General features: G+C 43.0%; 1 protein-coding gene and 2 long non-coding RNA genes across 4 annotated transcripts; 2 read left to right on the top strand and 1 right to left on the bottom strand.

Moving 5' to 3' along the window:
* Positions 1-3,596: 3,596 nt before the first annotated feature.
* On the bottom strand, positions 3,597-83,984 carry NPR3 (natriuretic peptide receptor 3). 2 transcript variants are annotated; one of them, XM_069556344.1, is made up of 8 exons: positions 82,701-83,984; positions 74,540-74,662; positions 58,411-58,577; positions 24,545-24,680; positions 17,031-17,125; positions 15,130-15,265; positions 10,480-10,567; positions 3,597-9,476 (listed from the first exon to the last, which is right to left on the bottom strand). In XM_069556344.1, the coding sequence occupies exons 1-8, from the start codon at positions 83,455-83,457 to the stop codon at positions 9,365-9,367; spliced, it is 1,614 nt and encodes a 537-aa protein (XP_069412445.1). In that variant the 5' UTR covers positions 83,458-83,984; the 3' UTR covers positions 3,597-9,364. The 2 variants fall into 2 exon arrangements, with proteins under 2 accessions (XP_069412445.1, XP_069412446.1); XM_069556345.1 differs by having other exon boundaries at positions 10,480-10,564; positions 82,701-83,927.
* LOC138421891 (uncharacterized) lies at positions 81,121-88,258 on the top strand. The gene is made up of 2 exons (XR_011249673.1): positions 81,121-81,706; positions 86,694-88,258. It is a non-coding gene; the product is annotated as an uncharacterized lncRNA (long non-coding RNA).
* Positions 84,422-85,288, top strand: LOC138421890 (uncharacterized). The gene is made up of 2 exons (XR_011249672.1): positions 84,422-84,886; positions 85,068-85,288. It is a non-coding gene; the product is annotated as an uncharacterized lncRNA (long non-coding RNA).
* Positions 88,259-144,179: the final 55,921 nt, after the last annotated feature.

The raw sequence follows: 144,179 nt of genomic DNA on the forward strand, positions 1-144,179 counted from the left end.
GACTTAATGTGATCACCAGCCACAAGATTCAGCAGTCTGGCATGGTCCTCGTTAGGGTCACCAGTCTGCCTTCAAACCCCAGCCCTGCTGTGTAGTAGCTTCTGTGTAGGAGACCTTCGGCAAGTTACTTAGCCTCTCTGTGCCTCAGTTTACCCACCTCTAAAATAACAAGGGGGCTTCTCTGGTGCCTCAGACAGTAAAGAATGTGCTTGCAATGCAGGAGACCCAGGTTCGATCCCTGGGTCAGAAAGATCCCTTGGAGAAGGGAATGACTACCCACTCCAGTATTCTTGCCTGGAGAATCTCATGGCCAGAGGAAATTGGCGGACTACAGTCCCTAGTGTTACAAAGTCAGACATGACTGAGCAACTAATGCACACACACACATGCAAAGTGAGGGGATGACCACAGTCCCGCTTCGTGGGGGTAACATATGGATAACCATGTCTGGTGAAATAAATGATCCCAGTTCAGGTGCTCGGTGCAGGCTTGGCTTGGCTTGTAGGGTGCTCTCCGTCAACAGCCACTGGAACTGGATGAGGACGGGCACGCAGTCTTGCTCATGCTTCATTTCCCTTCTGAATAAAATCCCAAGAACCGCTATCAAGGTTACACAACTAAGACACCAGGTGGCAAGTTCTGTTTAGATAGTCTCTGGCCGGATTTTTGTCTGAAAGCATTGAATACCTTTGACGGCACTGAAGCTGGGCCCCCAGGGGAGTATAGCTCTCACACACAGCTGGTGCTTCTCAAGTTTTAATGGAGCCTATCCACCCCTCCTCCGCCCCACCCCCGCCAGAGGGTGCCCCACACTGGCTCCTGAGAGAGGGGATGTGGAGGAGGTGACGGAGCCTGGAATGCAGCCTCCCAGACCGGCCTGGCTGACTCCCCGCACTTGGCAGCCTTTGGGGAGACCGCCCTGTCTTCATCTGGTCTCTGGGGCCCTAGGCCTGGGGTAGAAGCCCCACAGGCACCAGGAATTCTGGGGCTTTGCTGTGGTCACTTTCCACCAGCCTTCATAACGCCTGGTCTCTCTTTGGCTAACTGAAGTGTTAGTGGAATAAGAACCCCCTTTTGTCTACACTGGCAAATCCCCCCATCCACTGACACACTTATGAGGTGCCACTGTTGCATCCGGGACAAGATCCCAGCCTTCGCAGGGAGACGAGGGCAGAGGGCAGCCCCTAGTGGGAAAGATGTCCTTCAGGACACCTGAGGGTCCCTTTTCTTGGTGGGATGGGGAGCGGGGGCTGCTCTGACTGATCCCAGAAGCTACTGTCATGGTCCAGGGGGGCTGAGTCCAGGGAGGGGTCCTCAGGGCCCTCTCAGTGGAGGTCGGGAAGCAAGATGTGTGTGGCAGGTGTGACACACTGGTCCAGCTGAGGAGAAAACAGGCTTGAGTGTGACTGCTCCAGCCCTGTGAGAGCTTTGCAGGCCATGAGGCTGGAACTGTCCCCTCTAGGCCTTGTCTAGACCCTCTGTCGGGGGGACAGTATACAGAAAAGGGACCTCTTTCTCTTTATAGTCTCTGATTCCATCCTCTAAGAGGGCAAGACTAGATATTGTCAAGCCAAAGTGTCTGGAAAAGCCTCAAAAATGGCCAGCTGAGGGTTTTGCCTTCTTATCCAAAGAAGCGGGAGAGTGTAGGGCTTATTCTGATGACGGCTTCACCACGTGCTTAGGTTTGCAGTCCTCACAGCAGCCGGATGAGCTCAGCACCATTGTTACGCAGGTGACATGAGCCACAAGAGTCAGAACCCGGATATAAACCCCAGGAGGCTGGCTCCATGTGTCCTCATCGATAAAGTGCAAATGACACGGCTTCAGGAGCTTGAACAGTCAGGGGTGCATAAAGCCTGCAAAAGGAATTCTTTTTCTTGGTTCTCGTTTGGTGATGAGATGGTTTGTTAAGCTGCTATTCTTTTAAAGACGCACAACCATTGGTCCCTCTCCCTATAGCAGCTGCTATTTAAATCAACCTCAGAAGCCCAAGATTTAGGATTAAGATGAGGCCCTAAATCAATGGTATGCAGAATTCCCAAGGCTTCTTCCAGAGACATACCCCCAACCCCCGCCATTAGCCACAGTCATGAGGCATCTTTGGTCTATTGTGGAGTGTTGGGTGTTCATGAAGAAATTCAAAATAAGCAGGAGGGAGAATGGAAAGATTCAGGAAAGCCATGGTCCCCAAAGTGATGTAGGAAAGTAGTGGGAATACACTGTGTTATGGACTGAATATGTGTGTCCTCAAAATTCATATGTTGAAGTCCCAACCCCCAGTGTGGCTGTATTTAGAGACAGAGCCTCCAAAGAAGTAATTAACATTAAATGAGGTCATAAAGATGCGGCCCTATCATAGGAAAAGGGTCCTCATGGGAAGAAACACCAAAGAGCCTCCCTCCTCCCCATTCTCTTCCTCCCTCCCTCCCTTTCTCTCTCTCTCTCTCCACACACACACACACACACACACACACACACACACACACACGAGAAGCTATGTAAGGACACAAGGAGAAGGAAGCTATCTATAAACCAGGAGGACAGCCCTTACCAGGAACCAACCCTGCCAGAACAATGAGAAATACATTTCTGTCGTGTAAGCCCCAGTTCATAGCATTTTGTTACAGCAGCCCAAATGGACTGAGACACCCTGTGTTTCCTGGAGGCTTCCTGGCCTCACCCTTCATTCCTGCAACACCCACCCACATCCTGGCCTCCCATTCCCACGCCCCCACCTGCTGTGGAATCTTCTCAAACTCTGGTACCCAGTGTGAGTGACATTGATGGCACTGCCAGGGGACCTCACTGGCAGTGGCGGAGGCGGCAGAAGCAGGACCCGGGGCACATTGATCCAGCCCTAGAATCACTGTGTATTTCTTGGGCTTAATGTAAATCATGACTAACCTCCCAGAGAGTGAAGCAACTTTTTACAAACCAGAGGTGCCTGCAGATGCTTGAGGCTGTTGACTTGTCCAGTACACTAGAGCCTGAGAAGCACTTTAGAGGGACAGAACTGACTTAGGATCTCATCAAAGTGGGCAAGGGACATAATAATATGAGTCAATGGGGCCAACATGTAGCTACGTGGTGTTCTCAAGCTGCAGAGACTTACAATATCATTCACAAACATTTCTTCCCTTACCTGACAATTCAGGGTTTACTCCTCATTCCAATAACATATCCTCTTATTTCTGCAAATTTCCCTTTTCTGGGAAGAAATTCTTGAGTTCTTTCATGGGTATCCCTCAGAGAGCCCAATTCATCACATCTGCTGAATATTCTTGTACTTAAACTGTGGCTTCCCTGGTAAATCAGACAGTAAATAATCCACATGCAATGTAGGGGACCAGGGTTCGATCCCTGGGTCAGGAAGATGCCCTTGAGGAGGGCATGGCAACCCACTCCAGTATTCTTGCCTGGAGAATCCCATGGACAGAGGAGCCTAGGAAGCTACAATCCACAGGGTCGCAAAGAGTCGGACAGGACTGAGGAACTAACACTTCCACTTTCTCTAAACTGGTCCTAAGAGAACAGGAAGTCCTCAGAGAATATGAATATTTGCAGTGTATATTGGTTGAATTATAAACAGGAAAAGGTTTCGGTGGGATGTATTTTTTAATGAGAACACATTGTTATCCTGCGAGCATGTGGCATTCTTGCTTAACAGAAACATTTATAAGAACACATACACATTTATATCCAAACACCAAATGAAGATATCTTCAATGACCAATTTGCACCAGAAAGAAAATATATTATACAAAACAGGGGTTATATCCACAGTCATTAATTTTCATTTTCTACACAAAACAACAATAAATTAAATCACATTATATGCAGATAGTTCTACTTACATTAGAATAATAAACTGTATGTAGCTGTCAGCTTTTTACTTTCATTTTTCTACCAGACTCATGGTAAGTGTATAATGTTCGGCAGCCCAATATGTAAATTACTGATGAATAATATGGCCTGGGAGACAAGGGCTGCAGGAGTAATTGCCCACAATGTCTGTTCTGTGTCCTCTTGGATTCAATTATTCACCATGCACAGGGAACAATGCTCAGATTCCCAGGATCCAGCAGAAAGATCTGCAAACTCACAGCATCTCCAGGGCGCAAGGGCACCTCATTGCTATTTTGTAAGACACACCACAATACACACTATAAGATCTTGACATTGAATAATAAATAGGACATCGTGTCTCAAAATCCAAATTTGCCTGTTTCTCAACTTTCTCTGCCTTGGTATTATGTGCTATGACAGCTTTGTTCTCCAAGCAAATAAAAACCGCTTCGGTAGACTATGCTGTGACTTACGCTGGTGAATGGGCCCTTTATTCCTTGCACATAGAAATTTAGGTCTTTAAACATGTGACTCAAAGCAATGCAGCACTTTTTGCTAACTCTTAATTCTTCTTGTTCAAATATGTCCTCTGGGAATCACCGCCTAGTACATCAAAGAGCTATTATAACATATGGATTTTTACTTCTGAGCCTTGGCTCCCATTGAAACCTGTTTACTGTGTTTGAAGTAGGTGAAAATATGAACATTAATAGCATCAGCTGGTTTAAAATTGCTTTGGTATGAATGAACATTAGTGGTTAATGAGAAATCTGAACAAACTCCAATCCAGCACCTCTTGAAAGTCATTTTAATCCTAGAGTCTAGCTATGGGGGCACACCTGCAAGATACATTTGCGAGAGCTCCACGCTGAAAACTGAAGCCAGTTTTGTTGGAGTATATGCACATCAGAGGCTTGAACTGCCCCAGGAGCACGTGGTCAAGTTAGGTAAGGGTTCTGATCAAAAGTCAGCCACATTCTTATAGCCAGCACACTGTCTCCTTTCTGCCTTCTGAGGAAGTATGGAGGTCCTGCTCACAGGCTGCTACCTGCGTGGCATGAAGCTGCCGCACCTTTGGAGCCATGATGCACAGTGGATGGGGGAGGGGAGAGGGGTGGTAAATATGGTGGCAGCTGGCAACACTACCCTCTTCCATTTCTTTTGGAAGAGCTTGATCCTGACTCTTCTCGTGGGAGAGGAGCTGAATTATATGTGGTTCTAAAGGTGAATCTATAGGTGATTTTGAATTATAGGTGGTTCTAAAGATGCACTGAAAAAGAAACAGGTTCCTCTGAACAGCACCATCTTACTCTCTGTGCTTTCATACTGCTCCCAAAACATATTCCATGTTATTAGTTTCCTGTTTTTTCACTAAGGAGGAAATTCAGCTCACCTTCAGCTTTCTCATGAAGCACTGAACCACAGGGCATAACTAAACAAAAACCATGAAAGGGACTTGATTTTAGTTGGCGTTAGGCCTTATGGCTGCATCCACTCAGGATCTGAATGCTTTGTGTCCCAAAAAGTATAGGTATGTATTCCTTTCAGTTTACAGACACTCCCTGAATACCAGTGGCATAATATTCTATTTAGTCTCCCAAAGAGACTTTCACAAAAAGATATTTCATGCTCACTCACAAGAAGGTGGTAAGGCCACTGGACCTACTTTGAATTCCTGTCTCCAGCTGTTTAGGGTCTATACAATGGCCTTAATTCCATGGTCAAGGACAAATATCACATTCCCAAAATCAGCAGCAACCAGAAGGGAAGTGGTCAGTTATGGGTGCAAAAGGCACAGGAGCTTTGAATTAGTAAGTGATCCCAGGATCCTGTGAGTAGGGAGATATGACTAACATTCCAAAGTAAGTCTTTGAATTTAAGGAAGAGGAGAAAAGAAGGCATCAACTTTCCATATGTTTCTCCCTTCCCTGAAGAGTCAAGAACCATTTTAAAGCCTGCAGAACTATGTTTGTAGTTCAGGAAAGGACAAGCTAATGGTTCTTTTGATAAATGAGTGTTTACATGGATTTCGTCGGGGAACCTGTGGGGGCAGATACACACTCTATACAGGAAGTTCTTCCCAGATAGAAGTGATCGTTTAGAGGAAGCTTTTATTTCTGAGTCCAGCAAAGAAAAAAATCTAAAATGATGATGATGACCATGAAAACCTAGACTTATTTCCAACACCAAGAGTCAATACACTAAAAGTATATACTCATTTTGACCTGTATTAGTGTCAACTTATGTTAGACCTGATGAAAAAATACTGATAAAGTATCCCCTTTTGGAATCTGAACACCCTGGATTTCAGGGTAATAATTTATAAAATGATTCAAGAACTAAAGTCTTGTTTATCTTACCATATGATATGTGGCTACTGTCAAAGTATGAGTGACTAGTTGTCAAAGATGTTAGCAGTTAGAAAATTGAATCCTGAGTTGTAAATCTCCAGAAGTCTTAAACCAGGGTAAACTTGAGCCAAACACCTACAGCTTTAGAAAAGGTTTTCCAACTTTTCAAAACTTGATAGGGTTTTATAACTTATATGACAATTTCAAGGAGGAAAGGATAGACAGCAGACATGTAAATAAGCAATCAACCTCAAGAACTGTAGAACTGCTTTCAGATTGGAAGAGAATGGCATCCACAAATCATAAATCTCATGATTGGCTCTACTATTTTTAAAAGACTAAATTATCCTTTAAAACTTTTAAGATTTTATGTGGGAATCATAATACTAAGTTTACTACGATTCTTCTACCTGAAATAGAAATAAAAGATATCTGCTTTAAAAATACTAGAGTTGTTATATTCAAATATTTTTTGATATTGATCTCTAACATAATTGATCTCTAACATGATATTGTTCTCTAACAAGGAAACATTCTGCATGATTCCAGTATCTCTAGACCATCAAATTTTTGCACCTGGTCTTATGTCCCTGGCTGTGTTCCAATGTCTCCTAGTATATAGTCTATGGGAACTTGAATAGAATTTGTATCCTACTGTTGTCTGAAAATTGTATAAATCTTAATTATGTAAAATTGGTTCATAGTGCTTTTCAGGTCTACTATATCCACCTACTTCTCTGTATATTCATTCTATTAATTTTTGAGAATTTGATATTGAAACTCCAACTAAAAATCTTAATTTATCTACTTAAAAAATAATTGTATAGTGGAAGTACATGTAACTTTGTTCTGTATTTTCCAAGTCACCTATAAATGTGTTATCATGCTTTCATAATTTAAAAAATAAAAAAAATTAATCACCCCTATAAAAATTCTAGAAAGGTTAGAAATGTTTCCACCCAAAGACTGCAACCAGGTAGAGAGTTTTTTCCCTGTAATAAGTACATAGGCTCAAATTTAAATGTTTTTTTACAAACAAGATAATAGAAAATGAGTACTTCTAAAATATATGGAAAATACCACTGAAAAATAAAAATAGAAATAAACTCTCAATTCACAAAAATAAGACAGATGCAACCCTTCCATTCTGTTCTCATGTTGAGCAGTCCTGAGATGCTACACACTTTGCTTTTCTGGATTTCACTTCCCAAGCTCTCTTCCTACGTTAGAATTTCTGGAGCTGGCCTCTCTTGCCTTCTTTTTCCCTCCTGTTTTGATTTCAGCTCTTTTTCCACTGCACTCAGCATGGAGAGCTACAACATAGCTCTTTCAGTTGATCAGAGTTCATCTTTTTATCACATTCTCCAGCTGCATGCATTCCATTTTTAAACAATACAGGGGAGATGTGCCTTACACGGAAATAATCCATTCACTGTGACTAGCTGAAATAGAAAAGACGGACGCCCCCAGGGAAGCAAGCTCAGGCCAACTTCCAGGACACGCAGCTCTCACATGCCCCACCTCCACCTCCACTACCAGTGTAAACCACAACTTCCATCACTACCTAGGAATGGCTCCAATTTCTGTACTCTCCTATTTTCTTAAGCTGTCCTATTTTCCTCCTGTAGATGGTCTTTTATAGACATTAAGATAATCTTTAACACTATTTTCCAGATGCTCAAAACATTATTGAGGAAAGACCTTCATAACATCATTATAAGATAGTACACTGATCTGACAACTTCCCATTCTTCCCTCACTGTCTGTTTTCTCCACAAATTATACATGAAAGTGGCAATCTACGCTTAAACCTATACACAGAGTACTAGGTGCAAAGTTGAGATTCGGCAAATAATTATTCAACCTTGACCAATTCCTGATATCCATACCCAACCCCTGTTACACAAGTTATTAGTGGATGTCTGCAAAGTTCTGTGGTGTTTACTAAAAGGGAACATAGTAGCTGTTTAGATTCCCTCTTTTAACCAAAATCATAATTGTCAATTTTGGTAAAGTGTCATTTATTAAATTATCATTTCTATGCATACTGCCAAGTTCTAACTCTCTATAAAGTTCTTCTTGAGAAAAAAAGGTTGCCTCCCTTTATAAAACCTGACTTAATTCTAATAAATTTCATCCTTGATCCTGATACTCATCATTTGGCCAGAACTGAAAGGAGACTATCCCTAAAATAGCTTGCATTTAAAACAAGTAAGTTGATGTATTCCTGTAGAGTCTACAATCTGAATACATTTCTAGATCTCTGTAGTTAAAGCAGCAATTTGTATTGGGCTATGGCCACAGGGAAGAGGGAAACAGGGAGGGAAAAAAAAGAGAGGCATCTTTCATCATTATTGGTTTGCTGTACACATTACCCATGTTTTTTTAAAATATAAGTGAAATTTAATCTTCAAAATGAAAAAATAGACACATTTTCTAATAGCAAAATATAAGATTAAAATACTTAAAAAATAAAATGTTAGTGTGAAATAGGGTTTTTCATATTTTAAAAAATGAAATAGTTTAGATTTGCTTTTTCTGCATAAATCCTCTTATCTCATTCATAGTTACAACTTTCCAGAGTAACTCTTACAAGACACTGAAAGAGGTGGGGGAAATTCTTTTTCAAGACATAAAGTCAGGACCTGAATGCATACATCAGATAGAGCAGTCCTTGACCTCAGATCCCTCCACCAGCTCTAGAGAGAGGAATGCTGCATTTTCAACCTTGAGATTTTCACTACATTTTCTTCTTCATGGGGTTAAATTCTTTTCAATAATATCCTACATGTAAAAATGATTTTATTCTAGCTATAAAACATCTCACTTAAGTAAAACACATTTTATAGCCTTGTGTAAAATGCCCCCAAACGCCATCAAGATATGGAGACCTCAGACTTTCAGAACATAAATCTAGTCATATGCCCTTGAAACAGTATCAACATTTAGCAGTGATGTTATATTCTTGTATTTGTTTGTCATGAGATGAGAGGCCAGCAGGCATATGGTGATTAATAATAGTTCCTGAGCTTCTAAAGAAATTTTATAACAAAATGACTAACTGCTTAAAAGAATGAGCTTTTCAAGAGCGCCCCTTCTATTCCATTGATGTCTTTCATCCCATATATCTCCTTAAAGAATCTCAAGCCAAAAGAACAGGCTTCCTTTTAAGCCACCGAAAAGTGGGATCGGATGGAATCTTCCCGTAACTCCCGATGTTTTCCAACGTTGCTTTCTTCTTGATGGTTTCGCCTCTCAATGGTTATTCTGTATTTCTTCCTGGGTAGAGGGAAAGTGAATGTAGTAATAAAACCTCACTTGGCTACAAAATACTATGGTTTCTCTTACAAAGAATGCCCTCAAGGGACATCTGGGTTTGGGTTGATAAATGAGAAGTGACAGAATATGAAGCCATAGTCAGAGATTAAAGTGGGATGCCCCAAGGCATACTGCCCTTATTCAAGGAGGAAAATTGGCCTGCTTTCCCAATACCATAGAACAAGCCTTCCCGTTCTTCCCTGGGTGCCTCGCGGGTTAAGTCCTGTCTGTTCTGCCACATTACACCCCTCAGCTCCCAGGATATGCCCTAGATAAAGATCAGATGAAGTATACAGGAATGCAATTGTTCCCACAAAGACTCATACACACCCAGAGTTACACAGCCATGCAGAAATGAAAAATTCATGGTCCAATGACTTAATAAGCCTCAAACTCAATCCCCAAAGATTGCAAAGGAATGGACAGCACTCAAGAGATGAAACTATCAGTATCTTGAACACACATAAATATTACAAGTTTATAAGACTCGGGGCTTAACCACAGTGGTCACGAAGCATGTGGGCTCCCAAAGACTGAGCATAGACCTCCTGAGAGTACAGACTGCTCAGAGTCACTTCCTTCTCTAGAGAAAGTAAACTCACCGCATATTCCTAAATTGGAGGAAGCCGGAGACTGGGGAAGTTGATTTCCCCTTTGTCGAGATTCTGTCTCCACTTACTCATGTGGTGGGTGGAAGGAATTCAGGTCAGAATATTTGTGAGCAAAAGATTGCAATGGCTCTGTGGCACACAGGGGGATACAGTAGAAACCCTGATCCACTGCCTGGTATGCTAACCCCCTGACCACCAAACCAGAGTCACACCAGTGGAAGGTTTAGCTCTTTTCACTACCTTGCTTTTTGGGTAAGAGCAAGATATAGACAAGTCACAAGGAGGATCGTGCAAAGGCAAATGACAGGAAATTAAGGAGAGTAAATTTTAAAACTTTATAAAGCAGTCCTAACCTGAAGAAGTAGAAGGCCATTAGCAAACCAGCTCCTAGTAAGGCCCCCACAACAATTCCTGTCACCGCTGATTCTTCTAGGCCACCTGCTTGAGAAAGAAACATAGATAATCTGAGTTCATTTTGAAAAACAGCTAGAAATGCCTCACTCTGACTTTTTATTCATTGAAATTTTTCATTCATTAGAAGATATTTCATGGTTTACCACTTGAGGCAAATTTTCCAATTTTCCTTTCTTTTTAAGAAAGTTTTTCTAGGCAATCCTGTTCATTGTTGTTGTGGTGGCGGTGGTCGTATTGGTGGTGGTGGTGGCAGTGGTCGTGGTGGTGGTGGTGGTCATGGTGGTGGTGACAGTGATGGCATGGTGGCGGTGGTGATCATGGTCATGGTGATCGTAGCAGTGGTGGTCGTGGTGGTGGTGGTCATGGTGGTGGTGACAGTGATGGCATGGTGGCGGTGGTGGTCACAGTCTTGGTGATGGTAGCAGTGGTGGTCATGGTGGTGGTGGTGGTTGTGGTCATGGTGGTGGTGGTCATGGTGGTGGTGGTTATGGTGGTGGTGGTGACAGTGATGGCATGGTGGTCATGGTGGTCATGGTCATGGTGATGGTAGTGGTGGTGGTCATGGTGGTGGTGGTGGCAGTGGTGACAGTGATGGCATGGTGGTGATGGTGGTCATGGTCACGGTGATGGTGGTGGTGGTGGTCATGGTGGTGGTGGTCATGGTGGTGGTGGTTTTGGTGGTGGTGGTGACAGTGTTGGCATGGTGGCGGTGGTGATCATGGTCATCATGGTGGTGGCAGTGGTGGTCATGGTCATGGTGATGGTAGCGGTGGTGGTCATGGTAGCAGTGGTGGTCATGGTGGTGGTGGTCGTGGTGGTGGTGGTTTTGGTGGTGGTGGTGACAGTGATGGCCTGGTGGTGGTGGTGGTCATGGTTGTCGTGGTGGTGGCAGTGGTGTTAGTCATGGTCATGGTGATAGTAGCAGTGGTGGTCATGGTGGTGGTGGTCGTGGTGGTGGTGGTCATGGTGGTGGTGGTGGTGACAGTGATGGCATGGTGGCGGTGGTGATCATGGCGTCATGGTGGTGGCAGTGGTAGTGGTCATGGTCATGGTGATGGTAGCAGTGGTGGTTGTGGTGGTGGTGGTCATGATGGTGGTGGTCGTGGTGGTGGTGGTTATGGTGGTGGTGGTGACAGTGATGGCCTGGTGGTGGTAGTGGTCATGGTCATGGTGATGGTAGCGGTGGTGGTCATGGTGGTGGTGGTCATGGTGGTGGTGATCGTGGTGGTGGTGGTTATGGTGGTGGTGGTGACAGTGATGACATGGTGGCGGTGGTGATCATGGTCATCATGGTGGTGGCAGTGGTGGTGGTCATGGTCATGGTGATGGTAGCAGTGGTGGTCATGGTGGTGGTGGTCATGGTGGTGGTGGTGACAGTGATGGCATGGTGGTGGTAGTGGTCATGGTCATGGTGATGGTAGCAGTGGTGGTCACGGTGGTAGTGGTCATGGTGGTGGTGGTGGTGACAGTGATGGCATGGTGGAGGTGGTGATCATGGCGTCATGGTGGTGGCAGTGGTAGTGGTCATGGTCATGGTGATGGTAGCAGTGGTGGTTGTGGTGGTGGTGGTCATGATGGTGGTGGTCGTGGTGGTGGTGATCGTGGTGGTGGTGGTTATGGTGGTGGTGGTGACAGTGATGACATGGTGGCGGTGGTGATCATGGTCATCATGGTGGTGGCAGTGGTGGTGGTCATGGTCATGGTGATGGTAGCAGTGGTGGTCATGGTGGTGGTGGTCATGGTGGTGGTGGTGACAGTGATGGCATGGTGGTGGTAGTGGTCATGGTCATGGTGATGGTAGCAGTGGTGGTCACGGTGGTAGTGGTCATGGTGGTGGTGGTGGTGACAGTGATGGCATGGTGGAGGTGGTGATCATGGCGTCATGGTGGTGGCAGTGGTAGTGGTCATGGTCATGGTGATGGTAGCAGTGGTGGTTGTGGTGGTGGTGGTCATGATGGTGGTGGTCGTGGTGGTGGTGGTTATGGCGGTTGTGGTGACAGTGATGGCCTGGTGGTGGTAGTGGTCATGGTCATGGTGATGGTAGCAGTGGTGGTCATGGTGGTGGTAGTCATGGTGGTGGTGGTTATGGTGGTGGTGGTGACAGTGATGGCATGGTGGCGGTGGTGATCATGGTCATCATGGTGGTGGCAGTGGTGGTGGTCATGGTCATGGTGATGGTAGTAGTGGTGGTCATGGTGGTGGTGGTCATGGTGGTGGTGGTCGTGGTGGTGGTGGTTATGGTGGTGGTGGTGACAGTGATGGCATGGTGGCAGTGGTGATCATGGTCATCATGGTGGTGGCAGTGGTAGTGGTCATGGTCATGGTGATGGTAGCAGTGGTGGTCACGGTGGTGGTGGTCATGGTGGTGGTGGTCGTGGTGGTGGTGGTGACAGTGATGGCATGGTGGCGGTGGTGATCATGGTCATCATGGTGGTGGTAGTGGTGGTGGTCATGGTCATGGTCATGGTAGTAGTGGTGGTCGTGGTGGTGGTGGTTATGGTGGTGGTGGTGACAGTGATGGCATGGTGGTGGTGGTGATCATGGCGTCATGGTGGTGGCAGTGGTAGTGGTCATGGTCGTGGTGATGGTAGCAGTGGTGGTTGTGGTGGTGGTGGTCATGATGGTGGTGGTCGTGGTGGTGGTGTTTACGGTGGTGGTGGTGACAGTGATGGCCTGGTGGTGGTGGTGGTCATGGTCATGGTGATGGTAGCAGTGGTGGGCATGGTAGCAGTGGTGGTCATGGTGATGGTGGTCATGGTGGTGATGGTCATGATGGTGGTGATCGTGGTGGTGGTGGTTATGGTGGTGGTGGTGACAGTGATGGCATGGTGGTAGTGGTCATGGTCATGGTGATGGTAGCAGTGGTGGTCACAGTGGTGGTGGTCATGGTGGTGGTGGTGGTGACAGTGATGGCATGGTGGAGGTGGTGATCATGGTCATCATGGTGGTGGCAGTGGTGGTGGTCATGATCATGGTGATGGTAGCAGTGGTGGTACTCGTGGTGGTGGTGGTCATGATGGTGATGGCAGTGGTCGTGGTGGTAGTGGCAGTGGTGCTGGTGATTTCGCATGGTGTTTTTTTTTACCAAGTGCAAAGCTTAAAAGCACTTAAAAAAATACTAGATGAACAAACTGTTACAAAAACAGTGAGCACAATGGGAACAGAGCAGGTTCGAGAAGGATTTGAAAACAACTGAAACTGAAGTTTTCAGATCTATGCACATTGTTTTGAGTTTCCTGCCAGAGAGGACAACCACCTGGACCATGGGACTGAGCTGGCTCTTCTCATTTTCACAGACGGATGATGACACTTCCAAGTGCTGGGAAATTTGGTGAAAAATCTATTGGGTTAATGTTCTGTTTTTAGATGTTCTCTCACCAAAGCCAGAGTTTCATGTCAAAATGTCTTATATAGCTTTGTGAAAATGTAACAATTTGAAATAATCAGTTCTGTAGTGTCCCAGATGTTACATAAAAATGATAAATAGTTAGCTTGTGTAGAAGGAGTTTAGGATGCAGTCTTTAACACAGTCTTCTATTTAATCCTCAAAGCATTCCTGAGAGTTGGGTACATTTCTTTAATTTTACTTATGAGAAAACTGAGGCTTAAAAAAATGAAGAAATGATCCTGAGGTCACAGTAAGTGACCACGATGGGATTTCAAATCCAGGCCCAATAACTCCAGAGACTGTGTTCTTAACACATTTATGCCTGTCCACTTATTGCGTATACACAGATACATCGCAGTTTGAAGACTGTTCCAAAAACATAACGGGCACACATGAGTGAGTGAGTGAATGAGTGAGTGAGTGAAAGTCTCTCAGTCCTGTCCAACTCTTTGTGACCCCATGGACTGTAGTCTGCCAGGCTCTTCTGTCCATGGAGATTCAACAGGCAAGAATACTGGAGTGGATTACCATGCCCTCCTCCAAGGGATCTTCTTGACCCAGGGATCGAACCCAGGTCTCCCTCATCGCAGGCAGATTCTTTACTGTCCAAGCCACCAGATATTAAAGTGAACCACTTCCCTGAAAGGTCGATACTCACTTAATTCTCCCACTTTCCTTATCAAAGTGTCTTTCTACAGCAATGATTTCCAACCACTTTCCTGTTTGTAAGCTTCTTATAAGAACCTCCACTTGCTTCTACATTTATGACAAGGCTACTCATAAATAACATATTTTACATTTACTTGCTAATTTGTAAATTTTTAGGTGTCTAAGGAACGTTGTCTGGTTCTGGGTGGGTAAGAGAATAAATACAAACTTTGAAACAATAGATGAATAGTGAGTGACATTTAGTATTTGATATTTTAATTTTCCCTGAAAGTATAAAACCTCAAATAATAACAGATTATGGTAAGAGATGTAAAAATAGGAAGACACCTTCTACCATCTTGGAAAAGGATAGAAGGGAAGAAGGACCTAGAAGCCTCTGATGGAGCTGGATACCAGTTTGTGAACTGTTGTGGATTTTACCACATCAGAGACAGAAATCTGTTCTTTCAGAACAGCAGCCACTGAATGATGCCTGTGTTATATGGATACTGCAGATGATGAAACACAGAGCGAATTAAGTCTCTAAACTTACATGCTTTGCAAGGAGAGCTGTTCGTGTGCTCCACCATTCTGGTTTCATCTATTCTCAGTTTTAAAGGTCCCCAAGGATATTTGACATTTGGCCGCATTTCAAAACGACCTTCTTTTCCAAAGTAATCACCAATAACCTATATATAAAAGAAAAAAAAATGCACAAACTGAAAGGTCGAAGTTCTCTGCAAAGGAGGCCAGGAGTAGGCCCCCAGACCCTCCAGGCTGACTACAATAGTGTGTTTCTGAAATCTTTGTAAATCAAGGTGCCAACAGTGTTTGTAAAGTGAGCATAATTTAGAAAGCACAGGCTCCCCATGGCAGGGAAGGTGGTTATACAGAAAGCAGTAACCTCGGAAGGTACGGCTTTCCCCTTGCTCCTGGGAGAGAGTGGTGCCCCTCCCACCTGCAGGTCAGCCGTCTGTCAGGACCCAGTTTGTTCCAGGAAGAGGGAGTTCACGACCCATCTTATTCCCGGGTCAGTGAAGCTTGACACAGAATTCAAGCATCAGAGAGCCTCTTTAGGAACCTTCCACTTCACCTTCCTCTGGTTCAAAGGCTCTTCTCCATCTTGACTTTGAGGGTTACCTTCTCCTCTGTTGAACACATCCTATTTGCACCCCACCTCCAAGTTGAACCCTTTTCAGTTAGTTCCTGTGGCCTCTGAAAAATCCGTATCCTTTTATGGCTCAGTTCAAGGGTTACCCTCAGCTTCTGGTTTAAACAACTGTTTCATCAGCTACTGATCCCTGATCTAGCACTACCTTTGCACCCAGGTTCTCAGGATCCACCTCCCTACTGTCTCAACAGTGGCACCCTGCTCCTGGGGGATGGTGACACCCCCTGCCTTCTCTCTCCTGAAAGAGGCCCCACAGGCTCTCGTGTTGGAATGAAAAGAATTCTAGGTAATCACCAAACTCCAACAGTCACTGGCATGTACTGAGCATGTACCAAGCACTTTACACTCGTTCACGCCTGAGTCCTCACCATGACCCTCTCTATTATAGACTATTACTAGCCACTTTCTATAGAGGAGAGATTGGAATATACATGAGACTCAGATCGTCGAGGGTAAAATAATCTTACAGCAAAGGTAGCCAATACAGATCCTGGTGGCCTGACCCCTCCCACAGAGGCCAGGTCCTATGGACAAAGAGAAGAACAGCGAGTCCTTCATGCCAGATCACAGGAAGTGTGACAGCAGTCATCAACCCTGGGTGAGAGCCATCAGAGAATTAAAGAAAGAACTGCATCATCTGACCTCAAACACGGTGGATGCACATCCTCTTTATCTATATATTTACCATGCAAAATTTGTATAATACTTCTCCAGGTTCCATTTCATCTGGCGCTCGTGATCACCATGTGAGGTCAGCAAGGGAGATAGGATTATCTCCTTGTTAACAGCCAAGGAAGCTGAGGCAGAGAGCTCGTACCTCAGTAAGTGTCAGATCTCTATATCCAGGGCACCCTTTTCTTTCTAGTGATGCTATCCTGAAACTCCATCATCCTTTGACATACTAATGCATGGTCCAGTTTGTAATCACTCCCTGACCAAAAAAAAAAAAATTTTTTTTTCAAATTTTAAGGGAGGAAATAAATACACAAATTCACTTTAAGTCTCTCATCTGATGATGCTGTCTTGCATCTTAGGGCTGAGGTGTGATTCTCAGCCACTTGAAAGGTAGGATGTCCCCACTTAGGATAAACAAGGAACCACTTCCTAAAGCCTTCCCTGATACCCTCAGCCAGAAGGAAATCCCCTCACTAAGAAACTCCTGGTGTTCAGCTCATTTTTATTTGGAGGCTGCTTTGGGGGCAGCTGTTTGGATACCAGGACAAATACATTCCTTGGAATCTCAATAAGCAGAGGACGCTAGGGTGGAGGTCCCATCTGCTTACCTCCTGGGTGCCCGCTTCTGCGTCGGTCATGGCGATCACGGAGAAATCCCCATACCGGTCTCCGTTGGCATCTATGGACACCTGCCCAGCAATACCTAGAAGATGAGATGCAAGGAGCTCCAGTTGGTTATTTAAAATACCTCTGTCCGCCAACAAAAACAAGAAAATGAATTGACAGGATTTTTTAAACAAACTCATGCCACAGGGAATCTCATCAGACTCGGAGCATTTTTGTTGGCATTTAGAAAGACATTGTAATTTCATCTGTGTCTGCATTCCTAAATTCTTAACATTTCTCCATTTAAAAATGAAAAGAAAAAGAAACAAATGACCTTTTTTGGGGAATATGTTAAAGAAAAAAAAAGGCTAAGGCTAATCCTGAAAGCAGTATGCTTATCCCAGAGTTTTGTATTAATTTTTTTTTAATGCAGAGTAAGAAGCAGAGTTGTAGCACGTTCCTAGACTTGCCATGGGTTCACGTTATCACCAGACAAACATTATAAAGGAAAACCTGTTCCAGGGCCAGGATTCAATGAACGTGCTTCCGTGTGGGCTCCTTGAATGCACAGGAGAGCAGAGGGCCTGCTTCACAGATCATGGGAGCCAAGAACCAAAGAAGAGCTAGTTTATCCCACTTGTGTTCATGTACTCATTCTTTGAGAGGCTTTATTTTTGTTTTCCAGTTAAATTGAGATGTAATCGATGTATCTCACTGTGTAAGTTTCAAGAGTCCATCATAAAGGTTTGACAAAAATATTGTGAAATGAGTTTAGTTAACACTCATCATCTCCTATAGATACAATAAATCATTCATTGTTTATCCAGCAGTTACTAGGGGCTGAATTCAATATTGCAGCAGAAGCAAAGATGAACCGGACACAATGTCTGCTCAAGAGAAAAGCAGCCTGGACTAGGAATTTATCTTGTTGGCGCGGGAATCTGACCACCTGCATCTGAGTCCCAGCTTTCACATTTCCTAGCTCTGTGACCTTGGGCAAGGATTTAGACCTCTGAGCCCCAGTCTCCAGAACTGGAAAAAAAGCAGGATAGTACCTCTCTGCCAAGAGGCTGCTGAAAAGATTAAAGGAGCTAACACAGGTAAAGTACTTGTGGGTTTCAGAGAAGTCAGTTGTTTTCTTCTTTTGTTATTACTATCGCTATGCCTGGAATCTGGGAGAGGACCTAAGATGGTGTCCACACCATTCAGGGAGCATCCGGGCTGGAACATCTAGCTGGAGACTCGAAGAAGACCCAGTAGAAGAGCAGGCCTTCAGTAGACATGTTGGTGAAGCCTCCAATTTGGACAAGCAGCCAGCAGGGTGTGGGAGTGTTCTAGGCAGAAAGGCAGCCTTGCGAGTATTTACAAAGGCACAAAAGCTGAAAGGAATCAGGGGACAGAGGGGTTTGAGGGGAGGTGGCCCATGTGTATGGAAGGGAACAGTGAGCTCTAAACTTGGAGCAGGGAGACCAGAGCGTGGAGGGCCCAGAGTGCCACACAAAGGGTTAGGCTTGCTTAGGCTAGCAATGGTGGCTTACAGAAGCTAATCAATAAAAGCGAACATGTATATATGATCAGCTGATATTCAATATGTCTATATTGTCATTTTCCTTAACTAAGTAAGAGAATATATGTGTCAGCCACATCCTAAGTATTTGTTTTCTTTCATTTTAAACTGTGCCAGAGTTCAGTATAGTTCTTAATTGGGGTCTCTATTGATTTGGTTCTCACCGGAAATAAAATGAATGTCTGGGAAAAGGAGTCCCAAGGGAAAGTTCCATCCTCTAGTGTGGTTTGGAGAGAGCAAGTATTTGGGTTTGCTCTCCTCTGGGTTGTGGTTTGAAGGCCCTCTGATTTTTCCAGACTTTGGTCTACTTTGCCGGAAACAGAATGGAGCTACTATTCAGCCTAATTTTTTTTTTTTTGTCTTCTTAATAGAGACTGCTTACAGAGGATACACGTATCTCAAGCTAGCTTATCCTTGACAGTCTATACAACTTTTAAGTAATAAATGTCACTGAAAAATAGATACAGATGTATCTCCAAACATACTGGCTGTCTAAAACCATATGCCGTTCTGTTTGGAGGTGTTTATGATGGTGTGTTCTGCTAAGTGTTTTGCAGAGTATTTTGTAAGACAAGGTGGTCCTAGTAATCCAAGACCTCATTACACTTTAAGCTATTACAGTTCTGCCAAGAAATGGGGTGTGAACCCTCAGGGTGGCCAATTAGCAAGTGAGATTTCACCTGAGAGTATTATACATAAGGTGAGAGTGTCAGGCTGACAGCAGAATTTTCCTGTACATAAGTAATTAGACTTTCTACCCTCCTTTCTATTGGCCTGCAGTGGAGCTCAGGGTTTGAGCCACAGTCCTATTTACCTTGTCACCCTGACCTCTCCCACAGTGAGGAAATTCAGCTTCTTCCCAGGCCATTTATTGAAAGTCTTGAGAGTCGGTCATAAGTTTCATGGTAATAAAATCCAAATTTGTCAAATAACATCCAGAGTATTTTTCCCTTGACAACTTAGTGGTCACTTACAGTGACTATTAAAATTTTAATTGTTCTTAATTTTAGAACAGTTAGGGATTTTTTTATAGTTCTTTGGGGGTTTACCCTCAGGTTGATCATTGTTTAGCAAATAGAACGAGCTCCCCAAACAATTCAAGGTCAACACTTAGCTTGGCTTCAGTTATCTTTACATTGGACAGATGAGATTCTAAGTTTGGACTGAACTATACAGTTGATTATTCTGGGACTCATTTAGTATTGCCTGTGTAGACCAAGCTCTAGAATGGAAGCCTCAGATTGGCCCACAGGAAAATTTAGTCCATGCCCTTTATGCAAAACTGAGTTCCAGCCATCATGGGCATCTGCCCTTCCCTTAACAACCTCCCTTGGAAGACCAAGAGCAAATGACCACACCATGCAGAGAGGAAGAGCTAGGAACGGGATGTGGCCTACCAAGGTTGTATCCACACATGCCAGCTCTCAGGGCATGGGACACAACTTCTGGGAAATTTGATTCTGTCCTAATATGACCCCTGACTGATCCCATTTGACTTCAGCTCCTCAGCTAAAGCTGTCAGAGGTCAAGCAAGACAACCCTGAAGGGTTATTTGATTTGTTCACATTCTACAATCTGTTCAAAGTTAAAGCAGATGCCACTCTGGGTTACAGTAAGATGTGGCATCTACTAAAACTAGTGAGGAGAAATGAAATCCACCAACTGTCACCATAGCTACTGCCCAGACAATTCTCGCTGGAACCTGACCCCTCTATCCCATCCTACCCTTTCTAATGACCAAGGACAAGGTGAGGCAGAGGAGTAGAGGAGAGTCCTAAGTGATCAACACAGTATGAACCTAATCTTGGTAAGGCAGATAGGCACAGCCCCAGTACATTCAACGGCTCAAATTGTTGGCATGATGCAGAACTCAAAGGGCCTTTGTCAGTCATCAGCTGATCCAACCCCTCTTGGTACAGGTGACCAAGGAGAAAATGAAAGGACTGAGGTGACAGTCAGTCGCTAGGATGCTGGTTTTCTGACCTGGTTAGTGACCTGTATGTCAGTGGTCCTCAGATGATATCCATCAGCATTGTTATTGTTCAGTTGCTAAGTCGTGTCCTACTCTTTGTGATCCCATGAACTGCAGCACACCAGGCTTCCCTGTCCTTCACTATCTCCCTGAGTTTGCTCAAACTCATGTCCATTGAGTCAGTGATGCCATCCAGCCATCTCATCCTCTGTCACCCCCCTCTCCTCTTGCCATCAATCTTTCCCAGCATCAGGATCTTTTCCAATGAGTTGGCTCTTCACATCAGGTGGCCAAAGTATTGAAGCCTCAGCATCAGTCCTTCCAATGAATATTCAGAGTTGATTTCCTTTAGGATTGACTGGTTTGATCTCCATGCTGGTACTCTCAAGAGTCTTCTCCAGCACCACAATTTGAAAGCATCAATTCTTCAGTGCTCAGCCTTCTTTATGGTCCAACTCTCACATCTGTACACACCCTACAGTTTATTTTCCACACAGATCCCAGAGGGCTCCCTTTTAAAGACTCAAGACAGATTCTGTTTCCCTTGACACCCTCTGGCGGCTTCCATCTCATTCAAGGTCCTCAATGCAGCTTTCAGGCCCACAGGGTCTGGTCCTACTTGACGCTGTCTGGCTCACTTCACACTGCAACTCCCATACTGCTTTAGCCACACAGGCCCACAGGCTCTTCCAGGGTATTCACCACTGTCCCCCAGCTACACTCAGGGTCTCTGTGTCTGCTGCTGCCTCTGGACTATTCTCTCCTAAATAGCTGCATCATATATCTAAGTTCCCTGAGGTCTGCACCCAACTGCCACTTGTCAGAGAGACCTTAGCTGAACTCTATTTAAATTAGTAGCCCTACTATACCCCCTCCCATAACTTTCTATCTCCCTTAACCTGATTCACTTTCCAGCCCCTGAAGTGGTGTATTTATTCCACAGAAGCTCAGCTGACTGCAAGGAACATCTTTAATTTACTGCTGAGTTATCAGCCCCTTAACCCAGTGCCTGGCACATAGGAAGTGCTCAAGAATACTTGATGAATGAATGAATGAGTGAGTGAATATGAAGCTGATGTCCCCAGGGCTCCAGCAACTGGGTGTTCTAATATTGAGTCTCATGCTCATTTCTGACAGATGGCAGGTCAGGAAGCAACAGTTAGAACTGGACATGGAACAACAGACTGGTTCCAAATAGGAAAAGGAGTATTTCAAAGCTGTATATCGTCACCCTGCTTATTTAATTTATATGCTGAGTACATCATGAGAAATGCTGGGCTGGAGGAAGCACAAGCTGGAATCAAGATTGCCGGGAGAAATATCAATAACCTCAGATATGCAGATGACACCACCCTTATGGCAGAAAGTGAAGAAGAACTAAAGAGCCTCTTGATGAAAGTGAAAGAGGAGAGTGAAAAAGTTGGTTTAAAGCTCAACATTCAGAAAACTAAGATAATGGCATCTGGTCCCATCACTTCATGGCAAATAGATGGGGAAACAGTGGAAACAGTGGTTGACTTTATTTGCAGGGGAGGGGGCTCCCAAATCACTGTAGATGGTGATTGCAGCCATGAAATTAAAAGACGTTTATTCCTTGGAAGGAAAGTTATGACCAACCTAGACAGCACACTAAAAAGCAGAGACATCACTTTGTCAACAAAGGTCCATCTAGTCAAGGCTATGGTTTCTCCAGTAGTCATGTATGGATGTGAGAGTTGGACTATAAAGAAAGCTGAGCACCAAAGAATTGATGCTTTTCAACTGTGGTGTTGGAGAAGACTTTTGAGAGTCCCTTGGACTGCAAGGAGATCCAACCAGTCCATTCTAAAGGAAATCAGACCTGGGTGTTCATTGGAAGGACTGATGTTGAAGCTGAAACTCCAATATTTTGGCCACCTGATGCGAAGAGCTGACTCATTTGAAAAGACCCTGATGCTGGGGAAGATTGAAGGCAGGAGGAGAAGGGGATGACAGAGGATGAGATGGTTGGATGGCATCACCCACTCAATGGACATGAGTTTGAGTGAACTCCGGGAGTTGGTGATGGACAGGGAGGCCTGGCGTGCTGCAGTTCATGGGGTCACAAAGAGTCAGACACAACTGAGCGACTGAACTGAACTGAACTGAACTGACGTGAGAGGATACTAGTATTTTATACACCATCAGCAAGAATATGGATAGTAGACCTTTCTGGAAGCTCTTTGGCAATATCTAATGTACTTTGCTTTTTTATACAGTTCATGGGGTTCTCACAGCAAATATACTTTAGTGGTTTGGCATTCCCTCCTCCAGGAGGAGAAGGGGACAACAGAGGATGAGATGGTTGGATGGCATCACCAATTCAATGGACATGAACTTGGGCAAACTCTGGGTGATGGTGAGGGACAGGGAACCCTGGCATGCTGCAGTCCATGGGGTCACAAAGAGTTGGACACAACTTAGTGACAGAACAACAATGCACTTTAAAAGGCACCAATATAATTTTGGACCCAGATATGCCATGACTAAGAATGTTCCCTGTTGGATGTACTCACAGAAATTCATCAAGACATGTAACCTCATGATAATATTTTGCATAATAGCAAAAACTAGACAACTGAAGTATCCATCAATAGGAGACTGGGTAAAGAAATCCTTGTACAGCCAAACAGTGGAAAAATGTGGAACCATCACTTTAAAATGTGCTGAATTTATAAGCGCTCATATGGAAAATTCTTCTGCTTGACATACAAGTGAAAAAGCTAAGATGAAGAATGGCATTCCTAGTACAACCCTTTTGTGTAAATTTTTTAGATAAGATATACAAATGCATATGTGCTGGCAGACGGCACAGAATATTTTTAGGCTGAATCATAGGAAATTTTTAATAGCCATTACATTGGGGAGAGGGGACTAGGGTGGAAAGGAAAACTTTCACTTTTCATTTTGTACATTTTTGTAGTGTTTAACTTTCCAGCCAAGAATAGTCTCATTCTTGTACAATTTTTAAATGTCAACAAAATTGCTTGAGTGAGGAGATGACATGCCATTTCTTTTGTTGTTGTTCTTATGCTTCCTCTGTTCCTAAGAAAGCAACAACCAGTATTCACCATTTCAAAAATTAAAATCAGAGAGCTCAACTGGACCTGCTCATCATCTCAAACCTCCAGATATTCTGAACGGAGGAAAGTGTATCTGGGATAATTTCTTCTAAAACTGATCACAGAACTCTTCACAAACTGATTGCTGTGACTGAGGCATATGACAAGTTTAAAGATGTCTAGGAAAATAAAATAAAATAAAGAAGCCTAGGGGCTTCCCAGGTGACACTAGTGGTAAAGAGGTAGAGAACGCACCCCCCAAAGCAGGAGACACGAGAGACTGGGATTTGATCCCTGGGTCAGGAAGATCTCCTGAAGGGCATGGCAACCCACTTCAGTAGTCTTGCCTGGAAAAATCCCATGGACAGAGGAGCCAGATGGGCTACAGTCCAGGGGTTGCAAAGAGTCGGACATGACTGAAGTGACTTAGCACAGAATTGCTGCCATCAGGAGACAACGTGAACGTGAACGTGAAGTCGCTCAGTTGTGTCCGACTTTTTGCGACCCCATGGACTGTAGCCTACCAGGCTCCTCTGTCCATGGGATTTTCCAGGCAATAGTACTGGAGTGGATTGCCATTTCCTTCTCCAGGGAATCTTCCCAACCCAGGGATTGAACCCGAGTCATCCATATCATAGACAGACGCTTTACCGTCTGCGATCTCAGCCAAAAGGCCGAGAAGTTTCTTCCTATTTCAAAGCACTTTCATAAGCTTTATCTCATTTAATTTTCAGAAGCCTGTGAAGTAGGTTGATCATGACTTATTATCCTTTTATAGCTGGGAAAACTAAGATACTAGCAAGGTCCCATAGTTACAAGAGAGAAAAACAGAACCAGGAAAAAAGCAACTTGATTGGCAGCAGAACAAGTTGTAGACCTTGTAGACTGAATCCTCACCTTCAAATGTTCGGTTCCAAGTCTGCTGGATAATTTTCCCTCCATCCTTCTTACTGTAACCAGCTCTGAGTACTTCACGTAAAGCCAGGACGTACAGGAGGATGGCATCGTGGAATCCTTCAACAAACATGTTCACCTGGAAAGGAAAGTCCAGGTGGGTGAGCCCAGACACCACATGACTCACGTTCAGGAATAATGTGAGAGAATCCAAATGGTTAACAGGTTAGGCTCGAAGCCCGTGGCAATGGCAGAAGTGTGCAAAAGAGCAACTAACAAAGAAAAGGCTACAGTTTTCCTGGCACTGGCTTATGTCAGGAAAACCCTTTCCCTATTTGAGAATTTGGAGAAAAGACAAGATATTACCGAAGTTAAGAAAAATGTACCTGTGGGCCAGGTTAAGTATTCCAGGTGCAAAAAGCCTTTGCCCACAAATACCTCTGAACATGTGCCCTCTACTCCCACGTCTGCTCTCTACCTGAAGCCATCTCCCCACTGAGGTCTTCTCCACCCTCACCAGCCCCTGTGCTTTCCACGCTCTGAATATGAAGCAGAACTGAAAGGACAGTAGGGACCCATTCATTCATATTCAATACTTCCCCGGTGGCTCAGATGGTAAAGCGTCTGCCCGCAACGCGGGACACCCGGGTTTGATCCCTGGGTTGGGAAGATCTCCTGGAGAAGGAAACGGCAACCCACTCCAGTACTCTTGCCTGGAGAATCCCGCGGACGAAGGAGCCTGGTAAGCTACACCCCATGGGGTCGCAAAGAGTCAGACACGACTGAGCGACTTCACTTTCACTTTCACTACCTGCCTAGTTGGGGAGCACAGATGCCTAAGTGTGCAAAGAGGAGTGGGCCTGGCTATCCCCTCTCTGTCCTCTCTTCTATCAGCATCAGCATCTCAGTTTCTCTCTCCAGTTTGTGTTCTGACTAGTTCCAGTGCATCTGAGTCCTGCCTACTTCCGGTCCCTGCCAAGCTCCAAGGACAAGAGTGGAAACGGGCCGTTGGTTTATCTCGGTTGAGTCCCGGCTCAAGTAAGATAGCCTTTGTGCTCAGCAACGTAAAACTTTGTGTGAAATTGGAGAAGTCACTTAATCTTTCTGAGCCTGTTTCCTTCTATAAGCACCGTTTGGCAAGTTCTGATACCACATTTAAACCCATTAATGTTCACTAAAGATGAAATGAGCAAATACAATCTTGAAACACTTAAGAGTCACAGATTCTGTAGAATTCTGTAGAATTACCCCCAAATTCCAGCCTTCTTATTTCAGAAGACAGGGTCAAGAACGGAATTCCATGCAGCAGGGTGAATTAGGTATCCCATAGACAACTGCGGGGAAGCCCTATGAGGGGCATTCCTGCCCCATCCCTAGGAAAAAACACCCAGAGGAGGAGAGCCACCTGGTTCAAATAGACGAACATCACAAAAGACATAGCTCATCCATTTCTTCTCAGCCTCATCCCACTCTGAAGGACTAAGTCCTATATGCATCACAGAAGCAAATATGTCAGAACTGCCAGAGCCGAGTGCTGCTGCTGAGAGGCAGGCTAGAATAACGCTTGAACAGCCTGGGTTCGTACCCAGCTCTGCCACTTCCGGGCTGTTTCTGCACCGCTCTGGGTCTCAGTTTTTCCCATCTGGAAAATGAGGAAGATAGCCGTAGCTATCTCAAGGGGTTGTTGTCATTTTAAATGATTCAGCAGATATAAAATCTGTAAACGTCAGCACTCACCTTTTGTTCTTATCATTTGGAGAGAGAGAATTATAAACCTAGGGATCTTGCTAGGCTTCTAATTCCTAATAGAAGTGTTCAGAAAATAAGTGATTTACTTACTGTTACAGCATATCTTACTGACCCACTTTCATGGAAACTAAGACTCCCTGTTCATGCTTTCACATCCCAAACAGGGATCTTCCACGATGTCTTATCCTTAATTCCTCCCAAGTATGATGAGTGCAGCTGGTCAGTTTTACTGACCCCCTGGGACAGTCGGAGGACAGATGAGTAGAGTTTACAGGAGAGCCCTCACTTAGCCACTACATCCAAAGTTTAATCCAAGCCTTGACAGGTTGCCTGATCTCTTTAATCTTCAATTTCCTTATCAATTATATGAGAGTTTAGTATCAACTTATCTCCTAGAGCTCTTCTGGGGATTAAATGAACAAGAGTGTGTAAAACACCTACAACAGTTCTTGGGACTGTGAAAGAAAATGGCAGACACTGGCTCTATTGCTTAGCCATCAAGCTAAAGTCTCAGAGTCATTATTTTTTTAGGCAAAGCAGAATGGTGTAGAAATAACACCTACTAATCAAAGATAATTTTCTGCTGATTTGGCTATGCTAATTCAATTTTCCAAAGGAATGAAATTTTCACTTAGCCCATGAAGTCATCATGGCCTGAGAAAGTATGTATGCTGATGAATTCATGAGTGGACTTGAGCTGCGTGATTTAATCCTCAAGCTACAATAAAAAATATTCTTTCAAAATATCTATCTTCTCTTTGATAATTATATAAAAATCACCCAGCTATAGCAGGAAGAATCACAGAATAGTGCAATATGGTGAATATAAGGTGCTTTTAAAAAGCTCTGATCTAATCAACTCCTTACCTTGAGCACCTAAAGAGCATCACTTTCTCTCAACCTTCTAGTATTCTGAAAGCTTTCCATCTATATTCCTTGTTCTGGGAGCCTAAGACAGCCTCCAACACAGACTGTAAAGTTTCAGCTGCTAGACATCACCTGTCCATTCCTCCCTCTCCTTCTTCTTCTCAAAATCCTAATCCCAGGCCACCATGCTGCCACTGGCCACCCAAAGCACCAGAATGGGAAGAACAATGATTTGACTGAAAAGCATGAACTTGCATTACTTCCGTCCTAACAGGTTTAAGGATTTCTGTGGTGGCTCAGACAGTAAAGAATCTGCCTGCCATGTGAGAGACCTGGGTTCAATCCCTGGGTCAGGAAGATCCCCAGGAGAAGGGAGTGGCAACGCACTCCAGTATCCTTGCCGGGAGAACTCCATGGACAGAGGAGCCTGGCGAGCTACAGTCCATGGAGTCACAAAGAGTCGGACACAACTGAGCAACTAATACACACACACACACACACACACACACACACACAGGTTTAATGGTAGAAGAGAATAGACAGGCTCTGAACACATGTCTGAAAACTCATTTTACCTCGATTTGCAAATGAATCACAAAATTTACCTTCTTTCCTCGCCAAGTAGCTGAGTGTCTCCCTCTCCTGCCAAAATTAGCAGCAAAGCTGCTGGCCCCCAGTGAGGTTCACTCACACCCCCACCCACTGCGGGGGAGGCTTCATCACACCTACCTCATAGGACCTCAAGCCAGAAGCAAAGCCCCAGAGACCGTCTTTTCTTAAGGAGAAGCATTCTCACATCCACACGTGTTTTTTAATGGGAGGAAAGCCCGTTAGCACATTATAGACACTGTAAATTGGAAGTGCAAATTTTTGTAAAAAGCAAGGGAGAAAAATAAATCCAGAGTATTAAGTTGCCTTTGGAACACTTTCCACTGGACTTCCAGGCTGAAAGGCTTTATAAGGTTATCTGATCTGCCCCCTGCCTCTGGTCAGAACAACACCCAAACCTCAAAATCCTGACTGACAGAGCATGCTGTCATTACGAACAGAAGAAAATAGGATTCCCTCTTCTGACTGACTTGTTCTTGTATTAGGCCTCATTTCTAGCCAGGGCTTCCCTGGTAACTCAGACAGTAAAGAATCAGCCTGCAACATGGGAGACCCAGGTTCAATCCCTGGGTCTGGAAGATCCTCTGGAGAAGGAAACAGCTACCCACTCCAGTATTCTTGCCTGGAGAATCCCATGGACAGAGGAGTCTAGCATGCTACAGTCCATGGGGTTGCAAAGAGTCAGACACAAATGTGCGACTAACACACTTTCACTTTCACTTTCCAGCAAGAAAGAAGCCATCACTAAATTTGTAAATGTAGCCATTCCCCTGCTGGACACTAAATGGAGTTAAGAGAACCATACAGTCTCCCTACACAGCACCACCACTCCCCATGGGTGCGTAGATGGATTCCACACAAGGCAGCTGTGAAGTTAACCCCCAAGAGGGGACCAGCTCCAGGGTAATAATGATTTGCTTTTATTGTTCAAATAAGATGATCATCATTCACCATCTTTCATTCATTCTGGGGAGTTTGCCAGAACAAGGAAGCATGCTCTCCCTTCATTTCATCTCAGTTCCCTTGATGTTATCCTCTGGAGTTGGGCTATTCCATGTAAAAGAACGCCATTTTTGCCTTTGACTTTTCTCTCTGATGGTACCTGTTAGCCATGTCTGTCTGCTAATGTGGTTTCTTTTTAATTCTCCATCATGGGGAAAGCAGAATAGAAATCTAGTTCCTTTTCAAAGTGGACTCACAGGTACAGAGAACAAACTAGTGGTTACCAGTGGGGAGAAGAAAGGAAGGAGAAGCACTACAGAGGATTAAGCAGTGCAAACTATCAGATATGGAATCAGCTACAAGGATAGATTGCACAACACGGGGGATATAGCCAATATTCTGTAATAACTACAAATCAACGAAAGTTTTCAAAATCATGAACCATTATATTGACACCAGTAACTCACATAACATTGTACATCAGCTATACTTCAATTTAAAAGAAAGAGGCAGAGTTCTATTTTAACTGAGCATAAAGAGTTGCCATTTATAACATGGCTCCTATCTATAACAGTGGGCAGAGTCTTCTCATTTCTTTTTGGGGAGACACATTCATAGGTGAATTCCTCAGGGGCTGTGTTCCAAACAAGTCAGCAGAGAACGCTACCTGCCTCAGCTGTTCTGTAAAGTGAGAATGAATAGCCTGGCAGTATCTGGCTCCCAGGGTTGTCTAGATATCCAAGAAAGCCTATAAAGCGCTCAGATGGAGGCAACTGGGAGAAACCTACCAAAGCTGAGTACAGGGTGAGGCTGCCCCAGGGCTTGGCTAGTGGAATCTACATGAACTCAAGTATTCATCAGGTGACTCTACCTTCCTCACCACAAATCATTGGTTCCCAGTGCAAACGAGGAAAGTGAAGGGTGCTGGGCAGCATTTTTCAAGTCTTTTGAAAAAAGGTGACCTTTAACCTCTCCTTCAGTCAAAGAGGCGGTCAGGGACAAAGACTTTTTTTAGTACTTTTTAAACTATTTTTAACTGAAGGATAATTGCCCTACAATATTGTATTGTTTTCTGCCATACATCAACATAAATTAGCCATAGGGATACTTATATCCTGGTGTTGGAGAAAATTCTTGAGAGTCCCTTGGACTGCAAGGAGATCAAACCAGTCCATCCTAAAGGAAATCAGTCCTGAATATTCATTGGAAGGACTGATGCTGAAGCTGAAACTCCAATACTTTGGCCACCTGATGCAATGAACCAATTGGAAAAGACCTTGATGCTGAGAAAGATTGAAGGCAGGAGGAGAAAGGGACGACAGAGGATGAGATGGTTGGATGGCATCACCGACTCGGATATGATTTTGAACAAGCTCTGGGAATTGGTGATGGAATGGGAAGCCTGGCGTGCTGCAGTCCGTGGGGTCACAAAGAGTCGGACACGACTGAGCAACTGAACTGAACTGATACCTGTGTCCCCTCCCTCTTGAATCTCCCTCTCACCTCCCTCAGCATCCCATACCTCTAGGTTGTCACAGAGCCTTGGTTTGAGTTCCCTGCAACAAACAGCAAATTCCCACTGGCTAACTATTCTACATATGGTAGTGTATATGTTTCCATGCTACTCTCTCCATCATCCCACCTTCTCCTTCCCTCCCCTGATCTCATGTCCATAAGTCTGTTCTTTATGTCTGCATCTCCATGGCTGCCCTGCAAATAGGTTCATCAGTACCATCTTTCTAGAGTCCATATATATGTGTTAAAATATGCTATTTGTTTTCTCTTTCTGAGTTACTTCACTCTGTATAATAGGCTCTAAGTTCATCCACCTCATTATCACTGACTCAGATGTGTTCCTTTTTATGGCTGAGTAATACTCCATTGTGTATATGTACAACAGCTTCTGTATCCATTCATCAGGGACAGGGACATTTTGATGGCAGGTAAATAAGAGGAGACTCGGCCCAGGACCTGCTTCTCCCTATCAGAGCGAGAACAATGGCAGCTTCATCTGGAATGATGAGAAATAAGACCCTGAAGATGAACCTTGTCCTGCCCTCCCAGGCCACTGGGTGAGAAAAAATTGGCCTGGGCATGCTGCATTGGGAGGTCAAAGGTTAAAGGATATTAGGCATTTGATGAACACTATGCACTGGACCTCCATACAAGAAACATATAGATACTATCTATTTTTATGCAATTTTCTTTGCATCATAAAATTAAAAATCTACAATATAGGGTAACAATAAATCAAGTGATATCACAAATTCTTCAACATCAGAAGAGGAGTTCTCATTCTTACCGGCAGACATCCCCAACATTTGCTCTTTTCTATTGGGCCTGCCTTCAGGGAATTCATACTTGGTCACTTGCTGTCTGATTTTAGCCTTGAGGAAACTGAAACTGAAAACCTTCCTTCCTATCCTAGTGAACTCTGAAGAACACTATCCTAGTGCAAAGGGCAAATGGCTTTCTAACCATCAGACAGCAGATTCAGGAGGGAGCCGGGGTCCAGCCCTATGCTTAGCCAAAGAACCATATTCCCTGGCAGACTTCTTTGAGATGGAAGTGGGCCCTAAGTTGATAAATGACTGTCTCCATCCCAGGCTCAGCTCTGGCCCCCAGAGTAATGCCCAAGACTGGTAAATTAACTCGGATCAGCTAGCCTAAAGTGTGGCTGATGCCTGCAAATATAAGCAGATTTTTTTTCTCTATCTCCTTACCTAAGACAAAACGGATCATTAAACAAAAGCGGTCCTGAGATCATGAAGTCTGTTTCTGACCCCTCATGCATCTTCCACACTACCGCAACTGGCTGTCCCTCTAATGAAGAGAACAGCAGTGCAAACTGCCCACAGGTATCACAGTGCTTGCAGATCACATCCGTGCACCAACCCCAGCCAGGAGAGCCGCCTGAGAAACAAAGCAGAGGAAAACTGGAGTCTTGGAACTGGAACTGGCTTCCTGGGATTAGTGGGTGTGGAGCAGAAGCACAGGAATGACTTTTTAAAATTCTCCCATGGCTCACACAGGGAGTTCAGTCATCTGATATGTGTGCCCTTTGAACGTGTCACACACACACATGTCATATAAGGATGCTTCTCCTCACCCATCGCTCTTAAAGGCTTAGTTGAGAAATGCACATTCCTAATGATGTAATCGTCCCTGGCTTTCAGGTGATCAAGTGAGCAATGTCTGTCCTTGGCCTGGATGTCCCATCCGTGCTCAACCATCTGTGCCTCCGGAAAGCTTGGGGACCCGACCCCCACACACTGCTCTGGTCACTCACTGGCCTCACTTTCCAGGGATCTGAGTTCCTCGGTCAAGCACAAGATCAAGGTGGGTGAACACACACCACACACACCCCACCCAAGTGGGAGGGCAGGGGCAGGGAGCCGGACCTGCTGGGCAGTGAGGCACCCAAGACACGAAGCAGGGTGCCAAGGCAGAGGGAGACAGACAAGGGAACACAGGAGGACAGCGTCTGGCCTCATTGTTTCTGAAAGGCCAGAATCAGAAGGATCATGTAAATTCTAACTTATCCAACTTGATGACATCCTTGACAGCTGATCCAGAGAACTTCAGATAGCTTTCCTTGAATTTCTTAAGTCACCTGGAGATGTGATTAGAAGGAAAAGATGAGCAAAAATCCAGGCTTCATATAGACAGATAGCTCAATTTTATCTGACTCTTTGCAGCCCCATGGACTGTAACCTGCCAAGCTCCTCTGTCCATGGGATTCTCCAGGCAGAATACTGGAGTGGGTTGCCATTTCCTACTCCAGGGGATCTTCTCCACCCAGGGATTGAACCCACATCTCTTACGTCTCCTGCATTGGCAGGCAGGTTCTTTACCACTAGTGCCACCTTTTTGATTGTCTTGTATCTTAAAATGAAACCTCTCCTTTTTATTCAAGCAACATGTGGTGAGGACTAAGCTAAGATCTGAGAGCCCAACTTCTAGTTTAAGCAGCACTGATTTATTCACTCACCGTGAACAGGCAACAGCTTGATTTTGTTCAATTCTTAACTCAGGGTTTCCAACCTAGATTCCATAGAGCAGCAGCATTCCTTAAAATGTTAACAGATACTTCCAGAAATAGCACTATCATGGTTAAACGAGTTCACAAAATGCCAGATTGAATAAAGTCAAACAGTGCTCTTTACTTCCAGGTAATAGCTATGATATTGAACATCTCCTATATTCTAGGAGCTGAACTTAGTAGAATTTAAATTCTACTGTGTTTAGGGTCTTCCCTGATGGCTGAGCGGTGAAGAATCTGCCTGCAATGCAGGAAACGCAAGTTCCATCCCTGAGTTGGGAAGATGCCCAGAAGAAATGCCAACCCACTCCAGTATTATTGCCTGGAAAATCCCATGGACAAGGAGCCTGGTGGGCTACAGTTCATGGAGTCACAAAGAGTCAGACATGATGGAAGCTACTGAGCATGACAACAGCACGTGTTTGTCCTTACAAAACTTTTGTGAATGGACACTGTTATTATGCTGTGGATAGAGACTCTAACATCCTAAACAGAAAGAAGAGATCTTGGCCCGTGGATGGGGTCAAAACTCCCGAAAATGTTGAGTGGGCAAGTTCTTAAGTAAGGGTCCAAACCAAGTCTTGCCTAGTTATGACATCTATCCAACTGGCACATATGTTCGGCCAGCTCATACTTGAAAACAGCTTTGTGCTCTGGCTTCTGTTTCTAACTGGCCAATAGTTGCAGAGCTCTCCAAGTTGAGTGTGTAGATTAGAAAGACCAACAAGCGTCTATAGGAGAGAAGACGAACAATGTACTGCAAGATGAGGGAGGGACAGAACCACGTCTAGAGATGGAATGAGAGGGCAGAGGATGGAAGAAGAGGAGAGGGGACATGAGGAAACATGCTAATTGTTAAGCAAACATTGAAACCAGCAGCTCAGATCAAGTGGATCAGGATTTCTGACTCAGCTAAAGTTGCTCTTGCCCAGCTGTGATTAAAAAGGCCTATTAATAAGCCTATCAGGGTATACATGGGTGTACATGGGTATACATGGATGGGTATACATCTGAAGGAACTGAAATCCGTATCTGGAAGAGATCATTGCACTCTACATTCACTTCAGCATTATTCACAATGGCCAAGATGTGGAAACAGCTGTGTCCATTGGCAGATGAATGATTAAAGAAAATGTGTGTGACAGAGAAAGACAGACGGATAGATGATAGACAGAATTCAACCATATGGAAATCCTGAATTTGGGTCAATATGGATAAATTTGAAGAGCATTAGGTGAAGTAAAATAACTATACGGAGAAAGAGGAAATACTAAATGATCTCACATGTGCAGAATCTAAAAAAGTGGAATTCACAGAAAAAGAGAGTTAAATGGTGCTTGCCAGTGACTGGCAAGTGGGAGAAATGGAGAGATGTTGGTAAAAGGGTAAAAACTTTAAGTAATAGGATGAATAAGTCTGGGGATTTAATGTACAGCATGATAACTATAGTTAACAGTACTGTATTATAGACATGTAATTTTCTAAGAGAGTAAATCTTAAAATGTTCTCACCACCGGAAAATAAAAATCGAAAAAGTAACGACTGAATATATGAGATGACAGTTGTATTAACTAACTCTATTGTCGTAATCACTTCACAATATATACATATACCAAATCCTTATGCTTGTATACCTTAAACTCATTTGTCAGTTATAGTTCATTAAAGGTGTGGGGAAGTAGACAGGTTTCTTATGGAGGTAGAAACTGATTGGAAAAGGACATGGGGAAACTATGTGGTCATGCAAATCTATATTACTAGCAATGGTGGTTGCACAGACATACACAAGGATCAAAGGTGACCAAGGTGTACAATTAAGAGCTCTAGATTTCACTGGGTATAAATTTTAATTAAATAATAAAGAAACGAATCTTTTAAAATGAGGATGCCTTGGATTTGCTTCACAATTACCAGGGCCTAGAGTTCTAGAAAAACATCTATTTCTGCTTTATTGACTGTGCCAAAGCCTTTGACTGTGTGATTCACAATAAACTGTGGAAAATTCTGAAAGAAATTGGAATACCAGACCACCTGACCTGCCTCTTGAGAAACCTATATGCAGGTCAGGAAGCAACAGTTAGAACCGGACATGGAACAACAGACTGGTTCCAAATAGGAAAAGGAGGACATCAAGGCTGTATATTGTCACCCTGCTTATTTAACTTATATGCAGAGTACATCATGAGAAACGCTGGGCTGGAGGAAGCACAAGCTGGAATCAAGATTGCTGGGAGAAATATCAATAACCTCAGATATGCCGATGACACCACTCTTATGGCAGAAAGTGAAGAGGAACTAAAAAGTCTCTTGATAAAAGTGAAAGAGGAGAGTGGAAAAGTTGGCTTAAAGCTCACCATTCAGAAAACGAAGATCATGGCATCTGGTCCCATCACTTCATGGGAAATAGATGGGGAAACAGTGGAAACAGTGTCAGACTTTATTTTGGGGGGCTCCAAAATCACGGCAGATGGTGAATGCAGCCATGAAATTAAAAGACACTTACTCCTTGGAAGAAAAGTTATGACCACCTAGATAGTATATTGAAAAGCAGAGACATTACTTTGCCAACAAAGGTCCGTCTAGTCAAGGCTATAGTTTTTCCAGTTGTCATGTATGGGTTTGAGAGTTGGACTGTGAAGAAAGCTGAGTGCAGAAAAATTGATGCTTTTGAACTGTGGTGTTGGAGAAGACTCTTGAGAGTCCCTTGGACTGCAAGGAGATCCAACCAGTCCATCCTAAAGGAGACCAGTCCTGTGTGTTCACTGGAAGGACTGATGCTGAAACTGAAACTCCACGAAGAGTTGACTCATTGGAAAAGACCCTGATGCTGGGAGGGATTGGAGGCAGGAGGAGAAGGAGACGCCAGAGGATGAGATGGCTGGATGGCATCACCGATTCAATGGACGTGAGTTTGAGTGAACTCTGGGAGTTGGTGATGGACAGGGAGGCCTGGCATGCTGTAATTCATGGGGTCGCAATGATTCGGACACGAATGAGTGACTGAACTGAACTGAGGGTAAGGGTGGGGAAAAGATTAGAGATGAAATTAGACTTGGCTAATTACGAAGCTAAGTGATGACAGCATGGAGTTTCACAATACTGTACTCTCCATTTTGTATATACTGAAAGTTTCCCATAGTAAAAAGTTTTGTTTATTAATCCCCTAAATGGATATTCCAGGACAAGCCTGGAAAATTTGTCCACAGTTGCCACTATAAGAAAATACATAATCATAAGGTCAACGTTCTTGTTTTGTCCAATCCAGTTCTGTTTTCTATCACTGAACTAAAAATTTTAAGCAATAATTTTTAAAGGCATTTGTATATCTCAGATATCAGCTCTAAAGAATGGGGCCTCACATCAAAAGATCAACACGCTCTGAATCCCATTTGGGATCCATCATAATGAACTCATCTAAATCATTCTGGAACCCATGTGAAGACAGCCTTTGGAAACTAGGCAAGTAATGAGTTTCATATGCTTACTAACTACCAGGAAAAATAGTCATTCCTCGTAATTATCCTGAAAGTATCCCTTCAGGTCTACAGTTTTGAGAATTCAGTTAAGTCTTCACTTTTCAAGAAATGCCCCACAGTCTTCACAAGTTTGGATTGTGTGACATTTTGAAGAGATTGATCTTTTTCAGTCTATTTCATAAGAAAATTATTTCACCTAATTGGGCAACTAAAAGATACCCCATTTCTTTTTAAAAATGTTTAGGGCTAACATATTCTGCTTCTGTGGGGAGACTCATTTCTCCTAAGAAAGCTACCAGAACTATGCAGAGTATTCTAGATACAGATGTGTCTTCATTTGGAATCACGGATAGAACGACAGTGAGCTTAATAAATATATTGGCCACAATACAAGAGAGACTCCTGAGCACATGTCTAAGGGAGGTGCGTTATTTTAACCTCATAGGCATTCCTAACAGCCTAAAAGAATTACGGAATCACAAGTTTACAACTCAGAGGGAATTCAGAGCTCATATAATCCAACCAGCATGTTATGTAAATGAGAAACTGAAGGCCATAACACTTGCCTGATTCACTCAACGTCGCACAGATAGTAAGGATAGAGCTGCGACTGGAACTTAAATCTCCTGACTCCAAATCAGGACCTTCATCATCAGTGCTGATTTGTCTGTCAAGCAAAATACCTCCTTAAAGACCAAACCCACACCCAAGGATAGAGCACCAATATGAGTTCTCTAACGCATATAAGATTTTCAAGATGTTTCATGTGTATCAGGAGAGAGAATAAAAGAAAGAAAAAATTTGCCCCAGCAAGCACATTTTTAATTAACTGTCAGGAAAACAGAATCAAAAGTAGGAGGGATGATGATGTTGGATACCAGATTATTAAAGCTCCAGGGTTGCTTAAAAAAAAAAAAAAAGTAAATTGATCAAAGGGCTTAATTTGCATAAGCCCACTGCTTGTAAAGTCAATTCACCATTGTATAAGGACTTGCTATATTTTTTAAGCCCTGAAGCACAGAACTTAAAGGGGCTTCCCTGGTGGCTCAGTGGTAAAGAATCCGCCTGCCAAGCAGGAAACACAGGTTCAATCCCTGGGTCAGGAAGATCCCCTGGAGAAGAAAATGGCAACCCACTCCAGTATTCTTGCCTGGGCCATCCCATGGACAGAGAAGCCTGGCAGGCTACAGTCCAAGGGTTTGCAAGAGTCAGAGACAACATAGTGACTAAGCAACAGCAACAGAACTTGAAAGGGGAAAGATCCTAATCAAAGGCTCTTCTCAGTGAACTAAGATGTCAAAAATCCCACATCAAATATCACTGTCATCCGATAAAAGGACTCTCCCTCACTCCGGGGCATAATGAATACATTGAGGAGGCTGGCAGTCAGCTCACATTCTTCCTCTCCACCCACATTATTGCACTCATACCGAACCATTTCAATGTACCTGTGCTTTATCCATTCATTCAATATTGTAGCCTCTTGGTTCCCTGACTGCCATTATTTGATCAGTTTCTACTCCACTGAACTTCCTCAGTTCACTCTCAGGCACATACCCTAGAACAAACTTTCTCAGAACTGTGCATGCAGCTCACCTGCGAATCTTGTTCAAATGCAGATTCTGATTCAATAGGTCAGAGGGACAGAGCACTAGAGCTCCTCATTTCTGCAATCCCCCAGGTGATGCTGAGGCACTGGTACACGGACCACCCTTTGAGTAGCAAAACCCTAGGTCTCATCATCACCTAGTACTGTTCCACCTCCAAAATTCTTGGAAATCTCTTTTTGACTAGAGTCTCCTACTTTTTTCTGCATACAGAACAGATTCTTTGAATTCAAACTTCCATCCTGCTTGACTCCCCTTCTACACCTGATTCAGCAGAGCTCAGAATGGAGCAATTCTGAATGAAAGGATGAGACAGGTAGACACAGTATTATTCAGGCAGAGGTGCCAATGGGCAACTGGAACTGCGTGCCTGCCACTCCAAGGGAGTCTGGAGTTGGAGACAGAAATGTAGGTGTTATCCACATCGAGATGAGCATCTCATTCAGGTGAGTAGATGTGCTGCCCAGAAAGTTTTGAGAGATAAAAGAGCCAAGGGAAGAACCTAGGAAACATGAATATTTGTGGAGCAAGTGGAAAAGAAGAGTCATGAAAGAGAGAGGAGACCAGGAAGGTCTACAACATAGGTAGACCACTTAGACATGGTAGTGTTTTGGCAGCCAAGGGAGGAGCAACTTTCAAAGAAGAAAGACCTTTCCAAACACCCTCCTCGACAAAATCCCCCCATTCAAGCCAGGTGACTTTGCTTGCTATTTCCTAGATGTGTCTGCTGCTGCTGCTGCTGCTGCTGCTGCTGCCGCCAAGACGCTTCAGTCGTGTCCGACTCTGTGTGACCCCATAGATGGCAGCCCACCAGGCTCCCCCGTCCCTGGGATTCTCCAGGCAAGAATACTGGAGTGGGTTGCCATTTCCTTCTCCAGTGCATAAAAGTGAAAAGTGAAAGTGAAGTCGCTCAGTCGTGTCCGACTCTTCTCGACCCCATGGACTGCAGCCTACCAGGCTCCTCCATTCATGGGATTTTCCAGGCAAGAGTACTGGAGTGGGGTGCCAATGCCTTCCACTGCATCCTACTTCTAAGCTGGTATTCTCTTTATTGGTCTCTCTGAGGAAGCTCTTCTGTGCCACCTCTTCTTACCCATCCTTCAAGAGCCACCCACACAAGTGCTGACCTGTCTTCACAGGACACAGTGCCTTGCCTCAAGGAAGCACTCAGTAAGTGTGCAGTGGTGGGCATTCAATCAACAACCATCTGCAGGCTTAACTGTATGCTGGTAATAAGCAGGATCAAGTGATCAACAAAAATGCCTGTGCATATAGATAGCATATGAGCTATATCTGAAATCTGTCCTACTCAAGGGATTCTTGACATATGGTTACCATAAACATACTGTTGAGTAGATTTCAGTCACTGATGAGTTACAAAAAGAAAAAAATGGCCCCAAATTGAAATGACTATGATTTGTAGGGCAACAGTGGGCAAATTAGAGTGCCAATTTGATGTAGGACTATTTACTTAAAAAAAATAAAAAAGAAGTCTCTTTAAGATCTTAAGGATAAGATAAAAACACAACTGGCTGACTGCAGTGATTTAGTAATTATCCCAAACAGAGATAACTGGGCAAAGGAAATAAATAACACAAGTCCCAAATTTATGCCAATTGTTAAACTGTTCCTTATACAAACACACACAAAATCCTTTGCTCACTTCCTCCCTATCTTGGGAAGATCCCCTGGAGGAGGAAGTGGCAACCCACTCCAGTATTCTTTCCTGGAGAATCCAATGGACAGAGGAGCCTGGCAGGTACAGTCCAAGGGTTGCAAAGAGTCAGACATGACTGAGCATGCACGCAAAATCCGTACCTCTAAATCGCAGCCTGGAGGAGCAAGATTTTTAAAACCTTATAAAATGAAGTAATTTCTCTCCAGGGGGATATCAGATGATAAAGACTAATCCAAAATAATTTCCTACACTTAAGCCACTTTCAAATTTCATAACCAGAATGAGGGTTGAGCCCCCAGCAATGTTATTCTAGTTCCTCTCTTTTGGCTGGACCCAAAAAGGATGCCACTCAACACTGCTGCTAAACACTGCTTACAGGGCCATGGGGATGCTCTGCTCTCTGCGGTTGGGTCTGTTTCCTTTGGACACCATCACTCAAAAGCTTAAGCTTCTAAAACCCTTTTACAATCATTTTTCACAACGTCCAAAAGCAACTCGGTGTGGTTTTCTCCATTTCACAGATTAAAGTCTTGGGCACACAAGCTGGCATGCCCCGGGGTCATCCATTGTTTTATGCCCATCAATGAACATTCACTGAACCACGACCTTGAACTCCTCCGCCACATCCACAAACACAGACAGCAGCATCCGTGGCCAGGCCTTACAAACCGACTCTGCCCGAGGCCTTCCAGAACCTGTGGCTGCTGCCAGCATCAAACACCAGAGTCCGCTGTCGGTGCAGCGGTGAGTGAAACTGACAGGGGCCTGTTGACCTCCCATCTTGCAAGTTGCAAGGCTGAACACATGAGATTCCTTCCTGGTTCCTGTCAAGTTATGTGAAATGCGGTACTTTGCTGCTCTACTAGTAAAATGCTAAGCTTCGTGTAAGGGAGTTAATGTTCAGAAAGCACCACATCGCTCCAGCCACAGGGTGGCCTGACTAAAGAAATGTTTCCTGAGTAGAGTTCTCTTGTAGAAAAACTAAACGCTGGCCTCTGAAAGACTCGCTCATCTCCTCCACCCAAAAGCAAAATATCACCTTTAGATTCATTTACGTTGTCTTCCTTTTCCAGCTTCCTCTTTTAAATGAAATATCCTGGTAATAAAGCTAATCTACTGACCCCTCAATATCTGTGTGGAAATGAGTTCCTCACCAAGGAGAGAAAGGGGGACACTGAGGCCCTGAGGCCCCCCCAGAGCACAGAGACATCAAAAGGGAAGAGAAAGCCAGAAAACAGAAATCTGAGCTTTCTTTCCCTACAGTTTTGCCTCCGTGCTTCTTCACTAATGGGTACCATGGTTCACACCGATATATGTTCTTTCTGGAAACTGAACTGGCAATGTGTCTCTAGTCCATAGTTTAAGTGATTCAACTCTTCTATAAAGAATGTGCTTCTGCTGATGTACGGCTGAAACCAATACAATATTGTAAAGCAGTTATCCTTCAATTAAATATAAATAATTTTTTAAATTAAAAAAAAAAAAGAAGAATGTGCTTCCACTTTAAAGAGTTTGGCCCTCCATTCAGTGACAATTCAGGAAAAAAAAAAAAAGGAAAGCAGCTTGGCCTTCGTTGTGAAACATATTTCCACACGGCGTTGCTATTTCAGTTGTGCATATTTGAGTATGTTGTCACCATTATTGCAAAATATCTTTCTAACTAAAATTGCATCACTGCACATAACAGTAAAAAAGAAAAACAAAATGCAGCGATTGTCACTTGACAGGTCCAGATGAAGTCTGCTGCGTGGAAAAACCATTTCTCCTAGGTGCTGTGGCGCTTCCTTGAACATTTGCCAATTGCACCAGTTCGACAGCAATGAATAGATCCACATCTGCCAATATGTGGGGATCACAAGCAGATCAATGCCTATTTACAATCAAATAAAAATGCTTTAGCCAAGAGAGTCCCAACTTTTTTAATATTCTAATTCTAATATTTTAATATTCTAATATTTAGTAGCATGACTAAAGCTATTTAAAATTACAGAAAGACAATTTTAAAGCATTTTCTCTTTTATGTCAAGGAAAAAAAGTGATTTTTTTTTTCTTTTTAGATTTTAGGACATCTTTATTTAAATGTGTTTTCAGAGTCGACTGATAATTTCTTTAGCTAGAAGAAAAAAGAGAATGGCTTTTAATAAGCCATTCCTCTTGGCATCCTTATTCTGCCTGATTACGTTTTTCTAATAAAACTAATCTTATTGATATGTTGGCATGTGAACACATTATTTTTCTGTTGTTAAAAGTCAACTTGTGGTTTGCTCTTATTCTTTCAAATACAATTAGCAAAGCCCTCCTCCAATGCCTGAAAGGGTCTTTTCATTTGGACAAATTATTCTCCGGCTGACTTGAAAGGAAGAGGGTGAGGGCACAGGGCAGGGTAGTGTGGGGCAGATCCTCTATTCTGAGGCAGCCCCGGTAGACACAAAAGCGGCCTGTGCACACTCTCACCAGAAGTGGGACAGATCCTGCTTGCCTTGGCTGCATTATTTTTTTTTCCTTCTTTCATTGGTTTTACTGAAGAGCTAACTGGAAATTTCAGTGAGAGTGTGTGCATGCATGCCAGCTAAGTCGCTTCAATCATGTCTGATTCTGTGAGACCCTATAGACTGTAGCCCAACAGGCTCCTCTGTCCATGGGGATTCTCCAGGCAAGAATACTGGAGTGGGTTGCCATGCCCTTCTCCAGGGGATCTTCCCGACCCAGAGATCAAACCCGAGACTCTTGTGTCTCTTGTGTCTCTTGTATTGGCAGGTGTGTTTTTTACCTCTAACACCACCTGGGAAGCCCTCAGTGAGAGTATACAGTTCCAATTAAATAATATACGAGACAAGAGGAGAGGGCTTCCCTGGTGGCTCAGATCTTAAAGAATCTTCCTGCAATGCAGGAGACCTGGGTTCAATCCCTAGATCAGGAAGATACCCTGGAGAAGGGAATGGCTACCTACTCCAGTGTTCTTGCCTGGAGAATTCCATGGACAAAGGAGCCTGGTGGTGGGACACGACTGAGCAACTAGCACTTTCACTTTAACACAAGAGGAGGGGAGACAAGAGGAGGGGAAAGGCCCGGCCAAGATTCTACTGCTGAACTGATAACTTCTCAACTAATGTCACCTCCCACACTGCCTCTGTGCAAAACCAGGGTCAAAACACAAGCTGGATTAGACAGATTTACTGCTGGGCTTTCCTCTCATTGAAGGAAATAACATGTGTACTATTCAACATCTTGGACTTTCCAAAATGCAATGCTTCGCCTATCTAAACAATGATTTATTAAACCCTATCTCTGTTTGAATACTGTGGCTAGATAAGGTGTAGACTTCAGGCCCCCATTTCTTTTCTGAGTGTGAGAGGGAGACCTGGAAGAGAGGGATTGCCCAGTACAGGTCCTACCTCCCTAACAATACTGCTGTGCCATCAGACATGGCCGGAATATTTGTTTAATTAGTTACATTTTCAACTTTTAAATAAGGAGAACAAACAAGCTATGGGTGGCCTGCTAACCTCAAACGAGCAAATATCCAAGGTTATAAAATCACCCCCCGCTCAGAATACCTGGTTAGAAATAAAAACAGCATTTACCAGATTCTACCCCAAGTCAAAAACAGAGCTTGCATTAAGAAGTAAGAAACTGAATGTGAAAACCAGAGTACCAAGGATGCAGCATTATTCCATTAATAAATGGACTTTGCACTTTCTCTATGACTACAACGCCTTTCTTTGACAACAGCATCAAAAGCCATCTCTGAGATTAATTGGAAAAATACTTTAAAAAAAAAAAAGCTTCTAATCCACTCTTAAAATCTAGGCTCTAATTTTGTCTTTGCAAAACTACACTTGTAGCTGGATCCTTGCAAATACAAGTTGGATGCAGAACATTGCAATGACTTAATTTTTGTACACAAAGATGAGTTTTGCACATACAAATGGTTTCAGACTGCAGAATGATGACCAGTTTGGAGCTGAAGAAAAGTTGATCATTTGTATTTTAAAGTTGGAGCAATGAAAATGTCCAAGAGACTTTTATGATGTAATGTTATAAGCAGCAGAATGCTTTACTGTAATAATTCCATACCCAGATAGTGACAATGAAGTACAACCTCTAAATTAACACTGAAGATAGAAAAACACTTTGTACATATAATAACAGAAACCTAGGAATGGGAAAGCGCCTTGAGATGGTGGCCCCAAATCTCTGGTCTTACAACAGAGGAGGCCCCAAGAACTAAAGAGACCAAGCCAAGGGCTTTCTCAGCCCAAGTCCAGGGTCAGCCTGCTCTCCTACAGCTCCTTTCCCAGCTGGATTGCCTCTGGGTCTAAAACAATGCTACCTGCAACATTGGAGATCACTAGGGTACTGTGCTTAGTCGTGTCCAACTCTTTGGGACCCCATGGACTGTAGCCTGCCAGGCTCCTCTGTTCACGGGGATTCTTCCAGGTAAGAATACTGGACTAGGTTGCAGTGGTCTCCTCCAGGGGATCTTCCCAACCCAGGGATCGAACCCCGGTCTCCTGCATTGCAGGTGGATTCTTTACCGTCTAAGCCACCAGGGAAGCCCAACATACTCTGTTCAGAGGAGATGGTCTCTACTACCCAAGGCTGCATTGGAAGATGACTGAATCCCAAGTTGGAACCCTCTAAACAAGTCTATGTCTTCCAATGTTTGCAACTTTGTTCCGATTCTATGAAAGGTGTAAAACTGCTACCACTGCATCACGATAAGTTGCAAATAACCCAACAGGACATAAACAGGTTATTTTATGTAAACATCCCATTTCTTAACCTTAAAAGTCAGCCAACTTAGCTTTTTTAAAAATCTACTTTAAAACTTAGATTTCTGCTTGTGCTGGCATCAGGATTCCTAGACGACCTTCTTATCTATGTTCCTTTTTCAAATGAAACTGGCACAAGAGCTATATTAGAGGAAACCCCCCCGGACACAAAGTAAAATGAAGTGTTCCTACAACAGTATGACAAAACTGGAACAGAACAGCCCTTTTCTTAGTGAGTATGTATTATTGTCAATGGATGTTGCCTCTGTATAGTTGCTTTTCAAGAATCAGAGAGGACAGGCATAACTGTGAGGGTAAGAAAGTAAGCACTGAGCTAATAAATCAGGATTAAGTAGCCACTAGAAGAGAAACTATAACCAAAAGAGAATTTCTAAAGGAACAAGGGCATTCTGGACCAAAAGAAATACACTAACTCCCTCTCTCAAACACACTCTCTCTTTTCCCCTCCCTTCTTTGCTTTGAGTACAACGAGATTATCACAATGACCACCACTCCCAAAAATAAATAGGATGGCACCACCATCTCTGCCTACTTGCATGGTGCTGAAATTCAACAATCCAGAGAGACTGCTGGTAGTCACAACCACTTAACCATACATTCCCTGCAAAATCCCCACTAAAATGACAGTGAAATTTTTAGGATGTAAATTTACAAGTTCAAAGAATATAGGAAGGATGAAGAGAGTTGATAAAATTTTGAAAGTTGGAAAGGGGTAAGTAACTCAACAGACCTGAGAAACTTAAATCCAAGTGTGTGGGGCAGCACAACAGGGAACTCCAACAAGAAGCAAGGAACTCCAGTCTAGAGGTTCTAGAGTTGGAGACACTAGTTACCTCTGGAGGCAGGGATGCAGTGGGGTGGGAGATACCGGGACTAGTTGAAAATCTGTACAAAGAACATTTAAATGTCAGATCCCCTACTCCCAAATGTTGATGCAAAGAATGTCTGACCAGGAGGGTGTAATCACAGCTGAAAATTAAGGTATAAGTGAAAAGCCCTCATTCCTAAAGGTAAGAGTCCCCCCCTTTCTAGGCTGTCAGAATGTAGGGCAGCATTATGACTCTCAAGAAGATATTTGGAGAACAATTATTTATTGAAACAGACCAGCCTAAGAGAAACAACCTCCACATAATCATATGTGAGATGACTTTTTGAAAATGCCAACTTGACATCTTATTACCCTACATTAAAATCTATCACTAGACAAGTTCCCATACACACAGAACTTAGATAGGGATTACCAACAGTTTAAGAAAAGCTTATAATATAACATAGAAAGAATTCCAAATCAATATTTTTAAAAGAACTTGAAAGAAACGGGCAATGCAGGGAATAAAACTTTTTAAAAATATCAACTAATATGAAATGCCTGCAATTTCAAGAAGCACCTTTGTTTTATGTACCCTTGCGGCTGCTGCTACTAACTCGCTTCAGTCATGTCCAACTCTGTGCAACCCAATAGATGGCAGCCCACCAGGCTCCTCTGTCCCTGAGATTCTCCAGGCAAGAACACTGGAGTGGGTTGCCATTTCCTTCTCCTATGTGCCCTTAGACAGAAAAAATTGTGACAGCCCACCAATTATAAAATGAATCCCAACTTTAGGTAAGTTAAAATGTGAAAGTATATTCTTGAACTGATGAAAGGGTATACTCAGAAAAAAAAGACATTGCATCCAGGAAACAAGGTCAGTGTATTGGCATTCAGAATGAAAAAGAGATCTTGTAAATTAAAATTTTGATAGCAAAAATTAAAAATTCAATAGACAGATTGGAAGATAAATTTGTGGCAATCTCAGAAAATAAAAGAAATTGGCAGAGTTGAAAAATAAAACAGAAAATTAAATAATCAACTGAGGAGACCTGACATCCAACTTTAAAATTTTTCAGAAAGAGCAAACAAAGTGATTAGTACAGATTTATAAAGTCCCACACCAAAACTCACCATTGTGAAATTTCAGAACACCAGTGAGCCAACAGTCTACCTATTAGATCTCCAATTCATTTCCTTCCCTACATCTGTTTGCTCTATTCTATATCATAGAAAGGTGATTTGTCCAGGCTGCATTTTCCTATCATCTTATTTTTGGTTCATTCAGCCAAAAAGTTCAGTTCAGTTCAGTCGCTCAGTCGTGTCAGACTCTTTGCGACCCCATGAGTTGCAGCACGCCAAGCCTCCCTGTCCATCACCAACTCCCGGAGTTCACCAAACTCATATACATCGAGTCAGTGATGCCATCCAACCATCTCATCCTCTGTCATCCCGTTCTCCTCCTGCCCTGAATCCCTCCCAGCATCAGGTTCTTTTCCAATGAGTTGACTCTTCGCATGAGGTGGCCAAAGTATTGGAGTTTCAGCTTCAGCATCAGTCCTTCCAATGAAGGTCTGGTCTCCTTTAGGATGGACTGGTTGGATCTCCTTGCAGTCCAAGGGACTCTCAAGAGTCTTCTCCAACACCACAGTTCAAAAGCATCAATTTTTCTGCACTCAGCTTTCTTCACAGTCCAACTCTCACATCCATACATGACCACAGGAAAAAACCATAGCCTTGACTAGACGGACGTTTGTTGGCAAAGTAACATTTGTGCTTTTTCAATATGCTATCTAGGTTGGTCATAACTTTCCTTCCAAGGAGTATCTTTTAATTTCATGGCTGCAGTCACCATCTGCCGTGATTTTGGAGCCCCAAAAAATAAAGTCTGACACTGTTTCCACTGTTTCCCCATCTATTTCCCATGAAGTGATGGGACCAGATTGCATGATCTTCGTTTTCTGAATGGTGAGCTTTAAGCCAACTTTTTCACTCTCCTCTTTCACTTTTATCAAGAGGCCTTTTCGTTCCTCTTCATTTTCTGCCATAAGGGTGGTGTCCTCTGCATATCTGAGGTTATTGATATTTCTCCCAGAAATCTTGATTCCAGCTTGTGCTTCTCCCAGTCCAGCGTTTCTCATGATGTACTCTGCATACAAGTTAAATAAGCAGAGTGACAATATACAGCCTTGATGTCCTCCTTTTCCTATTCGGAACCAGTCTGTTGTTCCATGTCCAGTTCTAACTGTTGCTTCCTGACCTGCATATAGGTTTCTCAAGAGGCAGGTCAGGTGGTCTGGTATTTCCATCTCTTTCAGAATTTTCCACAGTTTATGGTGATCCACGCAGTCAAAGGCTTTGGCATAGTCAATAAAGCAGAAATAGATGTGTTTCTGGAACTCTCTTGCTTTTTCCATGATCCAGCAGATGCTGGCAATTTGATCTCTGGTTCCTCTGCCTTTCCTAAAACCAGCTTGAACATCTGGAAGTTCACAGTTCACGTATTGCTGAAGCCTGGCTTGGAGAATTTTGAGCATTACTTTACTAGCATGTGAGATGAGTACAATTGTGTGGTAGTTTGAGCATTCTTTGGCATTGCCTTTCTTTGGGATTGGAATGAAAACTGATCTTTTCCAGTCCTGTGGCCACTGCTGAGTTTTCTAAATTTGCTGGCATATTGAGTGCAGTACTTTCACATCATCATCTTTCAGAATTTGAAATAGCTTAACTGGAATTCCATCACCTCCACTAGCTTTGTTTGTAGTGATGCTTTCTAAGGCCCACTTGACTTCACATTCCAGGATGTCTGGCTCTAGGTGAGTGATCACACCATCGTGATTATCTGGGTCATGAAGATCTTTTTTGTACTGTTCTGTGTATTCTTGCCATCTCTTCTTAATATCTTCTGCTTCTGTTAGGTCCATACCATTTCTGTCCTTTATCAAGCCCATCTTTGCATGAAGATGCCAACAAGAAGCACTGGTAAAAGAGCCAGAAAGGACGGAAATGCCAGGATAGTGCTCCCTCTCTCTTTGCCTTAGATAGCCTCTCTGGCAAGGCAATGCTTCTTCCCTGCCTCTAGCTCTCATAAGCAGCCTTAACTCTGGAGTTCCTGGTAAAACTGTCTTTTCTCTGAGCCTTCTAGCTCTAGAAGCAGTAATGGCTCTTTGCTATTGCCAATTGCTGGCTTGCCTTACTCTTTTATTTGGCATCTTAGCTTTTCCTATACCTTAAAGTTAGCTTCTCCTATTAAATTCCTTCTGTTGAAATACCTTGTGTAGACTGTTTTCCTGACTGGATCCTAACTGATTCAACCAATGATACAGAGAAAGTACTAAATGCTTCTAAAAGTAGAGAAAAAGAAAATAGTATGAAAGAGATAAATAATCAGAATGGTAATACCAAAAACTGAAAAAAAAAAATAGAGCAATGACCCCAAAATTTTAAGAGAAAATAATCTTCAAACTATAATTTTATATCCAGATAAGTAACCAATTAATTATAACAATAAAAAATGTTTTCTGATTGCATGCAAGGTGTGAAAAGTTTTTCCACTCATACTCTGCTTGTCCTTCAAAACCAAGTTGAAATTCAACAAAGACGGAGATGTGGTATCTAAGAAAAAGAAGGATCTGGTACAGGAGAGAACTAAAGTTTGATATTAAAGAAAGCTGTTACTCTAAACTAGAGCAAGAAGACAATAGGGAAAAAAAAACATCATTTTCTAAAAATTTTGACTGAAGGAATGAGAATTACATGGAAGCAAATAAAAAAAAAAAAAGGAAATTACTAACTCCAGAAAAAACAAAAAGCTACATAGGAAAGGAAATATAATCATAGAATACTACACAATTCTGTTGTAAATACATACATATTTATATACACATATATGTATGTCATAATAATAAAAGTTCTATGTTTTTGGTCTTTCTTCAGATTTTATTCTGTGACTATACCTTTAACTAAAAATTATGTCATAAAATACTGGTAAGATGGGTAGTATTGGTAGAGGAAAAGTGTATAAAGGAGTTAAATCTTTTTCCATTTTAGGAAACTGCAACATAATATCAAAAATTTTAATATTAAAAACATCAATATAAATAAGCTAATTTAGAAATATAAAGGGAAACAGCAGGGATCAATAAAAGCATTAAGAATTATTGCCTCCAAAGAATGAGTGTCAGGAGTGGAGTAGAGCAGAATGGGAGACTCATGTTTATCTTAAGAGTACCATGAATTTATTTTTAATTTAGTGTGGGTCTTTTTTCATTGTACACAATCTAGAAATTCATGTTTATTTTGAATTATACAACTACAACAACAAGGAAAGAGGGTAAGCTTCACCCAAGAGTAGAGCCAACTGTTAAAGGGCTAGCCAGTGAATGGGTGTCAGAAGTGCCAAACACAATAGGAGAATGGGGCAAAGCCAAGAGTGGGATTTACAGGACCGAGAAGTCGGGGTGGCTGCCAGAGGGGAAAAGATGTCTCCAACACTGGCTCAGTCTAAACTGAGAAATAGTAGCTGGGACAAATTTAAGTCTACCTCTTAAAGATGTGAAAACACTGGTAGGTGTAAAGACTAGACCGACTCCCTCGTCCAGAATGAAAGTATGATTAAATGAATAGTATCTCTTTCTTCCATCTCAGGAATAAAACAAATGGTTTCAGAATAAGATTAAAAAATATTAGGGCATTTAAGTGTTTCTTCACTTTCTTGCAAGGGAGTGATTTTTCAATGTAGCCCTGCTTATACAACACTGTAGACTATCCATGTGAGTAAACAGGGTTTGGGACAATAACAGGTCAAATGATATGCTGACTAACCCTGGTCTAATTCAGTGATTCTCACCTTTCGTGAGATTGATCCCATTAAAAGTCAGAGGAAGGGTGCATACTTCTTGAGAGAAATATACACATGTGCACTTACATACAAAAATTTGCACATAATTATAAAATCCCTGGTGGCTCAGAAGTTAAAGTGTCTGTCTGCAATGTGGGGAGACCTGGGTTCGATCCCTGGGTCGGGAAGATCCCCTGGAGAAGGAAATGGCAACCCACTCCAGTATTCTTGCCTGGAGAATCTCATGGACAGAGGAGCCTGGAAAGCTACAGTCCATGGGGTCGCAAAGAGTCAGACACGACTAAGCGACTTCACTTTCACTTTCATAAAGAGTTAATGCACCCTAAGTCATCCACGTAAAGAGGTCATGGAAAGTTGGATGAATTTTGAAGGAGCCTCCTACTAAAGAACTAAGTGAACCCACTCCACTGTGTTTGATTTCATTTCTTTTGAAACATGGATATTTTCACACATGTGCCACATTTGGTCTACTAAAAGATAAATTGTGCAGACTTGTGTGAATGCCATCAGTGTGTCAGAGTGCTGACACTGAAGTGAATGATGTTTTACGTCCGTGCTGGCACAGGAACTGTGGCCTCAGAGCTCATGGATATGTATATCCTTGCTCAAGTATTTTTAGGTGACAAAGATCCCACCCAAGATGGGACCATTACATGGCCCAGGATCAAGTTCACTGCTATGCTCCCTGGGGTGCTCAATAAACAGTCTCTGATGACTTAGGACATGATAGTTTACACTTCAGAATAAAACATGCAAAATAAATTCCAGCAGATGGAGAGAAGACCAAGTCCTGATCAGACTTTGTCAAGTGTGTGAAAGAGTAAAGAGACACTGATATCTTAAAAGTGTGTATTTGGGCAAGCAGGATGCAGGGAAAGGAAGGAAGCACTCCTGCCTGTGCTGCCTGCCAGGCTCACTTGTAGGGTCTGAGACACTTAATCTCTGGGTCATGGGTTTGCCCTCGTATTGGGCACATTGTTGTTAAAAAGGTCAGACTGATGTAGTGGAAAAAGAAAGTCACTGGACTGGGAGTCAGGGGACGCCACTAATCTTGGCTTGGCCACCACACAGCGCATTCTAAAACCAAATACCAGTGCTCTAGAATTGGAACCATTCGGTGGCAGAAGCCAAACAGCCCCATTAAGACACCCTTGAGTGAGAGCCACTGCACATGTGGGCAATCCAATAAAAACCAGCAGAGAAGGCTAGACAGACAGTGGGCGAGCGCTTGTCTGAGCCAGGCTGGAAGCTCTACTGATACTACCGGGCCTCTCCCATGGGACTTTGCTGCTAGCTTTAGATTTCTGATGCCCCCTCAGATGGCCTTCAGGATCCCCACTATAAAAACCCACTACTGACCCCCCAGTACCATCTCCCACAGTAGGAGTGGATTTGAACTCCTGGCGCTATGCACCTGCTAAGGTCTAAACACAGGACTCTGTCACCACCCAACAGTGCCGTACTGACTGCAATACAGTGGCTACATTTGGGAAAGCCACCTCCTCCTGGGCTTCCCTGGTGGCTCAGATGGTAAAGAATCTGCCTGCAATGTGGGAGACCTGGGTTCTGTCGCTGAGTTGGGAAGATCCCCTGGAGGAGGGCATGGCTATCCACTTCAGTATGCCTGGAGAATCCCCATGGACAGAGGAGCCTGGCAAGCTATGGTCTACAGGATCACAATCTACACGGTCTATAGGCTCAGCTGGACATGACTGAGCGACAAAGCACACACACACACCTCACCTCCCAGGCTGCAGTCTTCACCACTGTACAGGAAGGGGGCTGGGTCTGATGTCTTCTGGTTCAATAATAACTTATTGGCTGTTTCCTAAGTGTCAAGCATATAGTAAGGGGGAGGCAAGAGTAGACAGCTCTCATGGAACTTCCAGTGTAGTAGAGGAAGTCAGAAGTAATTTAAAAATCTCACACACAGGCATGTGGTTACAACCAGAGAGGCAGGCTATGATGTCAAGGAGCAGAGTGCATGAGTTAGTCTGGAGTATCAGGGAAAATGTCTTGAGAAAGTGTTACTTGAGTTAACAGCTGAAAGATGAGCAGGGGAGCTAAAGAGAGCACTGTATGCAGGAACCTCGGACACATGGGTTACACTGCTCTGGAATATAAAAAGCAAAAGGAAGAGAAATAACGGCTACCATCCATTGAATATTTACTTAATACCTGGCATTGTGTTAAACATATTTAAATATTTATATACAATGCCGAAATTCTTTTAACCTGTCAGTTAAAAATTATTATCTCCACTTTATAGTCAGAAACCTAAGGCACAGTTTCAGAAACATGCTCAAATAAAAACACTGAGAGGCAGATCCAGGTCTATGAAAAGGAAACTGGCACATTTAAACACTATACTGTCTCCCAATATAATGGGCCCTATTAAAACATGATGCATTGACTAGATTAGGTTTTCACGAGATTCACTAGTAAAAGAACAAATATACTTTAAAAATACTATTGGGACTTCCCTGGCAGTCCAGGGGTTAAGAATCTACACTCCCAATGCAGAGGGCCCGGTTCAATCCCTGGTCAGGAAACTAGATCTCCCTTGCCACAACTGAGAACCCACATTCCACAACAAGGACCCAGTGCAGCCAAAAGCTAAATAAATAAATAAATACTATCGTATCACCCATAGGGATGGTGGAGACAATGTCATAAGATACAAGTGCTAATAACGAGGCAATTAACGTATACACAACACCCAAAGCCCCAACAACAGCCCAACCCTGAGCAATCTTATTTTCCATCAGATCACACATATACCTACCCAACCGCCCACCAGAGGTGAGTGAGACAGGAGCAGACTTTTGACCCAGAAAGGCTAGTTTACAGGCTGCCAGTGGCCTGGAAAGCTCCACCCTGACAAACGTGTATAGGTTCAACCGTGATTATATTCTCCAAGATAAGAACCGGGAAATAGGAGAGTCCAAGACTTGATGTAGAGAGAGGGCAGAAATATTATTCCAAGTTGTGTGGAGATTGTCAAAATTTAAAAACTCTAGTAATGAAGGAGATCCAGTGATACAAATTCCGATTATAAGATAAATCCATTCTGGAGATGTGATATACCACAAGATGACCATAGTCAACAATACTGAATTGTAAAGTTGAAAGTTGCTAAAAGAATACTTTTTATAGTTTCCATCACAAGAAAAACTTTTGTAACTATGCCAGGTGATCAGTGTTAACTAAACTTACTGTGGTGATCATTTCTCAATATACATAAATATCAAATCTTTATGTTGTCCTTAGACTTATACTGTTATATGTCAATTATATCTCAGTACAACTGGGGTTCAGGGGGAAAACCCTGGTAATGCAACTCACCACATTATAAGAGAATAAAGAAAAAATATGATTACTTCAACAGATGTGGAAAAGGTATTTGATAAAATTTAATCACCTCAACCTACACAGGTGATTAAATTGCATAGAATTTATACCAAAACATGCGTATATACACACATAAGAACAAATAAAATTGAGAAAATTTGAGTCAAATCAGTGCCTTGCTATCAGTGTCAATACCCTGGTTGTGATCATGCATGAAATTTTCCAAAATGCTACCAATTGGGAAAACTCAGCACTATATATAAGGAATATCTCTGTATTGCATCTTAAAACTACATGTAAATTTGCTCTTATCTCAATTAAAAAGTCACTTTAAAAAAAGAGAAGGCAAGAGTTGGAGATGGATGGAGGGAGAGAGAGAGAAGGAAAGAGAGAAAAAGAGGGGAGAAACAATCACATTGATAATAAAATTTGGTAAGTTTAAAATATATAATAATAATTTTATTTAAATTTTTTTATTTATCTTTAAAATAAAATAAAATTATTTTATTTTAAATTTATAGTAATAACTTTATTTTATTGCCACTCCATCCTTCCAATATTTAAATATAGCCTTATAAAATTTTTAAAGCTTCAAATTTTTGCATTTTGAGATCGCAAGCCTTCCAAAGATGCCAACCACGGGCTAATATGACAGCCACGATGCTAATATGCATGACATGGAGTCAGGGATATCAAACAGTTTATAATGCCTACAATGAAAGTGTGTGTCCTGTCATAGAGAACAGAGATGTTTGCCAAGGGAGGGGTAGGGGAGTGGGACTGGGAGTTTGGGATAAGTAGATACAAACTACTATATATAGGCTGGATAAACAACAAGGTTCTACTGTATAGCACAGGAAATTATAGTCAATATCCTGTGGAACCTTAATCAAAAAGAATATGAAAATGAATGTATATACATAACATATATAACACAATCACTTTGCTGTATATCATAAATTAATAATATAACATTGCAAATAGCTATACTTCAATTAAAAAAAATCTGTGTCCAGATCCTTCCCTTAGTCTACATTATGTGACTCTTGATGTTTTCTGTGCTATTTTTATTTCAGTTATCCTAATAAAGGGCATCATTTTGCCAAAACAGAATTCACCAACAAATGAAAATAAAAGAGAACTTCCACTCTTTCCCCAAATCACAGTTGAATGGTGATATGAGCAGATATGAAATGTGTTATATGCTCTTCATTTTATTTTTTTCTTTTACTATTTATACACTATTCTGTACTTTGCTGTTATCATTTAATATATCACTCTGGTTTTTCCACCTGAGTACACAGAGATTTGTCCTTATTTTTCACAATTCCATCCTATCCCATTGCATGCATATGTTATAATTTATATAAATAGTCCCTTATTGATGGGCAATGAATTAGACTGTTTCCAGTTTTCAGCCATAACAAATAATGCTGCAGTGAATACTCTGTACAATTGTAATGCCAGCGCTTATACTTCAGCACCTGCTTTATTGTTCCAAGTGCTTTACATAGCTAAAAGATAAATCCCTAGATACAAATTTGCTAAGTATGTGCCTCTGAACTTTGAAAGATCTTGCCAAAATGTTATCCCTGGTATGTTCTTCATTTTAAAATTAAGAAGGCAAGGACACCCACTACCACTACTTATATTCAATATTGCATTGGGATCCTATCCAGTATCCTTAAAGGTTTTTATTTAGTTAATTTTACTTAATTTTAATTCAGAATACTTATGTATGCTCTTAAGCATACTTAAAAGAAAAAGAATCAAAAAGAAACAAAACTGTTACCATTCACAGTTCAGGCATTGCTATTGCTAAGTCACTTCAGTGGTGTCCGACTCTGCGTGACCCCATGGACTGCAGCCTACCAGGCTCCTCCGTCCATGGGATTTTCCAGGCAAGAGTACTGGAGTGGGGTGCCATTGCCTTCTCCAAGGAAATGTACAGAAAAAATTCAGAAGTAATCAAGAGAGTCCACCAGAGTTGCTGGGTTTGAGATCAATAGCCAGGACTGCAAAACTCATGACGAATGTCATGAACAGAAGTTCCAAGTAAGCAGATGAGACAACCCATTAATACAAACAAGAGAAACAGACCCAGGAAAGAGCTGAGCCTTAAGATGAAGACCACCATGTCTTGCTAGTCTGCTCCAGCATCTCCCGCTGCAGGAGATCAAGCTCTAACCAATGTCAGGTGCCATAGCTCCCTCCTTCACAGTACCCACTGCAACCACCTATCTAAACTAACTCGACAAACATCTGCAATGATACTCAAGAGAGCACAGCTAAAACACACACAACTAGAAAGACAAAGTCATTAGGGGGAGCTCCGATTTCTACTTTATATGATCATTTTTATCTATTTATAAGATCCAGGGTGGTCCAGTGGTTAAGACTTAGAGCTTCCAATGCATCAGTCACAGGTTCGATCCCTGGTCAGGGAACTAGGATCCCAGATGTTGCATGGTGTGGCAAAAATAAATAAACACCAATGCTAAGTATCAAAAAAATAAAATAACATAAAATCTGTTTTAATGATCCTGCCATCAAAGAAAAGCAGTATTATAATCTACAACTACAAATAATCTCTAATGCAGCAGTCTTTGATTGGAATGTATTCTGGATCTCTGTAGTAGGTACACCTTTCAGGAAGATCTTGCCCAGACTACCATTAAAATAGAGACCTGGGTTCAATCCCTGAGTTTGGAAGATCCCCTGGAGAAGGGAATGGCTACCCATTCCAGTATTCTGGCCTGGCAGAATTCCATGGACTGTATAGTCCATGGGGTTGTAAAGAGTCGGACATGACTGAGCAACTTTCACTTTCACTTCACCATTAAAATAAGATTTAATATTCTGAACACAAGATAACTAATGGTCAAGAAGATATACCTGGTGGAGCACTGGAATGCCAACTTTCACCCACTGAATATCATCAGTGTTTGCCAACCTATACTGAAATATTTGAACTTAAACAACTTCAGGAAGAAGACAAATTTGTCATTAGACAAGATGACACCATTTTTGAGTTTTTAATATGAAGCAGAAAATTAATATGAATTTAGTAAAGCAAAATAATCTATCATGGCATGTGTAAAAGACTTGGATGCTTTCAATATTAACACAGACCACCTCCGGCAGAACTACTAAAGGAATCATGATGCCCTTTGTGTCCTTCCATATTCCTGGGGCAAAGGATTCTGATGATGACAAAACTATCAAAAGTTTCTATTAAAAACTTGGGCTCTATTACAGAGTGCTAAGTCGCTTCAGTCATGTCTGACTCTTTGCAACATGTCTGACTCTGTACAACACTTTGGACTATAGCCCACCAGGCTCCTCTGTCCATGGGGATTCTCCAAGCAAGAATACTGAAGTGGGTTGCCATGCCCTTCTCCAGGAGATCTTCCCAAACCAGGGATGGAACCCAAGTCTCCCTCTTGCATGCAGATTCTTTACCATCTGAGCCACAAGGGAAGCCCAGGAGGTGAGGTGGCTTTCCCAAATGTAACTACTGTATTGCAGCCAGTACAGCAAAGGATTTTCCCAACCCAGGGGTGGAACCCAAGTTTCCTGCATCTCCTGCATTGCAGGCAGATTCTTTACCCACTGAGCCACCTGGGAAGCCCCCTCTCTATTACAGAAACCCTACTTCTTTCATAATTCAGACCATGATGTCCAATATGGCAGCCATTGGTCAAGCACTTTAGCCAAATTAAGATATTCTGTAGGGTAAAATGGGCTTCTCAGGTGGTGCTAGTGGTAAAGAACCTGCCTGCCAATGCACAAGATAAAGATGCAACTTCATTCCCTGAGTCGGAAAAATCCCCTGGAGGATGGCATGGCAACCCACTCAAGTACTCTTGCCTGGAGAATCCCATGGACAGAGGAGCCTGGTGGGCTATAGTCCAAAGTATTGTACAGAGTCAGACATGACTGAAACAATTTAGCATGCAAGGGCAAAATACATACTGGACTTCATATAAGAAAAACATATATACAATCTCAATCATAATTTACACTAATTAAATGTTGAAATATTTTTATATCTAAGGGAAATAAAATGTATTATTAAAATTAATTTCACCTGATTTTAACTTTTTCACGTGTGACTACCAAAAAATTTTTAATTATACTTGTGGTTCACATTACATATCTAGAAGACAGGGCTGATTTAGAAAATTAAAAGATATTTTAAATGATGTGTTATATACATGTATATATATGGCATTTAAGACATTAATATCTGTTTATAAGACCCTTTGTATGTCACTGGATAGCAAATTCCTACAAAGACAAGTATGATCCTATAACAATAGTACAAAAGGGGCATCACTTATTTAGTTCCAACTTTTTGACCAGATAGTGCTAAAGACTTCAGCTAGATTATCTATGATCCACCCTCATCTACATGAGGAAGACTGAGGAATTTGCCATGGATCACACAGTGAGAAGTCCTGCTGCTTAATCCTGAGCCTGGCCTGAGCTCCTGACTCCAGTCGGAGTCAGAAGATGCATCTTGGAAGATGCTGAATAACAACCACACTAATGAAGTGGGATGCTCTGGAATACTTCAGTAGGAAACAGCCCGCAACAGAAAGAGGCAACAACAGGGCCACAAGTGAGAGAAGCAGATGGGCCATGAAGCTAAGACAGATTGCCAAAAGAAGGAGCCTTCTAAAATCCAAAATACCTTCCTCCACCAAGCTTTGGAAAAGTTAGGCATGCCAAACTTTGGCAATCCTTCATCTGTCTTATCCCCCAACATGCTGCTAGCAGAAGAGGCAAGGGAAGTCTCCAGACCTCTGTGTAGCATGACCACAAGTACCCACAGAAAGCAATTTCTCTTCCTGCAGCAGCTGGAAAAGTTTAAGTGAAGGGTGGGGTGATGGGGGCCCAACGGGGAGGAGAGAGGAAAGTTGGCCAGGAAAAAAACACACACACACAGAGCAACAGTGACATTCAGACCTGAACCTAGGAATCTTTGAATGATTCAGAACGGAATGCTTTATCACGTCTGATTTAATTTGATGACTGTTTTTGGGATGCTGAAGGTCTAGGCTCCTAATCAAGCACTTACGTAATCTTCCTCACTGAGCCCTTGCTTCTCAACAGAACTTTTCACCTCCATGGAAAACTTCTCAAACTCAGGTTTCACTGTCCTCAGTAGAGTGATTGTTTGGAGGGATGAGTATGCTTGCTTAGCTTCAAAGTCGTGTTTGTCTCCTCTCTTCCACGAGCCATCTCCTACGGGAGAAGTAAAAATATTTATAATTCCAAGCCAGTCACCACAAAGGGGCCATTCTCCCTTTTCTACCATGATGTGCTTCTATGTTTCTTTTGGCAGCTGGGGCAGGAGGTATTGTCACAGTTTTGTACTTGGGTGTAAAGTGACAATGTCAAGATCATCAAGGGAGAAGAAGGCCCTTTGGACACATGTTCCTTTGAAATGTGAGACAGAGAGAAAAGCACTGTTAGATTCATTGCCTTATAATAACCATGTAACTGGAATTTTAGGCCCTCAAGAATCCGCACTGCAGGAGCAAGAAGTAGGTTTATCCCTTTCCATTCACACTTATTTTTTAAGGAGATCAAACCAGTCAATCCTAAATGAAATCAACCCTGAATATTCATTGGAAGGATTGATGCTGGAGCTGAAGCTCCAATACTTTGGCCACCTGCTGCAAAGAGCTGACTCATTGGAAAACACCCTGATGCTGGGAAAGATTAAGGGCAGAAGGAAAAGGGGATGAGAGAGGACAAGATGGTTAGATAACATTATGGACTCAATGGACATTGATCTGAGGAAACTCCACGAAACAGTGAAGGACAGGGAAGCCTGGAGTGCTGCAATCCATGGGGTCACAAAGAGTTGGACACGACTTAGTGACTGAACAACAAATTCACTTATTATTCAACACCTACAATCAACTGTGAAGGTCAACCAAGTTGTTAACGTGCTACAATAAACCCAATGCTATGTAGATGTGGAAGGCAAGGATGGCTACATATGAAAATGAATTTATAAAGTACTATAAAGTTGGTACTAAAAGAAAAAGAGATTTGAGATTATTGAACAATTTCTCAAATCTCTTCAGGCTGAAAAGTAGCTTAGGTGAACTTGAAAATTTATCTCTTTAGTGCTGGCAACATCATAAAGATTATTTATTAGACAAGTCCATCAGCACATCAGCAGTAACAAAATAAAAGCTGCTAGCATTTATTGAGCATATATATATATTATAATAATAATAAAAGCCTCATTATTGAACACTTTATATGTATAAACTCATTTAACCCTCTCAAGATCGTGTAACTGTGGGTACAATTTCGGTCCAGTTCAATTGCTCAGTAACGCCCAACTCTTTGCAACCCCATGGACTGCAGCACGCCAGACTTCCCTGTCCATCACCAACTCCTGTAGCTTGCTCAAACTCATGTCCATCAAGTCGGTGATGCCATCCAACCATCTCATCCTCTGTCATCCCCTTCTCCTCCTGCCTTAAATCTTTCCCAGCGTCAGGATATTTTACAATGAGTCGGTTCTTCACATCAGGTGGCCAAAGTGTTGGAGTTTCAGCTTTAGCATCAGTCCTTCCAATGAATATTCAGGATTGATTTCCTTTAGGATTGACTGGTTGGATCTCCTTGCAGTCCAAGGGACTCTCAAGAGTCTTCTCCAACTCCACAGCTCAAAAGCATCAATTCTTCAGTGCTCAACTTTCTTTATGGTCCGACTCTCACATCCATACATGACTACTGGAAAAAACATAGCTTCTACTAGATGGACCTTTGTTGGCAAAGTAGTGTTTCTACTTTTTAATAGTTGTCTAGGTCAGTCATATTAATTTTACAGATTTGGGGGTACAATTTTACAGATAATTGGTTATAGTAATCTCTGTTTTACAGATAGGGGCTTCTCTGGTGGCTCAGACAGTAAAGAATCTGCCTGCAATGCAGGAGACCTGGGTTCAATCCCTAGGTTGTGAAGAATCCCTAGAGGAGGGCATGGCAAACCACCCCAGCATTCTTGGAAACCAAGACATTCAGAAACCTGCTGTTTCACAACTCTCCCTTTCACAAAAGCAAACGCGAATTACATGCATAAGAATCATTCTTCTTCTCTTTATCATTTCATTTTTGAGAAAAGAAGTAGTTTGTGGGACCCTAAAAGGAAATAGGAACCTCTGACTTTTTACCATAGTAACAGTAATTCTGAGGATTATCATTATGATCCCTAGAAATTTATGCAAATACAGCAAGAAATTCAACAGGCTGGAGTCCAACATCCAAGTTATTTGTTTGCCCCCAAACCTACAGTCCATAGAGGCCCAGAGGCCAGCAGCGGAACAGTGAGGATGTTTCCAGAATGTGCAGCCAGGACTCATGGGCCTCGCTCCAATCTTACAGAAAATGTCCGGTGAAGAGCTGATGGCTTTGCAATTTCTATCGTAGCTTAACCCAGACAAACATGGCTTAACTGAACTACACACAAGTTTCTATGATAGCTACCACAGTGGGCATCATAAATGTTACAAATGGTCTCCACCACCTTCAAAAGAGGAATTTAGAGATGGACATGTAAAAAAACTGAAGTCACTACAAGATAACAGCTTACTACACAGGGCAGCGAGTGGCACATGGAAACCACACAGAGCATAGAGGAAGAGGCAACTGGCTCCAATGAAGGAAGTTTCATGCCAGGAAGAGGCATCCGCCTGGCCTGAAATGTGTGAATAGGATTTTAATAAGATGAGAAGAGGATGGAAAGGCATGCTTGGCAGAAGCTACAATGGCACGGGCAAAGGTGCAAACGTGTATGCCATTCAGTGGGCAACTGGGAACCTCAGTCTGGAGCAGGAGAAAAGACAGGGACAAAGAATTTGTTTGTGGAGACCTCTCTTTAGTCATAATCCTAATAATAGCAACCATTTATTAATTGCTTACTATGTGCCAGGGAGCTGTTAAAAGATAAATAAGATAGAGCCAAGGACAGAATTCATTAAGGGCTAGATCAGTTCACAATAAGCACAAGATGAAATTTTAGGCCACCAAACAAAACTCGATGAAGTTGTCCTCCTTCTTCTCCTGGACAAAACCTCCTGAACACCGATGAGTCTACAGCTACGCCAGTGCTCAGAGAGCAAGTGAGCTGTGTGTCACTGTCATTGGCCAGGCCAGGGTCAACCCTGCTGGGTGCTCAAGACACAGACAACATGGCCTTTTGTCAAGGGGCCAAATTTCGTTTGCTAGAAAGACCCCAACTTCTAAGAACATCCAGAAGATCTTCAGCTCAAGGAGGAATCCATTTCTTCTAGTGCAATCCATGTTCATTGATTCATTTTGAACTGACTCGAGGTATGAAGAGTCAGCAGGAATGATGGTTCTTGGGCAAAGACAGTCAGTGTGTCTCAGCTTTGGGTATGAGTCCTCTCCAAGGGCACAAGAAAGGAAATAACCCTATAAGTGTTCTGTTGCATAATTAGAAAATACACATAGATCCGGAAACAGCAACTATCTCAGTTACTATGATAATGTGGAGAAAAGCATTTTTTTATTTTGAAAGAAGTGAAATTTGGTACAATACAGCTGTCTACCACAATCTAAAACGTAATGACTTTGAAGTTTTGTTTTCTGGAAAAAAAAGAATGGAAACAAAAATGACTAATAAATGTAAGCCAAATTAAACAGGTACATAGTCACAAGCAAAACTGATACTATGACTTCCTGCTTTGAGCGAGTTTCTTGTTGTGTTATGTCAGTAACCTTTCCCATACGGAGCCATTGAAAGCTAGGAAAGCGGAGGTCAGCTTGGCGGGATGCCCCATCAGTGAGGACAAATTTAATTCAACAGACAACTGGGTGCCTCTGGAGATTTATGAGCGGAACAGAAGAATGACATGATCAGACTCATGCCTAGGGAAATAGCAGTGGATTAGACTGGGGAGACACTGAGGGTTCAGAGCCACAGGCAAGAGGTTACGAGAGGTTACATGCACAAAGTCACAACTCCATCCCCCCCAAAAAAAATTGTACGTGGGTCTCTGGGTGCTTCAAATCACAGGCAAGTTCTCTTTTCTTTTCATGTTTTTCTGAATTTAGCAAATTTTCAGCAGCATATGCTTTTAGAATCATTAAAAGAGGGTGAGCCCTTGAGAATGAATGCAGAGGGCTGTGCAAGAGGAATGTGAAGACTCCACAAGAGTGAGAGGGTGAACGACAGCCAAGAAGGACGCACGTCACCGGTGATGCCAGAGAGGAAAGGCCAACGGTTGTCAGAGGAAACAGCAGAGCCAGAGGGAGGAGAACGGGTTAGTGGATGTGGAAATGATAGTGATTTCAGTTAGGGTCACGGTCAATCCAAGGTGACTGACTGCAGAACACCCACGTGGCAGCACCAGGCTTCGGCTGAAAAGAGTGGTCTGAAGCCAGCAAGAAGAATGAGGGCTAGAGAAAGCGCTGGAGGTCACATCCACATGTCTTACACTCAGAACTCAAGAGGAGAGGGCGGAGGGTGAACGTACACCCTTTGGGGGTGCTGTTTTAGTGGGCACAGGAGTGAGAGGAGCTAGCAGAAAGCCAGAAGAATGCTGTGCCACCAAGGCTGAAAAAGAAAACAGGGATTCCAGAAAGAAATGGACAGAAGCAATAGGGTAAGAACTAGAGCTGACCTCATACACCAGCCACAAGCCACGTGTGTGACTATTTACACTTCAATTAACCAAGATTAAGCAAAATTAAAATTTCAGTTCCTCAGTCACACTGGCCACATTTTAAACGTACAATGGTCATATGTAGCCATGACTCCTGTATTGGGCAACACAGGATAGCATCACAGAAGGTTCCACTGGCCAGCACTGCTTTAGAAGCACACAAGCATGGTCTGCGGTAAGGCTGATGGCCTTGGCGGTGAGGGTGTCAGTGGTGACCAGGCACTCTCAGAGGAGTGGTGGGTCTATTGTCTTACTCCTACAGTCATTCTGAACAAGGGATTAAGAAGAGAAGAAAGAAGGCAGCTAATGAGAGGGTAGGCAGAGAAGGTGACTCTGGTAGATGTCTCAGGAATAAAGGAAAGTAAATTTGCTTTCTTTATTTGGTTTGGTTTTAAACATTGTGGAGATCCAAGCTTGCATTTGGGCCTCCCAACTGGCGCTAGTGGTAAAGAATCTGCCTGCCAATGAAGGAGGCATGAGATGCAGGTTCGATCCCTGGATCAAGAAGATCCCCTCAAGGAGGACACGGCAACGGACTCCAGTATTCTTGTCTGGAGAAGTCTATGGACAGAGGAGCCTGGTGGGTCACAGTCCCTGCGGTTGCAAAGAGTCAGACATGACTGAAGCAACTTAGCACGTATGCATGCAAACTTGCATTTCAAGTGAGAAGGGTACAGAGTATTTGTGAAAGAGGAAATATCTTGCTCAGCTCCAGGCCCTAGGCTCAGCAATTCTGTGGCCAGGGAGCTGGCTCAGGCCAGTGGTTCCCACACTGGGATAACCATGTCATCCTGTACTTCTCCAAACTTACCAAACACTCGGCACATAGTAAGCCTTTGGTAAATGTGGGCTGAGTGACAAGCTGAGACATCACAGACCACATTCAAGAAATGATGGACAAGCTGAGACATCACAGACCACATTCAAGAAATGACGCCTGGAGTACAGCCAGGACTGCTGCAGAACACTGTGGCTCCTGACCTCTGGCAGCCATTCAAGTGAGAGAAAAGCATCAGCCTCCTTGCCTAAGCCACTCTCTCCAAATGTAACATCCTTGCTTTGACCTTCGCTGGTCCAGATCCTCCCACCAGTGATAACAGCACCACTTACTGAGGGAAGCCACTGTGAACAGCTTTGCCTAGAGCATTTCATTCTTTAATCCTCATTTAAAAAAAATAATAATATATATATACACACACTCTATGAGAAATATTGAAGTATGATCCCCATGTTACAGATGAGGAAACTGAGGCTTAAACATGCCCGAAGTCACTTGGTTAATACACAGAAAAGAAAGTGAAGTCGCTCAGTCATGTCCGACTCTTTGTGACCCCATGGGCAGTAAACTGCCAGGCTCCTCTGTCCATGGGATTTTCCAGGCAAGAGTACTGGAGTGGATTGCCATTTCATCCTCCCGGGGATCTTCCCAACCCAGGGATCAAACCCAGCTATCGTGCACTGCAGGCAGACTCCTTACCATCTGAGCCACCAGGGAAGTCAGGATTCAAACACAAGCCCAGCCGCCAAACACTGGTGCCATGCCTGCTCCTCCTCACTTCATCGAAGTTTAGGATGTTCCAAGATTTAAATTTGCAAATGGGGGGCTTCCCTGGTGGCTCAGTGGTAAGGAATCGGCCCGCCAATGCAGGAGACACAGGTTGGATGCTTTGTCTGGGAAGATCCCATGTGCCACGGATCAGCCAAGCCTTTGTGCCGCAACACTTGAGCCTGTGCTTAGAGCCTGGGAGCCACAACTACTGAGTCTGTACACCCTGGAGCCTGTGCTCCGCAACAAGAGAAACCATGGCAACAAGAAGCCCAAGCACTGCAACTCGGCACTTGCCTCTGCTTGCCACAATTAGAGAAAAGCCCGCGTGGCAATGAGACCAGCACAGCCAAAAATTTAATTAATTAAATTATTTTTAAAAATAAAACTGCAGATTCAGTGGGAGAACAAAATGCTTTAAAAAAAAAAAAAGGAACAGAGGAAGAAAGATTAGAAAAGGAAGTGTTTAAAAACGTGGTTTAACAACTGTCACAGTTGAAGGATTCGTGGAGCCCTGTACCAAAATCACAGATATAAAGCCTTATGACAAGGCCCTGTACCAAAGTCATCTCCCAAACAGACCAAGCCCCATAGGAACGGTTGCCCTGAGGACCCTGATCAAAACCAGCCAGTTCCCTGACCCCATACTAGGTAAACATACCCACCCTATAGCATCCTAACAAATCACCTAATACCACCCTTCCAACAGGAATTTTCTTTGCCTTGAGGCTACAAAACTTGGCTAATAGCCCACAAAAGGTGTCAGCTTTTCCCACTGTTCCAATAGTCAGCTCTCTCTCAAGAGCCACACAGACCACAAGATTGTGTGAGAATTCTCTTTTCTCATTACTCCAAACTGACTGTAACATGCATGCACTCATGATCAGTCACTCCGTCATGGCTGACTCTGGGACCCCATGGACTAGCCCACCAGGCTCCTCTGCCCATGGGATTTTCCAGGCAAGAATACTGGAGTGGGTTGCCGTTTCCTACTCCAGGGGATCTTCCCGACCCAGAGATTGAACGTGCATCTCTTGCATCTCCTGCATTGGCAGGTGATTCTTTACTGCTGCGCCACCTGGGAACATATCACTTTAACAGCAACACATAAATCCAATTCCTCCCTGGTTTCTCTGTCATTATCCTACTGTTAGCGAGTCAAGTAATTTAAGTGCATTCCCAGCCCTGGGATACTTCTATCCTCACCTTAACTAGTGCACTCTGAGTTCTCAGGAAGTCAGGAGAAGTGCTACAATACAATAGAGCCCCAGACAGGATCACCCAAATGACTTTCCACCTAAACTTACATCCAGACAAGATAATGCCAGGGAATGGAAATGCCAACAAGTGCTATCCAAAACTCTACAGAACAATATATATCAATTTCACTCTAGATTTCTTTAAAACCTATGCTTTCAATCTGTTCTCCATCATTTGAATTCCTTATAACAAATTCAGAACTCCTGTAACAATATAACTGGAGGCAGACCTGAGAAATTTTTTGAGTGCCCACGAAGACAATCGGATAATCAATAAATATGGACACACTATCAATATGGTTCTTAAAAAAAAATCTCAAAGATTATTTAAAATGGAGCCTTTTTCTAGCAGTGGTGTAGAGTTTCATGTGAAGAAGCACACGGAGAGGAGGATGTTGGATAACTTTTCATGAACATATGTGTTGGTGGTGGTTTAGTCGCTCAGTCGTGTCCGACTCTTTGCAACCCCGTGGACTGTAGCCCACCAGGCTCCTCCGTCCATGGGATTCTCCAGGCAAGAATACTGGAGTGGGTTGCTGTTTCCTTCTCAGGGGATCTTCCTGACCCAAGGATCAAACCTGTGTCTCCTGATTGGCAGGCAGATTATCTACCATTGTGCCACGTGGGAAACACTGATTCTTAGGATATAAAATCTCAGAGAAGGCCCTTTATGAGCAGCAGACTCCAGAGCCTCGGGTAGGTCACTGTGCCTTCCGTAAGATCCTGTTTGCTGCTTCTGCTCTGAGGAGGGAAGGCGCTTCAGGGACTATGACAAACATGGACAGTTGCCTCCCTACGTCTATTCTCCTGTGTCCGTTAGTAATAGATTCCTGGATTGATCTGGGGGTACCAGTGAGACCAGGTGAAAGCACACATTTCCTGCCTCCCGCTTTCAACGAGGGGTAGCAAATGATATGTAACCAAAAAATAATGAGTGGGGCCCCCGAGAACCCTTCAAACAGAATTGAGTCAACTGAAAGGATCTCTTTTTGCCTCTCATGTTCCTCTTCTGCCTTCCCTAGAGTTAAGATCTAATCCCTGGAATTCTAGCCACAATTTCATCATCTTGAGGATGGATGCCATCCACTAGGACTGAGGTAGCCAAAAACCCGGAAAAGGCTTAGATCCCTGATGATTTTATGGAATCATCATTCTGCCCTGGTTTGCCCGCCTCTGGACTTCTTACAAGTGAGAGCACAAATCTCTACATTTGTTTAAATTACTATAATTAGGAGTCTTGGTTATTTGCATACAGATATAATTCCTAATGCACCCAGGTCCTTATGAGGTACTAGACAAAAGTTGGTTAATTTGGTAACAGAACAATGTATGGCCTAAATCAAGCTATAAAACTACACAGAAAAATGTACAGAGTATTTTTTTCAAAATTATCATTTTTAAAGTACTATATGTAACTGTTGGTGTAAATTGAAATTAATAGTAAATATAACTAACATTTACTAAACACTCATCATGTGCCAAGAAGTTTTCTATGCATTTCACACACACCACATCATTGATTACTCTGCCTGATGCCATGAGATAAGCACTATTATTATCATTAGAAGAAACTAAGGCTTGAGGATGAGGGCAGGGTGATATCAATTTGCCAAGAGCTAGTTTGTGGCACAGCCTCTCAGGCACATTGACAGCTGAGCTCAAAGCCTAAGCAACCAGACTGTAAAAGGGGAAAGAAAGGGGGATATAAGCAGAAACACCAAGGATAGCCTTTGAATGCTGGGGACACAGGTTCGAACCCTGTTTGGTGAACTAAAATCCCACATGCTGCAGAGCAACTAAGCCCTTGAGTGGTGACTTGACAACTATAGAGAAGCTTCCACATGCCTCAATATATAGAGAATGCCTGAGCACGGCAACAAGGACCCAGCATAGCCAATTTTCTTAATAAAAAATAACAATAATAAAGACTACTTTAAAAAAAAAAAAAGGAAACACCAAGGATACTTTGTAGATTGTATCAGAGCACACTGTATAGCTCCATGCAGTTAAATTTTCAAGCAGAAAAACTGAACTAGTGAAAAAATAAGCTTTAAAAAGTTGTCCCTCATGTTGATATATGGCAGAAATTGATACAATATTGTAAAGCAATTATTCTCCAATAAAAAATCAATTTAAATTTTTAAAAAGTTTTCCCCAAAAGAATGATGTAGACGAGATGAGATCGGCCACGTATCAATAATTCTTGAAGCTAATTGATGGATTCATGGGGATTTATTACACTACTCCTTCCACTTTTGTGTACGGTTTTAATTTTCCATATTAAAAAAGCTTTTAAAAGTTAAAAAAAAAAGTTGTCCCAAAATCACCAACAGTAAGTTATGTATATATGACTTCTCATTCACTGATATGACACAATGAGAAGGACAAACACTACTTTTGTTGTATTCTGGCCAAAGATGTATAAACTCCACTTATCACGTGAGACATTCTACAAAATAATAGACTTATTCAAAGTGTTAGGTCATAAACAACAAAGAAAGATTGAAGAACTATCACAGATTAGAGAAGATTAAGAAGACACAACTTAGTGGACTAAATCCTGGAACAGAAAAAGAACATTAGGAGGAAAAGTGTTAAATTTCAAATAAAGCCTGTACTTTAGTTCTTAGTATTGTACCAATGTTAGTTTTATTTTGATAAGTGCACTATGGTTACATAAACTGTTTAAACTAGAGAAATCTGAGTAAAAGGTATACATGAACTCTCTGTTATTTTTACAAGTTCTCTGTACATCTGAAATTATTTCCAAAGTTTTTTTTTAATTTTCCAAAAATTACCTCTAAAAAGAAGTTAGGTCCAGAGACAAAGTTGAATTGTTTCCATCTTTCAAGGAATAGTCTTATGGTACCCAAACTGTTCTAGAGCAGAAAAACAATGGAAAGCGTCCCAGTTGGTTTTATAAAGCTAATATTAACTTGATGTTAAAATAGGGCTTCCTTGATAGCTCAGTTTGTAAAGAATCTGCCTGCAATGCAGGAAACCCTGGTTCAATTCTTGAGTTGCGAAGATCCACTGGAGGAGGGTTATGCTACCCACTCCAGTATGCTTGGGCTTACTTGTGGCTCAGCTAGTAAAGAATCTGCCTGCAATGTGGGAAACCTGGGTTCGATCCCTGGTTGGGAAGATCCCCTGGATCTTCTGCCTGCAATATCGCCCTATTAAAATAGGGCAGTACCACCTAAGTTTCCAGTGGTCATGTATGCACGTGAGAGTTGGACTATAAAGAAAGCGGAGCACCGAAGAATTGATGCTTTTGAACTGTGGTGTTGGAGAAGACTCTTGAGAGTCCCTTGGACTGCAAGGAGATCCAACCAGTCCATCCTAAAGGAGATCAGTCCTGGGTGTTCATTGGAAGGACTGATGTTGAAGCTGAAACTCCAATACTTTGGCCACCTCATGCAAAGAGCTGACTCATTGGAAAAGACCCTGACGTTGGGAAAGATTGAAGGCAGGAGGAGAAGGGGACAGCAGAGGATGAGATGGTTGGATGGCATCACCGACTCAATGGACATGGGTTTGGGTGGACTCCAGGAATTGGTGATGGACAGGGAGGCCTTGTGTGATGCAGTTCATGGGGTCGCAAAGAGTCAGACATGACTGAGTGACTGAATTGAACTGAACTGACCTAAGGGCAAGAAAAATGTCCAATCTCACTCATGATTATAGATTCAAAAATCCTAAATAAAATACTAAAAACTTAAATTGGCAATAAATCTAAAAAAAATCATGCAGACTATGTTTAATTTCAAGAATATTATAATGGCTCAATACTAGGAAATTTATTTAAAAGTATAGGTAAAATGCATTTGACAACATTCATCACTCACTTTCAATTTTTTAAAACCACACTTAATAAACCAAGGATTATTTTAACATCTACTTCTAACAAGCTACTAAAAATTAAGTACCACCATTGCTACACAAAATTATTCTGGAGGCTATTGTCAATGGAGTAAAAACTGAAAAATAATATTCAACTATCAAAATGGACAGCTAGCTATTGCTATTATTTGAAAATGATTTTTGAAACTATTAGAACAGAAGGTTTAATATGTAGAATTCCTGTTTCTATGTAACAGCTACAAAATGTAATAGGAAGAAGTCAGGATCATAACAACAATCAGAAAACATAAAATATCTAAGAATGAACTCAGCAAGAATGATGCGAAATTTAAATAAAGAAAACTGCAAAACTTTACTATATGCATAAAAAGAAATTTTAATAAATAAAATAATTTAAAAGTTAGATGATGCAGAATTGACAGAGATGCAGGAAACAGACATTCTCATATGTTGTTGCAGAAGTGTAAATTGGCAAACCTTTTAAAGGGATAAGTTGGCAATATCCATCAAAAGATAAATGCGTATAACATCTGACCCAGAAACTCTGCTTGTCTTACAGATTGCACACACACATATATATATGAATGTCTGTTTGTATACGGGCTTCCCTGGTAGCTCAGCTGGTAAAGAATCCACATGCAATGCAGGAGACTCCGGTTCAATTCCTAGGTCAGGAAGATTCACTGGAGAAAGGATAGACTACCCGCTCCAGTATTCTTGGGTTTCCCTGGTGACTCAGACAGTAAAGAATCTGCCTGCGATGCAGGAGACCTGGGTTCAGACTCTTGGTCAGGAAGATCCTCTGGAGGAGGGCATGGCAAACCATTCCAGTATCCTCGCCTGGAGAATTCCCATGGACAGAGAAGCCTGGCGAGCTATAGTCCAGAGTTGAACACGACTGAGCGACTAAGCACAGCACAGCCCATGCGTATGCACAAATGCATCCCCACAGCGAGGCAACTCGATATAACATTGCTCTTATAAGAAAAAGCTGGAAACAACAAAACACCAAAAACTAAGACTGATTAAAATGCCATGTTAGCATTATAAAATACTATGTAACTATACTATAGATAATGTGATCATTTTTATTGAAAAATATTTTCCATAAATTCAGATTTTTAATGAAATAGACAAGATGTACACCTAAATATTATCAGTGTACTTTTATCTGGACAGTAGAGTTGCAGCAACTTATTTTCTTCCTTGTGCTTTTCTACGTTTCTCAAAATTTCTATAATACTCATGTATTGTAATGAGCAGGAAAAAGTAACACAAGCTTTATCCAGAGGTGAATTCCAGTACCTAATTTTTTGTGTACTTGCATTCTCATGCACTGTCTCCAAATTCTATGCTTGCAGTAGCCAACTTGCTAAACTCAGTAAATTTTTTTCATTTGTCACAAGTCTCTACCACTCTCTCAATGAATTCAAAATTGTATTCAATAATGTTGTTACATTCTGATCTTGGGCCAAGAAACAAAACTGCCACTCTGCTTATGTAAAGAGAGGGGAAAGGATGATGATGAGAGCAAGGAGAGAAAAACTGGGTGTTTATCCTACAAGCCATAAGTCTTCAGTTTTATCCATTACAGGGAAAAAAATTACTTTTGCTTCAACAACTTTTCTTTATCCCCATGAGAAGTGTGATTTATTACATTCATTCACAATGATCTATTGCTTAAGTAATTTGAATGCAGAGTTCCAAAGAATAGCAAGGAGACATAAGAAAGCCTTCCTCAGTGATCAATGCAAAGAAATAGAGGAAAACAACAGAATGGGAAAGACTAGAGATCTCTTCAAGAAAATTAGAGATAGCAAGGGAACATTTCATGTAAAGACAGGAACAATAAAGGACAAAAATGGTAGAGACCTAACAGAAGCAGAAGATATTAAGAAAAGGTGGCAAGAATACACAGAACTATACAAAAACGATCGTCATGACCCAGATAATCATGATGGTGTGATCACTCACCTAGAGCCAGACATCCTGGAATGCGAAGTCAAGTGGGCCTTAGGAAGCATCACTACAAACAAGGCTGGTGGAGCTGATGGAATTCCAGTTGAGCTATTTCAAATCCTAAAAGATGATGCTGTGAAAGTGCTGCACTCAATATGCCAGCAAATTTGGAAAACTCAACAGTGGCCACAGGACTGGAAAAGATCAGTTTTCATTCCAATCCCAAAGAAAGACAAGGCCAAAGAATGCTCAAACTACTGCACAGTTGCCCTCATCTCACATGCTAGCGAAGTAATACTCAAAATTCTCCAAGCCAGGCTTCAACAGTACATGAACCATGAACTTCCAAATGTTCAAGCTGGATTTAGAAAAGGCAGAGGAACCAGAGATCAAATTGCCAACATCCACACAGGAAAAGCAAGAGAGTTCCAGAAAAACATCTACCTCTGCTTTATTGACTATGCCAAAGCCTTTGAGTGTATGGATCACCACACACTGTGGGAAATTCTTCAAGAGATAGGAATACCAGACCACCTGACCTGAATTCTGAGAAATCTGTACTCAGGTCAAGAAGCAACAGCTAGAACTGGAGATGGAACAACAGACTGATTCCAATTTAGGAAAGGAGTATGTCAAGGTTATCTATTGTCACCCTGTTTATTTAACTTCTATGCAGAGTACATCATGAGAAATGCTGGGCTGGGAGAATCATAAGCTGCAATCAAGATTGCCGGGAGAAATATCAGTAACCTCAGATATGCAGATGACACCACCCTTATGGCAGAAAGTGAAGAAGAACTAAAGAGCCTCTTGATGACAGTGAAAGAGGAGAGTGAAAAAGCTGGCTTAAAGTTCAACATTTAAGATCATGGCATCTGGTCCCATCCCTTCATGGCAAATAGATGGGGAAACAGTGGAAACAGTGACAGACTTTATTTTTTGGGCTCCACAATCACTGCAGATGGTGACTGCAGCCCTGAAGTTAAGAGACGCTTACTCCTTGGAAGAAAAGGTATGACCAACCTAGACAGCATATTAAAAAGCAGAAACATTACTTTACCAACACAGGTCCATCTAGTCAAAGCTATGGTTTTTCCAGTAGTCATGTATGAATGTGAGAGCTGGACCATAAAGAAAGCTGAGCGTCAAAGAATTGATGCTTTTGAACTGTGGTGTTAGAGGAGACTCTTGAGAGTCCCCTGGACTGCAAGGAGATCAAACCAGTCTATCCTAAAGGAAATTAGTCCTGAATATTCATTAGAAGGACTGATGCTGATGAAGCTGAAACTCTAATACTTTGGCCACCTGATGCGAAGAACTGACTCATTTGAAAAGACCCTGATCCTGGGAAAGATTGAATGCAGGAGAAGGGGACAACAGAGGATGAGATGGCTGGATGGCATCACCGACTCAATGGATATGGGTTTGGGTAAACTCCGGGAGTTGGTGATGGACTGGGAGGCCTGGCGTGCTACAGTGCATGGGGTCGCAAAGAGTCAGACACGACTGAGCGACTGAACTGAACTGATAGCTTAAGTAAGCCAGTATACCAAAGCAGGAAACTGAGGCACATGCTTTAAGGTTTAGATCCCATCTAACTATACCTCAACTGCAATAGCAGGGAAATGGAGCTCCACGTAAACACCCCATTTGTGATATATGCACTTACAGTTTCCCTGAAACTGCCGGTGTGTGGTACCTGAGAAAATGCTCCATGGCCTTACACTGTTGACTTCAGAGAGAATCCTAACCACACTTGGGAGGAAGCGTTGTGACCTGTGATCTTGATGACTTAGACAGCCTCCATCACAGGTACCTTGGGAACTTCTCCAGACCCATTTTAAGGAATTAAATACTTTGGGTCATATCTGTTAGTGGCTCCTGAACATTTTATAAGAGAAATTTAAGAGAGAGTAATCTGGAAGGGAAGCTGGCATGCTGTAGTCCATGAGGTCGCAAAGAGCCAGACAAGACCTAGTGAATGAACAACAACAACGATCTGGAAGAAGGAGGGGTTAGTAGCAGCAACTTTCAAAATATTTTACCTCAGTTTACAGAAATGGTTATTTTATTTCTCATTTCACATTATGGTTCCTTACAAATATATGTGTAACATGCATAAATATATCCATAGAAACATGCAATCACATTACTTTAAAGTTTTATGAAACCATAAGTATGCTATGTGTGATACACTTTGACATGTTCTGTTATGTTGATGTGTTAGTCTATTCCATGCTTCTAAAAATTCCATCCAAATCTTGATAAAAGTATTCCAACAGTCCACCATGGTAGCAACCCAAAGTTGAAAATGCACTTGGGAGGAGTCTTCAGGGCCTGGATTTATGATCATTTAGTCCCATAGCCTCACAAGTGGTAATATCTTTCTGCTCTGAATTCTCAGGGGAGAAAAGCTTGAGAACTTAGGAGAAGTGGGAGTATTCAGAATCACAAATTTCCAAAATCCTATCTATGGAAAGGAAATCAACCCTGAATATTCATTGGAAGGACTAATGCTGAAGCTGAAGCTCCAGTAATTTGGCCACCTGATGCAAAGGCGCAACTCATCAGAAAAGACCCTGATGCTGGGAGATTGAAGGCAGGAGGAGAAGGAGGCAACAGAGGATGAGACGGCTGGATAGCTTCACAGACTCAATGGACATAAGTTTGAGCAAACTCCAGGAGATAGCGAAGGACAGGGAAGCCTGGCGTGCTGCAGTCCATGGAGTCGCAAAGAGTCGGACACAACTGAGCAACTGAACACCACCACCTATGGAAATCATATCGACTGAAATGAGTTATTGGCCCTGTCTCACAACCCTTTTTTGACAGCCTAGCAGCAGGAGGGGAAACTGGAGGCAGAGTTACCGTAGAAGGAGCTGTTGAAGAGCTCGATGTTGAAGAAGGCATAGTCCCCGCTGGTCATTCCGTGCCTGTGCGCCGCCAGCATGATCCCCCGGATGGTGTTGCTACTCGCACACATGATCACCACTGTGGAGAGGAAAAAACAGATGCGTGACATGGCCCTGCACAGAGGACAGCATCTGACTGTCTGCTAAGGTCCTGCAGAATCCTCACAAATTACTCGAGAGTTACAAAGGGCAGAAGAGTAGCTTGGCAGTGGAGAAAGCTATCTGTCACCACTGCAACCAAGTGGATGGATGCCAACGGTACCCACCATGTGAACAGACTCATGAGCCCCCTGCTGTACCACATCAGGGGCCCCAAACCTCAAAAGTGGCCACCTCAATCTAATCAGAAGGAAGCAGCTGCAAACCCAATTTGGGGGACAGTGATTAGAACAGTGAACCTACACCCTTTAAAATGGTCCCTTTCATGAAAAACAAAAACGCCTGAGATGTTCTAGACTAGCAGAGACTTAGGGAAACAGAAAGCTGAATGCACTGTGTGATCCTGGATTGGATCCTGGGCCTTAAAAATAATAATAATAAAATTTTTTCTAGAAAGGGCATTGTTGAGGCAACTGGAGAAATTTGAATAAGATCTAAAAATTGGATAATAGTATAATGTTTGTGTTCATGTTCTTGCTTTTCATAATTCTACTGTGGTTCTATGAGTTAATGTCCTTGTTCTTGGGAAGTGCACACTTCAGTTTTTAGGGGTACAAGAGCATGATGACTGTACTTACCCTCAAATAGTTCATAAAAAGATAGCAATATTTGTGCATATATATGTACATGAGTATATATTTGGAAGGGGCAGGGGAGGGAAGAGAGAGATTTGGAATGACAAAGCATAGTGGCAGAATATTTACCACTAGTGAAAATCTGGGTGAAGGCAAGACAGAGGTGCTTTATACTTTCCTACATCCTTTCCAAAAACACAAGATTATTTCAAAATAAATCTTTTTAAGATTCTTCAAGTAAATTCCCAGATTGGCCGAATATAAGATAGTGAGACATGTCAACTGCTTCTTATACCTTACTGACATAGTGGCGCTGGCGGTAGAATCTGCCTGCCAATGCAGGAGACACAAGAGACGCAGGTTCAATCCCTGGATCTGGAAGATCCCCTGGAGGAGGTAGGGCAATCCACTCCAATATTCTTGCCTGAGACTCCCACGGACAGAAGAGCCTGGTGGGCTACAGTCCATGGGGTGGCAAAGAGTCGGCCATGACTGAAGAAACTTTAGCACAGCATAGTATAGTAAATACATTTTCCTCAGAAAACAACCCAAAGGGTTTTCATTTGGCAAATCGGCGGATGCAGCCGGTGGGACAGGCTTTCTGATGTTTGAATGGAGAACACATTTTTTAAAGCTGTCTCAACACATAGAGGAAATAGATACCAAGATTCCAGGTCCCTTCCCACACGCTCTCGGTTCACATCCACACTGTCAGAGCTGAGAGGCTTTAGGCAGCTGCAGAATACTATTCCCTGTCACGTAACAACTACAAGGGATGAAAGGGAAGAGAGACCTGGCCTTCATCCACTTATTTGGATCACTGTCGATGGCCCCTGACCCCCACGACAGCACCCGCTGTGCTTTTCTGCACACACAGAGGAGAGGAGAGGCCTGGGTGCCATAACCGCATTATCACCACATGCGCCAGCCCTGTGCCGTGTGTATGTTCTTTGTAAAAGCATGGGTGAGGAATGATGCAGAACAAACTTCAGGCTGTGCCAAAGCCGCCTTGGCAACCTGCGCTGAGGGCCAGGCGCTTGCTGACATTTCGTTTACTGCACAGGTTAATTCAGAGTGTTAGGTCATGACTCTGACATTTCTTACGACATAACAGCTCAGGGTACAGGCTGAAAGCTCTGCAGAGCAAGTTTTTAAAACCATACCAAACTTCTTAAGATGTCTAACTGCAGGAGTAAGTGCTGTTTGTGCCTGGAAATATAGTTATATATCTAGAATAAATAGTCGAATTCCAAGATGTACCAGTAACGAAGTTTTTGAAGAAATTTCTCATTACTCATTGTGACCTAAATGTTTGTTCTGCTCTCATTTGATTCTAGTCCCTTAAATGATAAGATTAAAAAAAAAAAAAGAATAACTGAAAGAAGAAAAAAAAAAGAGCCTATGCATGTGTACGAGCTAACTCACTTCAGTCGAGCCTGACTCTTTGTGACCCCCATGGACTGTAGCCCACCAGGCTCCTCTGTCCAAGGGGATTCTCCAGGCAAGAATACTGGAGTGGGTTGCTGTGCCCTCCTTTAGGGGATCTTCCCAATCCAGGGATGGAACCCACTTCTCTTAATCTTCACTCACATGCAGGTTCTTTACCACTAGCACCACCTGGGAAGACAAAAGAGCCAAGGTGTCCCACAAAACAGCCTGGATTAAGGCTGGACAAGCGGATCCCAAAAGGCTCCAGGAAGCTCTCTCTGACTGTCCAACTGCAGTCCTCATCATTTTTCTATCAACTGATCATAGTCAAGAGTCTAGTTCTAGATCACTCCCCAAAAACACAACAGGACTCTGTTAGCACATAAAGTGTAGAGTCATTGTTTGGGGAGAAGAATTCTAATAACCTAACATAGATATTTTTAGCTAATCTGAAATGAAGATTAATTTCAATGAGGACCAAAATAGTCACAAATACGTTTGTGTCAATATAGACCTGGAGGTGCCAATTAAGGAGCCAAATTGTAAACAGAAGGGTGTTAGTAAGGATGCAAAAAGGATGAGGAGGGTCAGCTGGAGGGTCCAGGCATCCAAAGGCATCAGGCCTTGATAACCTGAAGCATCCATCAGAGAGCTACACCTGGCTCAGGTCCGAACAGTCTGTGTCCTCAGGCCGGAGCACATGCTTCCCCAAGCCCTAGATGGGCTGTGCCCTACACTGGCCTGTCACTTCTTTTCTATTTTTACAGCCCTGGCCCATCTCCTCTCTTTCCTCATCACCACCAAGATCAACCCCCTCCAATGGGCATATTCTTTCTTTAAATGTCAGTACCTGCTTAAACTGAGCAAGAGTGACCTGGAGCAGCACTGGGCCTATCTAAACAGACTGGAATTATTTTAGATCTCAGCCAGTTCATGACAAATGAAACAGACATGTGGACAAATGTAGTCCAGCTCTCAAAAGGAAATCCTAACCCCCAAATTCGTGGGCTAGGTATTGTTTCCCTTCCAGAAAAGAAAACCCATAGTGCACACTCTCACCCAGTTTAAGCTGGAGCAAACGCTTAAAAACATTGGCCGAGCAGTCAGAACACAGAGTCCTTCTAGATTTGTGGGATGCTCCCCAATCTGTCAGGGCTTTTTCATTCATGCCTAATTCAACAGCATGTATTTTTAGCAACACGACTTTATACAATATTTTGGAAGGTTTAAAATAGTGTTCACTAAAATAGCTTTCTCTTCTTCTCATGTTTCATCAGTTTACATAATGACTAATTAAACTGCATACTTATAATAAGTACAACTGGTATAAACAGATTTGTGAGAAGTGTGCTGGCAAACCCGGGAGAAGCAAGACTAGCTACCAGCTTTCACCACCAGCCAAAAAAGTTTATAGAGAAAAGGAGAGCATCAGCTAATCCTGAAAGCGGCTTAAGTGGAGGTCAATTCAGATAATTCCTTCTCTACTTAAATAGATTTAAAATGTGTGTATTTAAATATATACTAAAGCATATTAAATATATAAATACTAACTTGGGGGGGTCAAATTGTTAAAACTTCTAAAAGAGGAAATGGTGGTGTGAGTCCAGGTTTCCAGAGAGACTTTTCATCATTTCGCTCCATTTTTCCCTCCTTCCTGGAGAACTTGTGGGGTTCCATGTCACCCTCCACTCCCTGATTCCCACAATGTCTTCTGTAAGTGGCTTCTCCCTATAGCAACACATTCTTGCAATCACTTGCGAAGAGGTGGCTAGAGAAGTCAATTCGGGGATCCCCGAAACAATCCAGGAAGCATGTTTGAGTGAGGGAGATACCCTTTCACCCATTTCAGCTTTCTATCTGGAGCAATCTCTAAGAGAAAGACACTCCTCATCTCCCTGTGTGCCTTCATTTATTCCCCTCTTCCCACCCCCCGAGGAAAAGGAGGGACCTGTCTGATGGCTGAGTCTAGAAGAGAAAACTGGGCATACTGGATTCAGCCCTTTCTTCCTTCCTCTTTGAGGTGCATCTGCTTGCAGAGAGCATACATCATGGGCAACTTTCACCCTGTAGTGAGGTCTGTTTGGAGTGGGGTGTGCAGCACTAGCTGTGATTTAGTGGATGACCTTGCCGAATTCTTGGGGGAAATAATAGCAGGCAGGCCCTTTTTGGTAACTGATCTAAATCCATGTTCTGCAATAGGTTCTTTATCAATAATAAAAATCTTATTTTCATATTCTCCAACTGATGCCTGCATCCATCTTCTACTTAATTCTAAACTTAGAAGGGAAAAGAGATGTTCTATGGAAGCAAAGCAAGATATGCCATGTGCTGCAAATTGAAAATATGACAGGAGAAATTTAAAACTAAAACTCAACAGTATTTGTGAGCATCCAAAGAAATAACTAAGTAAGAGGAACTTTTTTTAAACGACAGGTGGTAAATACAAGAAAAGGGATAAGAAAAACAAAGTCTTGAATCAGAAAGTCTAACATCTTTGGTTAAAAACTCTGACCAACTGCTCGGTCATTTACCCCAGCCTATTCTAAAAATAAATCACTCTTGTATTGATTAAATGCTGTTATCACCATAGTTGTTATGCAGGCCAAGAATAATGACATATTAATAACCAAAAAAGATAAAACTACAGTTCTTCATACAAAAATGTTGTGTGCACAATAATTCTGGTTCTGCATCTTATAAGATATATGACAAAGCAACTGCTCACTTTTATTGCTTGAAAAAATATTTTTAATGCCTCTTTATAAAAGTAAATTTATTACTGAGTGTTAAATATTGAGGGCATAGTTGACTTTTTAAAAACAATGTTTAAAAACAGTGCTCACATGCATGTATTTTAATGATATACATTGGCTACGACTTGTGAGAAAAAAATGTTTATTATTGACTTTGATAGTAAATCCCTAAGAAGAATAAATAATACCCTTCAGTGTTTAATTCTATAGCACACACATAGCCAAATTAAATTTTAGTCATATTATCGAGATGGTGGCATTATTAGTTTAACCCTTTAAGAGATTAAAACTTTTGTGATCTGATTTTAAAGATGAACTTCAAGTCCAAAAAAAAAAAAGTGCTAAAAATTTATCTCCAAAAGAGGGAGGAAAAAGACTCCCTAGTTCTATGATGTTTAATGTGGAATTTTCAAAGACAAAAACAGTTCCATTTTACACTTGAGCAGAAATCAGAACCACCAAACACTGGTCTAAACAGGCCTGATTCTCACCCCACCTCTGTTTCACAGAGGAGGAAACTCTGAGAAAGTCAGGAAGTGACTGGGGCAGGCCCTGCAGCAGTTGAGTGCAGCCACCAGATCCAAAGGGTCTGCTTCTCACCTCTGGGTTCTCTTCCCATGGTGTGGTCTCACTTCATGGGAAAGGAGATTATCTCTGTAGATATGCCCTGACTGGGGATTCCTTGGCAGTTGGGTGGTAAAGAACTTGCCTGCCAAGCAGGAGACTTGGGTTTGATCTCTGGGTCCAAAAGATTCCCTGGAGAAGGAAATGTCAACCCACTCCAGTATTCTTTCCTGGAGAATCCCATTGACAGAGGAGCCTGGTGGGCTGCACACAGTCCATGAGAACACAGAGTCAGACACGACTTAACAACATTGTGCCTCGCTACCCCCATTATAACTGGAGTCTGATAGCAGCCCAAGCTCCCTGGCCAGTGAATGCCTGAGGCAGGCTAAGAGCTCTGAAAATTCAAACTCTACTCAGTCATTGTATTGGGCCCCTATTTAACCCATTAACCACTTTTGGTGAAGTAAAGGTGATCAGTAAAACTTAAGAGACCCCCAGAGAGAGCTGTTACCAAACATCTTTCTCTCTTGAGTGTAGGGAATTTCTGCTGAGGGGAGAGGGCTTAGGGGGAGAAATTATTTTGATTTTTTATTTCTGGACATCTGCCAAGTCACTGTCAGAAATATTTGTTAGAGTAAGAATGGTAACTTTATCACCTGCAAAACATACGGGTCAGCCAAGCAAACTTTGACCACTAAATTCAAACTTGGAAGAGAAAAAGTAAAGAAACTTGGGAACATCTGCTTTTTGGAATTGAAAAAATAGCAGCACCAGACTGTAGCCCAAGCTCTTCGAAGCACCCCCAGCCTCACCCCTCCCTACCCCCTGGCTCAGCCACACCATGTGAGGCCGAGGGGCCCCCGGTGGCCTCGATCTGCCCTCATCCGGGCTGACCTCAACCACGAATTCCAGGCCATGTGCGCAGAGAGTCACGGCCGGCACTAAGACCTTCAGGGCGGTGGCAGCACAAATACATTGGCCAACCGCGGTTCTTGCCGGTAGGGGGACACACCCCCATCCCCAGCCCAAGCTGGGAAGTCTAGCTCCAGGCCCTTGAGAGCCTAGAGCTGAAGAACGCTGTTCGGGGTCTGCAGTGACCTGGGGACTGAGAACAGGAAAGAAGTAGATATGACTTTCTCGGCCCGGCGTGGCGAATCCGCCGCCCTTGGATACAAATGCCCTTTTTCATAATCAGCAAAGCCGGCGCCCTGCCTGCTTGGCTGGCAGGAATTCGGCGCAGACAGCCTGGAGTACGAACGCTCAAAACTTGGCCATGCCTCCCCACTGTCAACACCTCGAGCCTCTTCCTCTAAAGAGTGCGTTCACTCCGAGTGCGGGGTGGCCAAATTGGGAAGGGGATGGCCGCAGCGCCCTCTTCTGCGGCGTCTTTACCCTCTCTCACCTGTTCCCGAGACCCCCTGCCTCCGGTTGCGCTGATCCCACGACCAGCGCCCAGGTGACCAGCCATGCCAGTTCGTAAGCTACCCCTGCGCCTGGCTCTGCCCCTCTCCCCTTCCGTCTCCACGCGTGGGTAGCGGAGAGCTTTACTGGAATTGCGCCACTGACAATCCAGGCGCGTCAGCCCTGAGCGGGTGCTGCCGGGATCCCGCGAGCGAGCGTTTTCACCCCAAACTGACACCGGTAAGGAGGAAACTGCGCTATGCTGGGTTCTCCGCCCGCCTTCGCACAGGTCTACTGGGCAGTCAAATGAGCCGCATTGGGGGATTCTGCGATTCTGTATCCGTGACCACCCGCTTCTCCTCCCAGCCCCTAGAACCATAGCCACTCTCCTCAACCTTGAGCTCTTTGGCCAGTCTCGTGGTTATTCAAACCCCCACAGACCCGCAGAGAAAACTGGAGAGGGAAAGGAGGTTCAGTGCCCGCTTCTCCAGCGCGCGCGCTCTCCCGAAGCCTAGCAGCTGGCGCACTGGCGACCGCGACGCTGAGTGCGCCGGGGGCAATGGGTGTCGCCAAGGTCCAAACACTGCGAGGCATTTTTTATGGAAACCACAGAAGCCCGTTTATAAGGGGCTGGAGGGGCCATGGAAGGAATGAGAAGGGCGATACAATGAGCCTTTAAAAGAAAGCTGAGATCTGTGGAACGAGCAGCAAGGGAAACCCGGAGACCGGAGCTGACCATGAGGCGCCGCGCGGGCTGTGGAACTCAGTGTGCGCTTCCTCGCTAGGAGCGGGCGCACGTCGGAAAAGGACCTGGTAACAAGTTCTTTGGCCCTTGTCACGCTTTGAGACCGTGGTTAGAGCCGAGTACCCGCAGTGAGCCCCTAACCCGGCGCTGGACATAAGAGAACGAGAAAGAAAAAAACCCAAGAGGTTTGACAGCACCTGTTGGACCAGGGCCCGAGCCCGAGAAGGCTGCCTGCTCACATGCCCCACCCACAGGCTCCATCACTTCCCCAGGACCCTCTACGTACACCCCACCATAACCATGGGTGATGGTCGAAGGTCGTCGCAGCCAGACTACGCACACTCGGGGGAGTCCCGGTGGGCGCTCCCTACTCTGATCCTCAGTGCAGCAGGGAGTCGTGGGGTCTCCAGGGGAGCAGACAGGCATGTAGGGAGAGCCGCGGAAAGGGGCTGGGTTAGGGCCAGGGACCCGGGGCGCACTGCTGCTCACCTCGCTCACTGGCCTGGATGTGGCGCACGATGTCCTCCAGATCCAAGTCTTTGGTCTCATCGAAATTATAGGCGGACGTGTGCAAGCCTTCCTCCTGGAAGACCTCATGGACCCCCTCGAGGGTGAAGAAGCAGTTCCGCTCCAGCTTGTCGTCGCTGTAGACCAGCACGGCGCGGCTCCACTGGTGGTGGCGGAACAGGGCGAGCATCATCTCGCCCATCTTGGCGTACGAGGGTGCCACGCGCGTAAGGTGCGAGTACTCCGTGTCCTTATGCTGGAAGCCAGCTGCCAGGGCCCCAGCAGACAGCATGGGGAGGTCCCAGTGCGACGCTAGCCGGGCCACCGGCGCCGCCGCGTACTCGCACACCGGCCCCAGGATGAGATCCGGCTTGGCTCCACGCGCAGCCGCCACGCGGTCCACCAGGCTGAAGAGTGCGCGGTTGCCGCAGTCCGAGTCTTCGTAGGCCACCTGGAAGCGAGTGCCGGCTGGCAAGAGCCGCCTCCCGGTCTCGTTGCCCTCCACGCTGCGCAGCGCATACTCGATGGCCGGTCGCACCCGAGCCAGGGAAAACAGGTAAGAGTCGTCCTGAGGCAACAGCACCAGAACCTCGATCTTCTGCGGCGGCAGCGCCTCTCTCTCCCGGCGCCCGCCGCCCGGGCCCGCGCCCCCGCCGCCACCGCCACCAGTGCAGTCGGCCAGTAACGCCCAACCGAGCAGGACGCACGCGGAGAAAGTGAGCACCAGTAGGGACGGCATCGTGCCGCAGGAAAGCGCCTGCCCTCGCTGCGGACTCGCCCTCTGCCCCCCACCCACCCTACCTCTTTCCTCCCCACTCCTCTCCGAGGTCCCTGCGCCCCCTTGGGCGCTCTAAGAAAAAATAAAAGAATACCCCCTTCACTAACTAGCCAAAAGAGAGGAAGAGTCCTCCTTTGCAATGCCACTCGTTTAAAAAAAAGAAAAAGAAAAAAAGAAATGAAAAAGAAAGAAGACAGAAAAAGTTAACCGGGTGTAAACCTGTACTCCTATATTTATATATACACTTTTTATAAATACATAGATTAGCCCTCCCTTGATATATACTATTTTGCTTAGAGGTGGCTTCTTATATGGGCGTTGCTAAGGTTGCTTTGGAAAGCGCATTTGTAAAAGAAGAAAAAGTTAGACTTGTCCAAGTGCTTGTAATTGACGGTGCATCTCCCTCGCGTTTGATCTCATTGATTCGCGCCGGTTCCCGGATCCATAACCCGCGTTTAAATAGCGTGGCAGCGGCTGAGCGTGTTACCACACAAGGCGCGCAGAGGCCGGGCTGGTATTTCCAGCGGGTGGGGAGGGTGGGGGTGGGGAGCGGTGGGGGCTGGGCTAGGGGAGTCTCTTATTAACATTCTTACATCAGGGCTCCTCCTCCCCGCACCCCTACTCTTCCCACCCCTTCCCTGTCCCTCACTCCCACTCCCCGCCAGCCCTTTTGCCTTTTCCTTAAAGCCGCAATCGCTCACTTCTACAGCCGCGGAAGCCCCCACAGTGCTACACCGTCACCAGGGTCCCCGCCTCTCCCGGGCCCGGCACGCGGCAGCTCTGTCTCCAGCTCAGGGCTTTAAAAATGGAAATGTGTTTAAAAGTAAAGAAACTCGAGCGCGCGCGCACACACACACACACACACACACACATACACACACACGTCTTGCAAAAAAATAAATAAAACAGGATTAAGGGGAAGGATGGCTCCAGAAATTGGTGGTTTGGTTGACAAACAAACAAATACCCTGGGTCCCGTTTGCTCTCACCTCTCTCTCACTCCAGCCACAATCTCTCCAGACGCGCCAACTTGGGACGGGCTCTCGACCTTCGCGGTCCCCTGGCGCAAGGTCAGGAGACAGGGACCAAGGTCCCGGGGCAGACGGCTGGGTCGAGGGCCTGGAACGCCCAGCTGCCAGGGCGTCCTCGCCCCCCTTCTTCCCCCGCTCCCCACCCCTGGCAGCACCTCCCCGCGAGCCGCGCGGGTTCGCGCCGGAGTCGCCGCGCCGCGCGGGATCCAGCGTCCCAGCGCACCCACATCTCCCGCGGCGCGCGGCGAGCAGAAAAGCGAAACTTGTTGCTTCCAAAAGGAAAAACGGTTCTTCTGAAGGTAGCAGAAAGCTTGAAAAGCATCTCCAAGGCGTCCTCTGGGCTTTATGTGCTAAACCAGGTAACTAAACAAAGAGACCTTCTCCCTAAAGCTTCACCCCTGAGGGTCCCCCGGGTGCAGGCGCGTCATCAGCGGCCATCCGTGCGCTCGGAAATCCCAACGCTTCTCCCCGGTGTTCCGGCTCCTGCAATGCGGAGGAAGGACCTGCGGCCAAGACTCAGTCGCTTGTCACTTGTCACAGGCAGGCACAGCAGCGGGGGAAACGAGGATGGACACGGTCGTGGAGAAGTCGGTGGCCGGAGGAGCCTCGCCAGGGTCCGCCGAGCTGCGGGGCAGGTTCGAAGGGAACTTGACCTTCGATCGTGGTAACACGCCGAGGTCATTTGCAGTATGAACGTGCTATATTGGATTGGTGAATTCTGATATTTAAGACCCAAGAATTAAAATAAATTAGAAAATGTTTTCAAAGGTCTTTCATTTGACTGGGCGTCCGCGTCCACGAATTTCTATTCGTCTTAGACCAACGCCCTCTTTCGGCAGAAAATTGTAGCCAACTTGTATCCCCGATGCCATCATCCCGAGTTCGCTTTTTTGGTCTTTTTTTCTTTCTTTCTTTCTTTCTTTCTTTTTTTTTTTTTCTTTGTTGAAAGCCGAGGCCTCAAAGAGCAATCTCTCTCATTTATGAGGATGAAAAAGGCAAATTGGGGCTTCCGGAGATGTTACAGCTTCAGGCATCAGCGCTCATCAGCCTTACCAGCACCCTTCTTATCGCTCTTTGTGGCACCATAAATATAATGATAAGTAACGTTTCACACTCCAGGGCTTTTAGATTTCACTTTATGCACTGCGATCCCTGAATTTTCAAATAGGATCTTCTAACTCCTGTGAAAACTTTCATTTAATTCCACAAAAAAACGTAGTCTTCACACACTGGAAATTAAGATTTAAGGCTTCACAGTGATTAAAAAAAAAATTCCCCCTGAACTCCTAGGAAGCAGAGAAAGAGAGAGAGAGAAAGAAGAAGGAAAGAAGGGAAGGAAGGGAGAGAGGGAGAGAGAGGCTAAATCCCGAATTCCAAGGGTCTTAATGGATTTCGAAACTGGTTGCCAGGAGACGTGAAGGAACCAGGGTTTGCTATTACTGCTCGCTGTGCTCTGTGTCTGGGGAACACTGGCCAATGGCGATTTGATGCTGCGCACGGTGTAGCATAGCTTAGTCGGAAAGGCTGGGGTGACCCCGGGCGAGAACGCCTCTCCCCTTGCAGGCGCTGCCCATCCGCGCCAAGGGTCACGGGCAGGGCAGTGCCTTTACGGTGGACTGAGTATCACAGCCTCTGAGTGGCCTTTGCATCAGAGTTCTCAGCTTCCAGTTTGTCATTCAAGAGCCCTGACAAACTAAGCCCTGTAAGGGAAGAGCCCCCAAACTAGGCAGCTGAACCAGAGAATCTGGTGCTCAAAACACCCCTTACATTTTTCCGTTGAGCAGAAATTAGGATGTATTTATTGAGGTATAACTGACATATGACATTATATTAACCTCAGGGATATAACCCAATGATTTGATACTCGTATATACTATGAAATCATCTCCACAACTCTAGTTGACATCGTCACCATATAGAGTTAGAAAACAAAAATTTTTGTGTGATAAGAACTTTAATCTCTGCTCTTCACAACTTTCAAGTATGCCATATGGCGTTACTAGCTATAGTCACTATGCTATACATTACATTGCCATGACTTAATCATTTTATAGAAATTAGGATTTTAAGTTTTTCAAATGAAAATAGGCACAATATTATAGGAAGAACTGCCAAGTAATATGAGTATATGGACTTAACATTACCAATTTATTCTCTTTCCATCAGACTTACCCTGGCAGCTGAGAGGGTGTGTGAATATCATGAATATCATGGAGTTCTCCAATATTATGGCTGGAAAAACTTTCAGTTCAGCTCAGTCGCTCAGTCGTGTCTGACCCTTTGCGGCCCCATGAATCGCAGCATGCCAGGCCTCCCTGACCAACTCCCGGAGTTCACTCAAACTCACGTCCATCGAGTCCATGATGCCATCCAGCCATCTCATCCTCTGTCGTCCCCTTCTACTCTTGCCCCCAATCCCTCCCAGCATCAGAGTCTTTTCCAATGAGTCAACTCTTTGCATAAGGTGGCCTAAGTATTGGAGTTTCAGCTTTAGCATCAGCCCTTCCAATGAACACCCAGGACTGATATCCTTTAAAATGGACTGGTTGGATCTCCTTAGAAGTCACCTAACCTGAGACATTTTGCTCTCTAAGTGAGGAATCTAGGCCAAAGAATATAAATGTCATACTTTTTGTGCCTCTTCACCCCCTAGAAGATATTTTTTAATGGCAATGAATTAGAAATAAATGTTTATTACACTATGCAAAAAAGGGTTGGGAACAAAGCTAAATGCCATTTAAAAGTAACACATTTTATATCAAAAATTTATTTTATTTGTTGCTATTTTGAAAACTTGCAGCATAGTAAGAAAGATACTAATAGATTGTAGTCTAATTTTTACAGCATCATGATCATAAAGATGAATCAAACTATGTAGGTAGGAAAAAAGAAAAAAGGAGTAACTCATGCCTTGAACTCAATTTTTAAACATTATTGTCTTCAATTCTGTAAAACACTGAAATGGGAGGCAGGAGAGGGAGGGAGAAGCACTTTTTTTAACATTTGAAGGATTACTAACCTTTTCACTGAATGCATTCTTTCTGACTACAATTCTGAATGAAAACAAAAGAAAGTTACAGGGAAATGCTGCAAAATAAAATTAGCCAAATGAAAAGCAATGTTAGCCCTAAATGTGATATTATAGAAACCAATACACTTTTAATAAGATTTAGATCTCTTTTCATCAATATCTATAAATCATGTTTTTTAACTTTATTACTAAAATCAAGTGGCAAGTTTTCTATGAAGTATTCAGCTGTTTGTTTTCCATCTGTGAAATGAAATCATGTCTCTATGGCATTACTCTGCCAACAGGGAAAACAGCATTCTATAGGGAACTTCAACCAGCCATTGTTTGAAACATACATGCCATCAGAACAAAGTTTTCTCCACCAGTTGTCACAGTCTGTACCATCTCCCTCAGAAGCCTGGCTGCAATTTCTAAAGCAAGTGACTTTCAAAATGACTCTCCTCTCCCTGTTAAGCCAGCCCTGAAGTCATACTGAAGAATAATGCAATGAAGCCTGTAGCCCACAAAGAAAGTATCTTATGGGAACAGAATTGTTGAAAACACACTTCCCCCTAGAGGCAGAAAACATGAAAGAATATTACACGTAATTCAAGAATGTTTCTGTAATTCAATGAGTGCTGAGATTTTGGTTTTAACATGCAGTTGATTCTTTAGAGGGAGATATGGGAAGAAAATCAATAAATGGCCAAAACACAAAAAATTAAATTGAAAACTTGCCTCTAGGCTTTAGCTTTCCTTAGCAGAGACTTTGTTAATTGATCTCTTCCCTTCTTTTATACAAATCTACAGTTTTTTCCTAGCATTATAATAATAGCAATTACATATATTTATTTAAATTTAAACTTATGATTTAATTTCACCAGAAAATGCAGTTAAATGTGGTCTCGAAAGACCCTTTTGAAAATGCAGCTTCAGTAGATTTAGCTCCCTATGGTCAGATTTGTTTCTGTATTACAATGTATTTGTAACTGTCCTCCTCACTTTCCATCAACCACAATCTCTCTTCATTTCTTTGGAAATCTTCTGAGATAGAATGACATTAGAAACACTTCTGAAAAATGTAGAACTCAAATGTGATTTAGTCTGAGTTTCTGGCATGAGGTTTTCTGGATTGGCAAGCTACATCAAGATTTCTCACCATTGATTTATAGGCCAGTTATTTAATATAAATCATGAGATTCACAAAGATAAGTGTATGTGCCTCAACATCATCCATGCCAATTCTGACTCCATTTAATTGGTTTACACAGTTGTACATGGCCTTATGTCAAAAAGGACTTAAGAAGGCATGTAAAAACATAAAATGGAATTTTAGAGAATTTTCCTCAGGGCAAAATGCACAGCCATCGCATCCTACTCTCCCACTTTTTTTTCTTAAGGTTTTACTGACTATTCCAAGCTTCAGCAACAATCACTTCTCCCATCTGAGTTCCCACAGCATCCTTTGGGGTCGTGATCACATGCGATTTTATTTCCAGAAATGTTATTTCCATTTACAAGGAGCCAATCTGGGTGGGGATCCAGTTCTCAGGGTGATATCCTGTGGGATTTAGAAGCCTCTCAGTGTGTCCCAAGGTTATCTCCTCGCCTATCTGCCCTTTAGTTTCCCCTTTCCCTCAGTTTTCCCCTTCTAAAATGGAGATAATACTATGTCTGACGCAGGGTGCAGCATGCTTGGGGCTGGTGCACGGGGATGACCCAGAGAGATGTTGTGGGGAGGGAGGTGGGAGGGGGGTTCATGTTTGGGAACACATGTAAGAATTAAAGATTTTAAAATTTAAAAATAAATAAATAAATAAATAAATTTTAAAAAATAAAATAAAATAAAATAAAATGGAGATAATAATCTTGTCCTGATGTTGTAGAAAAGTCAAGGAAAAAAAAGATGTACAGTGCTTTGTATAAGTAGGAAATTAATAAATGGCAGCTGTTACTACATTCCCTTCAATACCTGGTGAAGAGCACTATACCAAGTAAGTGTTTGAACGATGTTGCATATAAATTCATCATGGAAGGAATGAATGAATAAATTCAAAACCCAAAACCAGGATGGCTTATGCATACCTTGTTTGGAATTATCTATTGCCTGATCACAACAGACTTTACTTAACAAGGCTCTGTAATAGTGGCTTCTTTGGAGGAACTCTTTTGGCAAATCACTTTGATATTAGGTTTCCCTGGTGGCTCAAATGGTAAAGAATCTGCCTGCAATGCAGGAGACTCAGGTTCAGTTCCTGGATGGGGAAGATCCCTTGGAGAAGGGAGTGGCCACCCACTGCAATATTCTTTCCTGGAAAAGTCCATGGACCTAGGAGCCTGGTAGGCTACAGTCCATGGGGTTGCAAAGAGTCAGATATGACTGACACTTGATGTTGGCCCTAGATTCCCAAACTGAGATATTTCCTGGTAAGCTTGAGACAGGAGTTTGTTCAGTGTTCTTTCCTCTGCATGGTAGGGCAAAGAGAACCAGAGCTCATATTTGCTACCCCACGGCTGCCCTTCACACTTTTTTTAAAAATAGAATATTATTTATTTATTTATTGTTGTTTAGTTGTGAAATTATTTATTTTGGGCTGTGCTGGATCTTTTTTTAATTTATTTTTTAACTGAAGGTAAATTGCCTTACAATGTTGTGTTGGTTTCTGCCATACAACAACATGAATCAGCCATAATTATATATTATTATATATAATTATGTTCCCTCCCTCTTGAGCCTGCCTCCCCTCCCTCTACCCTACCCTTGTTGGCCATCATAGAGTGTCAGGCTGGGCTCCCATGCTATACAGCAACTTCCCACCAGCTATCTATTTTACACATGATAGTGTCTGGTCAATGCTACTTTCTCCAGGAAACCCTCCTACACTGTTGGTGGGAATGTAAACTGATACAGCCATCATGGAGAACAGCATGGAGATTCCTTGAAAACTAGGAATTAATCTACAATATTACCCAGCAATCCCATTACTGGCATATACCCTGAGAAAAACATAATTGAAAAAGACATATGTACCCCAATGTTCATAGCAGCACTATTTATAATAGCCAGGACATGGAAGCAACGTAGATGTCCATCGACAGGTGAATGGATAAAGAAGATGTGTTACATATACACAATGGAGTATTGCCTGCGTGCGTGCAAGCTCAATCATTCAGTCGTGTCTGACTCTTTACAACCCTGAAGATTGTAGCCCACCAGATTCCTCTATCTCAAACGGTAAAGAATTTGTCTGCAATGCAGGAGACCATCTGCAATGTAGGAGACTCAGGTTCGATCCCTGGGTTGGGAAGATCCCCTGGAGAAGAGAGCAGCTACCCACTCCAGTATTCTGGCCTGGAGAATTCCATGGACTGTATAATCCAGGGGGTGGGACACGACTGAGCGACTTTCAGTGTGTCAAGGATGGTGGTGTTCTATAGCTTAAACCTATTCCATCAGACATTCACTTGTTTTTGTTCAAAGATATGATCTGACCCAAGTTATATTTAAATCTGTGTGATAGTCATAATAGTCAAATGTGCAATGTTTAAGAGAAACATTATCAGGACAAAAATAGATCAAATTTCACCTTGTAGACATCTTATTACATTTTGTGAAAATCAAAAAATTGTATAAAAATAATTTTCCTGTTATTATTATATCGTGATATTGAACAGTTTATAATCCAAATTAATCAGCACTAATCCACTAGAATGTAAACTCCATGAGAGCTGGGATTATTTTTTTCCTTATCCTCCATGACGAAGTAAGCACTTGAAATTTTACTTCACCAGTAATAAACCCAAAGAATGCAAGTTTCCTATAAAACAGAATTTGGAAGAAAAATAATAAAACAGTGAAAGGAAAAATGTAATTCAAAGAGAAATTAGCTCATATTTATATATTCATAGATATAACTTCTAAAATAATTTTTTAAACATTCAGATACCATCATGTTGTACTTATGATTATGCAAGCAATATAAGAAGCCAAATACCTAAATACTAACTTTGAGAGATCTTCCTACATTGATATACCAGCACCTCATCATTCATACCTAATTTTTATTTCCTTGCTAAGAGAAAAATGCAGTATCCTAAAAAAATTTTTTTAATCATTATCTTTTATAATGCTATGAACAGTAATTAAAGATGATGAGGAAAATTTGTCTTACCATCATGTGCAATGTTGTGAGATATAGTTTTTTGTTTCTTTCCAGCAAGTACATTCCATGAGGTATTAAATCTTGGATAGCTGATGCATAAGACTAAAATAGAATAGTATGCCATGAGGAAAACATCAGGAAAATTCTTGACATTTGCCCTCTCGTATTTTTGGTGATCAGGTTGTGACATCAGATTTCACCCTGACATTAGTGGAGAAAACTGTTTAATCAAGCTAACATTGTTACTTCAATTTTTAGTAACTCCTCTAACATTAATGCTCTTCTTTTCTCTTCATCCTTCCTACAAAAATATTCCCTTTTCAGTCTTTCTATTCTTTTTCCCTTTACTAACTGCCTGGGGAAAATAGTAAGAGTTATTTTAATTTGAACCCTGTTGCTTTTTGAAGTCTGGAGGTGGAATATGGAAATGACTCTCCTCTTGGGTAATCTTTCATATTTGAGTGTATATAAATGAACAAATTGTCTCAAATTGCAAGTCACTCATGTTCTAGTGAATCACCTTGGGGTTTTTGTTTAACTTCATGTACACATTTTTTAATTAACCATATCCTCCATTCTTGGCACATGCATGATCAATCTGCAAGGTTCTTGTCTTAAGTTCTCCCTTCATTTCTTCCTTCACATTCCATATATGCCATAGATATAAGTCTGTATTCTTGAAAAAGAGTGTTTCTTGTGCATGCGTGTGTTATTCCAGTAAGGAAGTTATATTATGCTCTTTCTTATGTTTGCAGAGAGTATCAAAGATCGATCTTAACAAAACTATTAGAAGAAAATTCTACATCGTTACCTTTGTTTTATTTAATTTTTAGAACTGGTCATCTCTTTTTTCTAACTTTAGCATGGAATAATAGTCACATATAATCAGACATATTTAAAGTGTACATTGTGATGACATGATATACTGTTGTTTTTACCAGGGAGGTGAGCACTGGGGCCTCCCAGCAGCCATGTTGCTGGCCACCTCAGGTCGTGGTCCTCAGCGTTTTAAAACTTAGTTTTATTACTTTTGAATACTGAAGAGTGTTCTACCACATTTTACTTGTTCGTTCTCCTAGATTTTTTAAAATTATCTTTTATTGGGGTATGGTTGACTTACAATGTCGTGTTAGTTTCAGGCGCACAGCAAAGTGAATCAGTTATCAGTTCAGTTCAGTCGCTCAGTCGTGTCTGACTGTTTGCGACCCCATGAGCGGTAGGCCTCCCTGTCCAACACCAGCTCCTGGAGTCCATCCAAACCCATGTCCATGGAGTTGGTGATGCCATCCAACCATCTCATCCACTGTCATCCCCTTCTCCTCCTGCCCTCAATCTCTCCCAGCGTCAGGGTCTTTTCCAATGAGTCAACTCTTCGCACAAGGAGGCCAAAGTATTGGACTTTCAGCTTCAACATCAGTCCCTCCAATGAACACCCAGGACTAATCTCCTTTAGGATGGACTGGTTGGATCTCCTTGCAGCCCAAGGGACCTTCAAGAATCTTCTCCAACACCAAAGTTCAAAGGCATCAATTCTTCAGCACTCAGCTTTCTTTATAGTCCAACTCTCACATCCATACATGACTACTGGAAAAACCATAGCCTTGACTAGACGGACTTTTGTTAGATGGAATCAGTTACACATATAACCACTCTTTTTCAGATTCTTTTCCCATAGAGATCATTACAGAGTATTGAGTAGCGTTCCCTGTGCTTAGAGTAGCTTCTTATTAGTGTCTGTTCTATGTACAGTAATACTTGTTGTGCAGTCACTCAGTCGTGTCCGGCTTTCTGCAACCACATGGACTGCAGCACACCAGGCTTCTCTGTCCTTGTCAATCTCAGTCTCCCAGTTGATCCCTCCCCCTCTTCTCCCTTGGTAACCATAATTTTGTTTTCTACATATGTGACTCTATTTTTGTTTTGTAAATAAATTCACTTGTACCATTTCTTTTAGGTTCTACATATAAGCAATATCATACGATATTTATCTTTCTGTCTGACTTGCTTCACTCCATGTGACTATCTCTCAGTTCAGTTCCGTTCAGTCGCTCAGTCGTCTCCGACTCTTTGCGACCCCATGAATCGCAGCACGCCAGGCCTCCCTGTTCATCACCAACTCCCAGAGTTCACTCAGACTCATGTCCATCGAGTCAGTGATGCCATCCAGCCATCTCATCCTCTGTCGTCCCCTTCTCCTCCTGCCCCCAATCCCTCCCAGCATCAGTCTTTTCCAATGAGTCAACTCTTCACATGAGGTGGCCAAAATACTGGAGTTTCGGCTTTAGCATCATTCCTTCCAAAGAAATCCCAGGGTTGATCTCCTTCAGAATGGACTGGTTGGATCTCCTTGCAGTCCAAGGGACTCTCAAGAATCTTCTCCAACACCACAGTTCAAAAGCATCAATTCTTCGGTGCTCAGCCTTCTTCACAGTCCAACTCTCACATCCATACATGACTACTGGAAAAACCATAGCCTTGACTAGACGGACCTTAGACAATCTCTAGGTCCATCCATGACCCTGCAAATGGCTTATTTCACTCTTTTTTGTGGCTGAGTAGTATTCTATTGTAAAAATGCACCACATCTCCTTTACCTATTCCTCTGTCAATGGACATTCTTGTTGCTTCTATTTCTTGGCTATTGTAAATAATGCTGCAATGAACATTGGGGTGCATGTATCTTTTTGAATTATGGTTTTCTCTAAGTATATGCCCAGGGGTGGGATTGTTGGGTCATATGCTCTATTTTTAGCTTTTTAAGGACCCTCTATACTTATTGCATCACGTTTTTAACAATTTCAGTTCAGTTCAGTCACTCAGTTGTGTCTGACTCTTTACACTCCCATAAACAGTGTAGAGGGGTTCCCTTTTCTCCACACCCTCTCCAACATTTATTTTTTGTAGATTTTTTTGATGATGGCCATCCTTACCCATGTCAGGTGGAATCTTACTGTAATTTCTATTTGCATTTCTCTAATAATTAACAATGCTGAGCATCTTTTCATGAGCTTTTGGTCTGGCTGTGTGTATTCTTTGGAGAAATGTCTCTTTAGATTTTCTGCCCATTTTTAAAAATTTATTTTTGATTGGAGGATAATGGCTTTACAATATTGTATTGGTTTCTGCCATACATCATCAGGAATCAGTTACAGACATACATACATCCCCTCCCTCTTGAACCTCTTTCCCACCTCCCACCCCATCCCACCCCTCTAGGTAGTCACAGAGCACCAGATCTGAGCTCCCTGTGTCATACAGCAAATTCCCACCAGCTATTTACATATGGTAATGTATATGTTTCCACACTACTCTCTCTACTTGTCCCACCCTCTCCTTCCCCTAATATGTCCGCAAGTCTGTTCTCTATGTCTGTGTCTCCATTGCAGCCCTACAAATAGTTTTATCACTACCATCTTTCTAAATTTCATATTCTGCCCATTTTTTGATTGGTTTGTTTGTTTTTTTATATTGGCAAAGCTGCACGGCTTGCTGGATCTCAGTTCCCAACCAGGAATTGAATCTGCCACGGGAGTCATAGAGCAGAATCCTAACCACTAGGCGATCAGGGAACTTTCATTCTCCTAGTTTTTGATACCTGTGTTAGTTCTCTACCATAAGAAACTGCTCTTTAAAAATCTTTATCTGTGTTCCCTTATGGACTTAGATGAGTGTTTCCCTGGAGTATATGCTGTTTCATCAAAGGTATTTGTGTTTTTACTTTGGTTATTATGGCCTATTACAGCAGAAGGGCAGCATTGATTTACACTCCCACCAGCTAGCTCTACATGAAGGCTTCCTTCAGGAACTTCTTTACAGTAAAAATTTAGTATGCTTCCAGTGGCTGTTTGATATGCCTTAATTTCCGAAGTGGAGGGCTGCAATATCCTCAGATCCTTCATAACTTCATAGTCTGTCTTCCAGCTGAAAAGAGAGTTTAACCAAAAGTCCTAGACCTGACCTTCAATTGTCTGAATTAAGTCATCTACCTCAAGCCGTCCAAACACTGTGGCCAAAAAAATCACATGTGAGAATTAAATAATTGATTGCCCTACGTAAAATCTTAGTGTTCTTACCTAGGGTGAAATGGATGCTGAGTGGCCGAAAACAACAAGTGCTCACTGAAGAATATATTCTTAAAATTACAGCCTTGTGGTTAAGGGATATGATCAACCCATAGCCCTAACCCCATCCATAGCTTCTCTGAGCAATATCCAATAAGTCTCAGTTTTCTGTTTCTACATAAAAGACCACCTCAAAATGTAATGGCTTCGAGCAGCAACCATTTATTTACTCATAATTCTACAAGTGAACTCAGCTGGGTGGTCCTTCCAGGGGGCTTTTTCATCTACGGTTTCTCACATGGTTACCATCATCTGGTAGTTTATCTGGGGCTGGAAAATCCAAGAGGGCCTCACTCACGTTAGCTGGGGCCAACCTCTCCAACAAGATTGCCTGGGTTTCTTACACAGAAATGATCCAAGAACACAAGCTTCCGTACAAGAGCACTTAGTAAGTCTCTGATGCAACACTTGCTGATGCTTCATTGGCCAGAGCATGTCCCATGGCCAAGCCCAGAGTCACTGTGGGAAGGAGGTACATAAGGGAAGGAGTACCAGATAAGTGATTCATTGCTATTGCTCTTGTTTAGTCACTCAGTTGTGTCTGAGTCTTTGAGACCCAGTGGACTATAGCCTGCCAGGCTCCTCTATCCATGGGATTTTCCAGGCAAGAATACTGGAGTGAGTTTCCACTTCCTTCTCCAAGAGATTTTCCCAACCCAAGGATCAAACTTGTTTCCCCTGCATTGCAGGCAGATTCTTTACTGATGAGCCACTAGGGAAGCCCTCCATGATTCATTGGTGGCTGTTAAAATAAAAATCTACCAGGGACTTCCCTGGTGGTCCAGAGGTTAGGACAGCATGCTTCCAAAGTAAGGGGCCCATGTTCCATTAGTGGTTAGAGTACTAAGATCCTACATGTGGCTCTACCAAACAAATTTTTTAAAATTTTTGCATGTGACTATGGTTGCACAACTCTGTGAATATACCAAATACCATTGAATTGTGCAAGTAAAGAAAGTGAACTGTATGATATGTAAATTATAACTCAATAAAAAAAATTTTTTTTAATCTACCATGCTAGAAGACAGACTTTTCCACGGCATACTATCTTACAATGGTGAGTTTTATTGAGAGTCACCCAGGGAAGAGATACAACTTCCTGGCCAAAACCTGAAACCAAGTAGGACAAGCCCAGAGACAAAAGTTGGCTCTTCTGGCTTGAGGCACCCTGGGAGGCTGAAGGAGCACTCAGGTGATGGGTTCTAAGATGACAACTCCCCATGTTGGATGACATGACATGACAGCTTCCCATCATGGATATTCCAGAAAGGAGCTCAAGGTACGGACAGAATACAGGCAATGTGGCTTTGGGCTTTTGCCAGCTCTTTAAAGCTGAAAGACATCTACTGGACAGGTTTTCTGAGCCACGAAAGCAATCTATGGCAAACAGGGCTACTGTCCATCCAATGTTCATTCTTCCCTTTGTCCTTAGAACCCCATTTTATTCAAGGAAGCAATTTTCTCTGCTTAAAAACTATATTGATCAGCCTCCTTTGACAATTAGCATGGCCATGTGAAACAAAGTTTGACTAATCAAATGTAAGTAGAAGTTGTTGGGTAAAAGTTTCAGGAAGGTTGTTTCTAAAGGGAGGGCACAGACTGAAACCTGTGGTCCTTTCTCTTCTTCCTATCTGGAAAATGTACATGATCGCTGGAGCTCCAGCAGTCATATTAGACAATAAAATGAACTTGAGAATGGAGCCCTTATGTTCAGGATGGTGGAAAAGAAAAAAATCAGCGTCTGAGTCCCCAGTGATGGACCTGCAGGCTTCTTTTACAGGAGTGAATCAACTCATATTGTTTATGCTGTTCTTTGTTTGAGTTTTTGGTCAATACATAGGAACCTAATGCTAACTTGTATATCAAAGTAGATTGAGTAACTTGTATTATGTAAACTGGGCTATTTGCATGGCTTTTTAAAACTTGCTTTTATTTTCCTTGTGTTCTTTCCTGTTATACCAAAAAGTCTTTTGAAGATGTTCCTCACTGGTGGCTCTATAGACACCCTCTCCCCTTCCAGATCCACTCTCAGTTATTCAGATGGGAAAGATGACCTGGTCTAGAAGCTCCCTTTCCCAGTCACTCCATTGCTGTTCAAAAGACTCATAAAGTGCCTGTGCTGTCAAGAGCAAAGTTCACACATAGCCTCCACAAAATAGACTTTGCGTTGTGACTCAGACAGTAAAGAATCTGCCTGCAATGCGGCAGACCCAGGTTCTATCCCTAGGTCTGGAAGATCCCCTGGAGAAGGGAATAGAATAGCAACCCACTCTACTATTTTTGCCTGGAAAATCCCATGGACAGAGGAGCCTAGCAGTCTACAGTCCATGGGGTTGCAAATAATCAGACATGACTGAGCAACTAACACTTTCATTACTTTCACTTTGGCAAAACCAACTTAACTAGTGCTATTGTGAGTACCCAGTTTGACAGCAGCAGGAACCAGTCTCTGGGTGAGCCATTCACCTCTCTGAAGGGAGGCTAACTACACTGAACCCCTTCCTCTGGGTAACAGCGTATTTTCACTGAAATGTATATTTATTCTGTGTTTAGATTGGTCTCCTTCTCACAAATGCTTTTGCCAGCTCCACCATCTGTGGAATTACTGTCATGGTATCCCATACACCATCCCTTATGACCAAGGAATTAACTTTACAATGAAAAAAGGTAGGTAGTATCCTCATTCCCATGAGATCTGAAGATTTTATCATATACTCACCACTAATCAGAAGCAGAAGGTTTTCAAGTATGTAGGAATGGCCTATTTGAGTTTTAGTCAATACACATTGCTGTTGCTCCCACAGCCAAAGTACACGGATCTAGGAATAAAGGAACAGAAACGGCATCATCACCTTTCGTTATTACTCGTCAGTCAGTTCAGTTCAGTCGTGTCTGGCTCTTTGTGACCCCATGGACTGCAGTACACCAGGCTTCCCTGTCCATCACCAATTCCCAGAGCTTGCTCAAACTCATGTGCATCGAGTCAGTGATGTCATCCAACCATCTCATCCTCTCTCGTCTCCTTCTCCTCCTGCCTTCAATCTTTCCCAGCATCACGGTCTTTTTAAATGAGTCAGTTCTTCACATCAGGTGGCCAAAGTATTAGAGTTTCAGCTTCAGCATCAGTCCTTCCAATGAATACTCAGGATTGATTTCCTTTAGGACTGACCAGTTTGATCTCCTTGCAGTTACTCCTAATGACCCAGTTTCAAATATAACTCCTAATTACCCACTTTCAAATTTTACGCTCCCATCCCTGTGCCTCTGGGTTCTGCTGGTTTTGAACCTAGGAAGGAGGAATGATTTCACAAGTGACAGTGGCTACTTGGGATCTTCATACCAATGGGTAAACAAGCGAAAAATGGGATAAGCCCTAAACTGGTCCTAAATTGGCCAGAAAGGTTGATCCTGCCTGTCAAGGGGAACTCAGTATGCTGAAACACAGCGTGAGCAGAAATATGAATGGAATCCAAGAGCTCCCAGGAGGGGCCTCCTCCCACATCAATACAAGTGATAAACAGACACAGGAGCATGTCTGAGCCAGGAATCAGACTCTGTGAATTAAAGGTTGAGACCAACTCAGTGAGTGAAGAGCACTAACAAGCTGAGATACTGACTGAAGTCAAGGAGTCCATGGCATGGTGAAGTCCCTAAACCCAATTACAATCTCCTGGTTTGGTACAGATACAAGGGACTTAATCTCTACTCATGTTTCCATCCTCTTTCTATCCCATGTATGTTTCTGAATTTTACCTATTTTCTGCTTTTCGTTCTCTCTGTTTGCTCCACTGTCATACTGATGACTTTACAATGTGGTCCATCAGCTGTGGAATACTGAGATGGGAACACCACAGAATTAGAGAAATAATGGACCCTATGAAGAAATCCTGGGACTTCCCTGGAGGGGTCCAGTGGCTAAGCCTCCAAGCTCCCAGTGCAGGAGAACCAGGGTCCATCCCTGGTTGGAGAACTAGATCCCACATGCCATAACTGAGGGTTCTCACACCACAACAAAGACCAAGTCCAGCCGAATAAATTTTTTAAAAAAGAAATTCTGATTCAGAATCCTGTTACTATGACCAGTGATGTGACTTGAGTTGTTCTGTGCATTTTTAGGTTCATAAGGAGATCAGCCCTGGGATTTCTTTGGAAGGAATGATGTTAAAGCTGAAGCTCCAGTACTTTGGCCACCTTATGCGAAGAGTTGACTCATTGGAAAAGACTCTGATGCTGGGAGAGATTGGGGGCAGGAGGAGAAGTGGACGACAGAGGATGAGATAGCTGGATGGCCTCACTGACCCGATGGAGATGAGTCTGAGTGAACTCCAGGAGCTGGTGATGGACAGGGAGGCCTGGCGTGCTGCAATTCATGGGGTCGCAAAGAGTCGGACATGAGCGAGTGACTGAACTGAACTGAACTGAAGGACTAACTCCCTGTGTTAGGTGATTTTCTTGTTTGGCTGTGAGATACGGGGATATTATTGAGGGTGAAAATTGAGAGGCCAAGGTGCTGGCTGCAATGAATATTCATCAGGCTTTTTCACCCCCTAACAGCCTCCGCAGCCTCCACTCCTCTCAATTTTAAGGTAATATAGGTGGGATTCAGTGCTCTACCTTCTGCTGTGGAAGTCAGGTCACTTTTCATTTATTACAAAATGTAAGTACATGCATTTATTTTTCAACATATACTAAAAGTATCATCATTGTTTAGTTTCTAAGTCATGTCTGACCCTTTTGCAACAACATGAACTGCTCCTCTGTCCATGGGATTTCCCAGGCAAGAATACAGGTGTTGCCATTTCCTCCCCCAGGGGATCTTCCCAACCCAGGGATCAAACCCATGTCTCCTACATTGTCGGGCAGATTCTTTACCACTGAGCCACCAGGAAAGCCCATCAAAAGAGTTAGGTACTGCTAATAATTAAGAGGAAAGGTCTCTACTACTGAGGGTTTCTGTTGTAAGACCTATAAAATGAGTATGGCATAGTCATAGAGTGAATTCCAAGTAAATTACTAACATGTCAGGTTTTGAGAATTCAGCCCATCCCATCTTTTTATTTCACAGACACAAGACAGCCTCACAAGTTCAGCACATGCCTAATGCCACCCAAGGAAGCCAAACCAAGAACTAAGGCATCATGACTGTCATTCCTCAGTAGGATACATCTTCTTGTCTCATCATACATTATGTTATTAAGAACTTTGAGCATTTTTGCTCTGAGCCTGAAGTGTGTGGGGGTGTTACTCACAGGTTGAGTATTTGACCTGATTTTCTAAATGTTCTAAATTTTGAATTTTATTGTCTTTTTTTTTTTTTTACAAAATCTCAAAGCTCAATTTTTTAGGAAAAGATAGTTTTAATTGGGTTTTGATTCTATTTGATTTATCCTCTGTTAGTGAATCACTTGTTCTTCAAAGTCCTTGTGTTCCCCACTGTCATCATGAGTAGCCACCCTTCTATTTCTCAACAGGAGTTATTTTTAAGCTGCTAGAGCTACAGAGATCAAATGGAGCCTTTGGTTGACACATCTTTTACACGGCCAGTTACTGGGCTTTGGGGAAAGATTCACATTGTGTAAAATTTGCATTGAAGGAGTCATATTTTTGTCACAGCTATTCAAAGATGACGAAGCAAAATAATAGACTGTTATCTTCTTCGAACAAGGAAAAACCATGAAGATCTACCTCAAGAAAACTAAAAAACAAATTTCAATACCCAAAAGGCATTCTGTATTATAGAAGAAACTTTGCCCACACAGTGTGCAGAGCTTCAGGGCTTGGGCAATCCTAAAGCCTCAGATGCACAACAGACCCTGTCTGGATGTTGCTATAAACCAGGAAAGCATGTTGAGGGTAGGCATAGAATTGGAACCCCAGGCAGCGTTTGGATGCTTACAGTTAAGGAGAGAAAGAAGGTGTTCTAAAATGTACCCGGAATTTGTTTTAATCAGGTGTGGTGAGGTGATAAGGGGCCGCCGAGGTGGCTCAGTGGTAAATAATCTGCCTGCTGATGCAGGAGATGAGATGAGACACAGGTTCGATCCCTGAGTCAGGAAGATCCCCTGGAGAAGGAAATGACAATACCCACTCCAGTATTCTTGCCTGGAGAATCCCATGGACAGAGGAGCCTGGTGGTCTACAGTACATAGGGCTGCAAAGAGTTGCACACGACTGAACATGGTGAGGTGATAACTGCCTTTGAAAGTACAGTTCACCACTTACATTTCCCAAGTAACGGAGTGTGACGCAGCACCCAGCACCACGTGGGGAAGCGCCAAGTCAGTCAGCGGGTCAAGAGACAGGAGAGAAGGAGAAAGCATGAAAGAGCTTTTATTGTGGTTTCTGCGGGAAGGAATGGATGAGGCAGGGTTGGCAAATTTGAAAAAGCAGGCTGTAGGAGTGGTCTCCTGTTGTCCAAATCTCAATTTTTAAGGCAGGGAAATTGGTTTGGTGTCTCGTGGCTGGGGACAGGGCCTTTGGATGGATTAGTGTACAAAGGAAAGTTCCGCTCACAGGTGAGTTGCTTACCATCTCTGTGAAGCTGTTCATCCTGGAGGGGCAAGTCTCCCTCTAGACAGTAAGACCTCTCCAAGATGTCAAAGTATCCCAAAATAAAGATATGATTAATACAGAAGGCAACTATTAAGCAAGTCATTCTTAGGCAAAGTTAACCAAAAATAAAATATCATGGTCATAGTAGAGCTCTTTGATATTCATTGTCATATGGGAAAAAAAAACAAGCAAGACAAAAATCTACAAAATTTGTGGATTTTACATGGGATTTTGTCCTGGACATTGATCAGTGCTGCTAGGATATATTACTGAAATAATCCCCTAAATGACCAAAGTATAATTAAGTTTAGGAAGTTTAACATTAATGTAAGGAAAGATTAGAGATCTCCTAAGAAAATTAGAGATACCAAAGGAATATTTCACGCAAAGATGGACACGATAAAGGGCAGAAATGGTATGGACCTAACGGAAGCAGAAGATATTAAGAAGAGACGGCAAGAATACACAGAAGAACTATACAAAAAAGATCTTCACGATCCAGATAATCATGATGGTGTGATCACTCACCTAGAGCCAGGCATCCTGGAATGCGAAGTCAAGTGGGCCTTAGGAAGCATCACTACAAACAAGGCTGGTGGAGCTGATGGAATTCCCGTTGAGTTATTTCAAATCCTAAAAGATGATGCTGTGTAAGGGCTGCATTCAATATGCCAGCAAATTTGGAAAACTCAGCAGTGGCCACAGGACTAGAAAAGGTCAGTTTTCATTCCAATGCCAAAAAATGCTCAAACTATCTCACAATTGCACTCATCTCACATGCTAACAAAGTAATGCTCAAAATTCTCCAAGCCAGGCTTCAACAATACATGAACTGTGAACTTCCAGATGTTCAAGCTGGGGATTTAGAAAAGGCAGAGGATTGCCAAATTGCCAACATCTGTTGGATCATCAAAAAAGAAAGAGAGTTACAGAAAAACATCTACTTCTGCTTTACTGACTATGCCAAAGCCTTTGAGTGTGTGGATCACCACAAACTGTGGAAAATTCTTCAAGAGATGTGAAATCCAGACCACCTGACCTGACTCCTGAGAAATCTGTATGCAGGTCAGGAAGCAACAGTTAGAACTGGACATGGAACAACAGACTGGTTCCAAATAGGAAAAGGAGTATGTCAAGGATGTATATTGTCACCCTGCTTATTTAGCTTACATGCAGAGTACATCATGAGAAATGCTGGGCTGGATGAAGCACAAGCTGGAATCAAGATTTCTGGGAGAATATCAATAACCTCAGATATGCAGATGACACCACCCTTATGGCAGAAAGTGAAGAGGAACTAAAGAGCCTCTTGATGAAAGTGAAAGAGGAAAGTGAAAAAGTTGGCTTAAAGCTCAACATTCAGAAAACGAAGATCATGGCATCCGGTCCCATCACTTCATGGCAAATAGATGGGGAAACAGTGGAAACAGTGTCAGACTTTATTTTTTGGGCTCCAAAATCACTGCAGATAGTGACTGCAGCCATGAAATTAAAAGATGCATACTCCTTGGAAGGAAAGTTATGACCAACCTAGATAGCATATTAAGAAGCAGAGACATTACTTTGCCAACAAAAGTCCATCTCGTCAAGGCTATGGTTTTTCCAGTAGTCACATATGGATGTGAGAGTTGGACTATAAAGAAAGCTGAGAGCTGAAGAATTTATGCTTTTCAACCGTGGTGTTGGAGAAGACTCTTGAGGGTCCCTTGGACAGCAAGAAGATCCAACCAATCAGTCCTAAAGGAATTCAGTCCTGGGTGTTCATTGGAAGGACTGCTGCTGAAGCTTGACACTCCAATACTTTGGCCACCTGATGGGAAGAATCAACTCATTGGAAAAGACCCCAATCCTGGGAAAGATTGAAGGCAGGAGGAGAAGGGGATGACAGAGGATGAGATGGTTGGATGGCATCACCAACTCGATGGATATGAGTTTGAGTAAACTCTGGGAGCTGGTGAGGGAAAGGGGCTTGGCTTGCTGCAGTCCATGGGGTCTCAAAGAGTCAGACACAACTGAGTGACTGAACTGAACTGAACTGAGGGATAGATGGATCCTTTACCTTTCTCTATCTCAGTTCGAAATATATGTATATATTTCCTTCCACATCAGTATTTTTTCATTTAAAGGTATATTACTTTTCCAATATCAATTTTCTTTCTTTCCTAGGTTTGGGTTTAATTTAATAGAATAAAAATTGAAATTTGTTTATCAGTAAAACCTATCAGAGTAGCTAGGAATTGAAAACAATCTAAACATATGAAACTAAGAGATTAAGTTAACCATGAGACATCCATACAATGGACATTTAAAATAATGTTTGCTGAAAAACAATGAGTATTTTCAATCTACTTAATGAAAAACGTAAATTGCAAAGTTTTGTGTTTTCTGCGTCCTAGTTTTCTGAAGAAAAAGAAAAGTATTTACATGCATTAAAAAGGTTGGGGAGGGGCCTGGAGGATACTGAGTGTAGGCACCATGATAGAATCCAAGTTATATGGGTTGTGAAGTTATAGTTGACTGATTTTCTTCTTTCTCCCATATTTGTATTCTTAAATTTTCTATATGAAGTATGTATTATTTGTATAAAAATGAGAAAATAAAAATGTTTATTTTTATTATTTGGAGTTTCTTTTCCCAAAGACATTTTCTCCTTCTGCTGGTTCTGCCGGGTCACAAGGCTCCAATGGCTGGGCAGCTGGGGTCACAGCATAGGCCCACTGCAGAGAAATTTTGTATTCCAGGCCCCATTTAAAGTTGGGGGTGGGGGGAACAGCAAAAGTCTGTCCCTCAGTCATATACAACTCTTTGCGACCCCATGGACTGTAGCCTCCCAGGCTTCTCTGTCCATGGGGATTCTCCAGGAAAAGAATACTGGAGTGAGTTGCCATTTCCTTCTCCAGGGGACCTTCCTGACCCAGGGATCGAACCTGTGTCTCATTTCCTGCATTGGCAGGTGGATTCTTTACTGCTGAGGCACGAGGAACAAAGTGAAAATCATTCAGTTGTGTCCGACTCTTTGCAACCCCATGGACTAGACAGTCCATGGGAATCTCCAGGACAGAATACTGAAGTGGGTAGCCTTTCCCTTTGCCAGAGGATCTTCCCAACCCAGGGATCAAACCCAGGTCTTCCACATTGCAGGCAGATTGTTTACCAGCTGAGCCAAAAGGGAAGCCCAAGAATACTGGAGTAGGTAGCCTATCCCTTCTCCAGCAGATCTTCCTGACCCAGGAATCAAACCGGGGTCTCCTGCATTGCAGGCCGATTCTTTACCAACTGAGCTATGAGGGAAGCCCTACAGCCACCAGGGAAGCTCCATTCAAAACTGGTGCCCAAATGGGATGTGCCTCCAAAAGTCACAGAGCCTCACCAAGCTTTGTACTTCATTCTTAGTGGTGAGAAGAGGCAGGGTGCAGCAACACATCCCTCACTGTAAAGTAAATACCCCCATATACCTGGATCACTGGACTCTAGAAAGGTACCAAGACGGCAAAGCCCTAATCTTTCTTGAGGCTTACTTTTCATGCTTGGGCATGCATGTGTCTTGCCAAGGCATCCAAGGAATTTTCTACTTCCTGAACATCAAGTCTCATTAGCATAATTCCATCTTCCATAGAATATCAAAATAACCATTCTTTCTCCAAACTATACGGTGATAGCAGAAGAACTGATAAATATGGAATGTGATAGATATTCCAAACAACTTGGATAACATACCATGCTGCCAAACCAGGGCCAAGTCCGGTCAACGTGTGAAATCTGGAATCCTGCTGGAATTTTGTTGTTGCTGTTTAGTCTCTCAGTTGTGTCCAACTTTTTGCGACCCCATAGACTGCAGCACGCCAGCTTCCCTGTCCTTCACCATCTTCCGGAGCATACACAAACTCATGTCCATTGAATCCATCCAACCATCTCATCCTCTGTCATCCCCTTCTCCTCCTGCCTTCAATCTTTCCCAGGATCAGGGTCTTTTCCAGTAAGTTGACTCTTCCCTTCAGGTGGCCAAAGTATTGGAGCTTCAGCTTCCGCATCAGTCCTTCCAATGGATATTCAGGACTGATTTCCTTTAGGATGGACTAGTTTGATCTCCTTGCAGTCCAAGGGACTCTCAAGAGTCATCTCCAACACCACAGTTCAAAAGCATCAATTCTTCAGCACTCAGCTTTCTTTATAGTCCAACTCTCTCATCCATACATGACTACTGGAAAAACCATAGCTTTGACTAGATGGACCTTTGTTGGTGAAATAATGTCTCTGGTTTTTAATATGCTATCTAGGTTTGTCATAGCTTTTTTTCCAAAGAGCAAGGGTCTTTTAATTTCATGGCTGCAGTCACCATCTGCAGGGATTTTGGAGCCCAATAAAGTCTGTCACTGTTTCCATTGTCTCCCCATCTATTTGCCATGAAGTGATGGGACCAGATGCCATGCTGTTTGTTTTTTTGAATGTTGAGTTTTAAGCCAGCTTTTCCACTCTCCTCTTTCACTTTCATCAAGAGGCTCTTTAGTTCTTCGCTTTCTGCCATAAGGGTGGTGTCATCAGCATATGCTCCAGTGTTAATAAATTCAGGCGAAAAGAGATTTATTTGTTGTCCTGTTTGGTGTAACACCTTCAGAATTCACTCTCACCAGGCTCTTGCAGCTCCCCAGACTCTTGCCAAGTCCAGTCAGTGACATCTTTAACTGTGTGTAAACTCTCTCTTCAAAGACTGGCCTTCATGCCTCTCCATCAGAACTCTTAGATTTTAGCTCTTGTTACAGGTCTGGAGGCAATGAGTGGTGGCCTTGCTTGGCAGACAAGCACCAGGCATTTCCATATCAAAGGCTTTTAGCAGCAGCATGTTTGTTCCCTTGGGGGAGAGCAGTAGGGTTTTCTCTGCCAGAAAGGGAGGCAGGGGAGTTTATAGGTTCAAAGTCTTCAGCCATACTGATCACTGTAGGTCCTAATGTCTTCAAGCCAGGACTCCCATCTCACTCCAGTTCCACCAATGCCTTTCAGTTCAGTTGCTCAGTCGTGTCTGACTCTTTGCAACCCCATGGACTGCAGCACGCCAGGCTTTCCTGTCTGTTACCAACTCCCAGGGCTTACTCAAACTCATGTCCATTGAGTAGGTGATGTCACCCAACTATCTCATCCTCTGTCATCCCTTCTCCTCCTGCCTTCAATCTTTTCTGGCATCAGGGTCTTTTCAAATGAGTCAGTTCTTCACATCAGGTGGCCAAAGTATTGGAGTTTCAGCTTTAGCATCAGTCCTTCCAATGAATATTCAGGACTGATTTCCTTTAGGATGGATTGGTTGGATCTCCTTGCTGTCCAAGGGACTCTCAAGAGCCTTCTCCAACACCGCATTTCAAAAAGCACCAATTCTTTGGTGCTCAGCTTTCTTTATAGTCCAACTCTCACATCCATACATGACTACTGGAAAAAACATAGCTTTAACTAGATAGACCTTTGTTGGCAATGTCTTGTCTCTGGTTTTAATATGCTATCTAGGATGTTTCTTCCAAGGAGCAAGTATCTTTTAATTTCATGGCTGCAGTCACCATCTGCAGTGATTTTAGAGCCCCCAAAACTAAAGTGTGTCACTGTTTCCACTGTTTCCCCATCTATTTGCCATGAAATGATGAGACCAGATGCCATGATCTTAGTTTTCTGAATGTTGAGTTTTAAGCCAGCTTTTTCACTCTCTTCTTTCACTTTCAAGAAGCTCTTTAGTTCCTCTTCACTTTCAGCCGTAAGTGTGGTGTCATGGGCATATCTGAGGTTATTGATATTTCTCCCAGAAATCTTGAGTCCAGCTTGTGCTTCATCCAGCCCAGCATTTCTCCTGATGTACTCTGCATATAAGTTAAATAAGCAGAGTGACAATATACAGCTTTGACATACTCCTTTCCCTATTTGGAACCAGTCTGTTGTTCCATGTCCAGTTCTAACTGTTGCTTCTTGACCTGCGTACAGATTTCTCAGGATACCGTTCAGGTGGTCTGGTATTCTTATGTCTTGAAGAATTTTCCACAGTTTGTTGTGATCCACACAGTCAAAGGCTTTGGTATAGTCAATAGAGCAGAAGTAGATGTTTTTCCGGAACCTCTTGCTTTTTTGATGATCCAACAGACGTTGGCAATTTGATCTCTGGTTCCTCTGCCTTTTCTAAATTCAGCTTGAACATCTGGAAGTTCATGGTTCATGTACTGTTAAAGCCTGGCTTGGAGAATTTTGAGCATTACTTTGTTAGCATGTGAGATGAGTGCAATTGTGCAGTAGTTTGAGCATACTTTGGGATTGGAATGAAAACTGACTTTTTGCAGTCCTGTGGCCACTGCTACGTTTTCCAAACTTGCTGCCATATTGAGTGCAGCACTTTCACAGCACCATCTTTTAGGATTTGAAATAGCTCGGCTGGAATTCCATCAGCTCCACTAGCTTTGTTCATAGTGATGCTTCTTAAGGCCCACTGGACTTCACATTCCAGGATGTCTGGTTCTGGGTGAGTGATCACACCATCGTGGTTATCTGGGTAAGGGGGAAGCCTAGCAAGTGTAAGTATTGCACTGACTCTTTAGCACTTCGTCCTTTACCCCGCAGTTGGACCAACACTGAGGTTACATTGCCATCTGGTTCCCGATGAGTTCCCTTTCTTTTTAAATTAATTTTCTTCGGAATATAGTTGCTTTACAATGTTGCGTTAGTTTCTACTGTGCAGCAAAATGAATCAGCCATACATACACAATTATCCCCTCCCTTTTGGACTTCCTTCTCATTCAGGACACCACAGTGCATTAAGCAGAGGTCCCTGTGCTATACAGCAGGGGTCCCCAACCTCCGGGATCTAATGCCTAATGCTCTGAGTTGGAGCCGATGTGATAACAATAGAAACAAAGTGCATAATAAATGTAATGCAATTCAATCATCCCGAAACCACCCCTTCCTGCCCCTGTCTGTGGAAAAATTGTCTTCCATGAAACTGATCCCTAGTGCCGAAAAGGCTGGAGACTGCTGCTATACAGTATGTTCTCTATTAGTTATCTATTTTATACATAGTATCAAGACATAAACATGGAGATCAAGTATATGGATACCAAGGGGGAAAAGGGTGGGGGAGGAATCCGGAGATTGGGATTGACAGGTAAACCCTGTGAGTATTCTTAAATCTATGTTCAGAGGTTTCCATTTCCCTCGTATCATCTAGGGTTGTCAGAAAAAGCCGGGTGACTCCACAGTCTTTACAAACATTACTGTCACCATAGCAACTAAGTCCCATGGCCACTTGATCTCCCCATGCCTTCTCTCCTCCACCTGCACTTTACTTGTGGATACCACTTCGTGATGATTCGAGTGGTCATGATCCACTGCAGGCTACGAGCTACCCATGGCCCATATCCCCTTGCCTTGTTAAGGAAGCAGTCTCTGTGCTTCTTGAGCACATACACAACCCAGGTCCAAAATCTGTTTCAAGGATCTGTTTTCTATGTATAAAGTGAGCAACTATGAATTATCACCAGGTGTTGTCTCTTAGTTCAATAATCCCACATAGAACACCAGAAATAAAACACAGATGGCAAGAGGCCACTCATTTTAGAGAGGCCGGATCATATTACATCACTATTCAGTCTGAAATGTCTACTCTGTCATTCCCTGGCTAATGTCTCTTCTCTCTCCATCCTCACTTGGCTATCACTTAAGCATTTCCTTGAGGGTACTTAATTCCTTGCTGTCTCCCTAAATTGAATATCAGGGTGCTGCTTCAAACAAAGTCAGTGCTTTTTCCAAGAAGAATATGAGTGGACTTAATTTCTTTGGTTATTTTAGCAGCCCCAGCATGTAGCTCAATGATGACCCCATAAAACATATTAAAATTATCATAATCATGGGAATTCCCTGTCTGTCTAGCAGTTAAGACTCTGAACTTCTCCTGCAGAGGGCGCAGGTTCAATTCCTGGTCAGGGAACTGAGATCGCACATGCTGCACAGCACAGCCAAAACAGACAAATAATACAGTTCCCCTCCAAATGTATCATAATCTTTAGACACTGAATGTTTACTATATGGTTTATATACTTTGTATCATTTAATCTTCACAATACCACAAACTGGGGTCTCCTGCATTACAGGCAGATTCTTTACCAACGGAGCTATCAGGGAAGCCCACATACTATTATTAAGCCCCATTTACGTACAAGGAAACTGAGGCTTAGAGAGTTTAAGTAACACACTTAAGGTCACAGGAAATGAAAAAACCAGCTCTATTTGATCCTAAAGCCATGAGGCTTCACAGCTTCTTTCAATAGTGTTTATAGAATGAGTAGCCAAATGAAGGGCTTCCCAGGTGGCTCAGTGGTAAAGAATCTGCCTGCAAAGCAAGAGACTCAGGAGATGCAGGTTCAGTTCCTGGGTCAGGAAGATCCCCTGGCAAAGGAAATGGCAACCCACTCCAGTAACCTTCCTTGGGAAATCCCATGGACAGAAAAGCCTGACCACTACAGTTCACGGGGTCACAAGTCATACACAACTTAGCAACTAAACCACCAACCAACCATGGTTTTTCCAGTAGTGTGAGAGATGTGAGATGTGAGAGCTGGATCATAAGGAAGACTGAGCACTGAAGAAATTATGCTTTCAAACTGTGGTGCTGGAGAAGACTCTTGAGAGGCCCTTGGACAGCAAGGAGATCCAACCAGTCAATCCTAAAGGAAATCAGTCCTGAATAGTCATTGGAAGGACTGTTGCTGAAGCTGAAGCTCCAATACTTTGGCCACCTGATGCGAAGAGTTGACTCATCGGAAAAGACCCTGATGCTGGGGAAGATTGAAGCAAAAGGAGAAAGGGGCAGCAGAGGATGAGGTGGTCAGATAGCATCACCAACTCAATGGAGATGTATTTGAGCAAACTTCAGGAGATAGTGGAGGACAGAGGAGCCTGGCGTGCTACGGTCCATGAGGCCACAAACAGCCAGACAAGACTCAGCAACTAAACAACAACGATAGGAAAACCACAGGGATAGTTAATACAGTAGGCTCAAAAGGGACATGTAAGGGAGGGACCACTGGAAATTAGAAAAGAACTGGGTAGAGATCCCCTGAAGAGACCACCTTTAGCTGAGAGACACAGCTAGCCCAAGGTGACCTTGAAGGGAGAGAGCCAGAGGAATAAATATCTGAATAAGTATCAGACACAATTCAGAGACTAAACCACCAGCCAGATAAGGAGCCCCAATAAATGCTACCCATAGTATTTCCACATTATTTTATTGACCCCAAACAAAATTTCCTGGCATTGTCACTAACCCTTTATATCAGATTTCACTCTTCTATCTCCACCAATGGTTACTTGTTAACAGACACCAACTCTGGCTAAATTTATCAAAGATAAAGGGATTTGTTGAAAGGTTAGGTTAGTCCACAGAATTTAAGTGGCAGCTGACCAGCAAATATTGGAAAGGATCAGAATCCAGGCAAAACTGGGGAATAAAGCAGCAGGAAACAACAGACGGCCTCCTAAGACTTCCATTGTTGGGATGAATCAGCTTCGACTATTTTCAGTCCCTGTGTCACTCTGCTTCAAGCCTCAGATTCCAGGGAGAGTCTGACTGACATCATTTGGATCCCCTGTCCAGCCCCAGCCCAGGGGGTGGGGGGTGGAGGAAGGATGGGGCATCGTGACTGGCAGCTCCACCAAGACTGCACTCCAGAAAGGAAAACAGAGGGACAGTAACCGAAAAAGGCTTCTCAGGTGCTAGTCTGGCAAATGCAAAGTATCCGCTGCGATGACTTTAACACGTCTATGATCAAACAGAACGATTTATACACTTGAAAATATTCAAAGAATTGCACGATAGAGGCAATTCCTAAAGAAAGGGTCCAAAGCATTAAGAGCACTGCTTCTCCAAAGGACCACTTTTAATAAACTAAATAAATGAAAGATTATAAACGAAATACTCTCATGGATCATCTAGTGTTGTCTTAAATTAATGCAACGTTACTTTGATGAGTGTGAACATAAAACTAGAGGTTAAGTATGCGAGACAGGAAAAGAGACACAGATGTCGAGAACAGACTTTTTGACTCTGTGGGAGAGGGAGAGGGTGGGATGATTTGGGAGAATGGCATTGAAACATATATAATATCATATAAGAAACAAATCGCCAGTCTAGGTTCGATGCAGGATACAGGACGCTTGGGGCTGGTGCACTGGGATAACCCAGAGGGATGGTATGGGGAGGGAGGTGGGAGGGGGGTTCAGGAGTGGGAACTTATGTACACCCATGGTGGATTCATGTTGATGTATGGCAAAACCAATACAGTATTGTAAAGTAAAAAAATAAATAAAATTAGAAAAAAAACTAGGGGTTAAAAATCCTTGGATTTATAGCACTTATAAAATTATAAAGCCACATCAAAGTTTAACATTCAATTCAAAGAAAATGACAAACCAATAGAATTCAAATTACTCACATAAGATTTGACAGGTGCTGTTTTTCTGAAGCTAAGCTGTGACTTGTACGCGAACATAGCACTGACCGCTATATTGTGGGTATTCTGGAGTTCAGCACGGCTGTGCCACTGCCTGTCTTGTGATGATGCAATTCCCTCTTATTCATCCCTTCAATCTCCTGGGAAAGCTTGGGACAGCAGGACCAGGTCATTGTTTGGTCTTCGTTTGGTGTGAAAATATCTGTGCTCTTTTCTTATCGGCCCATGATAATTACAGTGGTGTTGCTGGATGTTAATGAATAAAAAACACAAATGTAAACAGAAGCATAGAAATTCTTGGCAGTACTCAGTTATGATCTGGTCACTCGGATGATCCATAATATGCTGATATTAAATTTTTGAGATACCTTAGAAATATAAATGCAACTTTTAAACTATCTAGTGGAGGGACTTCCATGGTGGTCCAGGGGCTAAGACTTGATGCTCCTGATGCCGGGTACCAGGGTTTGACCCCAGCTCAGGGAGCTAGATCCCACAAGCTGCAGTAAGCATTTGCATGCTCAGCTAAGGTCCTGCATGCCATAATGAAGATTTTAGATCCAAAGTCACACAACTAAGACCCAGCATAGCCCCCAAAAATAAATAAATGCAAATATTTTTTTAAAACTAACTAATGGAGAATCTGAGACTATGTCCTTGGAACCCCAGCAATCATGACCCTCCCCCCAGTCTGAGAAACAGTGGTTTAGGTCAATGGTATCATCCTCGGTATAAATGTGTATCCTCCTAAGATAAACCCTTTGAAGGGTATAACAATGATTTGCTGCTATAAATTGCTAGATATGTGTTTGGTGTAAAATTTCCACATGCATTCTGATAGTTCTTAGGCCCTTGATATCCTGCAAATGTATTTTAAAAAGAAAAATACCTTACAGCCTTCTGATAACCTCTATTAAGTAGGGGAAAGCTCTAATTTCCAAGCCTTTATGTACATAAATATATTCATACATATTTGTCAAATTGTATGAAAAAGCATGCAAATTGAGTTCACAAGCAGAGGTTAGTATTCAGATCACCCTTCTAGTTATTAATTGCTAATAATTAGCTATTCTCCTGAGTAAATACACATGTGAGAAATTTTACTATCTAGTGACTGTGAAACAGTGTGTTTCATGTTGAAATATTTCTCATCCAGTGAGACGACATTCTGTTCTACTTTAAAAGATCAACTCACCATAACCAAATTTCACATGCACTGACATTCTAAAAGTTACTTCAAATTATATGGCTGAATTACACCAAGAACCACAGCATCTTTTCAAAAAGGGCAGAGCACAGATAGTTATGAAGAAATGCTTTTATATGTGAGATAAGAATGCCCCAAGAATATTGACATTTTGCATTATATTTCTAAAATAATGCCAAAAAACTATAGTAGCATGTTCTGGATTCTTCAGTTGACCACCTGTGTTATACCAATGAGAAAGCTTTTGATTTTCACCGGTAAAATCAGACTCTTTAATTTATGATTATGCCTTATTTACAAGTGGATTGGAAACATGAACAGATACTACTGATAATCTTTCAGTGAAGAGTAACTCTCAGATCATCCATATCGGAAAAGGCAATCTTGTGGGCACTGGTTTTAAAGGACAGCATGATTCTAATGACAGATTAACAGAATTAGCAGTAGTCAAAATGCTAGGTTTGTGAAGAAAAGTCTACACAGAAACCTCCTCTTAATACTTAGTTTCATTTCACAAAATATAGTTATCATTAACTTCCACAATCAGGTATTTAAAGGATTTACCTTTAATAGGAGTATGTTCAGGGTAAAAATGTTCCATTGACATTTTATATCTCTGTATGAAAACTCCCTTGATGAAGTTGGTCATACTGAAAGAATGTAGGATTGGGCAAGTTTATTTGCACCATTCAAAATGAGTTAAGAAGTAGGTAATAACAAAAAAAAAATTCTAGAGGTTTATATATTATCTCTCACTTTTACAGTAGCTTATGAGTAAAAATTACAGTAACTTATAAGAGAAAACAGATAATTTTTGAAATGTCAGAAAATCTCTGGATGATCCCCAGATTAGTTGTGAGCTACAAGCGGAGGAAACATCCTGCTGAAAATGTCAAGCATTTCCTATCTGGATACAATGTCTTCATTTCCTATCTGGATACGAATCCACTTATAAGCATCATGTGATGAAGTACAATGGGTGGGCCTCGAAACCAGCTAGGTCTGGGACTGAACACAGGCATTGACGTTTATGAACTGTGTGGTGTAAGGTATGTTCTTAACCACTCAACTTGTTTCTTTAAACAGGTAAAAAGGGTGATAAGATTTACCTGTAGGAGTTAGATAACTTGGTTACCTTTCTGGCTCTCTTATTGGTCTGCAATCTGACACATTATGTGAACTCATCAACCCTACTTATCTTCAAGTGACAATGAAGGTTTTAGTGGTTCTCAACATTATTTCTTTCCATCCCGGGGGTCATCTAGAAAAGTGTGGGGTGATTTTTTTGTTGTTTAGTCGCTCAGTCCTATCTGACTCTTTTGTGACCTCATGGACTGTAGCCTGCCAAGGCTACAAGGCTCTGTCCGTGGGATTTTCCAGGCAACATTACTGAAGTGGGTTCATGCCATCCTTCAGGGGATCTTCCCAACCCAGGGATCGAACCTGTGTCTCTTATGCAAGTCTCCTGCGTTGGCAGTCAGATTCTTTACCTCTAGCGCTGCCTGGGACGTGCCAAACCTATGTGACGTATCCTATTTTTCTTAATATATAGATGATGAAATCTACCCATAGCTCCAAGGATATTTTTCTTCCAGTCTAGGTGACGTGAATTATGTATGTGTCTGTCTGCTTGTTTGGTGTAAAGGAGAAAAGGAGTACACATAAAGAAATCACAGAAAAGGAGTACAACATAAAGATGAGAATCAAACACCACCTGTTCTGAATCCCTCCCCATCTGCCTTCAGGGCACAGAGCCCCGCACACCCCACCACCATACAAGGTTTCTGAAGCTTCCGCTTGTCAGCATCCAGGCCAGATTTACCCAAGGCCTGGAGAAAGAAGGACGTTCTTCCCCCTCCTCTGAAGGCTCCCACCTCCTTCCCCAGGACTAACCTCTACTCGGGACAACTGGTGGTCAGACTGCCCCTTCCTTTCAGGGGAGACGCCATCCTCTACCCCTGGGACTGGATGTTGCTCCTTAGCCCTCAAAGACATCAGAACACATTCTAGATCAGTACCTTTGCCAAGTGGGTTATTCTCTCTTCACAACATCATGTGGGGTCCCTTTGCTCCCAGCAAAGTTCCTTGATCCTGACACAGTCTGTTGTGTCTCTTACCGCACAAGGGAAGGGAAGGTGTGGCCTGTGTGTGAGCCCAGGCTCTTTAGGGTCTCCACTCAGATATGGTAGCAAGAACGCACATTGCTCCAATATCTGGAATATCATGTCCTGGGTCCAGTCCTAGAAAGCCCTCCCCTCCCTGGAGGGAAGAAAGTGGAAAGGCAGCCTGGTCCAGTAACATCCCTGTGTGTGTGATTCCAAGATGACTTACCTCACAGCCCTCCATCCCAGAGGAGGGTCATTGCTCCACTTTTCATCACTAAGAGCTATTCTGACTGGTTCTCCCTGGAACAACTTAATACATTATCAGAAGACTGAAAATGACAGTTTTCCCTAGTTTCAACTCAAGTTTTGGAACATTGTAGGCTAGGATATCAAGCAGCATCACTCGTTCTAATCTAACAAATACACGCTGACTGCCCATCATGTACCAGGTACAATGCCAAGGCTTAAAAGACAGAAATAGTTACTTAAGGAAAGCTCCAGACTCAGGAATAAACACGTATGGAAATTCAGTCAGGAGTTCCTGGTACACAAATTCCGGCAATAAACTTTGATTGCTATCCATCTCTTTGGCAAGCCTGAGAATTTTGATTCCAGTAAACCCAAGTCATTCGTGACGGGCATATTTAGATAAGGAAGAGCAGGGGTGGAAGTGGGATTGTTGAGAATAATAAACAAAGGTAAATCACAGGGTATTCCTGCAGGGAGGACTGCAGGAAGATACAGGGAGCTGAGAGAAGCCTACTTCCTTGGGATTGTACTCTGGCATCACACAGAAGGAACTAAGACGTACATAAGAGGGCTTGACAGTCAGAGCTGAGCAGAGGCAGGAGGCGCCCAGCATGGCCAACAACGTAGCACGTCTTCAAATCAATGTTACTTTTTAGAATGGCTCAATGATTATTGGGTGAGGTTAGGGTTAGGGGCTTTTCATTATTCAAAAGTACATGTAACTCCTCCTCCTCCCCCCCCTCCTCCTCTCCCTCCTCTTCTGCTTCCCTTCTCTTTCCTCCCAAGACTTTCAGGTGAGGCAGAACAAGGTGGCTTGTGCACCAGAAGAGGAAAGAGCCTCAGTGGCCCGGAGCAGGTGTCAGAGTTCAGCAAGGAGAACGCAGCACACACCCAGTCCGGGAAGATATGGAGCTCTTGCACAGGGAGCAGAGGGAGGAGGTGCCAGGTGAGGCACTGAGGCAAGACTGAGAAGGATGTCTGTGCGGAAAGGCAGCCCAGCAAAGGATGTCCACATGCGGTAAGGAGAGCTTCCGGCAGAGAAGGGATGGTAGCTTGTATGAATACAGTAAGTTTGATCAAAGGGGCAAATAAAGTAAAGATAATGGAGCCTGGCTGTTTGTGCAGAAGAGAGATGCAAATATGGAAAGGAATAAATGAACTCAATGGATGGATTGGAATTGGTGATATGGATGTGAAGTCACAGTTTTCAATAAATAGGTAGATATATCAATAGATGGGGCTTCCATGGTAGTTCAGCTGGTAAAGAATCCACTTGCAATGCAGGAGACCCCAGTTTGATTCCTGGGCCAGAAATATCCCCTATACAGGGGATAGGCTACCCACCCCAGTATTCTTGGGTTTCCCTGGTGGCTCAGATGGTTAAGAATCTGCCTGTATTGTGGGAGACCTGGGTTCAATCCCTGGGTTGGGAAGATCCCCTGGAGGAAGGCATGGCAACCCACTCCTGTATTCTTGCCTGGAGAATCTCCAAGGACAGAGGAGCCTAGTGGGCTACAATCTATTAGGTCCCAACAAGTAGGACATGACTGAGTGACTAAGCACAGCACTGCATAGCAATAAACACAGATAGAGGTGTGTGTATATATATATATATGAATAGTATATAAGAAGTGTGTGTGTAGAGAGAGAGAGACAGACAGACAGAAAACCTATCCATTAAAAGGACCTGGAGCAAAAACACCCCAGTAGAAATGAGCACACCTAGGATTCTTGGATTCTAAACACCAGCCTCCACTAAAAGAAACCAGGGCTCTTTGAGGAAACAGCAGCTCCAGGCTGGAGCGGGGAAAGTGGATGATAAGCCTGGATCATCTTATGCTAGAAAAAGCAAGAAGTGTTCAAAGAATGAGGGGACGCCCAAAGGGCACAAAATCCAGCTTGAATGGGGGCAAAACAAGGACAATGTATCAAGATAAATTGTGGTAGTAACAGTTTATTACCCAAACATATATGCCCATGTTCACACTGATAAAACAATCAGTGAATTATAACTTAACAGGTACAGGTATTTACATAGTGTCAGACTCTCTCCCCACAAAATACCTATTAATTACAAAGGGGAAAAGAGAAGTCTCAGTCGTAAAGATTATCTCTGTGCTGCATTTGCAACTTTTCTGAGTGATTGTCCAAAATTATGTGTATGTGTGTATATGTGTGCGTGTGTGTATATATGTGTGCATGTGTGTGTGCGTGTGTATATGTGTGTATATCTGTGTGCGTGTATATATGTCTGTGTGTATGTGTGCGTGTATGTATATGTGTGTGTGTATATGTGTGCATGTGTGTGTAAGCTTCCCAGGTGGTGCTAGTGATAAAGAACCAGCTTGCCAATGCAGGAGACATAAGAGATGCTGGTTCGACACCTGGGTCAGGAAGATTCCCTGGAGGAGGGGATGGTAACCCACTCCAGTATTCTTGCCTGGAGATCCCCATGGACAGAGGAGCCTGGTGGGCTACAGTCTATAGGTTTTTCACACAGAGTTGGACACGACTGAAGTGATTTAGCATGCATACATATATATGTGTGTGTATGTTATATTTATATATTATGTACGCGTATATTTCTAAAGTACATGTAGAAACACTAAATCACCTCTAATCGAAACAGAGACAATGGTCCGAATAGATTCAGCAAAGACTTGTCCAGGTTTTATTTCCTTTTGGAATTTTCTAATCCTAGCTGATTATTGGGAGGCTTATTAAATAATAAAAGAAATTCATCATACATTCCATACACAGGAAGTTCTGGGTGCCATGCTTTACCAAGTTTCAGAATTCCTGCTGCCTGGGACTGCTGATGTTCCACTGACTGGATGAGCTTGCGCAGGGGCATTGCAAAATTATTTAGGAGACATAGCTTGGTGCTACTTTACTTCTACTCAACGGTGCTGTCTGGTGCAGAACCAATTTACCATTGCATCACTATGTTGTCATGCTGTTTGAATCCGGTATGGATCACTGGCCCAAGTACATGCCTGCCCCACCACCCCTCCCCAGTCTCTGCTGGGGACATCATGGTTGGAACCTCTCTGGGTGAGTGGGAGACATGACTCAACAGTCTTGACTCTAAGACTGTTTGAGTGGACATGCAGAAACAGATGCCAAAAAAATGTCTCTTATTGTACATGCTATCTCAGCAAACCCAAGCACATTTGCATACTTACTGTTGCAAGTGCAGAGGAAAGAGGCACTTACAAAATTCTATCAAGCAAGGGGTTGCACGTTTAAATTGTTTATAGCATATTTACTATTTTAAGATGTATATAAAACACTATAGATAATCCCTCTTAGAGCTGCCATGTATGTTTGGGCAGGTTGCATAGTGCACAAAGGCATGTGGCCAATTGCAGTCATGTCCACCCAGAGAAAAAGATTCATTTCAAATTTTGCACAGAGGAGCATTATCTTTACTGCTCTAGAGAGCAACAACAAAATATATAAGAATGGTTGTATGTTCACTTCTGACTGCACTCTCACAACTCTCAAAATCTTGTTTTTCAACTCTAAATTCTCCTTCCCTACAAAGTGTCAAGAATCCCACCCTTGTAATTTGGGAGAATTGGAGAAATAGTACAATATGATACTTGCAGAGTAAAGACTACACATAGTACCAGGTGACTAGAGAATAGGCAGGAAGACTGGATTAAATTTCTAAATGACAGTTGCTTTTATATTTGCTGGTAGCATTTTGTATAAGACAGAAATGTAGAACTGGTAAGGTTGGATTCTCATCTTAGTATCTGGATAAAGTCATATTCAAAATTGAATAGTATCAGGGTGAAGAAATTCTGAATTCAATATAAAAATTTTATCTAGCATATGTCTACATCCAATTCCATGGAGAAAATTAATATCTGTTACATAAGTCCCTGGAGGAAAAATTCTGGAACATTGATCCTGCTAAAGCAAGTCCTTGCAGTAATTACCATACTAGCAAGGGCTTCAGTAAGAATTACTCTAGATAGAAACTCCCTTTACCCCTCTTTCCACATAGAATTTGGTACAAAAAGGAAAACAAGAGAATACATTCTCGCTAACCACACTGTTTAGAAAGACAAATAGGCAAATTACTAATCATATAATAATTGAAGAGTTGACATTTGATTACTCGGATCAATATTTAAACAGGGTAAAACTGTTGAAAACCTGAATCATTCATTGGCTCAGTATGTAGTCTGACGCCATGATGAAACTAGTTCAAATTTCTTTTTAACATTTTATTATAGAAAAAGAAACTATTTCCTTAGAAAAGACCCTGATGCTGGGAAAGGCTGAAGGCAAGAGGAGAAGGGGATGACAGAGGACGTGATGTTTGGATGGCATCACCAACTCGACGGACATGAATTTGAGCAAGTTCCCGGAGTTGGTGATGGACAGGGAAGCCTGGCGTGCTGCAGGCCATGGGGTCACAAAGAGTCAGACACAACTGAGCAACTGAATTGAACTGATAGAAAAAAAAGAGTTGCTTTCAAAAATAACCCAAATAACTATGTCTTATGCTTAAATTTTTAATTATTGCTCTATTATTAAATATTTAAAAATATACAGAGGAGTATAGAGAATACTAAACCCACAGTCCCAACCACTTAGCTATAACAAATATTTCCATTTTGCTGTTTTCACTTGGAACCCAGTTCCATTTAGAAGCTGGGGTGCTTCCATACCAAACATAATTTTACACGTGTACCTCCTATGACTGTAAACAATATAATTCTATAACTTGGGGTTTTTTTCACTTCACATCATATTTTAAATATTTTCCCATATCAGTATACATACTTCTAAGCCATTCATGCTGATCACTGTAGGGTACAGCAATAATTTATGTGTCCATTCTGCTATTGAAGGAAATTTTTCGCTACTTTCAGTTTTTCACTGTTACAACAAGACTTTGGTAAATATTCTCAAGCATTTTTCCTGGAGCACAGCCATGAGAGTTTTTCCAGAGAGATTTATCCATCCCAGTTGCTTTTCCGTAAAGGTTGCTTAAGTATAGCAATTTATATGGCTGTAACTAGAGACCAGAGGTTGCTGAGAAATTCTCCCCTTCGTGGAGGAAAACACAATGGTCAGGGAAGGTTGGGGTGCTTAGGGCCTCTCCCACATGCAATGGCTCTTACAGAAGCCCCCCTCACTCAGGAAATAGCATGGCCCTTCTAGCCCCATCCTCCCAAACAAGGAGACCTCGTACGTCCAAGGTGTGCCGCTTTCATCCTGCAAGCACCCAGCAAGGTGCTTCTAAAATCTGGAATGGACTCATGGAAGCACCATGACAATGACAGGTGTACATGACAAACAGCCAAAGCTGTCTGGAGGTTTACAGGCGAACACGACAGCTGCAGTACTCTCACGAATGCTCCTCCCCAAAGAGGTCCATTTCTAATCCTCAAACACCGTCAATGTGTCTTCTCACACAGCAGAATGGATTTTGCAGGTATGATTAAGTGAGAAATGTTGAGAAGAGGTGATTATCATGGATTATAAAGGGCTGGGGTCCAAGGTAATCACAAAAGTCCTTATAAGATGGAGGCAGGAGGTTCAGAGTTAGAGACACTGGAAGACACTGGGCTGTTGGCTTTGAAGATGGAGGAAGGGGCCATGAATCAAAGAATGCAGGCCGCCTCTGGATGCTGAAAAGGACAAAGAAAGGGAGCCTCCCTGAGAACCCACAGAAGGAACACCAGTTCAGTTCAGTTCAGTTCAGTCGCTCAATCGTGTCCGACTCTTTGCGACCCCATGAATTGCAGCACACCAGGCCTCCCTGTCCATCACCATCTCCTGGAGTTCACTCAAATTCATGTCCATCGAGTCGGTGATGCCATCCAGCCATCTCATCCTCTGTCGTCCCCTTCTCTTCCTGCCCTCAATCCCTCCCAGCATCAGAGTCTTTTCCAATGAGTCAACTGTTTGCATGAGGTGGCCAAAGTATTGGAATTTCAGCTTTAGCATCAGTCCTTCTAATGAACACCCAGGACTGATCTCCTTTAGAATAGACTGGTTGGATCTCCTTGCAGTCCAAGGGACTCCCAAAAGTCTTCTCCAACACCACAGTTCAAAAGTATCAATTCTTTGGCACTCAGCTTTCTTCACAGTCCAACTCTCACATCCATACATGACCACAGGAAAAAACATAGCCTTGACTAGACGGACCTTTGTTAACAAAGTAATATCTCTGCTTTTGAATATGCTCTCTAGGTTGGTCATAACTTTCCTTCCAAGGAGTAAGCGTCTTTTAATTTCATGGCAACACAGCCCTGCCCAAACCTTGATTTCAGTCCAATGACTTTAACCTGTTCTCACCTCTGACCTCCAGAACCATGAGATAATAAATTCATGTTTGTTTGTTTTTTTTCCCCAGGTCTTCTGAGTTTGTGGTAACTGATCACAGCAGCAGTATGAAACAATCAATTGACAAATGTGGAACAAATCCCATGAACAAGAGGACCCCACTCCCTACCAATCCTGACAACAAAGTGGCTGACACGAAGACTGCCCTGAAGACCACCAGTCAGAACCGAAGCCACCGGCACCAAGGGTCGGTATCACTCTCTGGTATTTGACAGCCCATTCCTGCAAGGGGTCCATGGTGGCCTTTAGATGAGTGGGTCTAGATGGTCGAAGCAAATCAGAGTGCGGTTTGCGCTGACTCTCCCTTATGGGAACTGGAGGAAAGTCTCTTTGTATCACTTGGCTCCCTAGTCAGGCCCAGATTTTGAAATCTGAGGCATTGTTCTCTGCCTCCTTTCTACATTTGAGGACTGACCTCAGCTGCCTGGGGTCCAGCCCAAGTGGACATGTCCAAACCTGGCTTTGGGCAGCCTGTACCTGCTCACCAAGATTAGACCTCTGCATGCTCACTCCTGGCCTACTTCCTCCGAGCATGTCTGTGTTTCATGACAAAGCTGGCTCTTGCTGCCCCATTCCCTGGGCTTCTGACCTGGTTTTGTCTGTCTTCCAGCTTGGCCTGTCCCCTGAGATCTGGACCTTGACCTGAAAGTCACACCTTCTTCTAACTCCATGACTTTCATACAAAGTACTCTTCCCAGCTAGTTTCTTCCACCTGCTTAGTGTAGCAGCCCCGATCAAAGGAGGATATTTCTCTTCTGAAACCCGAAGAGTAGCTGCAATGAGCTAACAACCTACGCCAGTGCCTGGAAATATGTGGGCCACTATTCATACGTCTCCCCTATGATCTTAAAAGACCGTGGGGTGTGTCAGAGCGCAGAATGTCAGTGCCTCAGGCCTCTTCTGGAAAACCCACCTTCTTTTAGAGAACTGCTCCCATCACCCATAAGGACCCTGCTGACACAGCAGGTGTGGCTAATCGTAGTTCTGCACTCCCCTGGCATGTATTGGCATGTGAGCTGAGCTCATTGGAACACCCCACACTCCTGTCCCCACATCTGCCACCTGACCTCAAGTCAGGGACTAGTCAGAATTCTTCTACAGAAGGTTTTTTAATAGAACATTAAAGGGGAGGAGCCTTTTGTAGGAAGGAGGTGAGAGGGTGATCTCAGAGGTGGGAGCCGCGTCTCTAATCTCATGGGGAGAGCTGAACAGAATGAAAGAGACTCAAGGATACAAGAGTCACAGAGAGAATAAACTTTAACAGCATTTAAGTCCTTGGAGACAAACAATGAATAGTGGCTCCAAGCGTGGGCTTGGAGTCAGACTGCCTGGTTACCTCTGGGATGCAACCTCTCTGAACCTGAGTTTGCACTTTTGTAAAAAGAAGATAGTACTTGCCCTTAACTCATGGGGCTGTGGTGAGGTTGAACAAATTATGAATCTGTTGAATGGTGCCTGGCACATGGTCACTTCACAATAAATAAGCTGCTCAAGTCAGCCGTAAGGCTACCTACCTCCACCTATGCCCTGCCTTTGATTTGGTTCCCCAAGCTATTGGTTTCTAAGCTGATGTCTGGTCCCTATCATTTGCAACCTGAAGAGCACTGAAGGATGTAGTCATTATTTCCCTGATTTCCATGAGATGCTCTAGAGGAAAAATTTTCCATAGTTGCCCCAAATTTGGGCAACTCTAGGATATTCATGGTGCTTTGTCTATTGCTCTCCCTCTGTGATAGTCTCATTCTATTTTAATATATTAAAGGCTCTAAAATCAACCACTTTAAAAGAAAAATTTTAAAATTAAAAAAAGATATAAAGTTTGTACAAATACCATATGACTTCCAACTGTATAAAAATATAATGAACACTTATAAAAACTGCAAATAAAGTGCTATGTCTCTGAGTGGTGGAAAAAATAAAATAAATAAAGGCTCTGAGTGACCCTATAATTAAAGAATCAGTTGAACTTTTTTCAACCTAGCACCTCCCAAGTTCATTTAACTTCTGTACCCTTTTTCTCTCCTGTGACCTTTTTTCCCTTATTCTACAAAATTCGTGGGATACACTTCTGTGTAAGGAACAGTACATAAAGATGAGAAAACTGCAGAATCTGCTGAGTAGCAACTTGAACACAAAACTACTTATATATCTAAAATGTATGTTCTTTCTGCAGTTCTGTGCACGCACACACACACACACACACACACACAAGTACCACTAAATCATGTGGAAGTTAAATGTTAGATGTTCTAGTTGTACGTTGACTTTCCCATTTCAAGTGTTACTTTCCTGGAGAACAGAGTTTTAAGTACTTGCTCTTGCAGATCTGTATATACCATGCAAAATTAAGTAAGATTAAACCCTTTCAAGACAATTTTGAATAAAGATTATATGAGACACAGGACGACCTCTCTTTTGAAAAATGGCCAGAAAGATGGTTTTCGTTTTCTGGTTGGCAGAGCCAATTGTGGAAGAAACAGTCACTTGGGAGATGTTTTCACTACAGCTCACACTCTTCAGTACCTTTGTCTTCATTTGTAGAATGGCCAAATTGTTACACAAGTACTCATATTTCCCTCTGGGCTGAATCAAGCTTCTGATTACTCAAAGCTGTGTGTGTGTCTTGAACTGTAGGTCAAATCTGAGCAATGGATATTATTATCATTACCATTTTTACTGTAATGGATTCAGAGTGTTGGACCCTAAGAATTGCCAGCAGGAACTCTGGGACCAAGGGAGAGACTTGGTTCCCTCTGGAAGCCTTACACTCTAAATTAGACCAAGTTGTATAACAGTTTTAGGCATCTGATATGGGACTTGCCAAATTTCATGGCTTCAGGCACACGGAATGCACATCCCTGTTCCAGGGAGGCTAAATATTTTTCCAAATCAGTAGATAAAACAAACTCCCTGTCCTCAACTTACTGCCTGGCGCCTGGAGTCCTGAGTAGCTGATGAAGAGTGCCTGTCTGCTATCAAGTGACAGGACATACTCAGACTGGCTCCTGCCCTCGGGACCTCGTGGTACCTGATCCCGTCTCCATCTTCGGAGCTAACATTTTGGCCACAACTTCAAGATCTAAGTCCAGAGGGCAATGGGCCAGGGTTAGATACCATTAAATGCCATTGAACCAGCCTTGAAGGGCAACTGTGACTTCTTGGGGCATGAGGCAATGTACTGCCGCTGGGGGCCGGTGAAAGCTGGGGATTGCAAATCCCAGGGAGATCACTTCTTGAACGTCATATCTGAAGTGGAGAGATGGCCACACGCTGTCTCGAGTAAATATGATGCACAGGTTTTAGACCTTACGGAAGCCAACCAAGCAGGGAGTAAATCCATCCAAGGGAACCTGAAGCTTCTGACCTGAGACTTGGTGGGGGCGGATTCCGTAACTACTCGACAGTGCCATCTGCTGACTGAGTTAGGCACTGCCACCTCGCAGACAAAACTGAATGAGCTAAACTCTGAAGACTCAAAGGAATGTTAAACGAGGGGAGTGGGGGAAGCTCCCGTGGCGGGTAAGAGGGAGGGAAGAGGTGTGGGGGCGGGGGGAAGGGAGAAAGACAAAGCAGAAGGAAGATGGCGGAGATTTTAAAACATGGCAACCCAGTCCAGGATTCTTGCCTGGAGAATCCCCGTGGACAGAGGAGCCTGGCGGGCTACAGTCTGTGGGGTCGCAAAGAGTAGAACACGATTGAGCAAGCACATAGAGTGTTGAAAGTGAAGTGAAGTCCCTCAGTCGTGTCCGACTCTTTGTGAGATGTGTCCGACTTTGTGACCCCATGGACTGTAGCCTACCAAGCTCCTCTGTGCAGGACAAAATACTGGAGTGGGTTGCCATTTCCTTCTCCAGGGGATCTTCCCCGACGGAGGGATCGAACCTGGGTTTCCTGCATTGGAGGTAGACGCTTTAACCTCTGAGCCACCGGGGTAGCTCATCTCATAATTTCACCAAAGCCTTGGAGTCTTTTCCAGGAGAGATGCTGACCCTGCTAGGCTCTGTACCAGAACCTTTCTGGGTTTATCAGCTCATTCCGGGGCTTCCCTGGTGGTTCAGATAGTAAAGAATCTGCCTGCCAATGCAGAAGACACAGGTTCCATCCCTGGGTTGTGAAGACCCCCTGGAGAAGGAAATGGACACCTACTACAGTATTCTTGCCTAGGAAATCCCAGGGACAGAGGATCCTGACAGGTTACAGTCCATAGCGTCACCAAGAGTCAGACACGACTTAGCAACTAAACACTGCTCATTTTGGTGGTATTTACTTTGAGGTTTTTCCTCCTAGTCATTTCCATTTGCCTTTCAGATTCCTCTGCCTTTGCATCAATGTACAAATGCCTGCTTTACTCCCCACCTTCTCCTCTCCTTACCCCCAGTTCAGTTCAGTTCAGTTGCTCAATCATGTCTGACTCTTTGCGACCCCATGGACCCCAGGGAGGCGTAAGTTTTTCTATAGACAAGAGGCAGACAAAGGACATAGAGGGAGGGGGATTCTGTTCCTAGAAGGCCCCATACTGTTCTGCTCAACTACAACCTCACATCCTACTTCATATCACTGTGGATCAGTTAGTGTCTCAGGTCCCAAAGAACACATAACCCCACATCATTCCAACTGCTCTAAACCACGTAGCCACTCTTCTCGTCACCGCGACCACTAAACTGGCCCCACTTCTGATGTGGGCTCCTTCAGGGCACTGTTCACCCCACTGCACGTCCTGACAGTTCACCTCTGATGGCTAGGAGGACACCCGTTCCCACTCTGCATCCATTAGGACCTGCCTGGTACACCGCTACCCATACAGGCAATTTACTCACTAGTTCAGTTCAGTTCAGTCACTCAATCATGTCCGACTCTGCGACCCCAAGAGCCACAGCATGCCAAGCCTCCCTGTCCATCACCAACTCCTGGAGTCCACCCAAACTCATATCCATTGAGTCAGTGATGCCATCCAACCATCTCATCCTCTGCCATCCCCTTCTCCTCCTCCTGCCCTCAGTCTTTCCCAGCATCAGGGTCTTTTCCAATGAGTCAGCTCTTCGCATGAGGTGGCCAAAGTATTGGAGTTTCAGCTTCAGCATCAGTCCTTCCAATGTACACCCAGGACTGATCTCCTTTAGGATGGACGGGTTGGCTCTCCTTGCAGTCCAAGGGACTCTCAAGAGTCTTCTCCAACACCACAGTTCAAAAGCATCAATTCTTCCGCCCTCAGCTTTCTTTGTAGTCCAACTCTCACATCCATACATGACTACTGGAAAAACCATAGCCTTGACTAGGTGGACCTTTGTTGACAAAGTAATATCTCCACTTTTTAATATGCTGTCTAGGTTGATCATAACTTTCCTTCCAAGGAGTAAGCATCTTTTTAGTCACTAAGTCATGTCCAACTCTTGTGACCCATGGACTGTAGCCCACCAGGCTCCTCTGTCCATGGGATTCTCCAGGCAAGAATACTGGAGTGGGTTGCCATTTCTTTCTCCAGGAGATCTTCCCAACCCAGGGATCAAACCCAGGTCTCCTGCACTGCAAGCAGATTCTTTTCCAACTGAGCTACCAGGAAAGCCCACACAAGTAGCCCTTGATAAATGTTTACTGTAGGGATGAATGATTGAGAGGCTTGTTTGAATTCGAGGACATCAGGGCATTGAAAAGGTTTTGCTCATAGCTATTGCAAGGCCCAAATACTCAAAACTGAAAACATGGAAATTAAACATTTCTGAAGAAAAACTGAATCTCTCTTCCTGGCCTTTTGTATCATTGTTTGTTGAAAACAAAAACAAACAACAACAACCATAAAAACTCCTTTTGGAAATTCATCTCGACTAAGATCACAACACAATGCTCTAAGTTTCTGTAATTTTCTGTTTAAGGAAGTCAGTGAGTTTAAGTCCTTCAAAATGCTCAAAGATGACTCCTGTGCACAAAGGTCAGAAGTTGAATCATAAATTGGCATCATGTCCCAGAACTCAGACCAGGGACCTGCTTTGAAGAATCACAGCAGAACACTAAAAATTATAGTGTCAATTGATTCGGGAAAATACATGAAATCTTGGTGGTTTGCTGCTAAAATTCTCCTTTTTCTATCAGTTTTGGTAGGTAAAATGCATGTATGAAAGATAGTCTTTTTCGAATATAGTCATGAAGATTAGATGCGCGTGATGTCTAGGTATAAATACGCCTTTTCAGCCCCTTCATGTTTGCTGTGCAACTCTGGGGGAGCCTACAGGGATTTTAGGATTTTCATGTTGTCTGAGACTGTTGAGTAATTATGAAACATAAACTCTCCAAGCAAGATCCGATTGAAATATTTGGTCTCCTCCCTCTTGACTCCTGGTCTGTTCTTACAGGATGTCTGTCATTTGGAAGGAAGGGTGACGCGAGATGGAGTAAAGTCACGACCATCCAGGACCTCGAGAGGAAGATGGCACATGAGCTATGTAGTCCACAAAGAGCGCCCAGCACGCTTCGGTACTTGTTCTGGAGCACTGGGCAGGTAGCAGTGATTCACCGCGGGGCCACACACATGCAGACCAACGGGTGACGATTCCCAGCAAAGGATCATTCTCTTCCGAAATCTTGAGGGGCCTCCTACATGGGGATTTATGCCGAGGGGTGGTCACTGCTGGCGGGTAAGTGGGGAATAGGAAAAAATAAATAAAAGGAGTTTAGAATTCTCTCTTGGGATAGAACTTGGAAGCTTTAGGTATCTTTCCTACCCAGGAACCAAGCAGCAAGGCAAGTCACTCCAGTGAAACCATTAACGGGAACAATGTGGCCAAAGGACGATGTGCTTCCTGCTGTACTCAGTAACTCTCAGCTCTTTGTCATGTCCTAAGTCTTAGGATTCTCTGCAGTGACACGACCTCGGCCGTGCTGTTGGTCTGAGTGGAAGGGTCTTGCTTCCCTGTTAAGGCCAGTTTTGTTAAAGGGGGAACAAGACTCCCCACTCGACTACCCACCCTCACAGGTGGCATTGGGGGTGCATATGAGAGAGCCCTCACGTGACAGTGGGACTTGGGGGACAAATATCAGGGCTGTTGGATCTAACTGTTCCTCCTCTCCAGGAAATTCTGTCCCCACCTTGAATGATAGCTTTTTGTTTGTTTTATTTTATAAAATCAGGGGCAGGGAGCAATTACTCAAAGACACCACATTTTCCTAGATGAAATGATCTCAATATAAAATGAAAAAAGTCGTTTCAGACTGAACTGTGTCCCCCTAAAACTCAAATGGTAGAACCCTAACCCTGCCCCCATGAGGGGAGATGCCTAGTCAGTCATGTCTAACTCTTTGTGACCCCATGAACTGCAGCCTGCCAGACTCTTCTGTCCATGGAATTTTTCCTGTTAAGAATACTGGAGTGGGTTGCCATTTCCTCATCGAGGGGATTGTCTCAACCCAGGGATCAAACCCAAGTCTCCTGTGTCTCCTGCATTATGGGCAGATTCTTTACCGCTGAGTCATCAGGAAAACCCTTGAGGGGGAGATAGGACTTTTAAGTGAAAGTGAAAGTAATGTCCAACTCTTTGTGACCCCATGGACTGTAGCCTGCCAGGGTCCTCTGTCCACGGAATTCTCCAGGCCAGAATACTAGAGTAGGTAACCATTCCCTTTTCAAGAGGATCTTCCCAACCCAGGGATTGAACCCAGGTCTCTCTCATTGCAGGAGGATTCTTTACCATTAGAACCACCAGGGAAGCCCTTTCAACAGGTGATTAAAGTCAAATGAGGTCATAAGTCCCATAGGAGTATGTCTTTAAGAAGATGGGTAAGGACACAGCCAGTGGCACCTTCTACAAGCCAGGAAGAGCAGACTCAACAGAAGCCAACCCCAAAGACACATTGATCTCAGACTTCCAGGCTCCAGAATTGTGAAGAAAAATAAATTTCTGTTGTTTAAGTCACCTGGTCTGGGCTTCCCTGGTGGCTGAGTAGTAAAGAATCCACCTGCCAGTGCAGGAGACATGGGTTTGATCCCTGGTCCGGGAGGATCCCACGTGTCACAGAACAACCAAGTCCATGTCACACAACTACTGAGCGGGAGCTCTAGAGCCTGGGAGCCTCAACTCTTGAGCCCACACGCCACAACTACTAAAGCTCACACACCCCAGAGCCTGTGGTCTGCAACAAAAGAAGCCACTGCAATGAGACGGCCACACACCGCCAGAGAAAGCCAGCACAGCAATGAAGACCAATACAGTCAGAAATACATAAATGCATATTAATTTATTCACCTGAGTCATACAGCAAATTCCCATTGGCTGTCTATTTTACAGATGGTAACATGTTTGCATTTATTCACCTGGTCTGTGGTGTTTTGCCGTGGCAGTCCATGCAGACTAGTCCAGAAGGCAGGACTGATCCAGAAGGTAGTCTAGTCCAGAAGGCAGGACTGATCCAGAAGGCAGACTGATCCAGAAGGTTCTGGAACATGTCTTGCCCTTTGCTGAGATGCCTGTTAAAACCTGGGCTTCCCTCATAGCTCAGTTGGTAAAGAACCTGCCTGCAATGCAGGAGACCCGAGTTCAATTTGCGGGTCGGGAAATCCCCTGGAAAAGGAAATGGCAACCCACTGCAGTATTCTTGCCTGGAGAATCCCATGGACAGAGGAGCCTGGCAGGCTGCAGTCCAAGGGGTCGCAACAGTAGAACACAACTTAGCTACTAAACCACCACCACCTGTTAAAACTTGAGTCTTTACAGGATAGTATAAGTTCTCCAAGGACTGACCCCCTGGAGAAAGAGGCATTTAACAAACTTGCTATTGGCTTGAACAAAGACTCTGGAGGAAAGGCACTCCCTGATTGAAAGACAAGAGCAGCTGTGTGGTTTACCAGCATTTCCTTTTCTAAAAAACATCCACCTTTTGAGGGAGAATCAATTCTTGTATCTGTAAACACCTCGATGGCTTTTTGTAGATTTCTCAGTAAGCTCTGTATTCTTGCCTGCATCCTGGAGGGACTTTCAAATGCTTAGCTGGTTGCCCAGAAAACACTAGCCCTTCGGTTATTATTTGTCAACTTCAGCTGAACTTCAGAAGAAAATATCAATGAATGCATTTCTGAATTCTGAACTTGCTGAGGGCAGGAATGAGAGTGTTGGATTTATTCCCCTGTCCCATCCCCAGGGCACTTAATAGAGGACATGCATTTGTCATTCAGTAAGTGATGTTTAGACTTGACCTTTAACAAAACAAACACCCAGCCATCTGAAATATCTAGTGAAGACTGCCAGTTAGTTCTTTTCATATTTGAATGAGCTTTGCTTATGTGTGCCTCAGTTTGACTCAAGTTTCTCAATCTGTTTTTCTTTTTTTTTTAACATTCCTGGCATTATGTCAATAAAACACTATAAAACAGCAGTCTTAAGACAATCAGCAGAACATCTGAGTCATAACTAGGACCCAACCCAGGAATCTGAAATGCAAATAAACCATTTTTTTCTCAAATTTTCTAAATCAGAAGTACATAGTAAATACAATCCAGTAATATAAATGGTTAAAGAGACTGGAACTTTAACTTAAGCTTTTTTTTTTTTTACAGTGTTAAATTCATAAAACACTTTCTGCATGGTGCTGTTTGCTTTCAATAATTTGAAAGCTATCTCTAACCCTTGTGAGTCAGAAGAACAGACTGAATCAGAAATGCAATAACTTTGATCACATAACAGCACAATGATCATATGTTAAGGTAAGTGATGTCTCTAAACTGTTTTCCCCTCATCCATTGGTGGAGGTTGGTGGTTTAGTCACTAAGTTGTATCCAACTCTTGAGACCCCATAGACGTAGCCCTCCAGGCTCCTCTGTCAAGAATAGTGGAGTGGGTTGCCATTTCCTTCTCCAGGGGACCCTCCCAACCCAGAGATCGAACCTGCATCTCCTGCATTCAGGTGGCTTCTTTACCACTGAGCCATCAGGGCAGCCACTTCATCCATTGCTTTTGATGAAATGCTTGTATTGTTACTTTGAGATGTTTCCCTGTAACCATGATTTTGAAGTCATACGATAAGGATTTGTGGGGTCCACACTGGAGCATGGAAACACTTCTGCTCTTCCTTATCTGTGAATGAAATGTTGACACGTACAACTCAATGATCCCTGGGGAAAATCTTTGCTTCTGATTCAAGCTCCTTCATGTTTGGAGGCTGATTCCTATTGTTCTCTGTCAGCCTGTGCACGCACTGAAAACCTCTCTGACTTTTGACCCTTAAAAAAAAAAAAAAAGAGCAGCTTGTGTTTTTGTTTTGGGGGTTTGTTTTTCTCTCCTGCCACCATCTCCTTTGTTTAGCCTGCCCATTTCTAGACACTCATGCCCAAGTTCTGGCGTCTTCCAGTCCACGTTCCTACAATCTCCTCTCTCCACTCAGAAGCTGACCACATGGAAGTTGTTTCAAGTGCAGTGGTTTGGTTCATCTGCAGAATTTGAAAACTAGGGGCTTGTGGGCTCATCTAACATTGAAATTTTTAAAATTCAGGGACTTCCCTGGTGGTGCAGAGGTTAAAACTCTGCGTTCCCAATTCAAGGGCCTTGGGGTTCAATCCCTGGTCAGGGAACTAGACCCCACATGCTGTAACTAAGACTCAATGCAGACAAATAAATAAATATTAAAATAATAATAATACAAATAAAAAATAAAATAAAAATTCATTATCCGTGTCAAAAAAGAAAAGATCTGGCACCCCTGGGCCAACCTCTGGCCAAAGCGGAGTAGCAGCTGCTCTTTAGACCAGGCGTCCACTGCTCAGTCTAAGCCAGACCCCACGGATCCCCTAGCATAGCCGGCCCCCAATTCATTTTGCTTCCCTCTCTGGTTTCTGAAGGCCTTTGAGTCCGAGACCCCTTATCTGCATCCAGGGTTGCTCTGTAGATCAGGCGAGGACAGTAACACCCATCCACATTCTAGGTCACTAATCCAAACCTGCACAGTCTAACACGCCAGCCACTGGCTTCACTGAGCATTTAAAACATGGCTAAGGGGGCACAGACAGACTTTAGTTTAATTTTTTATAATTGTTTAAAATAATAGCATATCAGTCAGTGTGGGTCTAGACCAAGAGAGATCATAAGATTGAAAGATTTTGTTACTCACACAGGAGTGTTGGTCTACTATTAAGCTACTTAACTTCTCAGAGCCTCAATTTTCTCCTCTGTGGAAAGGGAGGATATCAGTAACAGCACTGTGGAAGTGAAATGAATGTCTCCTATAAGAGCATGTACGGTAAACAATGTATAAGAGATTTTTCTTGCTTTTCTCCTTTTGGGAGCCTAGGCAAGCAGTTGGGCAAGCAGCTGATCACACTAGCTGATTCTGTGCTGCAACCAGCCATTTTCCCTCACATGTTTCCTTTCCACAGATGAGAAAATTGAGGCTCGGAGAAGTTAAGCAGCTTGATAAATGCCCCCATGCTCATGAGTGGCAGATATAAGACTGAAATCCAGGTCTCCTGACACCAAATTCTATGTTGATGTCACAGCGAGGACATTATAAGAAGAGAACACTATACAAGCAGATAAAGCTATTCTCTTGTGAAACATGGAGCCATTTCTTTTTTATTCCTTTTTAAAAACATTTTTTTAATTTGGCTGCCCCAGGTGCTAGTTGCAGCATGCGGGATCTTCAGTTGCAACATGTGGGATCTAGTTCCCTGACCAGGGATCGAACCTGGGGCCTCCTGCATTGGGAGCATGGAGTCTTAGCCATTGAACCACCAGGGACGTCCCTGGAGCCATCGCTGAAAGCAAACACCAGTGCAGCTCTTTGGATGAGCTCTGTGAGGTGTTCACCATGCTAGTGTGTGAGGCAGGCTTTGTCCACATGATGCACTGAGGTCAATACTGGGCCTCTGTGCTCACCAAGGGGCCCAGGTACCAAGTCTTCAGTCCCCGGAAATAAGTGTCCTGGTTGCAGACTTCAGAGAGGCCAGCAACTCTAAAGCAAAGTGTGTGAGTCTCCCTGAGTTTCATTTTTCATGTTTTCAGAGTTTTATTTTCCTCCTTCCCTTACAATGTTCCAACCCCTGGGCTCAGAATTCACACTGAATGAGCTCCTAGATGCAGAGAAACAGCCTTTCCTTCTTGGTCCTCCTCACAGCCCACATTCCCACACCCTGAAGAAACCTCACCCTGCACACATGCCCGGAAACACACCATGGACTCTAACTCACTGAGGATTCCCATGAAATTTACTGGCTCTGAGACTTGTGAGATGTTGGAAACTGAAGCCCTGTTGCCAGAAGCATGTGTTCAATTTTGTCCAGAGGAAATAGAACGATAGGATTTTAAGGTGAGAAGAAACCTTCCGAGTCCACTCCCACCCAAAGCAATGGGGGGGTGGGGTGCCCATGTGCTCAGTCATGTCCCACTCTGCGATCCCATTGACTGTAGCCTGCCAGGCTCCTCTGTCCATGGGATTCTCCAGACAAGAATACTGGAGTGGGTGGCCATTTCCTTCTCCCAGGGAATCTTCCCAGCCCAGGGATAGAACCGGCATCTCCTGTGACTCTGGCATGGGCAGGTGGATTCATTACCACTGAGCCACCTCGGAAACCCCTCATCCAGGGCAGAGCTGAATTTAAACCCCCACTGACTGCCCCAACATGCTGCCCTTTCTGGATCTTTCATTCCCCAGACAGACACGTGTAGGGAGAAAATACATGTTTTCTTTACTCAGTTCTCTCCTTCAGCCTTTCAATTTGTTATTTCTTTTCTGTTTGGAATCAACAACTGAGCAGTGATAGACTAAGCAGATTTCACCTTGTCCTTGACAAATCAAGAGAAGGTGTAAAGGACAAAGCAAGTGGGATGTGACCGAGAAGGGTGGGCAGTGGGAAGGCTGGTGGGGTCTTGGCCAAGGACCTGCTGTTGGCTCCACGCCTCCCACTGTGTCTCCTCAAACCCAGGTACTTAGAGCGCCTGAGGCCTGAGGGGACCTGTGGTCTGGGTTGACCTCACTGCCGTTACCTTTGGATGGATGGCTAACCCTGGGCCTTGGCCAAAAGCTGCAAGAGAGGGTGGGAGCAAGACAGAATTTGGAGGAAATCTGGGTTTGGAATACAATCTTTGAGCACACACCGTCTCTCTTCAGCTTCCTGGGAGCAAATGCAAGACTTTGTTACAAATCATAAACATATGAACAGTGAGAGGGAATTGCTCGTGGTCTTGGCTGTATTGAGGTGAATTAAGGGCCATGGGCAGGAACACTGAAGTGTTGGGGCAGACACAGCCCCCATAAATGGAGGACGTAACTCCCCACACAGCCAGTAAGGTAGTGATGCTGTAATTAGTAAGGGGGTCTCTAGGGAGAATGCCCAGGCAATTGAGCCAGTCTCCTAGGGAGACATCCCCCACACAACCCCTGGGGACCCCCAGGTGGATTTTACCTGAAAACTGATGGGTTTCTTCATGTCAAAAGAAGTTTAGCTCTCAAAGCATAAACCTAGGTGACCCCCCGAACAAGAAACTCCAGCTTGATGTATGGAGAGTTACTTCAACTTCCCCACTTCCAAAAAGAGAATTGTGTGTCTCATGAAGTCACAGTGGCCTTCCATTGCTTCAAATGTTTCAGCACAAAGCAGATCTAACAGGCGGGTCAGAGAAGGGGTCCCTGGGTTGGGTGTGAGCTTTGGCTGGTTGACCTGTAAGGGTCTTACATAAATTAGAGAATATTGGAGCTGGAAAAGCACATCTTCAAAAGTGATCCTGGGACTTCTCTGGAGGCCCTGTGGTTGAGATGCTGCATCTCCACTGCAGGGACACGGATTCGATCCCTGGTCAAGGAACTCAGACCCCTCATACAGAGCAACAGAAGAAAAAAAAGTAATCCTTTGAGACAGATTGTTCTAAAGCTTCGGTCCACTTTTTTTCTTAACAACTAGATTTCTTTGTCTCTCTTTACTGAGCTAAAAGGCATTTCTCATCCCAATGCCTGCTCCACAGACACCTCTGGAAACAGAGCTTCAGTTTTCAATGTCTCACAAGTCTTAGAGTCAGCAAGTTTCATGGAAAGCCTCAGAAAGTAAGTCGGAGTCCACGGCACACCTCTGAGCATGTGAACGGGGTGAGGTTTCTTCAGTGTGCGGGGATATGAGAAGAACCAAGAATAAAAGGATGCTTCTCTTCAGGGCACCATCACTGATGGATCAGCTCTGAAGAAAAATCATAAAGAGAAAAGGGAAAGAAAGGTGTGGAGCTGGTTCTTGCATTCATGTCTAGAGCACAGAGGAATCAGTCAGACTTTCAGTAGGACCTAGTTTGTGGACTGACAGCAAAAAGAGACTAGGTTTCTCAAAAGTCTAAAGGTCTAATTATACAAGGTCTTAGGTAATAGGTTTATCCTCTGAAAATATTAGGCTTAAATTTTTGTTTTCAGTTTTGGATAACTATAACCAAAAAGATAGATGATAAATGTTGGCGAGAATGTAGGAAGGTTGGAATCCACATACATTGCTAACGTGCTGCGTGCTGTGCTTAGTCACCCATTCGTGTCCGACTCTTTGCAACCCCATGGTCTGTAGCTCACCAGGCCCCTCAGTCCAAAGGATTCTCCAGGCAAGAACAGTGGAGTGGGTTGCCTTGCCCTCCTCCAGGAGATCTTCCCGACCCAGGGACTGAACTGGTGCATCTTTACATCTCCTGCATTGGCAGGTGGGTTCATTACCACTAGCACCACCTGGGAAGCCCTGAGTTAACATATGACCCAACAATTCCACTCCTAGGTATATATACCCAAGAGAACTGAAAATATATGTATGCAAAACCCTACAGACAAATGTCCATAACAACATTATTCACAATAGCCAAAGAAACCAAATGCCCGTCAACTTATAAATGAATAAACCAAAGTGGCATATATCCACACAGTGGAATATTATTTGCAATAAAAAGGAATAAAGTACTGATAAATGGTATAACATGAATGAAGCTTGAAAACTTTAAGTAAAAAAAGCCAGACTCAGAAGTTTACACTTTGGGGAATTCCATTTATATGATACATCCAAGATAAGCAAACCCAAAGAGACAACCAATAAACACAGAAGTGGCAAATGGCTGTGGGGAAAGAAGAGAAGTGACTCCTCTCGGGTACAAGGTTCTCCCTCCATCCAGCACGTCATACCAACTAGAACACTTTTTCTTTCCATTTATCCTATGACTGGCTTCTCCATGAGGTCTCACCTCACTTGTCATGCATACAAAGTCCTCTGACCACTGGAACTAACATTGCTTTCTTCTCCAGGCTTCCATCCCATTATGCAGTTGAATTTTTGTACCTCTTCTCATTTTCCAAAATTCTCCAGTGTATCTGTTCATTAGCTTGCTGTCTATCTCACCCACTAAAACTTCTCTGATACAGAGGCCACATTTCAAGAGTTCAGTGGCCACGTGCGACCAGGAGCTGTTGGCTGTTGTGCAGAAAACATTGCCCGCACCTCAGGAAGCTCTCTTGGGTAGTGCTGCACTAGACTGTAAGCACCATCAGAGCAGGGTCCCAATTTTCTTGGTCACTGCAAGATGTCTAGCATCTAGAACAGTACCTGGCATACGGTAGACTCAGTGAGGAATGAGCAATGGCAATGAACTGAATGAATGAATGAACTGGAAGGTTCATCAGATGGGCAGCAGTGGAAAGGAGATAAGGGAATGCTGAAAACAGCCTGAACAGGACAGAAAATAGGAGCAAGAAAATGAGATGTTTGTTCAGATTCTTCTCACCATTCTCTACTTCAATATTTCATGTGGAGAGTATCAACTATGTTGGTCTCCATAGAGAACATTTTTATCTTAATTTCTTTCCTACATTTTCCTGTTGCAGAATGTGTTCAGTCTTACAATTTGACACAAAATAGCATACCATTGTGAAATACATAGAATGCAGGGAACTTTATGGATTTACTATTAATTTCATTTTCTCCAATCTATTCAGTGGAGAGTACTGAACAAGGTAACTGAACAAGTACACTAACAAGGTAAAAATTTAGTTTGATAAAGAAACTTTGATGGGACTTTCCTGGTGGTCCAGCAGTTAAAACTCTGCATTCTCAGTGTAGGGGTTCTGGGTTTGATCCCTTGTCAGAGAACTTGATTCCACATGCTACAGCTAAGACCCACTGCCACCAAATAAATAAAAAAACAAAGAGTCTTTGACTCTTGAAGAATTTTTAAATAATCCTTTGTTTCATCAAACTTACAACATAAGAATTGCATTTATTTTATAGCTTTTTTCTTTTACTAATATTGAATGCAAACTCCAAGAGATGGTGAAGGACAGGGAAGCCTGGCATGCTACAGTCCATGGGGTCTCGAAGGGTCAGACACAACTTAGTGACTGAACAGCAATAACAGGAGTATAAGATAAAAATAAAATACTAAATAAGGTAGGTGACAGTCCATTGTTTTCCCAGTTCGCTGTTGTTTTTTGTTTTCATTTGGTTTGGTTTGTGTTTTGTTGAGTTTTGGGGGTTTTTTGCAAATTTTTAGCCAAGATCTGATTGTAACTTTGCTACCACCTTCTGGCAAAATAATGAATATCTTATTATCCTTAATTAGAATGAATTTCCACAATTTTGTTTATTTGGTGTTTTATGTTTATTTCATCCACATCTATCATAGCTAAAACCAAAAGCTATTAAAAGGGAGGCTTCCCTGGTGGCTCAACGGTAACTAGGAAATACCACCTTAACCAAGCTGTCAAATTTGGCACCATTTATTGGGACAAATAAATATCATGTACCTCCTGATAAAATGTACCAAGATAGTTACTTCCCTACTTTGGTATCCTTGTCAAAAATGCAGAACTTTAATGTATCAGCATACATCAGATAACTCATATTGAGAGATATTCTACAAAATAACCGGCCAGTATGTTTCAAAATGTCAAGGTCGAGAATGATTGAGTAGGTGTTTCAAATTAGAGGAGACCCAGGAGGCAAAATGAAAAAAATGCAAAAATGTGTGATCCTAGATTGAATCCTGGACCAAAAATAAGAACATGATGGGATGATAATACAATTTGATTAACGTCTGTAAGATTACATAAATATACTATATCAGTGTTAGTTTTCTGATGTTTATAATTATATGGTCATTATATTAGATACTGACTTTTTAAGGGCTTCCCTGGGTCTAGTGGTTGAGAATCAGCCTGCCCATGCAGGAGACACGGGTTGGATCCGTGGTCCAAGAAGATCCCACATGCCACAGAGCAACTAAGGGTTGTGCCATAACTACTGAGCCAGCGCTCTAGAGCCCGGGAGCTGCAACCCACTGAGCTCCTGAAGCCCAAGTGCCAAGAGCCCATGCTCCCAACAATGAGAAGTCCTTGCAATGAGAAGCCGGAGCACGGCAAGGAAGAGTAGCCCCATCTGCCACAGCTAGAGAAAGCCTGTAGCAATCAGTTCAGTTCAGTTCAGTCGCTCAGTCGTGTCCGACTCTTTGCGACCCCATGAATCACAGCACACCAGGCCTCCCTGTCCATCACCAACTCCCAGAGTTCACTCAGATTCACGTCCATCGAGTCAGTGATGCCATCCAGCCATCTCATCCTCTGTCGTCCCCTTCTCCTCCTGCCCCCAATCCCTCCCAGCATCAGAGTCTTTTCCAATGAGTCAACTCTTCGCATGAGGTGGCCAAAGTACTGGAGTTTCAGCTTTAGCATCATTCCTTCCAAAGAAATCCCAGGGCTGATCTCCTTCAGAATGGACTGGTTAATGAAGACCCATAAATCTTTAAAAACAAAATTAAGAATCTGAGTGGAGTGCTTATAGAAATCTATAGTGTTGCTTCTGTATCTTTTTAAAGTCTGAAATTATTTCAAAAAGAATTTAAAGGTTTTTAAACTACAGATTGAGGTCTGTAGGGCCCTTATCAAGCCTCTGAGTTACTGTCACTTATAGAATTCCTGGCCACTTTCTCCTTATGTTTCAAAGATGACTTCACCCACTCAATATCCTAGTCTTTCTTTTCCCCGACCTATTCATCTAAAGCAAATTTTCTGCCTCTTCTTGGCCACCTCTGAAATCTTGAATTCAAGCACCCAAATTATAGCTTGTTTATCCAAAGTCCCAGTCCAAAAATTCTTTGAATTCACCGAGACATCCAATCCATTAATAATACCATTTTTCCAGTATCCATCACCTACCACCCCCCATCATATACTACCCTCCTCCTTTACCCAACTTCCAGATCCAACACTTAGATATTCTCTTGCAAATACTCAACTCCCTTGGCCATCTCAGCTTCTGTTCCACTCACCTGCAAGACTCAATACTCCTTAAACTACACAAACAGCTAACGTTGCTGGGGGTTGGGGTAGGGGGTGCGGAATCCTACAAACATGCCGACTGGCCCATTTAAAACCACAAATACAAACAGACACTAATTCTCAAGTGGAAACTAACACTACCAGACACCCTCTTTTCAAAGTCTCAGTCCTAGTATTAGAATCAAGATCTTTGGTTATATTTCATTGCTGGCATTCCAATAATCATTGGGAAAGGAAGGCAGTCAAAGTGTGACACAGAATGTCTTTGTGATTTCTTTGTCATCCAGGTATTGTATTGTCATGATGCAAACAGAAAAAAAAAATTCATCTGGACTTTGTAAAATGAATTCCAATCCTTTCACATCTTTTTTTTTTAATTATTATTATTCGCAGGTATCACCCAGATCACCCAGTCTTCTTAGCAATTCTTTCTGACATTGCTCCAAGATCACGTCCCAAATTCAGAAAGAACACTTGGAAATGATTTGTGTCTGTCCTATAAGAATACCTATTTGGTCTCCGCCCTGTACCTGGATCTCTGAAGTGGTGAATGTCTTGTTGTTTGCTAATAAGATGACTGGGAGCTCCTGGACAGCCTCAGCGTGGGGGCTGGTTGCCAAGGGAACCAAGCTTGTGGTTAGAGAGCTGGAACTTTCAGTTCCACACCTTAATCTCTGGGGAGGAGAGAGGAGCTGGAGATCAAGTTAATCACTATAGGCCAATGATTTAATCAGTTGTGCCTATAGTAATGAGGTCTTCATAAAAAAATAAAAATAAACCCTAAGCGAAGGGGTGTGGCGAGCTTCTGGGTTGTTGAACATATGGAGGTGCCGGGAGGCCCTGTTCTCCACCCTGGGCATCTCCTCCATCTGGCTGTTCCTGAGTTGTATCCTTGTACAATGCACTGTAATCTAGTGAGTCAACTATTATTCTGATTTCTGTGAGCTGTGCTAGCAAATTATCAGGCCTCTAATTTATAGCTGGTCCATCAGAATCACAGGTGACAATCTGGACATGTCAGCATCTGAAGTGGAGGAGGGAAGTCTTGAGGGCCTGAGCTCTTAAACCTGTAAGATCTGACTCTAATTCCAGGCAGTGTCAAAACTGATTTAAAGGACCCATAGTTGGTGTCTCTAAATAACTGGAGAATTGCTTGTTGTAAGGGAGGGATAAAAATTCGTTTTATGAGACCAGACGAGTCTGGTCTCAGAAGAGTTGCAAGAATAGTACAAAGAATCCCCATAAAACCTTTAACCAATTTTTAATATTTCACTAATTTGCTTCATAATTTTGTGTGTACTTATTAATATAAAATCAGATGTTCTAATATGCTTGATGGAACAAAAAACGTGAATGCCATAAAAGCTAATGCTTTGACGTCAAGAATATTATCTCTATTATATGATAATATAGAAGCTGATCATAAACAGCTATTATCATTTGCTGAAGTACAGTGGTTACTGAAATGGGAAGTTTTGCTAAGAATGTTTGAACTCAGGAACAAACTCTTAATTTTAAAAGGTGGTTTCTTAAGTGGAAAAAGAATTTGAAGAGGAATAAAGACATGTATATGTATAACTGAATCACTTTGCTGTACACCTGAAACAAATACAACAATGTTAATCAACTATGCTCCAATATAAAATAAAAAGTTTAAAAACATAAAAATAAAAGTTTGTTTTTGCTTTTTAAAGATATAATTTAAACAGCTGTGTTTACTTATTTGCCTGATAGCTTCAGTACTTTAAATGATTTTAATGCTTTCATGCAACTTTTTCGATGGCAAATAAGATCTAACGGTTATAACTTAGAAAAACAAAATTTATAAAGACTGTAATAACATTTACGATAACAACAGCATTTATCAATGAATACTTTAGATAATGGATGGAATGTTTTCAATTGTATTTTCATCAAAAGATGAAAATGTATCTTGATTTCATTTCTTTCATCAATATATAATTTACTTTTAACTATAACAATACAGAGTGAATTGTTAGAATTGACTACTTATGAAGAATTGAAACTCAGTTATGGAAATATAGCTTCACTTGCTTCATTATACATTAAGGTAAAATGTAGTATCTTGAACCTGTCCCTGTGAACTGACTTCTCTACTATATACATTATGAAAACAGAACATAGGAACAGTTGATATATACATTAATCCCTGTCAGTAATATTGTCATTAATTCAATTTAGATTAGATAAATTTTAATAAGTGAGAAACAAGTTCATTTAACACATTAAAAGCCTATTATTTCTACATAGTAAACATTGATATACATTTGTATCAAATACTTGGTACAAAACTTAAACAATGATACATATAGTGTTTGTTCAACACTTCATTCAGGCATTTAACATGAGGAACTGTGATGCCCGGTGTCCGAGTCCCCAAAACTGAGCGAATAAGACATCCACAGCAATGCAAAAGCATAAAGGGGTTTATTGCTAGCTCGAGCTAGGGCTCAAGTCACACCCAGCGCAGTGGAGTGGAGCAAGGGCCCTGAACCCTGAATTACAGCAGTATTTATAGGTTTAGGACAAAGACACGGAGTTGGCAGGGGCGATTGGTTGTAGGGTTCCTTAGCACCTACTAATTGGCTAGATTTTCTCCCGCGTGGGCTTTCTTAGGGGATTTTCATCCTCGTCCTGATAGGCTTGAACCAGGCTACAGGGAGTATACTGATTGGTCGAGTCCTGGCGCCTGCAGAAGATGATCTCAGCTCCTCCTTGGCAATAACTCAGCCCCTCTGTAAAGGAGACTTAGGCCTACCTTGGCCCCCTGAAGCCTGTCATGGCGCCTGTTTGGTCCTAACAGGAACTAGCAATTTCACTCTGTTTAGTTTTGTTTACACTTGCAATGAATTATGTGTACAGTTATTTTCTTTTCCCTATGTTGTTTGTTCTGATTATATTTATAAAATGCTATGTGTTGACTCATTAAAAAATCGCAACTTGTGTTTTCTGTGTACTTTTATATAACTTTTCTAATAATTTTTTGTTGTATTTTGCAAAAGTATTGGCCACAACCAATTGGGAATGACGACTGTTTCACTACAGATAATGTGTGCAGCATGGCTATGCCTTGGACATTCCCTAGATTACCGCTAGATGGCGACCAAGGATCTTCTCCCTGACGGCTTGCG

Source organism: Ovis canadensis, chromosome 16 (assembly GCF_042477335.2).
Source record: "Ovis canadensis isolate MfBH-ARS-UI-01 breed Bighorn chromosome 16, ARS-UI_OviCan_v2, whole genome shotgun sequence".
In the NCBI taxonomy this organism is placed as follows: Eukaryota; Metazoa; Chordata; class Mammalia; order Artiodactyla; family Bovidae; genus Ovis; species Ovis canadensis.

Coding starts and splice junctions, on each gene's coding strand:
- NPR3 (XM_069556344.1), bottom strand. CDS start 83,457: ATGCCGTCCCTACTGGTGCTCACTTTCTCCGCGTGCGTCCTGCTCGGT. Junction 24,681..58,410: donor GGCTCAGTGAGGAAGATTAC/GTAAGTGCTTGA, acceptor TTTCCTTTCCAG/GTGAACATGTTTGTTGAAGG. Junction 15,266..17,030: donor CAGAAGCGGGCACCCAGGAG/GTAAGCAGATGG, acceptor TTTTATATATAG/GTTATTGGTGATTACTTTGG.